General features: G+C 48.4%; 3 protein-coding genes across 3 annotated transcripts; 2 read left to right on the top strand and 1 right to left on the bottom strand.

Moving 5' to 3' along the window:
• The first annotated feature begins 48,358 nt into the window (after positions 1–48,358).
• On the top strand, positions 48,359–67,764 carry VASH1 (vasohibin 1). The gene is made up of 7 exons (XM_087818925.1): positions 48,359–49,604; positions 55,526–55,614; positions 56,802–56,858; positions 58,392–58,466; positions 61,107–61,488; positions 63,069–63,181; positions 64,089–67,764. The coding sequence occupies exons 1-7, from the start codon at positions 49,308–49,310 to the stop codon at positions 64,159–64,161; spliced, it is 1,086 nt and encodes a 361-aa protein (XP_087675051.1). The 5' UTR covers positions 48,359–49,307; the 3' UTR covers positions 64,162–67,764.
• Positions 67,765–70,385: 2,621 nt separating this feature from the next.
• ANGEL1 (angel homolog 1) lies at positions 70,386–90,853 on the bottom strand. The gene is made up of 10 exons (XM_087818915.1): positions 90,778–90,853; positions 87,551–88,126; positions 86,392–86,618; positions 85,861–85,930; positions 84,522–84,955; positions 82,154–82,280; positions 81,739–81,849; positions 74,910–74,985; positions 74,237–74,400; positions 70,386–73,484 (listed from the first exon to the last, which is right to left on the bottom strand). The coding sequence occupies exons 1-10, from the start codon at positions 90,851–90,853 to the stop codon at positions 73,324–73,326; spliced, it is 2,022 nt and encodes a 673-aa protein (XP_087675041.1). The 3' UTR covers positions 70,386–73,323.
• Positions 90,854–98,631: 7,778 nt separating this feature from the next.
• Positions 98,632–122,123, top strand: LRRC74A (leucine rich repeat containing 74A). The gene is made up of 13 exons (XM_087828784.1): positions 98,632–98,668; positions 100,125–100,253; positions 102,907–103,079; positions 105,718–105,825; positions 106,799–106,895; positions 109,062–109,111; positions 109,484–109,565; positions 113,421–113,506; positions 114,209–114,403; positions 117,216–117,311; positions 119,772–119,918; positions 121,795–121,902; positions 122,037–122,123. The coding sequence occupies exons 1-13, from the start codon at positions 98,632–98,634 to the stop codon at positions 122,121–122,123; spliced, it is 1,395 nt and encodes a 464-aa protein (XP_087684910.1).
• Positions 122,124–142,807: the final 20,684 nt, after the last annotated feature.

Below are 142,807 nucleotides of genomic sequence, written 5' to 3'. Positions count from 1 at the left end.
TAAGGGACTTGCCTAAGGTCACACAGGAAACAAGTAGCTGAGCCAAACTACTCAATCTCCTGACTCTCAGTGCAGTGCTCATCCCAGAATGCCATTTGGTTAAACTACTTCACTGGATTTATAGTCTTGGCTCAAGAACAACATAATTGAGTGAAGCAAACCCATTCCGTGCCCCATCCTATAGAAAGCCAAGCTCTGTCGGATTTGTTCTGTCAGGATCTGACCTCGTCTCCTGCCCCTCTGCCCTTTGCTCACTTTTCTTACAATTGTACAAAGTTAGTTCCTGCTCTAGAGCTTTGGTATCGGCTGTCCCTTCATACTGAACAGTCTTCCCAGATCTTTGCACAGCTCTCTCAGATTGTTCAGGTCTCTGCCCAAGGTTCCCCATCTGAGAACCCTAAAATGCCCTTGAGGCTTCCCAATGCTGTCCATTTCTTAAAGATGGCTTCAGTATCCATGCTTTATTATATATTATTATTTTATTATAATTATTTTAATCAATGGCTAGCAATAGTATTATGTGCTAGGCACTGTTTTAAATATATTACTTGTATAAATTAATTCTCATAATAGGACTCTATGAGGTAAGTACTATTATTACATTCATTTTCAGATGTAGAAACTGAGGCACAAAATTATTAATTTGCACAACTCTTTGTAGCTAATGAATGGAAGAAAAGGGATTTTAAATGGGCTATCTGGCTGTAGAACCCTGTACTCTATGTTTTTTAAGTTATGAATTTTCCTCTTAGTATAGGTTTAGCTATATCCCTCTCTAACATTCCTCCAAATGGCCATTCAGCCATGTTTGAGCCCCCCCTCCCAAGTGCTGGGGAACATTTGTCCCTCGCCCTGCCCAGGAGCCTACTCTACCACTGAACTGCTCTGACAACCAGGAAATTCTTTCTCAATGAACTGGACTCTGCCTTCCTGTCATTTCTTGGTCTTGGTTCTACCATGGAGCACCCTCTTCCATCCTTTCACATTTCTCAGATCAGTTTCTAGAAATGCCAAACCAGAAACCCTCTTTCTTAATGCCTTTTCTGATATCTTCCAATGTACTAAATGTGTCACAAACTCTGAAATGCCAGTTGGGAAAGAAATACTTTAATCCTGAAAGTCTTATTTCTGCCCCTCACTTCATGAAGGATCCTTAAAAATCTTAGGGTATGTTTTCTTTGCCTCAGTCTCCTTCATCAGAGTTTACAAATAGTGATTCTGCATGGGACAGGGTAAGAAAGAAAATGGGAGAGAGAAGAGTGTGTGTAGGAAGATGCCCTCAAAGCCTGGCGGGGCAGGCAGTGTTCTGGGAGACAGAGCCATTTGGAGAGACTGCTGACCATCAGCAGAGAATTGCTTGTGTTGTGTCAGTGAACAAAGCTTTTGGAATCAGAGTAGATGTCATAGGGAGGACTACTGCTATCCAGGTTGCCCATCTAAGCATCACTATCAGAGGTAGACATTCATTTTGTTTGTGTGTGTGTATCTCCCCCAACCAGGAGGTAAGCCCCACATAACCAGAACTTTTCCCTCAATCTTGTTCACTGCTGCATCCTCGGTGCCTAGAACAGTGCCTGGCACTTAGTAGGCACTTATATATCTATTGAATGAATAAATGAATTTATGCAACTCGGCTTGGTAATTATTGGGCCCCCTCCTCCCCACTTTTTGTCAATGAGTCATCATTGGCTCTTTCTCTTCCCTTTGATGCAAGAGGAGAACCCACTTCAATCCACCCATTCCCTCTGGATTCTTATCTCAGGCCACACCATCAGACTTGGTCAGTGGCTTCACAGAGGAAGAGTACTGTTTATAGAGAAAGAATGTAAACATAGACTTAAAGAATGCTGAGCTTCCTTGGTTGCATCCTAAAAATTGTAATTTTCTGGTCCCTAAAATTCCCACGTTACTAACTTCTTTGGGTAAAGACAAACATGTATTAGTTTCCTCTGGCTGTGGTAGCAAATCGCCATAAAGTTGATGGCTTAAAACAACAGAAATTTATTTTCTCACAGTTCTTTAGACCAGAAATCCAAAATCAAGATGTCAGCAGCACCACACTTCCTCCAGAGATTCTAGGGGAGAATCCAGCTTCTGGTGGCTGCCAGCATTCCTTAGCTTGTAGTCACATCACTTCATTACTTCTCTCTCTGCTCTGTCTTCACACCACCTTTTCCTCTGTTGTGTGCAGTCAAACCTCCTTCTGCCCCTTCTTGCAAGTACACACATGGCTACATTTAGGGCTCACCCAGACAATCCAGGATAATCTCCCCACCTCAGGCTCCTTAACTTAATCACATACACAAAGATCCTTTTTCTTTATGAAGTAACATTTATAGGTTCTAGAGATTACAACCTGATATCTTTAGGGACCACTATTTAGCTTACAACACTGAAGGCCACCAATTAAATATTTGTTCATTCAACAAACAATTTCTGAGTGCCTACTCTATAAGTCCCAATAATAATTCAATCTACTCAGCACTTATTATGCATTAGACCCTGTGCCAAATGCTCTAATACATTATCTGATCTAGTCCTTACAATAAGCCTAGGACGTAGGTCTGATTATCTCCACTTAAAAGACTGAGAAAACGGAGGCTCAGAGTTTAAACAGTTTGTTTAGAGTCTTACAACTAGTAAATGGCTGAACTGAAATTTGAAGCCAGGTCTGTCACACTCTAATGTTAATCAGTAATGACCTTGTCTGAGTCTTCTGAGGACAATAGGGGGCGAGGCTGTATTGGGCAGAGGGAAGAGCTACATTCAGTCCTGATGGCTCTGCTTACAGACTGTGTGTCCTTGGATAATTAATTCACCTTACCACTCCAGTCTCAGTTACCCCATCTCTTACACGAAGGGATGGGACCAGATGAACTCACAGTCCCCATCTAATTTCTATATTCTCTACATCTGGAATGGAGGGCTGAAATAAAAAATCTATTACCCTTACACTTTTGCCAGGGACAGGGGTTCAGATTAGGCACCCAGGATCATCCAAAGCTGGAAACAGTGGAGAGAGTGGGCCACACAGCCCTACATTAGAATTATATCATGAGTTAGCCATCCCACGGCCTAAGAGACTGGGACAAGGGGGCTGGAGATGGCTCTGCAGGCCATTCATGTGAGTTTAGCCTGGGTTCTAAGGACACAGAAACCCTATGGTTTTGCTAAATTTCCAAGGGAATTTCACAAGACACTCCAGGACCAGAGGGAGACTCAGACTCAGCTATAATCTTCACTGATTGGAAAGACAAGTGGTTTGTCCCTTATGGAGAGTCATGGGCCTCGCTTACAATTTGATTAAATCTTAGAATGTTCTGCAAAAATTCTCAGAAAAATTCTCACAAGTGCACTCATAGGTGGCATATATAAAGCCCATTCGTGGTCACCAGGTTAACAATCCCTGGTGTAGAGGGTGAATCCGCTGATTAGACTTGTTCCAGGAAGAAAGCAACTGTGAGGGCTGAGGAAAGGGTCAGGGCTACTCAGTAGTCACTTTATTTCCAGATCAGCTCATGTGATTCAAAAGCTGATGTCTTGGGAGGATTTAAAACACATCTGCATACAGTTCTCAACCAGCTACTTTATTTTCTTTACATCTGCCTTGCTATCTGGAAAATCTAACAGTATTTCCATTTCCTTGGTGACCTGAAAGTTTATCATGAAACACAGATCTAGGAAAAATATTGGTCTGCAAATCTCAAGAAATGTCCCCTCTCTCCCATGATAGTTTTCCTTGCCTTTCAGCAAGCCCTGGGTTGTCCCTCCCTTCCAACTGGCAGCCACATTTCTTGACCCACATACACTGGAATAGACTACCCAGTCTTTTCCAGGATCAGAGCTAGCCAGAATGCTGGAAGTCCATGGGCAGGAAACTCCACCCAGCTGCAATGCCAATGTTTAAATATCACAGAATTTAGCTCTGAGAAATTTGATATTTTTTCTGTTAATCCTTTGGGATCACTAATGCTTTTTAAAATCTTATAAAGCTACATACCCCCTCATTAAAAAATGCACAATGTGCACAGAAACAAACATTTGAAACTAATTTTAAGGGCTTCCCAACCTCCCTAAAGCTTACCCATGAATGCTCCAGGGTGGCACCATCCAAAATGGTAGCCACAAGCCGCATGTGGCTACTGCGCCCTTGAAATGTGGCTGGTTGGAGCTGAGATGTGCTGTAAGTGTAAAATACATGCCGGAGCTCAAAGACTTACTATGAGCAAAAGAATGTAGATTATCTCATTAATAATTTTTATATGATTACACGTTGAAAGGACAATATTTGGATATCTTGAGTTAAATAAAATATGCTATTAACATTAATTTCTGCTTGTTCTTTTGCAGAAGGAAGGAACAAATCATGGAGGGTCCAAAAATCAGAGGTCCACTTGGGCCCCATCCTCACTATGGATGACTCATAGGCCAATAGCATGATCCCACCGCAACTGACCACACAAACCAACACTGTTCCCTAAAAACGATAAACAATGGACACACATAGAGCACTTCAGAGTTTGCAATTTCACATATATATTTCTGCCGTAGGAGGATGGGGAACATGATAGTGCAACTGCGGCCACCTGCCTGTCTCACCACCCGGAACCTTGAGTCCTGATACAAACATTCGGGACCCTCAGCAGCTGCCAGAAGGATCCCAAAACCCCTCCCTCACCCAGGCACACATCTAGTTCATCTGAGCCATGGGCCCATGGAAACCCCGTCCCCACCAGAACATCTCACTGCTGGGTGTGTCTGGCCGGTCCCATGAAGTCCTCCAGGGGTCGGGGTGGAGCATGGGCTTTGGAGTCAGACACTCCTCAGTTTGAACCTTGGCTCTGCTGCTTGCTAATTGTGAGACTTGGGAAACGTGACTGGATATATCTTCCATTTCTGCTTCTGCAGCAAAGGGTTGTTGGAAGGATTAGGGGGATGTTGCTTGTAAAGCACCAGGCTTACGGTGGTCACTCAAATCACCTGCTTTCCAGTTCCATGTCACATGCTCCTTTGAACACTCCCAGTCCAGCCCAGGAGTAAGGCTACATAGCTAGGGGGTGAAGATCCTGCGGTCAGGGGAGCCTGGATTTGAAGCCATGCTCTGCTGCTTACTGTGTGACTTTGGGCCAGTTAATTTATCACTCTGGGCCTCCTCATCTATAAAAAGGAAATGAAAATACTACATAACTCTAAGGTTGTTGGGAAGATTAAATGAATTAATAGATGAAAGTGTTTGAAACATAGGAAACCCTCATTAGCCACTGTCTGTTGCTACTATCATAGTGGGTGCTCAATAAATGCTAATTGAATTCAGGTTTATCCACAAAGTGTCCTGAGAAAGAGATGGGACTCCCATTCCACTAAGATTCCCAGAGTACTTTCATTTTCAACATCCACACTTCCCTAGTAGAAAACCCACAGGAGGGTAGAAGCCAGAATCCTGCCGGGATTGCCCTCAGCTGGACACTTTGAAGTGCTTTTCTGATTTTTGTTTCTTTCCTCCAGTATCCCTGAAAGAAACTTGCAAGTTGGTACGGCAGATAAGGGAATGGCATAAAACTAGAAGCAGTCCTCTTTATCTTTCATAATTCTTTTCTACGAAGCTCTCATCTCCATTGTATTAAAAAAGAAGCCCCATACAAGATGATAGATGGAGAAGTAGGAGGGGCTATGGAGGAGTGCCACCTGCTCAGGAGTCACAGCCTTATAGGGGTGGTCAGTGCCCACCCCAAGGCACCATGGTCTAGAAGAGCTTTACTGTTCAAAGTGTGGCCCAGAGCTCACCAGCATGGGCATCATTAGAAATGCAAAATACCCAGGCTCCACCCCAGGTCTGCATTTTAACAAAGTCCCGGGTGACTCATTTACATTTTCAAGTTTTGAGAAGCCCTGCTCTAGTAGATATAGTGGGGGGCTTAAGGTCTGGAGAACTGGATTTGCATCCTGGCTCAGCCACTCCAGCTGCATCATCCTGTAAAATTTGCCACAGCTAAGCCTCGGCATCTTCATCTAAACAACTAAGGACAATTATAATGTCCCTCTCCAACCTGTTACTCAGATTATTGGAGCATGCATGTGGAAGTGTTTTATAATGTAGTAGGTACTAGATAAATACACAATTTTATTTCTTTCCACTGTATGCATTTTTTAAAAGTAGCTACAGTGGTCAATGGGCCAAGAGGACTCCAGCCTGTTCCGCTTTGGATGTGAGGATAGAGCACACCCACTGAAATGATGGCAGCCGCACACAGAGCTCCCCTGCTTGGACAGGATCCTTGTCACCGTTTCCCAAGGCTTCCATGTGGACTTACTAAGACCAGGCAGCTTCAATGTGAGGGGAGGCCAAGCTGTCCACACAATTCCTGGGAGACCTGACAGATTAACACTTATTAAGCCATAAAGAGGGACACCCTGGAGTACTGCAAAGAATATGGGCTTCAGAGACCAAAAGATATGGCTTTAAATCCTGGCTCTGCCACTTCATAGCTATGACCTTAAACAAGGTCACAGCTAACCTTGAACAAGCTTAGCTTTCTGAGCCTCAATTTCTTCAGCTATACAATGAAGACAAAAATACAGACTTTCCCAGACTGTTGTGAGATAATATATGTAAAGCATCTAATACAGCACCTGGCACCTAGGTGTACAATAAATGATGCTATAGCAGTAGCTGTGATAATAACCAATAAGGATTATTACAGTGCCCACTATCCATGTCTGGTTTCCCAATGGCCATGAGGAGTTTGTTTTAGGCAAATCTTTTGGGCCTAGAATAGCTTAGGAGAAATATTGAGTCATTGACTCATTGTGCAAGCATTTATTAAGCTGTAGCTGTATGCAGGGACGCTCTGTGTAGCAGAAAGAGCAGAGACTGCTGTCAGAAGAGCCAGGTTTGAATTGCCAAGGCTCCTCCCCAGTCGAGGATTCTAGAATGTGTCAGCTTTCAGAGTAGGGAGAGAGAAGAGTGCCCCAGAACAGGATCCATTCTGAGCACCACCAAATCAGGGAGGACTGTTGCTTTGCTGAGGGAAAAATATATGGCTGAGGGCAAAAGGGGGCACAGCAGAGAGCCCACTTCACAGGGAGTCAGGGACAACGTGACGCCCAGGACAGAGCCCACAGAGTAGTTCCCATATCAAACCAGAGTAATGCTTGCTTTTCTCTTCTTTGAGTAGCTCGGGACATACTGGAAATTAGGATAATGCTTTAAAGCAGCAACTCTCAAACTTACGTGTGCATCAATGTCACTGAGAGAACTTGTTAAATATATAGATTACAGGCTATAGCCCCAGAGAATCTAGGTCAGTAGGTCTTTGAATCACACTTGTAACACATGTTTCTGACACAAGTGAAAGAAAATCTGCCTCAGGGACAGAAACCCACCTCCTCTGACTCCAAATTCTGCTCTTTTTCTATCACAGTAAGTTCCTCTGGAAGGAAGGAAGGATAGACGGATGGATGGATGGATGGATGGATGGATGGATGGATGGATGGATGGATGAATGGACAGATGGACAAAGAAAATGAGTAGCAGTTTCCCCACATAGGCCCACAGGCTGTAGATGAACAATAGATGCTGGGGCCCTGACCTTGTCTCTACTGTCTCCTGACCACGGTTCCTGGGAAGGGTCACTGAGCTCTGCTGCTGGTCAGATGATCCCAGGACACCAATCAAAGCCAGCCTGGTGTGGTGGGAAGGCTACGAGCTGGGCAGTTAGAATGCATGTGCCCAAGTCCACGCACTGGTATGACCACATGGAACTCACACCTTCACCGAACCTTGATTTTCTCATTTGTAAAGAAGATAAGACCCACACAACTGTTAACTACTGAAGTATAACACATGCTAGTGAATTTCTTCAGATTAGGACACACCTGCCAGCCCCCACTCCCTTTCCCACCTGCTCTGAAACACGTAAGGGGATCTAATCACCTCTCGCATTTATGTCCGCACCGCTCTAGGTACACAGGCCCATCTGAGCCTCGACAGCGTGTTGCCTCTTGGGAGTGGTTGGGGATTCTGCCTGCTGACAGCTGACGGAGGCAGTGAAGCCTCTTTTTCAAGGTCACCCTGGCGGCAGTTGAGGGGCTACTGATCTCAAAGTTCTAAATCCAGTGGCCTTTCAGCTGCTCCCCACTGCCTCCTCCTGGACGGGGAGCTCCCACATCGAACCCTAAAATTACCTTTGACATAGCTCAGGTCACAGTTCAAATTAAATTGGTCCCTTACATTTGTTACTAGGTTATAAAGGGAAGCATTTGAATGTGCAATTCCTGCACGTCTATGTCTTGCTGTTTAATATGGGTTGGGCTGAAGGCATTCCCAGGAACTCTCCTGAAATCTTTTCCAGTCCATTTCATGAACTCTGCTCCTCTGGCCTTCAGAAGGCATTTGTGTCCTGGTTTCTGATAGAGGAGATGCTATGAGGGGACAGAGTCTATTTATTCTAACTTGCTCTGTCGCCTCTAATGTACTGTCACACAAGTGACTTGCTGTGCGGTGCCAGAAAGGAAACAATAAAATGCACAATTAAGAGTGTAGCTAATGCCTCCCAGGGAGTCAGGCTCTCTGGAGGTCACATGTCCCCATGAATTCATTGTCCGTGGATGGTTTACCCATGGCCTTCAGAGGGGCGGTGCAGTGGGAGCCTATCTTGCCCTTTTCTCGCTTTTCCATGTGGAGCTGGGGATTTGGTGGGAATTGGGGAGGGAGGAACAGAGCAAGAACCCTCTCCCACCAGTGACCCTACAAGGTGAAAATGGACCTGTCTCACCCTTTCCGTGGGAGTTATCTCCCCTCACTCTTGAATTCAACCCCTGCTTCAAAAAGCCTGTCCAGCTCTGGCTTTTATGACTCGAATGACCTAGAAAACACATACACACCCCTCTTGCCAGTTCTTTTCTTTTTGGAGAAACTGAAGGATTAGAGTTTTCATTGGATTCTTTGAACAAAGCCAACTGGCTTGCCAAGAACGTTACTTCCCTCCAACCACACAATCCCAGATGTCAGGGCAATATTAGCCCCATATTGTCAACAGATGGGGTGGCAGGGACCCAGACACAAGCTACAAGAAGGGAACAAACATGCATTGCACATGATCATGTGCTGGGCATTTATATGACTGTCTCTAATCTCACACAGTCAAGACGTGGTGGCTCCCTAGTCCAGGGAATCGAAGGCAGTATTCTTCCTTGGATGATCCTAAATGTGGCCTTCTCTCAGGAGGCCCATTGGGTAAGAGTCCAACCGAATCATCTGTAGCAGGAATACGTGACACAGCCCTGCTGGGGACTGTAAAAGGGATATTAGACCTCGCTCAGGACGCTGTATCCAAGTAGTTTCCCAGTTGTCCTTGAGCCCACTTTTGGGGGAGCCCATACACAGAATTCCATGTCAAGGACACATAAGAAAAAAGGGGATACTTTGTATATTGTGAAGTGGGAAAGTTGGTTTTGGTTCCTTTGCTCTCTAAAGGCTGGGAGTCTCGTGCTCCCTTCTGCCTGGCTTATACCCTGTGACACACCTGTCCTGTTGCTCAGGCCACCAGGACAACAGGTGCCACATGGTCTATCTTATAAAGTTACCTGCCTTCCTGGAGGTCAGCAAGAAAGCCAAGGAAGCAGCATTAACTGAGGCTTCCGGAGCTGCAATCAATGCCTGGCATGCAACCCTCATGGACTCCTATCCTGGGAACTTCAAGGGGCATGAAAAACCAGCTCATGAGGAGAGAGGGCCTTTGGCATCCTTCCAATCAGGTCCTGGCAACACAGAGAGCCACACACTTCAGGCTCCTGTGACTCCAACCTGTGGGCTGATGTCCTAAAAGAATTTCCTTACTGTCTCTCACCCTCAACACAGGCTCCTCCAAGGTTTGAACAGAGGGCTGGTGTCTCTGCCTCCTCTGTGCAGCCAGTCCCATCTGTGCAAGGTCCCAGGACAATCACCTGCAAGATCTGCCTCTTCTTTGGACACCCCCGCTCTTCTATCTCATCGCCAGCCCTTGCTGCTCCCACTATATCCAGCCCTGAGGGGAGGCAGCGAAAGCTCAACCCTGCTCACCCTCCCGCCCTCCCAGCCAAGGAAGATCTCCTTCAGGAACTCGTGGGGCCTCAATCCTTGAACGCTGGGCTGTAAAGGGGCCCGCCCCTGAGGAGGGCTGATGCTGAGTGGAGCCAAGGCCAGCCCACTGTGAGACAGAAGAGCCTTGGGTCTGGGGGCAAAGAGGTCCAGCAGCGCAGCTGCTCCGCCCCAGGCTGGTCAGAAGGAGGGACAGGGCTTCAGAACGGGGCACAGCCCCCTGGGCAGCACAGGTATTCCTTGCTTTAAGAGAGACATCAGCCAGGGGCTGTCTTGTGCATAGTCAAAGGAACCTACATTTGATTAAAAAATAAAAGCATGAGCACAGTGTTGCCTGAATAGTGGCCACCCCACTGCTTCCAGACCCGCACGGGTGAGACCACACTTGACTTTGGGGGCAGCTCCTGGGCATCGTTTTCAGGCCCATGCCTATGGCATCGGTGTGTCCACACGGCTGGGTCTCCCAGGAAGCTGAGGACACCAAGAAGGCTCCCAGGAAAGCCAGGCTGGGTGGGTCTCAAGACTTGGGCTCTGCTAAACAAACCCAGCAGATCTTTCTGGAAGTGAGAGCAGAAATGCTATGTACAAATTGTGACAAATCAGACCAGCTAGTGGAAGGCTAGGGGCAGCGGATTATTCTTCCCTTTAGGAATTTAATTTGGGGGCATCTCAGTCAGCCCAGGATGCCCCAGCTGGAGCTGACAGTCAGTGGGGGGACGGACTAGCAGCTCCAAGCAGAAAGGAAGGCCAGAGGAAGAAGCTGAAGGAGAGCCAGCCAGGGGGGAACAGAACAGCGGGGGCCCCGCGGGCCTCGCGGCTCCAGAGCTGAACTTGTCGCTCCGACAAAGCTGACTTTAAGCCGACCTTCAGCGGCGCTTCTTAGCAATGTACACCGGGCAATCGCTGGTAAATCTTTATTAATTTTAATTGGCGGCGCCCATTTATAAGAACCATTAAAAAGGATAAATTGAGCCCATCCGGCGTAATGTCTTTTGTTAATTAGTTTGTCAGCACTGTTTTAATATCCCCTAATGACTTCATATTTCAGACCTGACATTAAAGGAGACGCTGTGAGAAAGGAAATGGTCTTATCACAGTGTACTGTAACGTTTTTCTTTTCTGGACAAAAAGTGTCCTTCCAAACGCTGACCAAGGTTAGATGTCATTTAATTCTCAAAGGTGGGTGCTCGGGGACTTCTGAGGCCCCCAGTTCTGTATCCAAGTCACCAGCCCATCAGCTCTCAGCCTGCCCGTCTGCCAGCCACCTCGCGCCTCTGCAAAACACTCTTTCCTTCCTTCCTTCCTTCCTTCCTTCCTTCCTTCCTTCCTTCCTTCCTTCCTTCCTTCCTTCCTTCCTTCCTTCCTTCCTTCCAACAACACTGATTGAGTCCCTCAGAATCAGGGAAATAGGTTGAAGTCAAGCAAAACACAGCTACTTTCTAGAAAAAAGACATAAATGCTTTGCCTGCTCCACCCCACCAAAGGGCTTTTCTCACAAACTCAGGGCCACTGTTTTTACTTGAGCAGGAAAAAAAACGCGGGAGGGAAGGGAAGGAAGGACAAATAGTTCAGATGGGCCTTGGTGCCTGCTTCCCAAGAGCTTTGCTCTAAAATCAAATGAAAAGCAAAACTGACACCGAGGTGGTCTCCCTTGGAAGGAGCACAGGTGTGTGTGTGTGAGAGAGAGAGAGAAACAGAGAGACAGAGAGAGGGAGAGAGGGAGAGAGGGAGAGAGGGAGAGAGGGAGAGATGGGGGGGGGAATGAGACCACCAATGGATGTTTGGGCCTTAGCACCACTGCCTAACCAAGCTCTGCCGTGTGGTTCAAAGGAGAAGGCACCTGAGTGCCAGAAGCTTCTAAAATTTAAACAAAAAGAAGGAAGTGAAGCCTTGTTAAGGCGTAATGAAAGCCTCAGGCCTTCGCCCTGCCTTGGTCCGCATGCCTGGGCCTCTGGACTGAGGGAGGGTAAGGGAGGCGTCGCACGGGGAGGAAGGGCCGCCGTGCCCACGCGGGCTTGGTGGCTTCTGCGTGGTACCCACTGCAGCTTCCCGTCGCCTCGCTCGGTGGGCTGACAGGTGCCCTTAACTAGGCTGAACTGAATGGCTCTCACAAAAAGCACAATCAGAAATCGTAGCTAAAACCTCACGTTGACATGAAAAATGACAGAGCTGAAACTTCTCCCAGTCCTGGTACAAGCTCTTAGTCAACCATATTAGGAGGTAAAAATAATGTTGATCTAATCACATCTGACAAGCAATTGGCCAAAAAGAAAAAGTGAAAAATTATCAAGAAGACTATTTGAAATGTGGATTTACATCCACTGTTATTCAGAGTAAACCTTGCCCTAGGCATTTCCTGTGCCTTGGGATATTAACTGGTGATCGTGGGACTGATTTGTGCTCTACAGATAAATAGCATCAATGGAGGTGCGTGCACGCTTCGAAAAATTCTTACTGATAGGGAATGAGACCAAAGAAGTCTGGCACATCACAGACAAAGCGATCATCTTCCTCCTCACCACCATCTGCACCCTCATCATCGCCTCAGCAAGCAAAATTCTATGATCCCTTTCCACAGAGTCTATAGTAATTGTTGACTCACTGAAGGTTTAAAAAGAAAAAACAGAAAAATTCAAGTCCCCTTTAAAGAGGCAATAAGAGTTTCTTGCAGGGTGAAAAGCTTTCTGGATGCACTTTCTCAGAAGCTTCTCCTCTCTCCCACATCGTATGGATGCTGTGGAGTGACAGGCAATGCATGGGAGTGAAGGCGGCCTCAGGATGGGCCACCTGATAGTGCATTCTTCAACTCCAAAAGTTCATTTGACTCATTTTTGCTCCCATCACTATGCTCATGTTTTCCTTAAATCACTGAGTATTGGGTATATTTTTTTTCTTTTCAAATATTATTTTTTAGAGCAGTTTTAGTAAAACTGAGCAGAAAGCACAGGGTTCCCATAAACTCAATGCCCCCACACATGCACGGCTCCCCCACCACCAACGCAGTGCACCCAGGTGGGACATCTGCTGCAGCTGAGCCTACGCGGACGCATGGTCACCACCCAGGGTCCGCAGCTCACGTTAGGGTTCACTCCTGCGGTGTAAATCCTTGGGTTTGGACAAATGTATAAAGAATGATCTCTATCAGACAGAGGAGTTTCAATGTCCTGAAACTATCCTCTACGCTTTGCCTATTTACCAATTCCTTCCTTTTTAATCCCTGGCAACTACTGATCTGTTTTCTTTCTATATAGTTTTGCCTTTTCCAGAATGTTATATAGTTGGAATCATACAGTATATAGCCTTTTCAAGGTTATTTAACTTAGTACTATCCATGTAAGTTTCCTCCATGTCTTTTTGTGACTTGATAGCTAATTTCTTTTTAGCACTGAATAACTATAATTTATTTTTCCATTTATTTATACATTTGTGTATCTTGAGTGTCTAAGTCAGATTTTTCCACAACAACCAGATGGCATCCCAGGGTGAACTGAGAGAAAACTCCAGATACAGAAAACTGCTAGCAAAAATTAGAGGTCAGTTCTCCAATTTAAAAAAAATTTTTTTTTAGAAGTGTTTCTGTTGGGTCACACTTATAATAATGTTTCCATTGAAAGTTTTAATTGGCACATCTGCCAGATGACCAATGTACACATCCACACACAGACACACAGACGTAACACATACGCACCACTCTGCTGAATGGGGCTTCTGCCACAGACATCTGACAGCTATTCTTGGGGGTAGCAGGGCCTGCCTCCCACATGGAAGCTGGGACAAGGACATGTGACCTAATCTTGGAACCCATGAGGATGTAGAGAAGTGGGGCCTGAGACGATCCTGCTGCGATAGCAACAACCCCCGTTTTCAGGGCGAGCAGGGTGGCCAGCCTGCAGACCCATGCCCGTGCCTGACAGTGAGGCCAGGCAAGCGGCGTGTCCAGTGTTCAACAGCAGTGGTGGCAGCTCTGTTGTCATCGGCTGGTCCATGGTGTCATCTCTGCACTTCTAGGTACCTGGTCTCCATTCTTGCCCAAACTGACTCCCCTGCCTTCCCAGGCAGCTGGAGGCTTCCCAACATCTATTCCAAAAGACCTATTTTCTGTAACTTACAACTAAAACATTCCTTCCCTAAATCAGACCAGCAAAACTTCAATGTAAGCTCAAGGTTGAGTGAGTGAATTCATAAGAACCAAAACCCCTAAACTAACTGTCATCATCACCAATTAATGGTTGTTTTTCATGACCTGTTTATTGTTGTAGGCAATGTAATAGCCCAGAAATGATTAATTTTTAAAAGTGTAACCTTCTTTTACAGAAAAAATAACAGATACACAGGTGAAGGCTTAGGGAGACAAAAAAAAGAAAAGAAAACACCCAGAAAACCAAAGCAAAAAAAAAAAAAAGAAACATAATTTATGAGCTGAGTACATAAAAGGCACAGAAAAACAGTCTTCAAAGATATTACAAAAAAGAGGAGAATAAAGAAAAATGTTGCTACTTTATTAGATGGGGGCAGAGAGGAATGAGTAGCAGATGATAGAAAAAAATAAAATATAACATTTTGATCTGGTTTGATCTTGATCAGTATCAAAAAAATGATTAGGTGCAGAAAAGCCTAGTTAACACATGGACTTGGAAAAAGAAAGGACAGCGTTGCAGACAGCTTGAAACTAGGTAAGAAACAAAGAAAATTCATTTAAATGAGCAGAGGTCCCGCAGACAGGGATCTTAGGAAACTAAGCAAAGTCATTGCCAGCAATTGCAAACTCGACAAACATGTATGGAATATAATAATTTTCACAGTGCTGGTGATTTCAGACACATCCCACTTTATCCTCAGTTAAAGTGATACACCACATAAACAAAATGAAAAATAAAAATCATATAATCATATCAATAGATGCAGAAAAAGCATTTGACAAAATCCAACATCCATTTATGATAAAAACTCTCAGCAAAGTGAAGGTAGAGGAAATATATGTCAACATAATAAAGGCCGTATATGACAAACCTACAGCCAACATCATACTCAATGGTGAAAAGTTGAAAGCTTTTCCTTAAGATCAGGAACAAGACAAGGATGTCTAATGTCACCGCTTTTATTCTACATAGTACTGGAAGTCCTAATAGCAATAAGACAAGAAAAAGAAATAACAGGCATCCAAATTGGAAAGAAAGAAGTAAAACTGTCATTATTTGCAGATGAAATATTCAGAAATCAGTTGCATTTTATACACCAATGACAAACTATAAGAAAGAGAAATTAAAAAAACAATCCCAGCCCTGGCCAATGTGGTTCAGTTGGATGGAGCATCATCTTGTGCACAGAAGGGTCACGGGTTTGATTCCTGGTAGGGGCACATACCCAAGTTGCGAGTTCAGTCCCTAGTCGGGGCGTATATGGGAGGCAGCCAATCAATGTTTCTCTCTCACACTGATGTTTCTCTTTCTCTCCCTCTCCCTTCGACTCTCTCAAAAAATAAAAAAATCTAAAACAACAAAAAAAGAAAGCAATCCCATTTATGACTGCATCAGAAACAATGTAATACTTAGGAATAAATTTAACCAAGGAGGTAAAAGACCTGTACTCAGAAAACCATAAGACATTTAAGAAAGAAACTGAAGAAGACAAAAATAAACAGGAAGATATACCATGCTCGTGGCTTAGAAAAATTAACATCATTAAAATGTCCATACTACCCAAAACAATCTACAAAGTGGGGATAGAGAAAACATACCTCAACATAATATGCAATCCCTACCAAAATGCCTTTTCCACAGAGCTAGAACAAATAATCCTAAAATTTATATTGACCTACAAAAAATCCTGAATAGTCAAAGCAATACTGAGAAAGAATAAAGTTAGAGGTATAGCACTACCTGATATCAAACTATTCTACAAGACTACAGTAATCAAAACAGCATGGTACTGGCACGAAAACAGACACATGGGTCAATGGAACATAATCCAGAGACCAGAAATAAACTCATGACTATACGGTAAATTAATCTATGACAAAAAAGGCAAGAATATATAATGGGGTAAAGACTGCCTCTTCAATAAATGGTGCTGGGAAAACTAGACAGATACATGCAAAAAAAAATGAAACTAGACCACTTCATTATACCATATACAAAAATAAACTCAAAATGGATGAAACACTTAAATGTAAGACCTGAAACCAAACAAAAACAACAAAAGCAAAAATAAACAAATGGGACTACATCAAACTAAAAAGCATTTGCGCCACAAAACATCAAAAAACAAAAAGGCAATCTACTGAATGGCAGAAGATATTTGCAAGTGATATCTGTTAAAGGGTTAATATCCAAAATATATAAAGAACTTATACAGCTCAACATTTTTCAAAAAGCCAATTAAAAAATGGACAGAAGACATGAATAGACATTTCTCCAAAGAAGACATACCAATGGACAACAGACACATGAAAAGATGCTCAACATGTCTCATCAGCAGGGAAATGCAAATCAAAACCACAATGAGATACCACCTCATACCTTGTCGACAAGTGTTGTTGAATATGTGAAGAAAAGGGAACCCTCATGCACTGTTGGTGGGATTATAAATTGGTGCAGCCCCTATGGAAAGCAGTATGCAGGTTCCTCAAAAATTAAAAATAGAACTACCATATGACACAGCAATTCTATCTGGGCATTTATCTGAAGAAATCCAAAACACTAATTCGAAAAGATATGTGCACCCTGATGTTCATTACAGCATTAGTTACAACAGCCACGATACGGAAGCAACAACCTAAGTGTTCATCAATAGACAAGTGGATAAGGAAGGTGTGGCACAGATATGCAACGGACTACTACTCTGCCACCAAAAAGAACGAAATCTTGCCCTTTGCGATGGCATGGTGAAGCTAGAGGGTATTATGCTAAGTGAAATGTCAGACAGAGAAAGACAAACACTGTATGATTTCACTTACGTATGTAGAATCTAAGAAACAAAATAAACAAACAAAGCAAAAACAAACTCATAGATACAGAGAACAAACTGATGGTTACCAGATGGGAGGGGGGTTGGGGAGATGAGCGAAAAAGGTGAAAGGGATTAAGTACAAAGATTATAAAAACTGTCACAGGGCTACAAAGTACAGCAAAGGGGATATAGTCAATAATATTATAATAACGATGTATGGTGCCAAATGGGTACTAGACTTATCAGGATGACCAGTTCATATGATATATAAATGTCTAATCACTATATTGTATACCTGAAACTAATATATTGCATGTCAACTATAACTGAAAAATACATTTCAAAAAATCATCTAAAAAAAGAAAAGAAAAGAACAGACTAGAAGGAATTAGACCAAAATGTTAACAATAGCAGCCTCAGTAAAGTAGGATTGTGGGTAATGTGGGGATGTGGAAATACGAGCCATTTTTATGTTTTTTACATTTTCCAAATTTCCCATGTGTGAAGCAATGGGTGGGTGGGTGTGGGGAATTGAAGGGAATGTGTCTTTTTTTCAAATTCCCAATTCAGGAAAACACCAGTGTGAACACAGAATATTTTTAAAGTCTCGAAGGTGAGTATTCAATGTGTTTATAGAGATAGCAGTGTGGAACTTATTAAACTATTGTAGCTGCCAATTAATTAATGGTGATAAAATAAAAATAATTTATAATTAGCAAGTTGACTGCTTTGAAAAGAGTCCTTCTAAAATTCTTGAGCTTCTTTCAAATGAACTAATCATTTCCCATATAATCCTGTTTATATTCCATACCATTTGGGGGCCGATTGAATAGCTTAAAAGGAAAACCTGCCTAATCCTTACCTAAGTTATCACAAACTCATGGAATCCATGTACCTCTGACGTGAGCCTTGCACCCTCGCCTGTAGCAAAGAGAAGACTGCCCTGGGGAAAAGGCCAGGAGGCTCCCATCCCAGCTGTCCCCGATTCCCTGGGACCTTGTCGGGGGTCAGTCCCTATCCCCTCCTGGGCTCAGTTTCCTGGTCTGTAAAATGAGTGTGGCCCAGATGTGTCAAAGGTCTCCCCTCGTCATTCATTTACTCATTTTTACTTAGTGAGCACCCACAGCTCCAGGCACTGGGGACAGTGCTGAACGAAGCAAAGTCCTGGCTTTCTTGGCGCTTGCCCTGCTTCCCAACCACATGCAGCTCTGACCTCTAGCCTCACACACTGCCTTGTGTCATGTGCGCTTAACTGGCCTGCCAACTCAATTATAAACCCCAGAGAAGAAGAAACTAGGATTTCTTCTACTGTATTACATGGTCCTTAACACAACCCTTCACTTTTCAATAGGAAAGCATAGTATCGGCACATGGTGAGGACTTGATGAATGTTTGTTGAGTGACTAATAAAGATCATACAATATGTTGGACATGTACAGACATTATCTCCTGTAGTCCTCATAACAGCCTTAAAAGGTGGCAATTTTTGGACAGGGAAAGAGGTTACGTGACCTGCTCAAGACACGCAGTTAAGAACTGGTGATCTCCACATTCATGAAACACAGTGCAATATGAAACGAGGCAGTTTCTAGGACATGTCACGTGCATAGTGAGGACACTAAGTTCTTCAGAGAAGGGAAGGATTGGTGAGGGCAGAATGGGCAGGGAAGAAATTACGGCAGAAGTGGAGTTTCAGCTGGATGGACTTTGAAGGATAGGGGAGGGGAGAAGAGTGGGAAAATTAACACACCATGAATCCGTGAGGCTCACTCAGAGTAGCTCACCCCCCGATCAGTCCGACGCCCGTTTCTCTCACAGCTGCAAAGTGATGGGAAAATAATTGTTCAGTATGTGCAAAGGATCACTAGCCTAACCGAGCAGGTGGCCAGGCTTGAAAGGAAGCCAGATGCCCTCGCTGGTGTGAACTCCCGACTTCAGAACAGGGTGATGGCGTTGTGGCACCTGGGCCAGACCCTGAGCAAGGTGCCACGGAGGGGGCAGCTATGCCACATGGGATAGGGTGGCCCTTAATATACTGCTTCTGCACAGCCTTGAGCTCTGCCCTGCGTGCTCTGACCCAGGACCTCTTGGGGAGATGCTATTTCACAGGTGCAAAGACATACCCGCAGGCCTCCTAGGGTGACACGGGCAGAGCACCCTGGACTTTGACCCTGGTGATCAGAGTTCTGGAGCCAGCTCTGCCATTTACGGATATGTGATTTTGAACAATTCGCACCACCACTCGTGGTCTCTAAATAGCAGCCTAGAGCAGGGCAGTGCCTGCCTTGGGCAGTGCAGGGTCCTCGCTTAAGATCAGGTTAGTGCATCAAGACCAGGACTTCTTGGAATGGTATGAAATAGAATAGAACTGGAAATATCTACATACACCACACATTTGTTGAAACTTATATTTCCGTTCTGTATGCGTAGTGGGTGGTCATGTTAAAATTATTTCTCTTTGTGTGCCATGCTCGAAAAAGTTTGAAAGTGCCTGGCATAGTGTCTGAGGGTGAAAAGTGAGGAGTCGGATAGCCTGAGTTTGAATTTGGCTCAGCCACTTGCTAGCTGTGTGACTTTGGGCAAGTCATTTTGCCTCTCTTAGCCTCAGTTTCAATATCTGTAAGTTCAGGAAAACACTATTACTAATTTCATAAGGTTGTTGAGAGAATTAAATCATTCAGTCAATAAATCAGCATATATAAAGTCCTTAGGACAGTGCCTGTCCTTCAGTAAGTGGACATTGGCTGCTGCCATTTCCATTTTGTCACTGAGGCAGCTGGACCAGAAAACAACTCACGCCCCTCAGCTCTAACCAGAGGCCCTGGTTTTTGAGATGAGAAAGGCCCAGTGAGGTCCCATGACTGACCCAAGGTCCCTTGGCTCTTACTCAATTCAAAGAACCCAGTTTCACGTTCCTGAAGGCCCAGCTGTGGTCCGGGCAGGCCGGAGGGCAGGGTAGGGCGCTGAGGCATGCTTCTGAGAGGGCTCCGGCTCCCTGTGCCTGCACCCTGAGATTGCTGCTAGAGCTGTCCTTCACTCAGAGGCAAGAAGCACTGGAACCCTGACAGCAAGCATGTCCTGGAGCTCTGAAATGAACTAACTAAGCCACACAGAAACTGGAAGAAAGTCGGGGCACTGAACCACCGGGGACAAGAGACCCCATGTTGGGAAGAAGACAGCCAATTTGTTTTTGCCTCTTTGTTCCTCCAAAATAACTCATGGGTTTTACAAAAAATAAAAATACAGATCACAGTTTATCAACCATCTTACAGCATTGCTAAATATTGTTAAATTCTTCTTCCAAAGAATGACACCCAACCGCAGAGGTTTACTTCCCACTATTCCTACTTCCTAACATGTATTCCTTCTGGTCTTTCAGTCAGCAATACTTATTAGAGAAACCAAACCTACTGACTCCTTGATCTTGGACTTCTAACATCCAGAACCGTGAGAAAATAAATGTCTCTTGTTTAAACCACCCAAGGCTATATTTTGTTATGGCAGATTATTAATACAATGACCCAACAGGAACCCAAGGTTTGGGGACCCCAAAGAATGGGCACCCCTAAAATAAAGTTTTGAGGTCCCCCTCTCAAAGCTTTCTGCGCCCAAGATAGAGTGGTCACTGGTCACTTCCTTCCTTCCAGCCTTCCCTCCCACCACCTTGAGAACACCTGCGGTGGGCCAGCACCAGGTCTGCAGCTGCACACTGTCCATGAATCCCGAGGCCATTCCTGCCACACCCCTCAGGGTTCTGTGCCAGCAGAGGCATCACCAGCCTCAGCCAGCCTTCTGTTCTCCAGGCCATCCCATCAAAAAACGGAAGGTGGGGGAAGCGCCCTCCCTGGACGCAGGCTAGGATGTGCTGCATTCGAGCATCGCGGACGCTTCCACTGTCATCCTTGGCCATTCCATGTACAAAGGCCCCACCAGATTAAAATAGCTCACTGCTGCCGTCTCCACAGGCCTGTTCATTCCAGGCCTGGCTCTGCCATGGTCATGACAAGAACCAGCTTTGCTATAACTGTATCAACTTCCAGAACACATACCAAGTGAATGTCACTTCTAACAAGGTCCAAGCCAGCCTACTGCCACATGCAGCTTATAACACCGCTTTGCCTACAGTTCCCACCCAGGGAGTTACCGAGGTCCTGGCAATCATCATAGCCCTTCATTCCAGGAGCCTACAATCCCCCGAAGCTTTGGGCCCTGGCCAGGCCTTGTGACCCCAGTTCTCTCTCCACTCTTTTCACTTCTCTCTGTCTTCCTAGCTCAGGCCCTCCATCAGCTTGCTCCGGAGTTATTACAGTGGCCACTCAACTGGCTTCCCTTTAGTTCTTTCTGTCCCCTCCTGTGCCCTAGTGCAATCTGTCCAGCACACTGCAACCAAGTTAGCTTGTAAAACGCAAGTCTGATCATGTCCCTCTTCTTTATTTCCACTTTTCTGAGGATAAAGGAACAAGCCATGCGAGCTGGCCCCTGCCTACTCTCCAGCTTCATCCCATCTACTCTCCAGCCCTCTCAGGAAGAACAGACCATCTTCCAGCTCCCTGTCTGCATCCTGCCCCTTTCTGTCTCAGCAGTTTTACACCCACTTTTATTTCTGCCTGGAACATCCCACACATTCATTCTCTCTCTCTCTCTCTCTCTCTCTCTCTCTCTCTCTCTAAGTACCACCAGTGTCATCAGCTCCCCGGACGTATTTGTTGTTTGTGTTGTTGAATCACCTCTGACTCCTGGTGACCCTATGAATGAGGAATGTCCACAAGGTCCTGTCCTCAGCAGCCCTGCTCAGCTCCTGTAGACTCATGTCTGTGGCTTCTTTCATGGAGTCAATCCGGCTCATGCTTGGTCTCCCACTTTTCCTGCTACCTTCTATTTTCCCAGCATTATTGTCTTTTCCAAAGAACCCTGCCTTCTCATGATGTGCCCAAAGTAGGACAGCTTTAGTTTTGCCAGTTTTGCCTCCAGTGAGGTTTCAGGTTTAACTTGCTCTAGGCCATCTTTCTGGCAGTCCAGGAAATCCATAGACCTCTCCTCCAACACCATAGTTCAAATGAATCCATTTTTTTCCTGTCCGTCTTCTTCACTGTCCAGCTTTTGCATTTGAACATGGTAGTTGGGAATGTGAGGGTGTGGATGATGTTAGCCTTGGTCTCCAGTGACAAGTCTTTGCTCTTGGTGGTCTTCTCTCATTTGTCCATCGCTGCCCTCCCGAGTCCCAGCCTTCTCTTGACTTCTTGGCTACAGCCTCTATTTGAACTGATGGCTGAACCAAAGTGAGCAAACTCTTCAACAATTTCCAACAATTTCATTGTCTGTGTTAAAGTTGTGTATTTCTTCTGTAGCATGATTTTTGTCTTCTTGATGTTCAGATGCAGCCCTGCTTAGGCACTTTGTTCCTTCACTTTCATCAGAAGTCATTTCAAATCAGGTGTATACTGTACAGTTATTTGTTCAATGTCTTCATCTCTAGACTGTAAATCCCACCAGGGTAGGGACTGCATATCTGCCAGCCTTAACCCCAGCACTGGGCCTGGCCCCTGGGAAATGTTCAATAATTACTTTAAATTAATAATTAGTTAAATCAGTGGTTATCAGCTTTTCATATTTCATAACCACCAATTCCTGTTTTAGCCTCCTGAGAGATGGGTGGACATAAAAGGCCCTTTTATTCTTATTTTAAAAATATTTCTTGGCAAGGCATATAGAATGATAGGTTGGTTTCTTTCTAGTCTTAAGGCTGGGGGGCCACACTCTTGAGGTTCCCCTGCCAAGCCTTTATTGTGGCATGTGGTTTCCTGTCCTCTGCCAGCCAGAAAGAGATTATTGTTGAGACTTTCACCCCTCCCCGATTCATCACAGCAAGACTTTGAGTGGGGACATGTGAAGGAGACCTACAGAATGTTACAGAATGGGCCTGCTGGAGCCCCAGGCTCTGCACACACTCAGCTCCAGCAGCCCAGCCACTTCTTCCATTGAAACCCAGCCCTCAGTGCGGCTCCCTAACTCTGGCCCCTTCCATGCCCAGAGCCTCTGCCCAGGGATTTAGTCTTTATTGTATCCCATCTAATAAGTAAACACCCAGGAATCCAGTAGGTTGGGGGTAGAGCCCCAACAATCCCTCTTTTAAAGATACGCTGTAAGATAGAACTCCAGTGGGCACCCCTCCCTGCAGCGGGAAGTCTTGAGGCAGAGACAGTATCTTAGGGACACTGACATTTTAGCGCTCCTGTTAGTCTGCCCAAGTGCTCACCGAGGCCATGGCAAAGCCTGCAGGCAGAGTTTTGTAGCAGTTAACTATGAATGCAAGACCCCTCCCTTCTCATGTGGTCAGCCAAGCCACAAGTGTATTCCTTTCGCTCATTATAATCTAGCTAAGACAATGAAGTATTGTAGCTGTGGCACAATTAAAACCCTTGTAATTAAGGGAGGTGGCTGGCGGCCAGGAGAAAAGGGCTCTGGTTCTGAAAGATCAGCCCAAGAGGCTGAGCAAAAGAGCGATATATATACTCACCACTAGATGGCAGGCTTCCTGCTTTATTCCTCACGCTCTCAATTTTCAATCTAGAATGATCGCCAACCAGCGCTCCAACAAACCAGTCCCCCAAACACACCGAGGCTCACAGAATGTGAAGGGTGGGCAAAAATTTGGCGAAAAATTTTTTTGGCTAAACCTTACATTTACAGAAAAAGAAAGAGAGCCCAAGAGGTCAGGAGACCGGGTTTACAAATTCTCCCAGGCCAGCTTGTTTTTCTATTATTCTACCCTGCCTCCTGACAAAAAGCCATCCAAAAATCTCCTTAATAAGAGATATGGTACAGGCACTTTTCTGTGTGTATGTAATACTGAGAGAGACAGAGGACGGGAGAGATAATAATTCTACCACTAAAAGAATGAGATGTTTACCTCCTTTTGGTCTTTTAATTATTTGTGAGCTTGGCTAGTCCATTGCCAGTGAGCAACCTACAATAACAAAGAAAAAAGAGAGAGACAAGCTGAATGTCTAATATCAGGGGAAACTTTTGATAATAATAAATATGCTCCACTAAGCCAATGGAATTATATATTATAGGGTTATATAATGACTATAGGATATAATATTAAGTGAAAAGATATAAAATGGTACTGTCACTAATTGTAAACATATGAGATCAGGACGTAATTGTAAACATGAAAGCATTAAACACTTATTATATTATGTTTGGATGATGTATTTATGGGTGGTGTTTGCCTTTTATTAAACTACATATTTTTTTGTCATTTCACTACATATTTTAAAGCAGCATTTTTTAAGTTAGCATTTTTCAGGCCTGGCTTCCCCAGGTCTCACACACCAGGGCCAAGAGACCCAACTGCCTTTTTCCACTTAACAAGCCAAAAAGCTTTCTGATTTTGAAAAGCCAACTTCCTCCAACAGACCCCAACAGAAGTCATTGTCTCGCAGGCCTCCAGGAACAATCCCTGACAAATGGCAAATCCATATAAACATAGGACTGCCCGGCTTCCCAGGCAGCACTTGTAAGAGCAGATGCTGAATGGACGTGGTCAGAGCTTTCAGCCTGTCAGTGAGCCACAAGGGGTCTTTGTGAAGGGAACAAAACTTCGCCTACCCCTCCCCAGGAGGTTCTCCAGCACCCCCTCCTGTCCTGCGCTGACACACACACACACCCTCCCGCCACACACACACACAGATTTATGTTTTACTTCTTAGAAATCAGCTCCCTCTTAGGCTGACTGATGCTGAGGTTTTGAAGTGAAAAACACAGCCAGACGGAGTATGCATGCTTCAGGGGCTCCTTACCCTCAGTCCATTAACTAGTCCTGTGCACATCTCTCCCAAGACCATCTTGGGTAAATCTCCCTCTTAACTCCAAACATGTTTGTGGTTCTATTTCAGACACCCAGTGGGGAAGAAATGCACCGGATAATTGAGACAATTTTATCAAGGCTATTGTAACAGGGAGGACATTCGTAGCAGAGGAACATCTCGAGAAGAGGGAGGAGGGCCTGGGCTTTTACAGAGGTAAGAGAGCGAGGAGGAGAGTGGACAAGTCTGATCTGAGGGTGGATGGATGTTGTTTGTAGGGAGGTGGGAATGTGTTGACCATGTGAAGGCAGGATGGTCCTTTGAAGTTTCTCTACCATCCTGGCTCTCCAGCTCTCTGGGAGCACAGGGCTCAGGTCAACTTCAACATGGTCAGCAGGTACCAACAATCTGGCCTCCCTGGTAGCTGAGAGGGGAGGAAATAAGTGATGAGAGTGAGGTCCCAGAGGCACCCAGGGGAGGTGGCGAGGGGCCTGTAGGCAGAGGAGAAAGGGTGGCACATACATCTCCAGGGGCTTTTCTGGCAGCTGACATTTTACTCCTCAAATTCAGAAATTTTCTCCCATGCTAGTCTCTCCCTCTTTCTTCTCAAGCGGCAGGTGGGTAAGGATATTGTTGAAAGAAAACCAGTTCAATTCCTTTTGTTCCCCCAAACACGCATGCGCGCGCGCGCACACACACACACACACACACACACACACACGGAGAAAACTGGCCACCACCAGAGATTCCAGCCAAATACTGGGGGGTCCTTAAGAATGTCTTTTGAAGAGGGGGGAAAAAGTTGAAATGGTTGAATAGCTACAGTCACAATGGAAAGTTATAATTTTCCTTGGCAGCAAGAATAGCCTTTTTCCTAATGTCTTCCTTGATAAAGGCCAGCCCTCCCAGCTCCTCTGCCCCAGCACCCTCGTTTCCACCAATCCAGGCAGATGTGTGATTTTTTTCCATCCACACAGCACAGGGTTTAAGGATGGAAGAAAATATGAGCAATATGAGCTGTTTCCCCCATTAGTGGCTCTTTCCAGCCCTGCAGCGACTGGGGAGGATTTGTGCTGCTGGCTGCAGATAAAACAATAGAGTGGGGACTCATTTGGAAACAGGGGAGAACTGGGGCTTTTTCCATCTGGAATCACAAGGCTCTTGGTGGCAGGGCCAGATGGAACCATGGTCTCTCTTTGGCGACAAAGCTTCCCTTTATACTGGTCGTGCAAGCAAGAACATGAGGTTTGGACAATATGACGGCCAAGAGATAGGAAACTGAGATAGGTTCTGAAATGCCAAGGGCAGAGCGCTCCGACTTTGGTGAATGAAGCCCTGACTGTAATTCAGCAAGGAGCTTCCTTGAGCTGATGAAAACAGGGACTGTAAAGCTTCGAATTCAAAGTGGGATGTGGAAAAACAACGCGCAGTCAGCCGGTTTCCATCCTCTGAACTTAAGTCCTCTTTCAGCTGGGAGCGAACATGCTTCCCTGACGCACCGGAACAATGCGGGACTGTAAAGAACTTTATAAAGGTTGCATGTCCCTGTCGACACTGTTAATGAACATCCTCCTCTAAGCTGCACTTAAGCCAAATTCCAAGGTATAATTAGGGATACTGAACAGTGATAGAATGGAGATTGCGTTTGCTGGAAGTTCCCAACATCCATCAGAGGGATGGTAGTAGATTTCCCAGAGCACAGGAGATGAAAACCATCTGTCACAGCCTGCTTCCTAAGCCTTTCCTCCCAGGAGAGCTCTTTGTGTCACCTAATAATGCCAAAAGGAATGCCTTCTTGGCCCTCAAACCCCCTTCCAACCAGAGATGAGTTAACAAGCTGTGTGCCCTAAAGCAGGTCACTTCCCCTCTCTAAGCCTTAATTTTCTCTTTTATAAAATGGATCAGTTGGACATGGGTTGATTTTTTTTTTTTTTTTTTTGACATTTTTCTTTATTTTTAATCCTTACCCGAGGATATTTCAGAGAGTGAAAGGGAGAGGGAGAGGGAGAGAGAGAGAGACATCAATGTGAGAGAGACACGGTGAATGGTTGCCTCCCGCAAGCGAGGATTGAGCCTGCAGCCAAGGTACTTGCCCGAGGCTGGAATTGAACCCGGGGCCCTTCGGTACATGGTTGATGCGCACTAATCACTAAGCCAAAACAGCTCAGGTGTTTTTTGACATTTTTAAAGCAGTGGAACCTTTCATTTTTCCCCAAACAAAAACTTTATAATGGAACTCAATTTGTAAATATCTTCCGTCACTTAAGTGTAATCAAGCTGCCACTGATGAGACTGATGGAGGGAAATGGCTCAGCTCTTTATGTCTTAAATCCCCAAGTAGACTAGCAGTTCCAATGTATTGGATCACTCCCTGCAAGCATTAAGTGTTTTATAAATATTGTGCAAGGGGGAGAAAATGTGTGATTCAACGGAAAACTATGCATCATTAGAGCGTACTCTTCTGGGTTATGTGATTGTGATGCTGTGGGGGCCCTTTCAGTGCCTTTGAGCTATCTTACAACTCTGTAAATTGGAGAAAATGACAGCAATACAAATAATTCCTGTTTACAGACACACATAAATTCTGTCCCTTGGAGCTTTGATTGACTTCCCTCCCTATGCCCCAAGGGAAGAGCAGATTTCCTTCTATTTGTAAATTTATTCCACCATTCCTTTACTCCACAGGCTTCCACTTCTCATTTGAACTGGCTGGAACATCTCACCACCTCTCATTAACAATGAGCTAAATAAAGTCTTTAATGTGTTCATTTATATTGGTATGAGAGTTATGATTTGAGCTTTCTCTGAAAATTACCTAATTTTGAAAATGTATTCATATTTTTCCCTGATTCTTACCAATCCTAATCAAACATGCCACCTTCACCTAAAACCAGCTGTAAAGTCTCATAAATACCCCAAATTTGCTTTCCCCGCTATGGGAGCAATAAACTCAGCTTTGCCTCATCAACACATTGCTGTGGTAACTGGGGGAGATGATATTCCACAGAAGGAAAAATAGTTGGAGGCAACTGGGTGCGAGCCTGAATTATTGAGGAGGGTTTCTTCCCTGTCCAGTTCAGCAGGATGATGCCATTCGCATTCTCTTTTGCCTATGTGGATACAAAATCTAGAGTTCGGGGGGCTGGAAGGAATCTAGGAGATGATCTAATCTCTCCCCTCCTTGATGGATGAAGTCACTGGGATCCACAGGGGTGGGTCAGCAAGGGAGCTGGGGTTCGAATTCAAGTCCTGCAGCTCTAGGCCAGGGGTCCTGCGTTCATTCATTCTCTCACTTGCTATTCGTTTTATTTTATTTTTTATTTTAAGAAGAGAAGAACATCCATTGGCCGTTCTACTCCTTTATGCACCCATTGGTTGCCTCCCATACGTGCCCTGACCAGGGATGGAACACACAACCCCGGTACATCTGGACAACACTCCAACCAACAGAGCCAGCTGGGCAGGGCACTCATTCATTTTTAACGACCATTCATTTAACGACCGTGCTGGGTGCGGGGCCGGGGAGAAGTGCTCAGAAGTAGGGTCACGTTATTGAGATATCCGCTTCCTTTGCCTTCTGCCCTTTTTACATGGATCCATATCCTTTGCTTCTAGAAAGCAGTGGAAGGGCAGAAAGCTGAGAGCCCTCAGCACTCAGAGTCTGCGAGAACTCCCAGCTCCCAATCCCTGAAGCCTAAACACTTGCAGAGATCAAGACTGAGGGGTGACTCAGGAGTGACCGATAGGACCGATAACCAGGCCCAAATGCCCTGGCACCACTAGGGTCTTCGCACGATAAGACCCTGAAACTTAAACAAAAAGAATGTGTAGTTGGTGCTGCAGGCAGAGGGGCAGACCCTCCTAGCTGAGGAAGCTGCAGGGTTTCCCCCAGAGCTGGGTCAGGAGGACAGCGTCTCTTCCCGCTCTGCCCCGACCAACCAAACTCTGACCAGCGCTGGGGCAGCCACTCCAGGGGAGAAAGGATGGAAAGCTTCCTGCACTGAGGGTGTAGGGGCCCCTCGACAGAGCGGTCCTCAGCAAAGTGATGCTGGGATGACGGAGCCGGGGTTGCTTTTAAAGTAAGCCCTGATCTCAGTGTTTTCTGAGTGTTACCTGAGCCCAGGAACAGGGGCAGGAGGGGAAGAGGTGGGGGGAGGTCTGCCTGGAGGGTTGGGGAGCACAGACAGCCTTACTCCTCTCTCCTGGACGGACCCTGCTGTGACTCCACAGGTGTCCCCCTTGCCCTTCCCCTGCTGGCGGCCAGCCAGGGCTCAGATTCCAGCTTTTTCCACCACTCCAGAGGACCAGACTTTTCAAAAGGGGGAGGGAAGGGAAGGAGAGAGGGAGGGAGGGGAGGGAAAGAACAGATCATAAGATAACCACGAGTTTAGGGGAGGAGAGGGGGTGGAGGTATTGACTAGAAGGGAAAATCAGACAGGTGGAGAGAAACAAGTGAGCAACTCATTGTGAAATTGCAGCACCTGAGGCCTTGGACCCTTCTGGTCAGCTCTTGCCCGGGGGCTTGTCACAGGAGGCTCAGAGGGCTGTGTACTGGGCCTCACTCATACAGCACCTCAAATTTAGATTTGCAAACACCTCCAAACGAGATACTGGGAAGCACAGACCTGCCTTTTACGAAGACGATGCTCAGCCTTCCGTGTGAGGCTTGTCCCCATCCTGGCCACTCCAGTGCAGTACGCTATGGATGAGTCAGTTTGTTCACAAATTCGGTGACCACCGCTTCCAGCTGTATTGCAGTGTTTCCTTTGTATTTCACAGCTAATCTGTTCAAGGCAAACATTTAAAACAAGTCACAATTTTTATAATGCTGTTAGGGTTCTGCTCTTCATTTTTTAATTTACTAGGAGCCTTTGAAACCAGAGGGGACCCAAGTCCCCCTCAATCTCTGAGAGGCCCTGATGTCACCTCCCACAGCCGGAGGCCTCTATGGGGCCAGAATTTCCCCCGCAGGACACCCACGAAAGCCAGGAAGTCCCACCAAATGCCCAGGAAAGAAGTAGTCATGGCACAAAACTGTTAAAGAAAAAATTGTTCTCACCCCTGTCAAAACTGTAAGGAAGGCTTTATTCAGGATTATCACGGTAGGTGTTAAAGACTATTGCAATAGAGGAGATTGGGCTCAACTCCAAATACAAGAACAAATGGGGATTTATAGCCAAGAAGCAGGTTTGGGTGAGGGTCAGTGAATGGAAAATTACCAGAGGAAATATCAACGGTAGAGGTGTTCTTGCTAAACTGACTTAACAGGATTCCTGCTGAAGGCAGCCTGGCCAACCAGATACCACGGGCGAGAGGATTCTCCCTAAACTGACTTAGAAGGATTCCTGCTCCAACTGGCCTATGCGGGCCCAGCAAGGGCAGGGCCAAGTCCCAGTAGAGAAGAGGGCTCCAAGGAGCCTGACTCAAGTTTGGTTGAGGAGACAGTCTTTGTCAGTCACAGCCACTGTATCCCAGAGTGTCCCACAGCTATTGTGATACCACAAGAATCAGCTTCCTTCATGAGAGGCTAAGAAGAGGGGAGAAAGGAGGCGATCTGGATACCAACTCGGGATATTTTTAGGCCTAGCACTATGCCCCCATGCATTAGTGGCCCACCCAACGGCCTTTCCCTGACTCTTCCACCCATGAGATTACTTCTCATGGGTGGAGATGAAAATGCCAAAGATGCCTTCTCAGCCTCCTTTGCAGCCAGAAGTAGCCTTGTAACACAGTTCTGGCCACCAAGAGAGAAGAAAAATTCTCCTGAGTGACTTTTAGGAAATATCTTCCTTTCTGGATGGGGAGGTGGAAAGACAAGATGCCTGGTACTAAGGCAGTCATCCCCCCACCGCGGGATGGCAACCCCAAGGACAGGGAGCATGCTGAAGGTGGAATGAGAGACGGAACCTGGGTCCTCAGTGACATCGCTGAACTGTGGCGCCAACCCCTGAACTGCCTATAACTGGACTCCTTAATTATGGGAGATCATTAAGGGGCTTTTTTATTTAAGCTGCTCTTAGGCAGGTGTTCTATAACCTGCAGCCAAAAGCAGTTCTGACACCCAGTGCTGTGCTAGGAACTGTAAAGGATACAGAGACATCCAAGCGCTGGACTCCTCCTTCTAGTCTAGAAGCTTACAGTTAAGATGGGGAACCTAGACGTAGGTACATTGTTCAATGTCCTTCAAAATTAACTTAGAGCATAATCAAGTTTTAAACTAAAAGAAACAAAGCAATTCTGCTCCCACAAATTTTCTCCCCAGAAATTGTGTTTAAATATAGCCACTGAATTGTAACATAATGGAGACAATGTAGACATACTCAAATGTTCAATAATAGGGGTTGAAATTACAGCCCATGCCTAAGTGGAAATTACAGCCCATACATAGATATTATGAAGTCATTAAAGATGATGTTGACCTATACTTAATAAAGGGAATTCTTTAGATAATAATCGGGAAAAACCAGTTATTAACTGTATATTATATAAGTCTACTCTTAGGCAGACGCATCTCTGAGTCTAGGTTAAATGTGAAGCTGTCAGCAGTGATTATTGTAAGATGGTGGAATTGTGATTGGTTTTTATTTTCTTTACACTTTTCTGTACTTTTGCATTTGTTGCAATTAATACACATTTTTATAATAGTTCCACTATGAATGTTTAGAGATATAACTGATTAGTAAGGTTATATGTGCTACTAAGCATAGTAAACAGCTTAAAAAATATCTATCATTTGCAGAACAACATGATATATGGGAGGGTGGGGGGTCAAGAATATAAAAAATAGATCCAGAGCCCATGGCCTCAAAGAACCAAGTGCTTACTTGGGGAGCTAAGACATAGACAGGGGAAATGGTTCCATCTTCTATGAGCCATAGAATATTTGTGACATATCCCACCTTCCCAAAGAGATGATATATATCGAAGCAAAACATTGAATTTTAAGTATTTGGCCTTATGGAAAAAAACCCTGAACAAAACATTTTGTATTATAGATGGTATAGACAGAGCATGTGTAATTCAGGCGTTGTGGATAGCTTCTAGGAAATGCTTTCAGGCTTTTTAAGTTTTGCTTAAGAACTATTTAAAAATTCTGACTTGACACCCTATCTATAATATAGAAACCTAATTCATACCAAAGCCCTTTGTGTTTCTTAGAGACATAAATACACCAAAAGACCTCTCAGTTTTTAGAATACTTCCAAATCATGCACAGTGTTATCAGCGTCAACTCTGTGATGTTCTGATAAGCTTATCACTTGCTTGGTGTGACTTTGATGCTGCCAGGAACATAGCTTAGTTCCTGAGTTTGATCTTCTCTCCCTGTTTTTCAGTATATTCTAGCACAATCCACAGCATTCCTGACACTAGGACAGTATTAGGACAATTTGATTATGTTAACATTTGAGTACAGAAAAAGACAGCTGAATGCATCACCCCAAAATATGTCCTTGGCATAAGGACTATTTTGAGCTAAAGACAGTTGAAGAAACAGCTACAAGAATGCCATTGTGGCCTCCCCTTTCTTTCCTGAAAGCAGGAGCTAATACTCCCATGTGAAAGACGGGACGAGAGAAACATTATCACCACCAAGACTGGGGGTCAAGGCTGAGAGAAATCTGTACAAACAGACCTTGTTAACATAACCCCTACCTTCCCTTACTCTCCCCACATACCTTAGTTACTTCTCAATCTGCACACTCTGTGCGATATGTATATGAGCACTTGGTCCTAGCTGCTTCTGGGGTCCTCACTTCCCTATGCGGCTCCCAAGTTCATATAAAAATCTGTAGGCTTTTCTGTTCCTCTATCTTATGTCCATTTCATTCTCAGGGTCAGCCAGAGACCCTAAAAGGGTCAAAGTAAACATGCCTCCCTCACAACGGTCCATGTTTAATTACTAAAACTGTTCTCTGGGCTTACCGAACCGCCCAAGACCTAGACAATATTGATTCATCCCACATTCTCACAGTCCCTTCCTGTTCTGAGCTGCTTCCGCTAAATGATTTAACTTTAGGAATCATCTCGCTACCCCCTCATGTAGCCATTGATGGATGGTCCTCTCACTCCCCTCCCCCCCCCAAACGCAGGAACTGGCTTGTCTCTTTTTTGCTGCTTAGGCACCTGCTGGCCAGTGCCTTCAGTATCTCAGCTTATTTATTCATTCAGTCAACAAATATTTATTGAAGACCTACTATGTGCCAGGCACTGTGCTAGGTGCTGGGGGGGGAGTCATGGTCCCTAACTTCAGAGAGTTTACGGCTTCATGTCAAAGACAAGGCTGATTCAAAGAACCCCACAAATAGTTCCTCTAAATGCTTTTTCTTAACTTATTTTAAAATAACTTTCTACTCACATAGAAACACTACCCTTTGCCCAACGTCCTTCAATAACATTCTATATCATCACAGTACAATTACCAAAACCAGAAAATTTACATGGATACCATACTGTTAACTAAGGGACTCTTATTGGATTTCTCTAAGTGCTTTTTATTACACTAATTCTTTAGTGATTTTTAACAATTAAGGAGGTAAATGCTATCACCCCTATTTAATAGATACAGAAACTGAGATTCAGACCAGTTACATAATATATCAAAGATTCCAGCTTGCGAGTTGCAGAGTGAGGACTTCAGACCCTGGCTGTAAGGCCCCTGCGCCTCGCCGCTGAACATACTCCACTGCCTCTAAACATTAGCCGTGCTAGCCAGAGCAGGTTTTCTTGTCCAAGCCCAAAGAGCCTTACTGTCATAGCACGGCAATAAATAGCTGGGGAGCTAACGGAAGTTGTAACATTTGGATGCCATCTTTAGAGCCAAAGCATTTGCTTCCAGAATTAAAGTTGTTTCAATGGCAAAGGCTCCCAAGGGAAATTGTTCTTTCAATCACAGTTGATGAAACAATGGTCTTTGGGCTGAGCTTTCAAACATTTCCCTCTGATTGAAAATAACTTGAGTTGAAACATTTTGACTCTCAAAAGGAAGTTTCTTTGTAAGAAACTGCAAGAAATGCAGGTGCAGTTAAGGCACACCCAAAACAAAAGTTTCAGAAAACATTGACTTCCTCTCAAAATCATTACTGTTTCCAACCATCTCATTCCCACATAACTCAAGCCAAGTGAAATCTGCAAGAATACATATACGGTTTGATCTGCTTTGCACCGGAGAATGTCAATCCCAAGGTTGGTCGGAGAAAAACAGAAAAAAATTGAACAAGAAAAAACCAAAAACCAACTTTTTTGCCCAATTATGCTTCTGTGGCTTGTGTATTTGTTACCAAAATGCAGAAGTTAATTAATCTGGTGCACACAGGGCTGTTGAGTCCCAGACACCGAGGCTTTAAGTCTTCTCAAGAGTCCCTTGGCCCAAACGTGGCATCGATGCAGCAGGGGCCTATCGGGAACATACAGCTGGGACACAGGGGTCTTGGAGTGGCCCGTGGGACTCGGACTGGCAGAGTATTTCAGAGGAGGCTTTAGTGCTTAAGGTTTTAGGATCTTTGTATAACCTGAAGAAGGTGGGGTGTTATGGGGGAGACCCAATAATCACTGAAATTTAATTTCCCACCAATGCAACAGATTGGGATAAACCCAAGTTGATTTAAAGAACCAAAGAAATGTTAATGTTCTTGAACATCTGAGTTTGTGGACGAACATTCACACTGACTGTACATTCATCCATTTGTTCATTTGAGAAGGTTACTGAGCTTCCATCCTGAGCCATACTCTGGGACAGGACCTGAGGACACCGCGGTTCCCCAGGCGCCCCGTGGTTGCACGCTCAGAGATGTCCATCCTAAACCAAGGATAGGCTGCCACAGAGTAGCCGCTGGAAAGGCAAGGCCCCAGGACATCACACAGGTATCCTTATATAAGATCCATTGTGCACTCAAAATCTCTACTGTTAAATTATGCATAATATATAGAGTTTCAAAATGTTACATCCAGGAATTTCTCCCACGGATGAATGCAATGATTTGGCTGGAAGAATGTTCATCTTACTGTCATTTATAATAGCAAAAACCCTGGAAACAGCAAAAATAGGTTAGCTAAATATACTACAATGTAGCCACTCATTGGAACACAATGTAGGCATTAAGAATGAGGCTGTATCTGTTATTGTTATAATAAAAAATAAAACAGAAAAATACTTTAGAAGAATATTTGGTAACATGGAAAGGCATGAAGCTTATATTGTTAAAAAATTATAAAACTCTGAGTAAATATGATATTTTTATAAAAATTATATAAACATGTGTTGTATACCCAGGATATACAGGGGAACAGGAGGGTATACAACAAAATATTAAAATAGTTATTTCTGCCAGGGTTGCGTTATGACTTTTATGGGCAATAGGCATTTTTGCCTTCATGGATCCCTTCCCTCATAAAAAATAAGATAAATAAAAAGTTGAAAATTATATTTTATGATGGCATTGGTATAATAAAGATGGATACAATCCAGGCTAGATTCATTGTTATATGTGTATTAGCATTATAGTCATTTTTGCTTCTTATTTTAAGAGAAATTAAAATTAAAACGGTGTGGGCCCTAGGCTTTGTACCTCCTGGGCCAATTAGGTAAGTCAGCCCTGATATCTGAGTAATGAGACTATTTGATTTTTATTTCCTTCTTTTTGTCTATCTGCATTTTCTAAATTTTCAATACTAAAGATTTATTCTTATATTAAAATGAAAAATTATTTGAACAAAGAAATTGGCGAACATAAATTTATGGCCCATTTTATGCAATGCCAACACACAAAACTGAGAACTAAGGCAGCCTCTAGAGGCAACACCCTCCGGGGTTTTACAGCATCCCCACTGGGTACACAGCTGGGCATCCTTAGGGTGCAGCTCATCTAGCCCATCACATGACTTCCTGCATTAGCCAACCAACAAAACAGTACCTCTGGGTTTCCAAACAAAGTAGCTCTCTGGCTTACCAAAGAGAATGGGTCCATGCCCTGTCCTTCACACACAGAGATGTCCACCACCAACCCACATTGGCCTATTTCTCCAGGGGTGGAGATGCTTTGCTAAATTCCAGCACACTCTCTGACCCAGTCTGACAGGCATTTAGACAAGAAGGGCAGGCTCTGATTATTATAAAAGGCACTAACCAAGCCTTCCAGAGTTTCACTGATGGCACCAATGCATCAGAAACTGGTCATCTTTGCCAAGCTGTGAAGTTTGTCAAGACTTAATAGGTTTGATTTTACAAAGTCAGCCTTTCCAAGTATAGGTTTTTAATTTATATATTCATTTATGTATTGGTGTGTTTAATAAGTATTGATTAAGTATATCTACTCTGTGCCAGGCACTGTTCTAGGAGCAGGAGGCACAGCGGTGTACAAGACAGACACAGTCCTTGTAGCCATGTCTCTGGAATGAGAGACCCTGAACAAGGTGCAGGGTGCTTTGAAAGGGAAGAGGCAATGGGTGCATCGAGTGTGTGTGGCAAAGGGATTGCACCCAGTCTAAGAAGTCAAGGATCCAGTCTTCCCAAGGAATGAATGTTTAAACCCAGACACGGAAGGTAGGTAGGAGTAGGCCAAGCAGGAGGGGGAGGATCCACCAGGCAGAAGAAGATGCTAATGCCCAGAATCTATGACTAGAGTCTGTGAATCGCTAAGAATTGAAGACGTCCAAAAGGGATGGTGAGTGTGGCAGAAGGTAAGGCTGGAAAGACAGACAGGAGCCAGAATGTGAAGGGCTGTAAGTCCAGCAAAGGAGCCGGGACTATCGTCCTTACTCCAATGGGCAGACATAACAGAGTTTTAAGCAAAGGGGTGCTTTGCTCCTGTGTAAAGAACAGACTGCCTGAAACTCCAGCAGTGGCCCTTGAGTCACTGGGGATGGTTGTTATGTGGTATAAACCCTATGGTAAGGCTTACTCCAGCCTGGTTTAGACAACTGAAAGTAGAGCTGTGCACTGGGACCTCTATGCTTCCTAGACTCTCCGTCTCGGCCCTTAGAACCATCCAAACAAGTAAAAGTTAAAATAAAACAGGGCGGAAGGAGGAATACCATGCTGTCCTCAGTGCTACAGATTTCTAATACATCTTGACCCTTCTGGCATACATCTCCCAGATTTCTTTTTCTTCTTCCAGATTATCTTTACTCTTTCTGGCTCTTTGAGTTTCCATATGAATTTCAGAATCAGCGTGTCAATTTCCATAAAATAAAACTGCTAGTATTTTGACTTGGATTGCACTGAATCCAAAGATTAATTTGAGGAAAAATGACACCTTTTCAGGACTGAAGTTTCAAAGCTATGGATGTGGGCTAGCCCTCCATTCATTCAGGTTTTCTTTCATTTCTTTCAATAATGATATGCTGTTTTCAGTGCAGAAGTCTTGCACCTGCTTTGTTAAATTTATTCCCAGATATGTGACACTTTTAGGTGATTATAATAGGCAAATACTAAAGGCATTAATTAAATGAAATAACATCTTGGGGAAGTACCTTACAACATATAAAACTTCACACAAATTTGAGATTTTATTTCTCACCAACACTGCTGAACACATCACTTTGGAAAGCCAGTCTGCACGTTCTTAAGGCATCTTTCCCTGTAGCTATTAATTAACCAAGATGCCGAAGCTATACAACCAGGGCAGCCAAGAAAAAGTGACATCAGAGGTCAAGAAGAGAACTGCTGACCTGGAATAAACTCTAAGAAAAAGCAAGTGCTCACTCTGAGTTTGAATTTTACCCGCCAGCCACCAGATGGCCTCAGGGGTAGAAAAAAGAAAAATCTTGAAAAGCACACCATTCAATCAAAACTCAGGGGCTTGATATATTTGATACCAAGTCTCATTCAGTCCATGTGTTCCTAAAACTGTTGCTGAAAATTAGCCTAGACCAGCCCTCAGTGGGAGCTGAGGTCCCACTTCAGCTCTCTGCCCTCCCATCTTCACAGGAACTGTCATCTGCAGAACAGACTAAGGCCAGACCTGGCTTCTTGCTGGGAACAGCCCCTGATCCGCGTCTGAACCAGTGACTCACACCGCCTTCCCCAGCCCAGCCCCGCAGGCAGCCTACGCCCCCTGCCAAGCCCTGCCTGCTGTGGACACAGCCCTGGGTCTCACCTCCTCCCTCTTTCCAGCAGTCGGGATGAAGTCTTTGGGACACTAAGATTACTTATAAAATACAAAAAAGGAGAAAGACTTTGCTGTTACCCCACATGGCTCCATTCCAGTCCCTTGGACCCCTGCCCCCCGGGTCAATGTAGTAATAATCATTATTCACTGAATCAACAGATATTTACTGAGCTCCTACCGGGAATCAATACATAGTTTAAGCACCTGAGATACCGCAATGAACTGCACAGTTAAAACCCCTTCCTTCCTGTAGCTTACATTGTTGGGAGGAGAGGTGAGCATGCCCCCAGGGAGGGACCATCGGTTGCAAATCAAAAGGAATTTAGAGCCTTGGGGTCTTAGTTTGGGTTCCCCCAAAAGCAGACGCTAGGAGAATTTGAGGGCCAGTGGCTTATGGAGGGAGTGATCCCAGGAAGCAGAGCTGAGCAGGCGAGGAAGTGACAGGGAAGGAGGAAAGCCAGAGACAGTTCATTAATGAGAGGGTTACCACTGTGGGCAACGCAGGCTCAGTTCTTGGGGGACCCTCGAGAGGCTGTACATAATGCGCCTCAAAAGTATCCCACTGAAGAGCAAGGAAGTGCAGGGGTGTCCCCACCACCCCCATCCCTCATGAGCAGGGAGTCACTCCTCGGGTCTTTGCTCCCTGGCGTGCCCAGTGGAGAGCGGCAATACCCCAGGAGCATGCTCAGAGCTGTCTCCAGGTGACCCCTGGGATGGATTATGGGGGTGTGGGCGGCCCTCGCACCTTCCGCTGCTGCCGACCATCTTGCTCCGTTACATGCCCAGCACCTAGTTTCAGGTACTTAGCGGGCACTCAGTATTGGTTGAGTAACTGGGTGTTTTATCATCTGGACGTCTCTGAAGCTATCCCAGAGTCATCAGGAGAAAAAGCCCTGAACTTAGGACTTGCAAATAGTGGGTTTGGAACACATTAGGTTGGGTAACCTAGGGAAAGGCCCTTCTTCTTGCCTATCTCTGTCTTCACAGTCATGAAACAGAGACTCAACACCGGCCTCGCTGGGCTCCTTGGATTGTAACGGGGAGTGAGTGAGAGAAACGCTGAGAAAGTGCTTTAGACACCAGAACATGCCAAAACTACTTTCTTGTGGAAAAAGCCCAGAATATGAAATGAGATCTGAAAAAGTAGATTCTTGGTCAAGTAAATTCTCTGAGTTTGTTTCCTCACTTATAATACAGGCGCAATGACAAGCAGGCCACAGCATGTCTCGGGGTGCTGTTCTGGGCTTCAAGAGGCAAGATAATTGGTGCAGTGTGTGGCAGTCCTTCTAAACTCTACTGAAATGACAACAAGGGGATGTGGGTTTTTAAAGGGGGGATCAGAAACCCACGATGACAAGGCAACAGGAGAGGAAATGAAAGCGACAAAATGTTGGAGGCCAGCAAATAGATGGCCGGTGAACAAATGGCTTAGTTAGAAAAGAAAGTTAAATACTAAGATATTGCTGGGGGTAGCCAAGAAGAAATGTAGCTCCAAACATCAGCCAGCAGATACCTCTGGAAGTGAGGGTGAAGGTGGGGCAAAGAACAGGAAGAGTGCCTGAAAGTCTTTTTAAGAAATTAGAGTTCCAAACCTCCCCTCTCAACCTTGGCAGAAACCTGGGAGTGGGACCCGGGAGTCTGTTTTACAGGCCATGCAAATGACAGAGGGATTCTCTGGAGATTATCTGATCCCATAGGCTTGCACACTGTGGTTGTCTTTCTATGGACTAGGCTATTTCACATCCCTGTAAGGATAGAAGTTTAGTTGTAGAAAAACTGATAGGAATGCAATTTTTTCTTGGTCATAGAAATGCAAGTGAATTTTGCCCAGTAGAGATGCATTGGTTTTCAGGAAAGATAACCTCATTCCAGTTCATTGCCCTACAGGATATTAAGCAGCTTTATATCCACTGGCAAATTCACTCCAGTAGTACTGATTATATATGTCTGTTCAGATTTCCCCCTTAACTGGTTTTAACAACTTCCTGGTTCCCTCAGTAATTAAGAAGCTAAATGAATGCAATCTTTAATACAAACTCATTCTATATATATGTGTATGAAAGTTACAACTTCATCTTTTTGAAAAGTACACTTTAGTACAGTGATTCTCACAGTGAAGTCCTCCACCAGCTGTAGCATCTCCTGGGAACTTGTGAGAGATGCAAATTCTCAGACCTCACCCAGACCTGCAGAATCAGCAGCTCTGGGGTGGGGCCCAGCCCTTGGTGCTGCAGGGAGCCTCCGGGTTCTGCCGCACTCAAGTTTGAGAAGCACTGCTTAACACCCCCATCACACGCTGTCTAGATGCTGCTTTATTCCTGACTTTTGTTGAAACCTTGGAACCTGGCCATCCATGTGGTCTCTATCATAGCCTGCCTGTGACGGATGAGAACAGGCCAGGCCACGCTCTCTCCCATCTCCAGAGACGCCTCAGCTGTCCCATCACCCACTCCGTCTCTCCCTGCAGCAATGAAGGGATGGAACAAGGGTCCTTTGTGAGCCAGACAGAACATCAATGTCAAGATATCCTTGAGGGGGTTCATCTAGGGCCTGTTTGCACCTGCTGGTCTGACTCCGTGGCAACCAAAATCCCCAAGCTTCAGAACTAATAGTCCCAAAGGCACAGTGACCCCAGAGAGAAGTGAGGACAGAGGAAAGCCGATCTCAGCACCCAGCCCCAAATGCTGTATTTATTTATTCTCTGCCTCCTGCAGTAATAGAGTGTTATTTCATTGCTGGCAGATGCAAAATAACAAGCCCATTGTGTGCTGATCTGGAGCACATATGTCACCATTTGTCCTGCAGCCCGACTGGGAGCTCTGCGCTGTTCACAGGAAGCCCTCCCTGACAGCTAAACACCATACAAGCCTGATAACTGCCCTTTACTGGGGAGGATCCCCTGGAAACACTGCCTTCCCCTCCTCACACAACTGACAGGGGCGCAGGACATTCTAGCCACTCCCACCCCACCCCCACCCCTGCCAAGCTGGCTGCTGCCAATCGTCTCCTGGGACTTCATCACAAGGGTACATAAAGCCCAGTGGGCAGCACAATGGAGAAAGGGCACCCTTGGGAGACAGTAGAGCACAGTGATTAAGAGAGGAGATTCAGGCCCAGCTGAATCAGCCTAGGATCCAGGAGATCGCGGTTCGATTCCCCGTCAGGGCACATGCCCCGGCTGCAGGCTCCATCCCCAGTGGGGGGCGTGCAGGAGGCGGCCGATCAATGACTCTCTCTCATCATTGATGTTTTGCTCTCTCTCTCTCTGTCTCCCTTCCTCTCTCTGAAATCAATCAAGATATATTAAAAAAAAAAAAGAAAAGAAAGGAGATTAAGCAAGGTCTGGGTTCAAATCCTTCCTCCACCACTTAGCAGAGGAGTGAACTTAGGTGTGTTGCCCCCCCTTCTTCCAGCCCCCATTTCCCCAGGAGAATGGGGATAACACCTTCCCCTAGGGGTGCTGCTGTGAGGACTACATGAGTTGATGATTATAACCACAGCCCCTAACACAGAGCCACTCCCCCAGCGAGTACCGGGCGTTCGTACTTCGTCCTTGGCGGTGGTGGCTGCTGATGAAATAGGTCCCCTAAAGCCCCCTGGAAGGGATAGGGGCCAGCGGACTAACACAGGCATCAAGTGCAGGCTGACCCAGGGGCCAGGAAGGAGCTGGCTACAGAGGAACCTCACAATCGACAAGAAGAACCCCCGCAGGCACCGCAGCCCCACTGCAACTTCTGGTGGCTGTCACTGGCCTCGTATGGGGACACACGCAAGCCACAGAGCCGTGGGAAGACCAGACTGGAAACTCTAAGTGGAAGCTCTTTGTCAAGTGGAAAAGCACTAAACTAATGGCTTTCTTCCTCCTTTCAGCAATTACCAACCTCCTGGCCTTGTAAGAGCCTTACAGGCCCAGGGACAAGACTACTTCTTACCTATAACCGGTGGTTCCCAGTTGGGAGTGATTGTCACAACCGGGGACTTATTACTAGCACCTAGTGGGTAGAGGCCCTAGATGCTGCTAAACATCCTACAGCGTCCAGGACAGCCCCCCTCAACAAAGAACTGCGCGACCCCATGTACCAATAGTCCCTGAAGCCAGACACTGTTGCCTGGATTACAACCAATCTCTACCTCCTGTGTGCTCTTCAGACACCTTGTTTGAGCCTGTGCTGGGGCCTTGGCCTGACTCTCCCAGGAGGTGGTGTTAGCTGCTGGCCTCCTGGAACAGAAGAAAGGGCAGGGGCTCTGAATCCAGCCAGTGTGTGGCTGAGACCCAGAAACAGTCATTTTCCTTCTCTGAGACCTTTTCCTCATCTGAAAAAATGGAAATTAGAATCCCTGCTTACAAGGTTATGGTAAGGATTGCATAAATACTCTGTGTAGAGCACCTGGCACATGTAAGTTGTAGAGACATGTCTTAAAGTCTTACTAGAGCAGCCCGGAAGGCCGTGGTAACGTCTTGCATATCTTTGCATCACCTGTAGCATCTTGGGCTATGCTATGTACATAGTAGACACTCAGAAGTTGTTGTTGAACTAAAGTGAAATCTTCCCTGGAAGCCAAGCCTTGAGAAGTAAACCCAGCCCACCTCACGGACCTATAGTCCTGCAACTATAAATGGTTTTGATATAGTCTTCAGGATGAACTGACATCTCAGAACAGCCTCTGTTTCTGCCTGTCTCCAAGTCTCAGGCCTTTCTGGTAAGCAGGGAGGTTGAGATTCACCTTTTGATTATTTCTGGGCCTGCCAGAGCCTTGGCCACTGCTTGGGAGCAATTACTACAGCCCCGCCATTCCTCGCTGACTTGATAATCCCCCACTAGCCAAACACCTGCTACCGTGCGTGGAGAAAACAGTCACTGGAAAGGCCAGCTTCCCAATAGGAGGGATGCAAGTCTGCAGGAGTATGATTCGCCTGGAAAATGAGGGGGGACATCACCTAGTCCTCCAAATTGACCAGTCCACCCACCCACTGACACACACACACAGTTTGGCCACACCCTGAAATGAATACCCCTTGCCACTGCAAAGCTTTCAGGGGTTCATCTAGTTCCAGCTTCTCCCCCCCCCAGAGAAGACATCAGGGAAGGCACACTGGGCCAGGAGGGAGGCCTGCATGCAAGTGTGAGCAATTTTAAGAAAGTCCTGTCACCTCTCTGAGCCTTAGTTTCCCAAGTATGAAATGAAACCTGACCAAGAAGGGATCCTTCAGACTGTGATAGTCTGTGCTCTTTTATGGCCCGTTGTGGCTTCGCTCCCACACAGTCCTGCTGAATGTCACACAGACAAGCCCTGATCCACTCCAACTCCAGCCCTCACTGCTCTCCAAGGCCTGGATCTCCTATTACTGTACGAGGTGGCCCCCCAGAGAATGGCAGGGGAGAGATATCTCCCTGACTGTTCAAGTTCTCTGGAATGAACACAATGAGTTCTGCCCCTTCTCAGCCCGCCCAGGCCAGGCCAGGCTGCCCAGGAAGTATCAGGTGGGGACTCAGATTGCAAAGATATGTGGCAACACAGACACTCTGCCAGCCCACAGGAATCCAGCCAAGAATAGATAATGCTTATACCAAGCATGCACCGTAATTGCTAGGTGTCTAAGAGCTGACTTCTCCAGGTACAACATTGCTCTTAGCTGCTTCTTCCAAATTCCTTAACAAAAGGAATCCAGGCACGACCATTAACTAAAAGGGGAACTCTACTCCCAATCCCCTCACCTGTTTTATCCCTGAATCCCCCTGCCCTCCAGGCCCCCAGCACTATCACTGAGCACAGTGTCTGGGTCACCTCTGCTCTGGGGCTTCCCCTGACACCTTCACAGAGCTTTCCTTCCTGTGCGATCCAGAGCACAGTGCCACTGCCTGCCAGCTGCCCTGTACTCTCTGCCAAGGGGTAGGCACAGGGTGGTAGAGAGGAAAGAACACAAATTCTGCAGCTGGAACTCCAGCTGTGCAACTTGGACAAGCTTAGAATCCTTAACCTCTCTGCATCTTGGTTTGTTCATCTGTAAACTGGTATCAGCAACACTCATCTTGTAAGAGTGTCTTGGGGGGGGAGGGTTAAACAAAACTGTATGTGAAATGCCTGGCCTACACCAGGTGCTCAGAAAGGGGTACTATCTTTATAGGCATGTCACCCCCTTGCCTGAATAATGCAGTTCTAGGCATGAAACACACAGTTTGAGAAAGAAACTATTTTAAACCACAGGTTCTTTTGGCACTTCATTCTCAGTGAATTGGATTCCCTTTGGATTAAGGAAGAACAGATGTGTTCTCCTCTAAGAATTGTGCTCTCTCTTCACACAGGTGTCAAATCCGCGGAGAACTCTGATTTTGTCGTAAGAACCCCAGCACAGAGGTTAGACCCATGGGGATTCAAATTTTCAGGTTATCTCAGGCAAATCACTTCACTGGTCAAACCAGATTGCAGTGGTTTTCAAGCCCAGCTGCATATTAGCATCACCTGGGAGCTTTTCCAGCCCATGGGTGTGCAAGCCCCACCCCAAACCAATTTCACCAGAATTTCTGCTGGGTGGGGCCTGGGTGTCAGTACTTTTAAAAGAGCTCTGGTCTAGATGATTCTAATGTGAGATGCACTGGACAGAAGCTCTCCGAGATCCCTCCCAGGCATCCGAGTGCCTACAACAACGTATGATTCAGAGTAGACACTTATCATATGTGTGTTAAATAAATGAATAAAGACTCTAACTCAGCTCTTTTGCTATTTCCACATTCACAGTGTCTGAGGTCAGAGAAGAAAAGAAAGAGTTGAATTCTGAGTAAGAATCCCACAGCAGCGCTAACCAATAGAAATTCCTACGCTGTTCAATACAGCAGCCATAAGCCACATGTGGCTCTTGAGTACTTGAAATGTGGCCAGCGTGATTGAGGAATGGAATTTTACTTAATGTTCATTAAAGCTAAGTAGCCACATAAGACTCTGGCTGCCACATTGGACAGTGCCAACATAGCACCTACCTTTCACAAACACATCTATATCTGTGCAACCCCATGTCCCTCTTTTACTAACAGTGCCCCTTTTCATTTAAGAAAGCCCCTTGCCCCCGCTGCCCACAGACTCGGGGTGGGGGGCAGCTTATGAAGTTGCCTTACCCTTCTCCAGCCAAGGGGTAAGCCCAGGACCCAAACTAAGCCAGATAGACTCTCCTCTCTGGGAACTTGATTCTAGTGACAGTGTCACAAGAATAGAAAACGAGTCGGAGCAAATTAAGACCAATGTTGATACCCTGAGACACTGTGTGAGGAAACCAACAGTGACAGACGATGTGAGCTGGGCATCATCGTCGCCATCATCTCTGTCATCATCGAAGTCACTTGTACCTTGCAGCTCTGATATGCCAGCTCCCAGACTAGGTGCTTAAGTTTCCTAGCTTCCTGTGCATCATTTCTTCATCTGTAAAACGGAAATTAACTTATCCTAACTTCCCTCAGGGTTTTCATGAAGACAGGTAATGGTCATAAAGAGCTTTGAGCCAACAAGGAGTTACCCAAGCATCTGTCAGAGGTGTTGTTCTCTGGATATAGGGGTGGGGGAATCATGGGAGAGTGTAAAGCAGGGCCCAGTATCTGGGTCGGGCCTGCATTGCTATATGCAGGACCAGTTCACAATCCGTGTGACGCCAGGCAAGACACTAGTTCACAAGCTGTGTGACACCGGGCAAGACACTAGACTTCTCTGGGCTTTCGGCTGAGTTAGACTCATCCCTCTCCAGTTTTACCTTGCCTGACACTTATCTACTCCCACTTCATGAACACATCCCAGAAAACTCTCTAGCCTAGACCACACTGGCCTTGTACGCAGCTCATTTCTTCTTTCCCCAGCAAGCCACCTGACCACGGAGCTGCCCTGGGTAAGTACTCCCACAGTTTCATGTGCTAAGCCTCCGGCAAAGCTCTTTATTGGAATCATGTTTAACCATCTCCTCCACTAACAGACCATAAGCCCTGATAGGACAAAGACCACATCCCTCTTGTTTACTGTAGCTACAGATAGCACTGTATCCCTGGTGCTAGGACAGAGCCAGGCACATCGAAGGTGCTCAATAAGTACTTCCTGTTTAAATTAATATCCCAAATCTATTTTATCATGTGTCGTTTCAGGAAACCCTGTATAACAAACACAGTATCCCAAATTTACTGCCTTAAAACAACAATCTTATCTCTTAATTTCCATGCGAGAGAAATTCAGACAGGGCACAGCAAGGTGGTTTTGTCTCTGCTCCATGTCAAGAACCTCAGCTGAAAGACCCAAAGGCCAGGGGCTGGGTTCACCTCAGTTCCCCACCCATCTGGTGACTGATGCTGGCTGTCAGCCGAGAGCCCAGCTGGAGATGTCAGCCAGAACACCTCATGCGACCTCTCCATGTGTCTTGGGCTTCCTCACAGCACAGTGGATGAGTTCCAAGGGTGGCTGTCCTGAGGAAGTAAAGGGAGAGGAGGACTGTCTACTTTTTATGACTCAGGCTTGGGGGGGCATACATTACATCACTTCCACCACATTCTATTGGTTAGACGCCAGTCGATAAGTCCAGCCTGTACTCAAGGGGAGGGGAATTAAAATTCTGTCCTTTGGAAAGAGCAGTGGTAACGAATTTATGATCATTTTAAACCACCACAACCACTTCACTAGCACAAGAGGCAAAGTGAGAGTGACAGCTAAGTGTCTGAAGAAGTTCAGACTTCGGTTCAAATTATCAGTTGTGTGATCTAGAGAAAAATCTCTCTGAGACTCAGTTTCCCCATCTATACAATGAGCGTGTTGCAGTGGCTGGTCCCTGGTGGGTTTTAAATGCTTGGCATCTTCTCGCCTCGGTTAATTTAAGAGGATCCCCCCTTAACTAGCTTTCTTGAAGTCCTGTGACCCTTCCCATCACTGATCAGACCTGGTTTCTGACCCTGGAGGCAGCAAGAGGTTGCTACTGGAGCTCAGGGGACCTAGGAAGTTCGAACACCGGGAACAGCTCTGGAAGCTGATGGGGAACCACTGAGGACCCCGGATTCTCCAAGGCCTTCCCTGCCCCCGCCCAGGTGTGGAGAAGGGAGGGTGGGAAATGCCACCATCACAGACCTGAGGAAGCCCGGGGGTTCGCATCTCCCCCACGAGGCTGTTATTCACACTAACCCGGGTGGGAGAGCGGGGAGGGGACGGTTAAAGCCCTCGGGGTGTCTTAATTTAGGGAAGGGCTTCCTTTAAGCTCCCGGTCCTGCCTTTACAGCTCTGAGGACCGGGTGGGGGCGGTGGGGTTCCGCCGTCCGGGGCCGCTCACAGCAACGGGCCCTGCTTTCACCTTCCACTGGGCCGGCTGACCGTCCCCAACCCTCGCCTTCCGTCCCCGCGGGCTGCGCCCCAAGACCCTAGGGCGCAGGCTGCTCACATCGGGGGGGGAGGGGGGGCGCCCAGAGCCCTGTCCAAGGAGGTGGGCTAAAGATGAGCCCTGCGCACCCCGCTCCGCTCCCACTGGTGCGGGTCTGGGAGTGGACCGGGGTGGTTTTTAACCCTTTCACTTCCAGAGGCAGGGACCCGGACCCCCAGGTATACACCTTTCAGGAGCGCGCGCCGGCTGGGCTCCGCCGACTCACTGGGAAACTGAGGCCCACAGAGAGGAGTGGCCTGTCGGATGTCCCACAGGAAAAGAGGCGCTGAATCCGGCCTAGAGCCCGGGTCTTCCAGGCCATGCTCTCGCTTCTACACCCTGCGGGTCCCCGCGAGGCGCTCCCCTTAGGAAACTCCCGGCCGCGCGCCCCCTGGGCCGGGAATCGCCCTGGAGTTTGCGCACAGCTGGGCACGTCGCAAACTTCTTCCGCAGCTCCGCACCGGCTTCGCTGCGCCGGGAGAGAGGGGTAAGAGGTGAGCGAACGCGCACCGGGGTCCCAGAGGTAACTGGAGGGAGGGGGCGGCGGGAGGAGGGAAACCCCGCGGGAACGCGCTGGCCCTTTAAGGGGGGGACAGGGCGCATGCGCGGCGCGGGCGGGCGCCCGGCGGGTGGGCGGTGGGAGGGCAGGGGATGCGGCCCGCGGCAGCTGCGCCCTGGGGCGCCTGGGACGGCGGCCGCCCCGGCTTTGCCCAGCCGCGGAGTCGCGACGCGTCCGTGCACCCGGCGCTCGGCAGGCTGCTCTCCGGGGACTAGCGCAGCTCGCGGTCGCCGGGGCTTTATCACTCGCATCCAGCTGCATCCGCGGAGCGGGGCTGCGCGAGCCTCCGGGCTCGACCTCCCCGCCCCGCGGTCCTTTCTCCGCCCGCTTAGCCGCGGCCGCAGGAGCCCGAGCGAGCAGCCGCGGAGCATCCTTCGCCCGCCCGGCCGCGCCACCGCCCATGCTGCAGCCGGTCCTGGGCGGCGACCCCGCAGCCCGAGCCCGCCGCTCGGTGACCTCGGCCCGGCCCCTGCGCGCCGCCCGAGGCGACCCTGCTGAGCCCCGGGCCCCGGAAAGGGACCCGCGCCCGTGATGGCTCGGCTGGCTCAGCGCCGCGCCGGGTGCCCGCCTTCTGCCCGCTGAGACGCGCCCGGCTGGGGACCGGCGGAGCCCGGGCTTTCCCCGCCGCGCCCTTCCCCCTCCTGGGGGCTCCGCGGCGGCGTCCCGGGAGTGAGGGGCCGGGGGGCAGGCACAAAGCCCACTTTGTGCGGGGAGTTGGCTGCGGGCGTGGAATGTGCGCAGCGGCGCGTGCCCCCGCCCGGCGCCCCGCCAGCTGCGAGTCTTGGCTCCCGGACTGGTCGTGGTGAAGAAGTCGCGCCCCCTCGCCCCCCCCCCCGGGTCGGGGGTGTGGGGGTCCCGGCTCAGAGCTGATGCGGCCTGAAGTCTCCCCGGTGCCCCCCACCCCCGGAGCGCGCGCAGGTGTGAGCGTGCGATATTCTGGAGAATTTGTTCTCTCCAAAACTAGAACCTGGGGAGCCCAGCCAGCGTGGGCACCGGTGCCTTGACCCTCTCCGTGGCCCCAGGCCTGAGCTGTCTGGCTTCAGATCGCCCCCCCCCCCCCCGTATTTCTCCTCTCTGCAAGCCCAGACTGCTGCCAGTCATTGTCCTCGCTGTCAAACGGGGGTGCTTTCTGAAGGCTCCCAGGTTGGGGTGTGTCCTCTTTATCCCGTTTTTCTAATAGTACAAGGCCTCTAAGGCTGACCCCAGACCACCAGCCCCCTCCGCCCCCCACTTCAGGCTGAGGCGCTGATTTCTTTTCTTACCGAGTAGTATTTTATTGTACCGGAGCCACGCCCTGGTTTCTTAAAGGCGCCTTGCGCTCTGTTTGGCCATGTGTTGTCTCCGCAGCTGGCGTGGGGAGGGCCTCCTGTGAGCCACCTTATTTTTTTTCCTGCCTCCCGAGACATTCTTCTGCCCCGTCAAGGATTTGGGGATGCCAGGCGGGAAGAAGGTGGTGGGGGGCAGTGCTGCCCCCGCCACCTCGGCTGCTGCCTCCTCTGGGGCCAGGCGTTTGGAGACCAGCGAAGGGGCCTCAGCCCAGAGAGACGATGAGCCAGAGGAGGAAGGGGAAGAGGACCTGCGAGATGGAGGGGTCCCCTTCTATGTCAACCGGGGGGGACTGCCTGTGGACGAGGCCACCTGGGAGAGGATGTGGAAGCACGTGGCCAAGATCCACCCCGATGGAGAAAAGGTGGCCCAGCGGATCCGTGGGGCCACGGACCTGCCCAAGGTGAGAGGTGTGTGTGTGTGTTGCCGGGAGGGGTGGGGATCTAGGGTTTTCATGACCTTGAGGTTGGGAGAGCAAAGCCCCACTTTCCTTGGTGGGGGAGGGGACCACTGTCATGGTAAGATTTTAAAAATACAGACAGGTTGTACCTGTCCAGAAGAACTTTCTCCCAGCCGCAGTCGAGGTGGTTCTGTGAGGTCCACATGCGCGATTTCCAGGAGGCCCTCTACTGTCGCTTTTAAAATGCTCATGTTTTGTGGGCAGGGCAGCAGATTAACAAATACACTAATGTGGATTGACGTCTTATTTGCCGAACCAGAGAACTGTGGGCAGAGAGAGAATGAATGACTAACAAGGATAGAGGGCTTCATATATTGAAAAATATTTTCATGCATTATGTCACTGAGTTCCCCAGCAGTCTTGTGAAGTCAGTGTAGTTTGGGGCCCCACTTTCCAGATGGGAAATATGAAAACTCAAGTCAGAACTCAGGGTCCCATAGCCAATGAGTGGTAGAGCTGGGACCCATCTCTAGTCTTTGGGTTCCAGGTCATCTGCTCTGCTGGACACTAGATTGGGACAGTTAGAAGAGGGCCCATGGTGGCCTGGCTGGTGCGCCTCAGTTGGTTGGATGTTGTCCCATGCACCAAAAGGTTGCTGGGTCAGTTCCAGGTCAGGACACATGCTGGGGCTGCTGGCCGGATTCTCCAGTGGGAGGCGTGCAGGAGGCATCCGATCTCTCCCTCTCCTTCCTTTAAAAAAATAAAAAATAAAAGAGGGCCCATGGAGAGGGGTAAAGTTAAATAACTTTTCTGTGTATGGCTGGAAATCCTTCATAAGGGCTGTCTTCAGTTGTGTCACCTGTAAAGGCTGAGGCTGTGTCTAATTCATCTTTGTCTCGCTGAGGTTCCTATGTGCCTGGCACAGAACAGGCACTTATATGTTTGCTCAATAAAAGGCCACTTGAGACTTTCCGTGCTATACAGTGGAAATACATGCGTGACTTTTTCTCTCTAACATTTATGGTCAAGTTAACTAAAGAAGCACTCTGCCAAATGCAGAGGCCTGAAATCCCCAAAGAAAAGCCCTTTGGACACAGGTCAGAACCCAGAGGTTAGTCCTGCTTGCTCAGGTGAGAAGGAAGGAGGCTGGGGAGAGTGGCAGTTCCAGTGGATTAGACAGAGACAAGTGTCCCGTTTTGTCTTTACCAAGTTATTGGTAGAATCATGAGAAATTGCTTTCTGGGAAAAGGGAACTCAGAGGTGGAAGTTTGAGCAACTGCCTAATGTTTCCTGAGGAAATAAAATGTGGATTGATTTTGAAGGGATACACAGTTGCCCTCTACTAACTCAGAATTTATTTAGCTAATCCACTATGGATAGACATTTTTTCCAATAACATATTCTTAAAATGAACACCGTGGTGAACATTTTAAAATGTAAATTTGGGGGGCCATTTCTGGTTATTTCCTTAAGATAAATTCCTAAAAAAAAATTATCGAGTCAAAGGATATGACCATTGGGTCCAGATTGCTCACCTATCTATCTGACCTTAAGCAGGTCCCTTGGACCTATTTAAGTCACAGTTTTCTCATCTGTCATATGGGTTGATTGTGGTGAAGATTAAAGCATTTGTGTGTTAAAGCATTTGACAAACTAAAGCCTCAAACCAAAACTGGTTATTGGATGTCCATTTCCTTTTTCATGTCCTTCATCAGGAGGGGAGGCTAGATTTTACTCAGAGTATATGTGCCAATGGGGCCAGAGTTTCTCCCAGTTTCTCCCACATGAACACGTTGGTGTTTAGTAGATAGTTCTCCAGACATCTTGCTTATGTCTAAGCTAGGTTATAAAAGAATGTGAATGGTTCTCCTGGAGACTAAAAAAAAAATCAGTGAGTTTATTAGTGACTGGTCTATAATGTCATCTAGTCATCCTCAACCTTCATGTCTAGGAAAGATACAAATCAAGGATTGAAGCTGTTGTCCGTGGAGGAGTGTGTGTCATGACTTAGTATGTCAAAGGAATTTTGTGAGAAGATTGGGAAAATTCAAAACTTCCCCTCCTCAAACCACAGAAAAAAGTATCAGAGACAGAAAACCCACCCAGGTCTCTGTGGGGTTCCTCGTGACCTTGGCCCAGAGTAGGAAGCAGCCCCAGAGTCTGTGGTTGGATCCCACAGTCCCAGTAGCAGAGTCCACTGGCCACTGGACTGTCCCCTCCCCAAGTAGCCATGTCCTTAGAGCTGGCACAGAGACATTCTATGCAGAGGTCACACCATAGTGAGCCCAAGAGATATTTTGTTGGGACAGCACAATGTTTTAGAAGACCACTTGAGTTAAAATTTAAAATTGGGAGATTTTGAAGATCCAGATTTTTGGCATCTTTTCAGAAAATGAGAAGATCTGGGCACAGAGAATCTTCGCTCACACATGGCAGTGGCAGCTGGTGCTGAGGAGTGGTTTCCCCTCCTCCTGTTGGCTACAGTCTCCACCACTCACTCCCAGCCTGCCTTCCCCATTTGGTACCTGAGCGGCCCCTGTAGGTGGTTGAGTCCAGGATTCCTGCCATCCCTGTCGTGTAGTGTGATAAAAAGGAGAGCTCTGCCATGTTAAAATCCTGGTTCTCCCATGATGACTTATGTGAGGAATGTCTGCAAGCTCCTCATGCCTCTGTTTTCTCAGCTATAAAATGGGAGTAATAGCAATATCCATTTCCGAGGATGTTGGGAGGAACTGATGAAATAAAAGCACGTGAAACAGGTGAGCACGTAATTCATACCCAACAAATGGAGCAAGGACTCAGGGTGCAGGCACCCTACAGGCTTTTTGGGGAAACGTCCGCTAAAAGGATGGTACCGGTACGTTAAAGGGCAGCCGTTTCTAAAAGGATCCCAGATCCAGGAACAGTTTGTGTTCCTCCTTCATAAGAACACATCTTGATGTTCCAAGCTGCCACCACCTTTAAAAGCTCAGTGGCCACTCATCCCAGAGCCAGCTGCTGAATGTCTTCTGGCTGTGTCTCTGGCCATGGGGCTCCTACAGAATACAAATTTGGACGTTGGGTCAGCATGTGCTGACCAGGAGCTTTGGTGCGCACTGGAGCAACAGTGACAGTGAGCAGGAGCTGAGCTTTGCTGTCTGCCTGACCCTGTTCTGAGGCCTTGACATGAGCATCTCATTGTCTCTTTGAGGTTGGTTCTGTTATGATGCTCCTTTTACAAACAAGGCGTGTGAGGCACAGACATATTAAGGAGCTTGGTGCCAGACAGTGAGTGGCGGGGCAGAGATTTAGATGATTACAGTCTGGTTCTGGAACTGCTCTGTCAACCTCTAGGCTGTCCTGCTTTTTGCCCACACACTCGGCTGTTGGGCTGTCCCACCTCCCCAAGCCTCCCTATTGTACTGGACTAAAACAGACTTTGTCATGGGGAATGACTGAACAGAACTCAGGACTTCAGGGGTTCCTGCAGCAGGTTAACCCTGGGCCTTGGTAGTGGAGGAGGCGTTGTCCCTAAAGAGGTCTGGAAAGCCAATGTCACTCACCGCCACTCTACCCTGACCCTCAACAGTGAGGAAGCATGTCCTGGCTCCTGGTTTGGAGGTGGGGGTTGGGGCAAATCCAGGCTACCAGTCCTAAAGTGGGCCTGGTCAACTGGACTTGCAGAAACTTGTTTATTTGTTCCTGAGCAAATGAGTGCATGTTTGTATGAACATTTGGAAGAACGGTGTCTGCATTGTCTGCAGTGGTAACACAAGTTAGCCTGAATCATGTTGTAGAGCTGGCCGGCCAGCTCCTTCCAGCTAAGCCTCAGTGGTGGTGCCTCCGAGACCCTGCTTGTGATCCCAGGTCTTTTTTCACTCTTTCCGAGTCATTTCCTTCTCCCAGAGCAGCCAGTTCCTGGCTCCTCTGTCTGGATGGCAGGGGATGTCTTTGTGGTGCTGCCCAGCTCTGGCAGGTCCTCTTAGGCAAAGGACCCTTGGACTGCAGCTCCCTCCTTGTTGGAGTGTCTCAAGGGAGGGTGCACTTACAGTCTGTAGCCCAAGCTCCTGGAAATCACTAGATGCCCTCCCTTGAGAAGTGGAGGTGGCCTCTCAGGGACCTACCTTCTGAGGAGGTCAGGTTCCATCCTGTTTATAGTCAAGTGCGAAGTAATTCCTTACCCACCACCCACCCCACATCCTGACACGGGAGGTAAGGCCACGCCCTCCATGAGCTCTGGGGCCCATTGGCACAGGGTGCTCAGGCTGGAACAGGATACTCCCCCCATCCCGGGACCTTTATCCCCTTGGTGACTGTAAGTAGTGGTGCCAGTTTAGGCAGCTGTGTGATGTGAAAGGGGAAATAGCTTCTTCCAGACAGAGCTGTCAGCTGGGGCACTGCCCAGACGGAGGAGGGGACCAGCGCCCTGGGGAGAGGAAGTTCATGCAGAGCCACTCCTAGGCCATCCCTCCTGCGTCTGGGCCTTTGGAGTGAGTAGGTGTCTATAACAGGCTCTCCTGGGACCCCTGGCCATCGGCAGCACCCCAGACAGGAGAGTGTGGTGATCACTGTGTCACTTCCCTCAGGTCAGAACCCCAGACACTGCAGCCATGTTATTAAAAAGGCTGTGCCCTGTGGGCTCAGCATCTCACTACAGGGAGGGCCCCCCCACCCCAGCCCTTCTTTACCCCTTCCCTTCACATACCCCCCTACCCACCAGACTGTGACTCAGCCCCAGCCTGCTGGGTGGTTCTGTGGGAGGAGGGGCTTGGTGGGGACCTGGGGCAAGAGGGTGGGACCTCTCTCTGTGAGGAGCCCAAGGCCACCTCACAGCTGGCAGTGCTGGTAGCCAAGGGAAAGCCCTGAGGAGTGGGACTTATTCCTGGAAACCTGATTCTTCTGCCCAAAGAAGTCTGTTCTGTGGCCCCAGAGGACCCTAGCTTATGCTTCTCTGCCTTCTCGGCCTCGCTGACCTGTTGCAGCTATGCCAGGATTTGGGCTCCCCTGGTCAGGGGGGGCCTAGGGCCTGAGGACCCATACCTCCACGGTGCCCCTTTCCCTGGAGACTGCCTGACTGTTGAGGGGACAGCATCAGGGATCTGCAGCTTCTGACCTTAACTCCTGGCAGCACACGCCTGTCATTGTCCAGCCATCAGGAGGTGCCTGCCCAGCACCCCCATCTCTCCCCTTCCTGGGCTAAGCCCTGGTGGGAGACTGCCTGGTGACCTGGTCACCGGCGTTGCTTACAGGTGTGGAGTTGGCAGGAAAGGGAAGTTGTGAAGGGGAGCGAGGGTTTCTGTGCCTCCATGAAACCCTCCAAAGTGGCTACGCTGTAGCAAGTAGAGCCACAGCAAGACCTGTTACAAAACATGTCCCTCTGGCCTGCCACCACTAACTTGCTCCAGTTCGGGGTGGAGCTGAAAGCCTGGGGAGTGTGCCTTGATAGGGGGGTGACACCTTCTGTGGAGGGTGTGCTCATCCCTCACTGAAGTGCTCCCCCAGCCCAGGTAGGCCCTGAGAGGATGGAACACCAGGTAAACCAGTTTTGATCCAGCACTTGAACCAGAACGAGCCCCACATCCAAATGAACTTAACCGCAATATTGACATTCTTGTTAAGCCTTAAAGTTAATGAATATTTAAAATTCAAAACAGTTGGTGAGTCAACCTCTGTTTTTCTAAAATTATTAAAGAAACACAAAATTGGAACATCAACATAAGCTCCAAATTAGGACCGTTGTTAAGTGCAGGGAGGGAGAGGAATGGCCACGGGGGGGGGGGGGGGGGGGCTGCATAAAGTGTTGCCAAGGAGACAGGCTCAGGGCAGGAGGGAAGTGGGGAGGCCCCCTCGGCATTGGCTTCTCTGGGGGATAGTCTGGGTGTCCAGAGGGCTGGAAGCTCCGGGGTGAGCCTTCCTTTGTGACCAGGGTCTTTCTCTGTCCCTAGATTCCCATACCGATTGTGCCTACGTTCCAGCCCTCCACGCCTGTCCCTGAGCGCCTGGAAGCCGTGCAGCGCTACATCAGGGAGCTGCAGTATCCTCCCAGGTCCAGGGTCATGGCCACCGTCTGGCTGGCATGCTCGGGTCAAAGACTGAGTGGGGCTTGTTTTCAGATTGGGCTGGAGAGGTATCCACAGAGCAGCCTCATGCCACAGCTCCAGGGCCACCATTCACGTGGTATCTCTGCGCCCCTGGAGTTGTGCAAGCCCAGCCCGAGTCCTCCCAGGTACCGGAGGGACTTTGATGAGTGCCAGGCCCACTCTCTCCCACCCACTTCCATCTCCATGTGATGGGGCAAATGTCTCCTGAGCTACCTGCTGGTGGGTGGCCAAGTCTGGGTCCACCAGCCCAGACCTCCTCTGCTGTCCATCCATCCCAGCAGAAGGAGAGAAGGGAAGCTGCCTTGGGGAAGTTTAAAAACTAGTAGTTTTAAAGGCAGTGGGGGTCAGGGGTTGGGGGGCAGATAGAGGAGAAAAAAGATTTTATACTCCAGGAGATAACATCCACATCTTGGGATGTTCTCCAGGTTCTTTACCTGTTTCTTCCCTGGCAGGGGACCAGTTGCCCAACAATGAAAGAGCTGGACCCCCTGAGCCCCAGATCATACAGTGTCCCTGCTCTGGGCCCCTCTGCCTTCTACTCTCTGCCCTGCATGTCCTGGGTTCTCTCCCCCAGCCCTATTAGCTGCAGGTGAGGCAGAAATGGAAGGACCATGTCCTAAGCAGGAGAAAAGGCAGGCCGATTACTGAAATTCGGTTCCAGCCCTTCCTTTGTCAGTGCGGAAATTTCGTCCTGGAGAGGGGAAGAGTACCCGGCAGTTTAGCTGCACTGGACACGCCCCCTCTTCCCCCCAGCTTTCTCCTCTTGGTTCATTTTGCTTCTCAGCTGTCAAGAGCTCAGCCACTTTCCCAGCCCTGGCTGACCTGGGTGCCTGCTCCATGGCGCCCTTCCTGGGAGGTAAGGCCAAGGGAGAGCAAGGGTGGAAGCCAGAGAGGACAGAGAGGGGCCATGTGGGGAAGGAGAACCACATGTACTGTGCCCTTCTCTCCCCTCCAGATGATCAGGTCTGGAGCATCTTCCCAGGTGCCTCTCAAGAATTATAGGGTCTGCCGCCAGCCTGCACTTTGGGGAGTGCTAGGCCCCAGGGTCTGGAGGATGGGTGGGGGAGGTGGGACACACCTCTTCCAGACCAAGCCAGAAAGCCCTTAACCAGCATCACAGGTACAATCACACAGGGACCCAGTTCTTTGAAATTAAGAAGAGCAGACCCCTCACAGGGTAAGTGTGGGCATGCACTATCCCTCTGCACCAAGGCTGACTGTGCTCCTCCCTGGGTTGGAGCCCCTCAGGGGGCCTTTGGGTGGGAGCTTGTGAGGCAGGCAGGGCCTCTCCCAAGGGAGCACGCCAGCAGGAGCAAGCGTCCCCCTGCAGTGCCACATCTCCTTCACCGAGCACCACAAGGGCCCTGGGATGCCATGAAGAACTCTGGCTGAGATGAACACCAGGGCTCCCATGCTGGGCTGGCAGGGTGACGGGCAGCCCCCAGCTTGCCTTGGTAATAACAGGGTGGTCCCAGGTAGAAGTCTGTGCATAAGCCTTATTTATTTATTTTTTTAATGAGAGGCGAGCCTAGCAGGAGAGAGCTCTTCCCATTGCAGGCAACCTGTGCGTCACCCCATTTGCCTTACTGGACTCTCTTCTGCTCATTTAGTACAAGGCCAGTGTCTCAGCAACAGGGACCCCACTGCATCTCTCACTTCTTAGTCTACCATCAGATGGGTAGACTCCTGGCTGGCTTGGCCCTGCAGAAGCCCCAGAGCAAAGGAGAGTGAGGAGTGAATGTTGCTTCCTCACTGGGTCTGGGGGCTCAGCCCAACGCTGTCCACAGACTTCAAGCGCTGTATTTTAAAAATTAATGTGGCTTGTACATCTTGCTCCACACATAATCTGTCCATGTTTGCTTTCTTGCGAAGAATGCTTTAAGTGGTATATTAGCTAAGTTACTTAATTACCCTCTCCGAGCCCCTGGTGGAATCCAGCCTTCCTCACCCTAAAAGCTCTCATGTTGTCCTGTGGGTGCTGTGTGATGGGCCCAGCTCCAGCCTCAGTGGGTGGAAGAGTCCAGCACCCTCCTGGGCAAAGCCAGGGGCCAGGCTGCATTCCTAGACCTGGAGGCAGCGCTCAGAGAGGAAGGAAGAACCAGGCCTCAGGAACAGGCTTTCTTAAAGTGGCCTGAATGGGGAGTTGCCGGGCTAACTGCCTGAGATGCCGCGTCCAGGACTCGGGCAGCTGGCCAGCTGTGGGGGAGCAGTTGCAATCAGTTATAAGCCCTTTGGAGACACCATGGTTGGATCAGGGCATCTGCTGTGCTTCAGAAGGGACAGGATCAATGCGACAGTTCCCAGCATCCCTGGCATGCTTTCCCACCGCCCGCACCACCATGGCAGAAGGCCCCCAGCTCAGTAGCTGTCAAAGAGCCGCCTGTGACTGTGTGCTCCCCATTCATGCTCCCCGCCCCCAGAGGTCAGGGGCCTGGGGTGGGAGGAGGAAGTGAAAGGAGGGAAGGGAAGGAGTCTCCTTCCTTATCTTTAGTTGGCTGCCTCTTTTCCCACCCTCTCTGGCTCAAGATGGACATGGGGGAGGGAAGGGAGGTGCTGGGGCTGAGCTGAGGCAGCTTGGAAGGGAGATAGGTCTCTGTTCTTCTGGCATTTCTAATCCACCTGCCCCCTCCTGACACTCCCCCACTGGAAAGGGCTAGAGGCTCTGTCCTCATGTCTCTGCCTCCCTGCCCCCACCCCCACCCCACTCCAGGCTGATGGACCTGGCCAAGGAAATGACCAAAGAGGCTCTGCCAATCAAATGCCTGGAAGCCGTGATCCTGGGAATGTATCCTTCCTCAGCCCTGGGAGGCCTGGGGGGAGGGAGAGCAGGCATGTGCTCCGCCCCTCTGGGCCCCAGCTTCCTCCTCTGCAAGGGGAGGGTTGAATGGGCTCCAGGGACCTCCCGGCTCTCTCTCCCAGCAGTCATGAACTTGGCTTCAAGGTGAAGGGGCTTGAGGGGTTTCAATCCCCCATGCCTCAGTTGCTAACTCCCCATATTTACTGGGAAGCTCTTTTTTGAGTCATGTGGATATAGTGACCCTGTTCTCTGAACCCCAAATCAGGGCACATTGTCTCACAAAGGCTGCTGTGCCGTTTCCAAGAACCAAACGGTCTGAGAAAAGCAGGTTGAATGCCCAAATGTTGGCATTTCCAGGACATGATGATTTGTGGAGATGACGTTTGGGATCTTTGAAACAGAGCTGCCTGCCTTAAAAAAAATAAAAAGCAAACTGTTTATCAGTCACTCCCACCCAAAGGGCAGAACTGGGACCTATAGCTGGGCCACAAGGTGGGCAGACAAGCCCCCAGTTCGGGCAGGGTGTGGAGGCAGGTGTATATGGCCAGTTCTCGGACCTGATTGGTTCTTGCCAGAGCCATGCCCCTTTTTGTTGTTTTGTTTTACTATAGAAAAATTTAATCTGGTATGAACATAGAGCAATATAATAAATCTCATATGGCCAGCACTCAGTTTATCAGTTCAAGGCCAATCTTGATTCATCTCTGTATCTCACACATCTCCCCCTTCCCCATAGCACCATAGGCTTTTAAATAATTCTGTGTGCCACCTCGGGGGTGGGCACCTGGCTCAGTGCGCAAGGAGGACAGAGGGTGTCCAGCAGAACAGGGAGTCCACTCGCTAGAATAGGTCGGGGAGAAGATGGTCAAGGGGAGGACTGTAGTCCAAGGGGGCCACTCCCCCACAAACATGACTGCGGGAGTGGGGGCTAGTGCCCCTCCCCCTGAGGTCCCAAGCGCTAACTCTTCTGTGGCGGTCGTTTCCTATTTCCCAGAGCCTGACACGAATTGCCCTGGCTAAAGGGTCCTTTGCTGATACGAGCACAAGGCCAGCCTGAGAACTTTAGGCCACTGTCAGCACCTTCGTATTGCTTCTCCTTCAGTATCACACACCAAAGTGGGGCTCCCACCCATACTGAATGAGGGAGACACCTCCCCTCCCCCCAGACCCACAGAAGCTGGTCCACACAGGGTCATGTCATCTCAGAGGCTTTTCATGGGTTACCTGGTGGCTTGTGGGCAGGAAGAAAACAGGAAAACCCTTCATCTGGGCAGAGGACCTCCCCAGTGTCTCCACAGTGAATCCCTTAGTCACTGCACACCTGGTGGCCAATGGACTGAGTTTGTCCCTGTGCCTCACCCTCTGCTCTCTAAACCTGTGCCTTGCTCATCTCTGTGTCCTTGGTGACTTGCAAGGGATCTGCTCAGTAAGGACTGTAATGACAGAGCATAGACTTTAGGATCCCAAATCCTAATCCTGCCACCTGTTTACTGTGTGACCCCTAGCAAGTTCCTTAACATCTCTGAGCCTCGACAGCTTCCTTTGCAAAAGGAGACGATGGTAGTACCTGTCTGACATGTTGCTAAGACAATTGAATGAGTGGGTACATGTAGGACACTTGGCACCTGTACACAGTATCTACGCGAAGCTTTCACCTCATTCATCTTCTACCCATTCATTCAAGAAGAGTTTTATTGAGTAACTATTATGTGCCTGCCTTCAGGCTGGGCCCCAGAGATACAGCAAAGAAAATGACAGACAAGGTCCCCTTTCTCAGAAGTGTATAATCCAGCCAGGGAGACAGAAAATAAGCAAGTAAACAAATAAGGAAAATAATTACAGATTGTGGGGAGTGTGCCTTGGGGAAAGGGAGGTCAGTGATGACGGCCACGCCTAAGGCATGAGGAGGAGCCAGTCGAGGGCTGGCAGGGAGCAGCCCTCTGGGAAAAGCTAGTGCAGAAGGTGGGAAATCCAGGTGGGTGGAGAGGTTGAGGCAGTGGGGTGAGGGAGGGAGGAGGCTGGAGTGAGCCGCTGGGCCTGGTGGCTTTGGCCTCCTATGCCGTGGGAACAGGCTGGGTTTATTTGCAGGGCAATGGGCAGTAAGGGGGAGGGGGGGAGTGAAAGAACAGAATTGTCTGCATCTGTGAGAAAATGTATGCGTGAGAGAGAAAGACAATGGGAGAACAAATGGCCTGCGAGAGAATGTAGGGGTGAGGGGAAATGTGTGTGTGCCTGACGGAAGGAGGGAGGGAGAAGGGGGGCAGTGGTTGCAGCCAGCAGGCCTCTCTCATGCCTCCTCCAGCTACAAGGACTTTGGAGAGCCCTGCGGTGTGGAGTGAAGGACTCACTATTAGCAGTTATTTTGTGAGCCGTGCTTGACATCATAGCAGCCGCCACTAATCACTAGGACCCTGCCCCCTAGAGATGCAGTTTATTGAGCACTTGCTATATGCCAGGCTCAAGGTTAGACAACAGGATATGGTGGTGAGCAAGGCATGGCATTAGGGGCCTAGGGGCCCTCATATCGACTGTTCCCTGGGGTGGGGGGCATTCAGTCCCAATCCTGCCCCCGTGCGCTGGCCCTGCCCTGCTCCCTGGCTGCTTCCTTAGCTGAGCCGACGTGGCCAGTTACCTCACCAACAGCATGCCCACCCTGGAACGCTTCCCCATCAGCTTCAAGAGCTACTTCTCAGGGAACTACTTCCGCCACATTGTGCTGGGGGTGAACTTCGGGGGCCGCTACGGGGCCCTGGGCATGAGCCGGCGCGAGGACCTGATGTACAAGCCCCCGGCCTTCCGCACGCTCAGCGACCTAGTGCTGGACTACGAGGCCGCCTACGGCCGCTGCTGGCATGTGCTGAAGAAAGTGAAGCTGGGCCAGTGCGTGTCCCATGACCCGCACAGTGTGGAGCAGATCGAGTGGAAACACTCGGTCCTGGACGTGGACAGGCTGGGCCGCGAGGACTTCCGCAAGGAGCTGGAGCGACATGCCCGCGACATGCGGCTCAAGGTCAGTGCGGGCGGGCCTTGGCCCTGCGCAAAAGGCCCCCTTCCCCGGGGTGGAAATAAAAGGGCTGCCGCTTCCTAGTGGGACACTCCTACAGGGAATGCCACCTTCCTCACCCTCATTGCCACCCCAGCAGAGGTGGTTCGAGGAGATGGTGGCTGGGAAGTTTCAGCAGTGTCTTTGCTCAGAGATCACTATTGTTGAGACAGTCCCCTCAGGTGGGCAGGCCAAGGAAGGCTCCAAAAGGAGGCAGCAAGTGAGCTGGGTTTGGGGAGAGGGCGGGCCTTGAACACTTGAAGGGCCAGCACGACACTCCAGGTGGAGGGTAGAGATCTGTGAGTAAAGATCCACTGGTAGGAAGTCACAGCCTGTCTGGAAGGAATGGTGGGGTTGGGTGCAAGTGGCCTCCATCACCCCCTGTGCATCCTGACTCTTGACCCCTAGACACCCCCCCTCCAATAAAGGACTAGAAGGAAGTCAGTAAAAGGAAGTCAGACCCTGGGAAGACAATGAGATGGTTCCCATCCCAGTGAACAGGGGTGGGAGGGGCTGCTGCCCCTGAGCAGCTGGTTTCAGCTGTTGAGGAGTTTGCCCCCACCCCCCCCAGCTTTACAGTAGGCAGAACCCTGGACTGAGGGTGCCTCCCCTGGGGTCTTCCAGGCCCTCCCTGGGTGTTCAGCCCCTCCCCATTGCTCAGTCAGTGCTGTGCTGTGACTGTCCCTCGTGGTAGCCTCATACCGAAACCATGACCTTAGTACTTTCACATCCACTGATGCTCCCCACAGTCCTGCCCCTGGAGGCCCTGCCCTGCCAGCCCCTAGGCCATGACCGTATGGGGCGAAAGCACCTTCCCCCAGGACAGAAGCTGGCTGCAGCAGGCCTGCCACTTTCAGGGGCCGCTCTCCTCTGCTGTGAGCTGGCCCCCCCTCTGTAGTTCTAGTTGCCAGTATTTTGCATCTTCAAGGGAACAATTTGAACCTAGAGTTGAAACCAATGGTTACCTAGTCTTTAGTGCTATGATTTTCTATCTCTTTAGTGCTAGGGACTCCCCACATTATTTGCCCCTCTCCAGCATCCCCACAGTGTACCCCATGTTTTCAAAATTCAGATCAAGCTGACTGCTGCATAAAGGGTAATTCATTTGCTTTTCTCAATTGTTTCTTAATAGCTACCAGTCGGAGCTTCTGATTGGCTAGAGAGAACCAGTGTCACCCTTGGGGCTGGTAGGATCCCAGCCCACAGCTCAGACATGGCACAACTGCCAGCATGAGTAAATGGCCCTTTTCTCGAGGGCCTCTTAGAATATCACAAAGGCTTGTGACGTCCTCCCACATCCACACTATTTTAGGGGCCAAGTGGGATTGAGCAGCCCTGCTGAGGAACCCCTGCCCTGGCAGTTTTAGTGCCTGGGAAACAGGTTGGGGAAGACCTGGAGACAGGGCAGAGTGGTTACTTAAGCTTCCTGGGTCCTGCCAAGTGCAACCAGGACATGTGGCTCCTACAGAGCAGGACAGCTCTGTGGCTCTGCAGCAGCCCTAGAGGGTGGCCCTGGAGTGAGACTTTGTTTTTTTCTCCCCACCAAGATTGGCAAAGGGACCGGCCCTGCCTCCCCCACCAAGGACCGGAAGAAGGATGTGTCTTCCCCACAGCGGAGCCAGTCCAGCCCCCACCGCAGGAACAGCCGCAGTGAACGGCGGTGAGTGATGGGTCAAGCCTGGGGGGCTAGAAGAACGCTTTCATTTCTAGATCTCCGCTTTTTTTCACCCCACTTTTCTCATTCCCACTGCTCTCTTTTGCTCCCGCTGGAGGGAGGTGATACGGGATGGCAGACTTGTGTGTTTATGTGTTGACACCTCGCAACAGCAATGCGGTCCCATTTCCCCAGAGAAAGCGATACTCACTGACCCACAGGTTGCCCTGGTGCCAGGCAAAAGGTCTGAGGCCAGCTTCTGTGGGAGGGAGAAGAGGAGGGATGAAGAGGGATAGGCCCCTGCCAGACAGTGAGTTCTCCCAGACAGTGCAGGAATCTCGTTGGGAAAGGCGTGATCATTAGGTGGCAGCTGGTAGACTGCTTTGAACATAACTTTTGCCCCTGCAAGTCTGTGGTTTTGTTCTCTATCTAGATGGCAGAAACATCCCATTAAAATGTCAGGCCACCACCTCTGATTTGTCTCCTACCTGTCAGTCTGGTTCTCGCTTTCAATATCCTTGTCATTCAGGAGCCACCTCTCTGGCGTGCTTTAGGGGCACCAAGTAGGCTTCCAATGTCCAGCATCATTCACTTTGATCTGGGAGGATTATGTAGAGAACGGGGTCCCTTCACAGAGGTTTAAACATGAAACCTTTGCAGGCAACTGCAGCCAGGTTACTGACCTCTGGCAAACAGCAGGAGTCTGTAAGAGAGTACAGGGACCACTCAGGACAGCACAGCCAGGCTGGGATTCCAGAAATACACTTCCACACAGCCTCTACTGCTGCCTTCTGAAACCTTGAAGAATGGGAGTGGGGGAGACACCGGGGGAAGCCTCCACTTGCTCCCTCCGCCTCCGCCTCCCTGATGGACCACTCACCCCTCTCCCTCCTCTGCTCTCTCCTCTCTGCAGGCCTTCGGGTGAGAAGAAGCCTTCCGAGCCCAAAGCCATGCCAGACCTCAATGGGTACCAGATCCGGGTGTGAGGCAGGTGGCAGCGCCCCAGACTCGCCCACTTCTGGGGGCCAGGATCACCTGCCAGAAGCAGCCTGGCTCATGGGGAAGGAAGGACTGGTGATGGGGCAGGTGAGGGCAGCAGGAACAGTGTTCCAGCTCAGCCACCAAGCTGCTGCCCCTCCCACTGGGCCAAGCCTCCTAACATTGGGCCCCGAGGCAGTTAGTATTTTATTTGGAGTTTTTAACTTGACAACTAAAGTTTACGGTATTTGGGAAAAACTAAAAATGTAATGGATCTGCCAACGGCTGGCAGGCCTATGCTTAGGAGAACTAACTGCCATACAGCTGGGTGAGGAGGGGTTGCTGGTTCCCCTGCCCCTGGCGACTCTGGGATTTGGGTCCATCCCATGTATGGGAAATCTCCCAGCCCACTAGGCCTGTGGCAAGACGGCAGAGGGGTGGAGGTGTTTCTCCACTTCCACCTGCCCTAGCAGCATCTTGACACAGGGAAAAGGAAGCAGGGTAGGAAGCATCCTGGGAGAGGTCTGTGTGATCCGTATCAGGAGCTTGACACAAGTGACATTTTCCCCAAGGGTGGGAGTCCATGGCCCAGGAGAGCCTTCATGCCCTTGCAGCCCCATGAACAGATGGTGTTGTGTAGACTAGCACGCCCCCTGCTGGGGGAAGAGTTCCCTCTTGCTCAGCCCAGCTCCACCTCTTGCTGAAGCTATGGATCCCAGCAGAGGGGCTGGGCTTTGCCAAGGGTCCAGATTTGCACTGGGCTCAGCATGATTATGGGGCTTAAGCAGAGCTGATGGGTCCAGGAACTATGGCTGGGGACAGGGTGGTACACTCAGGCCTGGGTCTGTCCCTTGGAAATCCCCAGGGGTGGGCACTGCTTCTCCCCACCTTTCTATTACCTCAGCCCTTGCTGGGGAAGTGAAGACCAGGCCAGAATGCTTGTGCCCCAGGCCCACCTCCCATCATTTAGCAGTCTATTTAGGTTTGGGGGTCCCAGTGATGATCAGGCCTATTGTCAGGGAAGAACCTGAACAGCCAGAGTCTGCACAGCCTTCCCATCTGGCATGAGAGAACTGGCGGGCAGGTGAGAGGTTGTAGAAAGAGGTTGATGGGGTTGAGGGAAGGTTCTAGAAGTTTAAGCAACAAGGAGGTGTAGGGCAAGGGTGCATTGTGGCCCCCAAGGAGGGGCAGAGCCTGAGAACTGAGGGGTGTAAGTGACGAAAGGATGTGGAGGAGAATATAGAGTCAGGCTGCCTTGGGGAGTAGTGAGTTCCCTAATGCTGGAGGTATTCAAGCAACGACTAGATGGCTACTTGTCAGGAAGCTGTTGAGAGGATTCAGGTTATGGATGGGTAGCTGGATGACAGCACCATTAAGGTTTCTGTTAACTGAGAGGCTATGATTCAGCCAGGGGCCGCTGTTAGTAAGGCTGCAGAGGGGCTGGGAGCCTGAAAAAGGGAGGATCAGAACTAGAGTTGTAAACTCAAATGCCTTGCAGGGCCAGGCAGGTGATAAAAAAGAGGACTGCAGGGCTGGATGGGGACTGTGGCAAACTAAAGAGGGCATATACCCCATTAAAGCAGCTGCTACTGCTCAGAGTGCAGGCTCTGCATTGCCAGATTTTCTGATTTTATCAAGAGGCCAGAACTCTGAATTTTTATGTGAAATATACTGAATTTTAAATGTCGGCAATCAATTCAGGAAATTTTAAAAACCAACATGAAAGAGAAAGCCTGTTTGCCATCTCTGAAGTAGAGAGAGCTTGTGCTGGGGAGAAGTCCAGTGACATGCTTTGAGGTGGGAAGTATGAAAGTTCTGGGCTTCCCAGAGCAGGCTGGGCCAGGCCAGGGGCCTCGCTGCTCAGGCTCCCGGAGTGGGCAGCCATCCCATGATCATCTTCCTCACTCTCCCTGCAGACTAGAGACCCTGTGGTTGCTGGGTCACCAGAGGGGGTAGAGTGGAGTAGAGAGAGTGCAACTCTCAGCCTACCCTATGGTGCCCAGGAAGGAAAGAAAGAGGAAGGGAGGAAGGACAGGTTTTCTTTGCTGACGTAGCTGCCATTAAGGAAGGCACCAGGGGCTGGCAGCTTCTCAAACCAGCAGCTCTTAGCCCAGAGCCAGGCCCAGCAGCGAGGCCAGCTGGTCAGTCCCTTGGGTTCCTCATGGGTTACTGGTCCCTCGGGAGGTACTTAACCTGCCCCTGGGCTATACCCCAGCCAGAACAATCCGAGGGTCATTGTGACCCTAGACTCACCGTCCATCCCAGCTTCCAAGGAGTGGGGTGATGGTCCTAATGTTGCCACATTCACCTGAGACACAGATGGCTCACTTTGGGGAGGCATGGGGCTGGAAATGAGGCCATTTCTGGGTCTGGATGTGAGTGCCTTGTGCAGGCTGCTCAGCAGGGAAGTGGCCCCAGCCTCCCCCCTCCCCCCCCCCCAACACACAGTGGACCACAGGGCTTGACGGGAAGAGATGTGAGAGGGAGCTGGGAGCTCAGGTCAGGAAAACAGAAGCTGCTCCCAGTACAGGAGCCTAGAAGGATCCTGCAACCCACCGGTTCCTTCCACAGGGCCCTCTGGGGAGAAGGAAGCAGAATGAAGTGTCTACCCAGTTGCTGTCTGTGAGGGAGGGTGCTGATCATTCCAGTTGATAATGCCGAGCACTCCCCCTTCCTAGCTGAGACCTTGGGCCTGTGGAGACCACCAAGGGATACAGTGGTGCTTTTTAATTTATTTTTAACTGTTTTTCATATGTAGCAACCCCTCCTCCCCTTCGGGCATGTTTACACAGGTTCTGCTCCCTGGGGCTGGTCTGATTGCAGAGTTTCTGGGAGGCAGAGGCAGGGACTTGGGGCCTTAGTCACCATCCTCAGATCACCTCATTTCACTTTCTGTGAGAAACAGGAGCCTGGCTCCTGCTGACTCAGGACTGCCTTCCAGCTCTCAGCATGGGCTCCTCTGCTCCCAAGGGTGTGGGCTGCTGGCTGAGGAGGGGTCAAGATGAGGTCAGAGAAAGCTGCTGGATGAAGGTGGGTCAAGTGGGTGGGGGTGATTGCTCCCCAAAGCCTGACTCCTTATGCTTGGTGCCAGGAAACTGAGTTTAGAAAGCCTGCCCACCCACCTAACTGCATCCTCTCCCCTCCATGGCCTCAATACGTAGTCACCCTCACCCATCACACCAGTCAACCCATCCTCCCTGGGCCTGGCTAAGTGGGGAGAGCAGTAGCCCCAGCCCCTGGTGCAATGGTGAAGCCTAGGGCCAGGGTTCTGAGGAGGAGAGAGCCCAGTTTGTCCCTGTCATCTCACACCCCACCCCTTCCAGCTGGGACTTGACTTCCTGGCCCTGGGATGGGTCTAATTCTGGCTAGTAGCCTGCCCAGAGGCCTGTGTGCACCTGGGCCTCCAGTCTGGGTTTTTTGGCTTAGCTGCAGCAGCATCCCCAGGCCCACCCTGTGGCCTTGGAGCACAGGGCGATGAGAGCTGGGCCAGCTGATTGTCTGTGTTCTTTTTGTCAGAGTTCCGCTGTGTTGACATCCCACTTTGGGAAGTCCTCCAGAGGAGTGTGGGATTGGAGCCTGGAGGTCTGCCCCAGGGCAGGCAAGGCTGCCGAGGCTGCCGTGATGCCAGCTGCAGATCTATCAGTATTGACCCCTCACCCCATCTTAGTGCTCCGCCCAAATTTCACTTTCTCTTCAAATCTGATGAGAGAAGCAACCAGGTGTGCTTGGCCCCAGGCTTGACAATGTGGCCGCCCTCTCCCTTGAGTTTGTGTTGGGCTGTGTTGTACTAGATTCTGTCCTTCCTCTTCTCATATCAGTATTGCACCTCCCCTTCCATGTTCACACTTCGTCTCATTCCTGTTCTCACCCTCCTCCCCAAGGGAATAAAGTCTCCCCCGCTCTGGTTGTATGGGCTGGACGGGAATCATGACATGTGAGCCTTGTCTCCTTAACTCTGGGAGCCGGGGCTGGAGCCCACCCCAGCCACCGCTGTCACCCTCGGCGGATTCGGGAAGAACCTGACCAGAGGTGAGGGGAGCCCCAAACCAGCCAACAGGAAACCCCACAGCCCCTGCAGCCATGATGAAACTTCTGGGTTCCTAGTCTGTCACCCTCAGCCTGCTGAAGCCACACAGCTCTTGTTAACCCCAACCTGGGAGATCTTTCCTGCTGGCTGTAAACGAACCCCTCCTCCTTCATACAGCAGCTTGGCCCCGAAGGGAGGCCGGAGCCTGCTCCCAGGGCAGCATATATTCCAGAACCCCTGCTCTTCCTACCCTAATCCCAGCAGTCCATCTGTAACAGAGGAAGGGTGAATGTTCTCCTGGTTATTTCAGGAAACCATAGCAACAGGGATCTGAAGTCCCTTATCACAGTAACCAGTGCGGAATCTATGGAGTGAAAGCCACAGCTTTGGAAAACACGTGTGGTTCCATCCATCACCCAGTCCTCTGCATCATTCCTGATCTGGACCTCTTCCCGTGCTTTAACATAAGCCCAGAGTTGCAAGTAGCTTTCAGAGAAATGTTTTTTAGACCGCGAAGCATTTTTCACCTTTAACCCTTCCTCCCTCTTCCTGCTCTCCTGTCATTCAGCTTGAGAGTAAAACCTAGACCTGTAAGAGGAGGTCGAATACTTCCTACTTATCCCAGCCAGTCCCCACAAAATCCTAACTAGAAGTATAGTTTAGCACAGCAAGACTCCCTCACTTTTAGTAGCAGTGATGAGGCGCGGCAGCTGGGAAGAGGAGAGGCAGTCCATTGGAATCCGCGAATGTCTCAGACTCCACACCATTAAATAGGGACAGTTTTGTTACTTATAGGCTCATTTAAATCAGGTTAATACCAAAAAAGGGCCTTTCAATAAAGGTAACCAGAACGTGGGACTAACTAGAATTATACACCTTTACACAAAGACAATGTTGCAATTTACACATTCAATCCAGCTAACAACATACCTTTAACGGCCCTGTGGGTGGGCCTCAAATGAAAGCTGGGTAAGAGCTGGGCGAGAATCTCATGAGTCAAGCAGGCTCATGGTGGACGTGGTTGGCCACTTTCTTGGAACTGATGCAGAGGTAAATCATGGACTCCAGGAGGATCAGAGCCCAACTTTCTGGGAGCTTCCTCATTTCCTGCTGCCCTGCTTCTTTCAGGCTCATAGTACATGCCCATCTGCTTTAGGCACATGACTAATTTGGGTTGGACCTTTGGATGTAGGTAGCACTTCTCAGAGCCCTGAACATGACGAGATTGAAGCTCTGCCAGGACCTGACATCTTAACCAGTGTGTTGAGGGCAGTGATGAGAGGCAGTGGTAGTCATACCAAAGACTGGCCCAGATGCAGGCTCCCTGGTATCCTTAATGTTTGCCAAGCTGGTAAGTGGACATGCTGCTGAAGCCTGGCACGTGGTAGAGATGGGCCACCTCCAGTCAACGGAAGGGACAGCTCTCTGAGGCCAGCCCACTTGGGAACGTGCCCTCTTGAACCTGCAGCCAGAAAGGAGTTGGTCGTGGGAAAGACAAAACCTCCAAGAACTTATTCCTCTCTACAGCTGGGTGAGGTCTCAGGCCTCAGGAGCACAGAAACTGATTAGGGTTGGGGCAGAAGGCAGAGTTCCCTTCAAAACACATTAACTTACATTCTCCTAACCCAAGCAAGATTTGCACCCCAAGCTCTCATCTGACTAGCCCTTGCCTGAAACAGTTTTGTTTTGCACGTTTGCTCAGGAGGGGAAAGAGACAGGTGTACCAGGCTGCGTCTCTAGCGCAGGGCTACAGGTCAGCTCTGTGCCCCTGGAGGAAACTAGAAGGGGTGGATCCCCCTACACCTGGAAGGAGAGAAGCCACACTGCACTAAGTAACCACTAGGGCAAGAGCTGGAGACACAAAACAGTTTAAAGACAAAAACCAGCAGCAGCCTAGTTGGTAGTTTCCCTTCTCCCCAGTCAACGTGTCTGCCCTATAAGATAAGCTGTCTCTCATACTCCTAGAAAGTCTGTGTGCTAAGGAGCTTGGAGTGGCAAGAAATAAAACAAAGGAGATTCTCAATTTACCTCTGGGGTTTCTATTTCCTCAGGTGTAAAGGTAACATATGAACTCCTGTACTGCCCATCACAATGCTATTACCTACTCATAGTGGAAGTGAAGCCCTGGGTAAATGGTTGATAAAATGCTATACAAATGTTACGTGCCTCAGGCGACTAGTAGGAAACCCTGTAGGCCAGGAAAGCGGTCTCTGGGGATACACCTCAAAGCTTAGGAACTATAAAGTAATTCCCAGCCCATGAGCCAGTCCAGCCTGGCTGGGGAGAACTACCCATCCTCAACTCCCACGAATACTCTGGAATTCTTAGCAGCCCTTGCTTACCAACGCCCAAACAATGCAATTTCAGATCTGAAAATTCCTCACAAGTGGGAAAGATTATTACTTTAATTTCCATTTCACCAAGATATATGAACTGAAACATAAGGGTTAACTGACCCACAGTGACCAAGTGACTAGGCCAAGATGACAAGTGGTGTTTCTAATCCTAGGCTGTGTTCTTCCCACTGGGTCCCAACCCAGGGGGTTCAACAGGAGCACCCAGGTAGCTTTAAGTAACTCAGATTCTCAGAGACTGACTCAAAGGTGTGGGGTCTGGGGTTACATTCAGGTAAGGCAGAAAACCGCCCCTGGTTTCAGGGCTTCCCATGTGCATGCAGGCTTGGTGGACTTGCTGCTTAAGGAGGCTGGAGGAAGACAAAAGTACCAGAGGAGTGAAGCCCAGGAAGAGAAACCTTTCCAGCAACAGATGGCCCACAGCTCAGCTCTGGCTCCAGAATGCAAAAGAGATTATCAAAAATAGCAGCTCAGCAAGAGGCATCTGCCGCATGCACCATACCTCATAAAACTGCCATAGCTTTGACCAGGAAAACACTTCTCATTCCACTTTCCACACAGACCCTCCTGAAATGCAGTGTGGACTTGGGGGGGGGGGGGGGGGCAGCAGATGGCACAAGAACAAAAGCAGCTGAAAGAGCTATTCTCTAGCTTGGCAAGGATGGAGAAGAGAGCTGCCCCACAAGTCAGGACAGGAGGCTTCACCCAAGCCCTATCTCCCCAGGCCTCAGAACAGTGAGCTCTGCCTCAGTGATCAGAGGGAGAGTCCCACACCTTTCTCTGGTCTAGATTTAGGACTTGAGACCCACCACAGGATCAGCCTTCTCTGCCCACTCATTCTCCAGGCCTTCTATCCCTGTGCCCTTCAGGAGCCTAATAAAAGAACCAACAGGAGGGGGGAAAGGTAAACCTTTATTTGGAGAAATGAATTTAAATGACCACTTAAAACCCCCATTTCATTTCTGAAACAGAAACAAATAGAACAAAAGATTGTCTATCAGGCTACCTGCCCTCTGCCATCTTCAGCCATTTTTAACTGCATTTCCTGGCAGGAGAACAGCAATGGGCATTGTCTTAGAAAACAACTGAGCACTGTCTTGAGGTCATCTCAGGAGGTGCAGAGAGAGAGAGAGAGAGAGAGAGAAACAGAGTGAACGGTGGGGTATGGACAGACAGGCCTGGGGCTCAGACAGGCACATGCCCAGTACATAGGAAACAATGTTTAAAAATACACACATAAATTTCCCAGAACCTAGGTGTGGAAAGTTTATAACCACAAACACAGCAGAAGAATTCAAGCTGGGTCTTTGGCTTTAAAAGAAGGGAGAGACCATTAACGTCTGGCTAAATGTTCCTATCTCCAGCCTCTCGGCTATCCCTTCAGTCCTGCTCTGGAGGCTGAGTTGGGAACAGAAAGACAGATCAACAGGGCCAACAGTTTCTGTGAGTTAAGGGATAGGAGCAGCAGCTGGCCCAGGAACACCAGGGGCCACACGCAGCAATAAAAGATTAAGGTATGCAGGTGACACATGTGGGCACCGGGATTCCCCTGAATGGGCCAGGATAGCCTTGTGCTAGGACAGGGAAAGCAGAGGCAATGATCAGCCAAGGCCTTGCTAGTTTAAACAACTCACTTTTGCCCAAGGCTGCATTTCTGCTGAGAAGGTTTGGCCTGAGCTAAATAGCAGGTTTTTCTAGGGAGAAAATGGAAGGGAATGAGGGAGGCAGCAAACAGTAAAAAGTGGTGGGAGAAAGGAGAACAAGTCCCTGAGGTCCTGAGTCCCAGCTGAGGCAGCTACAGAGCCTGCCACCTCCTCCCCTACTGGAATCCCCACCCTTGCCCCATGTCGGCGGGCTGCAGAGTCCAGTGAGACAATTGTTTCCTAAGGGTTCTTTCTCCTCACCCTGAAGGCGTTTTAAACCTCAAATCACTATCCAAGCCCACTGACCCCACACAAACTTCTGCCCTCCTGAGGGCAGCCTGGGAAAAGGGACAAGCCCTAGTGAAAGCGTACTGGGCCTGTGGGGAGCTCTGGGTTAAAGGCTCAGAGGCCTCTGGGGCAGGTAATTCATCCCCAAATTTGCTGTTCCAGGCCGTGGGACCCATTCATTCCCAGGGCTCAGGTGATGAGTATGCCTGGCTGGCATGATCGCCTAAGGAAACGCAGGATAAAAGGAGAAGGGCCCATGCCCCACTGCTGCCTGGCAGCACACAGATACCAGGTCATGCTCTTGACCAGCCCCTAGGCCAACAGTCCCTGATTAGAAAGGAGGCTGATCAGAGGCAGGCATGGCCATGCAGAGCAGTCCCATCTTGAGAGGATGCACACATACTATACACATCTCACACGTGTGTGCCTGGCAAGAGGGCTGGGTGCTGAGGTTGTGAAGGCAGGGAGGAGGTCGGATCAGAAAGTACCACCAAGAAACGGCCTGAAAGCAAATAACCAATGAGATCAATAGCTCCCACAACCCTGGTAATTAAAAATCAAGAGGAGCGCTGGATACATGGAAGGAAAGGGGTACCCCCCTTCAGCCTCTCCAAGGGCCACCAAGTATGTGGCACAGGAGGATTAGGAAAAGGTTGGGGCAGGGAAGGGACCACAGGCAGAGAACCTGGACAGGCCCTGAAAAAATCTAACCATGGGAAAAAAGGAACAGGGAGGGGGAGGGGGAGGGAGGGGATGCAAGTTTCTTGGATCTAAGTTTCCAGAAGCATGGGATATTTCCACAGTCTCTGATCCAGTGAGCTCTTCTGGAAGAGCAGCTCTCTTCCCCTGGAAGCCCCATCATGGGGCGATGACTTCCATCCCGAAGCTGGCCAGCAGGCAGAGGTGGTCTGAAGAGCAGAAGGGGTTGGGTAAGCCATTGGCAGCCCAGAGAATCTCTTCAGAGAGGAGGGAGAGACGGCCCAGGAGCTTGAGAGTTCCGTCCTGATACAGCCTGCGATCTGGGGCACAAAGCGAAGCCAGTGGTTAAAGCAGTCAGTCACAATGCATGGGGAGGGTGGGGCCTATGGAAGCTATGTGTTATGGAAGCTGCATCCCCTTGGCTGCCCACCCTCCCTCACCTCCTCCTGCTGCCTCTAGGTGAGGCCTCATTTTCTCATACTCCATGATATATCAATGCTTGAAGCAGGGTGAGTTCTGGGGGACTGTGGCAAAATGGAGAGTGTATGCCCAGGTCCAACATTACAAGAACTTCTGAATTTCCATAAGAAACTGGAAATCCAGATTTTTCTCTAAAAAAAATCTTATTTTTAAACACAGGCAATCAATTTAAACATTCTAAAAGACCTGCTTTAAACAAACAGACATGGGGCTGATAGATTGCTACACTGTGACCACTGGTATGGAATGAGGAGAGAGGAAACAGGGTCTCTAACCTAACCAAGTTCCTCACTAACCAGCTGCCACTGAACAAATCCAATAAACTCATGATGCTCTATTTTCACCTCCAAAATAGGGATGGAGAGTGTTTGTTCCGCCCACCTCTAATGACACAAGGATAAAAAGAGAAGTCAGACAAGTGGCCTAAGGGAAGTGTGATGAGGATGACCAGTGCTAGGTAGGTACGAAATCTGCTCTTTTGCTGGTCAAGTCCCAGCAGTCCAAGCCATGCCACAAAATGCCTGACCTACCATCAGTTGTTCCAGGGACTCATGGGGGTGGTTTCTAGGAACTCAGGATCCACCAGGCTTACCAGTCCTGTTCCCATTCTCGCAGGACTCAGCTGAGAAGAAGATGTAATCCACCGTTGTTCCGATACCCAAGGGCATTGTGGTGACCTCTGGGCGGCAATGCTGGGGCAGGAAATGAGTATATACCGAGGTCAGGTGGAGGCAGTGCTGTATGGTGCCTACGGCCCTAAGGGATGGAGGGGACAATTTCAATCAGCAAACATTATTGAGCTTTTCTCAAGGTTACTTTCTCTGTGGGTTTTATCAAGTATTTTTAATGAATGATCCCAAATAACAGTCTCAAAAAATTCCTCCCCATGCTAAGAGGCTGATGGTCTTAGCTAAAACTAGCCTAGAAACAGACACATGTATACTCAGTCCCCCTGACATTCCTCACCCCCACTCTCCACTTGCCAGCTGACGAAGCATACCTAATATACCCCTCCATAGGTCAGCAAGCTCTTCTGTGAGGCCTGACTCCCTTGAGGAAAAGTGTGTGGACTTTTCATCTGCAAGAACCTGGGTGAGTCACCTTTGGTCTCTGTACACCTGTATATCCCTCCATAAGCTTAGCAGGTATTAGGGGAAGGGAGAGCTCAGCAAAAAATGCTCGCCCAAATTAGCCTCAGGAAAACCAACAGGAATCTCTCTCATATACCTGGAATGCAAGCTGAAGGGAACTGGAAGAAGGATTACCTGGGGAAGACAGGCTCAGGCTCAGGCTCAGATGTGTCTTCCTCCAGAACTGACTCGGCCCAGCCAGCAGGTCGTTCTGTAGAAGACCGGAGAGAAAGATGTTTTATCATTCGCAGACAGTGAAGCAGGGTCAGAACCTTGCACCCTGAAATCCTTCTCGGGTCCGTGATTGGACTGCTCCAGAAGGGTAAAAGGAAAAAAAGAAGGGTGGAAGAAAATGGACCAAAGTCAAGAACCTCAGGAAGGCAGACATAGGCCTCTAATGTAGACATTTATCTTCCTTGACTCAGACAGAACCTTTTCTTAAAATTTAAATTTATTTTTAAAAGGTACTATAGTCACATGGTACAAAAATCAAAATGTTGAGAAAACTATCACTAAAGTTTCCCTCCCATTCTAGGTCCCTTGCCACACAATTTCCCTGTCCAGAGGCAACCAATGGCACCACATTTCTGGTATATTCCTCCAGAGATGTGCTATCACACACCATCCATTTTGTGTGTGTGTGTATGTATAATATATATGTACATACACACATGTACATATACGCATATACATAGTTATACACACATGTATATATACACATATGCACAAAGAAGACACACATTACCAGTACCAGGAAAGAAAGAGGGGATATTATTACAGATCCGACTGACATTAATGGCTGTTATGGACTGAATGTTTGTGTGTCTCCAAAATATGTTGAAATCCTAACCCCCCCAATGTGATGGTATTAGCAGCTGGGGCCTTTGGGAGTAATTAGATCATGAGAGTGGAGCCCTCATGAATGGAATGAATGCCTATGAAAGGGATCCCAAAGCAAATATCATACTTAATAAAGAAAACAACAACTAAGTTACAGGTCTTACACTTCTCTATTTCAAACTTATACAAAGCTAAAATAATCAAGACAATGTGGTACTAGCCTAAGGATAAACATGTAGATGAATATAATTAAGAGTCCAGAAACCCATATGTCCATGGTCAACTGATTTATCACAAAGGGACAGGTGAGTGGAAAATGATTGCTAATGGATATGGGGTTACTTGTGGGGATGATGATTTTGGTGATGGTTACACAACTCTGATATACTAAAAGTCCCTGACTTGTATACCTTAAATGGGTGAATTTTATGGTATGTGCATTTAATCTCAATAAAGCTCTTTGGATAAGGAAATATTACAATTTCATGCCAATAAATTTGATAATGTACATGAAATGAAATATTCCTTTATATATTTTATATTTCCCTGTTAATTTGGGTTTTATTATTTTTGTTGCTATTATAAATAGAGTTTTCATTGTATCTTTTAACAAATATGTCATTATTTTTATATATGACTACTATGGCTTTCTGTTAATATTGTACCCAGCTACTTTCCAGAATTATCTCAATGCTTATGACGGTTGTTAGTTGATTCTCTTGGATCACCAGTTATATAATGATACTGACCGAGACTAATAATTTACCCCTCCTTTCCATTTTTCACTTCTATTTTCTTACCTATATTTCTATTTTCTACTTCTAATTATCTCTGAACTCAGTTGAATAATGGTAGTGATTATCCTTGTCTTGTTCCTAACTTTGCTACTACTGTTTTCTTTAAACAGTATCCTGGTTTTTGGAGTTGAGATAAACTCTTTTTTTCAGGCCCACGGCAGATCCATGCCCTCCTCCCACTACTCGAAGCCTCAGAGCCTAGTTCCAGGGTGCACTGCCACCACCACATGTTCCTACTAAGATAAATGTACTGGAATGGGGTAAGGGATGGTCTCTTTTTCCCCCTAATTTAAGAGAGCTCCTTTTAAAAGAATCTATAATAGATGCTGAATTTTAACAAATATCTCTGACATCTATAGGATGCTTTTCATATATTTAAATAGATTTCATATATACATATTAGCATGATAAATTATATTAATAGACTTTGCAATATCAAACTATCTTTGTATTTCTGATCAACTCCATTCGGTCATGGTGTTGCCCTTTCAATGCACTGCTAGGTTCTGTTTCTGATCTTTTATTTAAATGTTTCTGCGTCAGTATTCACAGGAGAGAATATCAGTCTGTAGTTTTCTTTTTTTGTGTAATTGTCAGGTGTTGGTGTCAAAATACTTGCTTCATAAAATAACTTGGCCCCATTCTTCCTCTGTGCTCTGCAGCAATTTAAATAGTAGTGGAATTACAAGTTCTTTAAAAGGTTTGATGACATTCTCCATCAATCTGAGCCTGGTGTTTTTCTGAAAACTTTAAATTTTTTCTCTGTGGTAGTTATTTAGATTACCTCTCTCCTGCAGTCATTTTTTTAGTAAACTACATTTTCTAAAATTAATATATGCAACTAAGTTTTCAATTTCTTTGCACTTAGTTGAGCAAAGAACCCCCTTATAATCCTATTAGTACTTGTGTATCCGGACACTTTTACTTGCTCCTTCAACAGATTAGCAAATGGGTTTATCTAGTTGACAGTGTGTTTTCACCAAAACACCAACTCTTAAGAGTTTACTAGATCTACTATTTTTCTTTCTAAATTATCTTCATTTTTATCTTCTTTCCTTCTGCTTTCTTTCAGTTTGTTCTGTTTCCTAACTTCTTAATTTGAATGCCTAATGTACTTACTTTCATCTTTTTTAATTAATATAATTCTATGGTTCTATATATTCCATATTATTCTATGATTTTTTTTTCACTGAACAGTTTTAACTATAATCCCACAAATATATGGTATTTTCATTATTATTTTTTAGGTATTCTGCAGTTTCAGTTTAAATTTCACCTTTGACTTAAAAGTTGTTTAAAATTTACTGAGGTTTTTTAGGTGGTATAATATATAGTTAACTCTTAAGAATTTCCTATGAAGACTTAAAAAGATGTCTCTGTTTTACTTTCAGTGTTCAGAGTTTGATACATATCTGTCAGATTTACCCTATAACATGTTACTTAGTCTATATTCTTAGTTATCTTTTATCTACATGATCAGTTAGGGAGTAAGAAAGATGAATTAAAACCTTTTACCATCAGTTATTTTCTGACTATTATTCCTTGTTAAATCCTAAAGTTTTCACTTTGTGATTGTTGATAAAATGTTACTTGGAGCATAAAAATTCATAGCACTAATATCTTCATTTTGAGTCACACCCTTTACCATTATGATATGCCAGGAATATCAGCGACCAGCAGGACACTGAAAATGGTTTCCCCCAGTCCCAGGTTCTGTCCATGCAGCACTGTGTACAGACAGCACTGTGTGTGTGGAAAGAGCACTAGCGCACAGGCCACAGAGGCCTCCACCTGAGCTTCAACATCTTCTGGGCCCATTCAGCACCCAAGTATGCGAGTGGAAGCCAAGCAAGTAAGTTCTTCTGCAAGTACTAGGGAAGGGGATAGTAAGTTGTATCATGCATGGGCCAGAGAAGCTGGATTCAGAACTTTCCTGGTTAGAAACTGATCAGAGAGCCTTTGCTCTATGACCATCTGGTCAGTTTGTAAACAGCGGTTTACAAAAATCACCTATTAGCAATGGTTTTTTCTGTAATGCACTTAATTGGGCACATGGTTTGTGGTTAAGTGTTAAAAGACCTGAAGGGGTCAATGTTAAGTTCAAAGCTCCAGAGTTTCTGTAAACATGCAAGCACTCATGAGAAAGAAAACATAGCCCGGCGGGGCCTGGCTCAACGGTTGAGCATCGACCTAGGATCCAGGCGATCAGGGTTCGATTCCCGGTCAGGGCACATGCCCAGGTTGCGGGCTGCAGCTGATCAATGACTCTCTCATCATTGGTGTTTCTATCACTCTCTCTCCCTCTCCCTTCCTCTCTCTGAAATCAATAAAGATATAAAAAAAAAGAAAGAAAACATAGTAAGCCCTTCCAGTGTCTTTATGAACCATATTGGAAAGACAAATAATAATTGAAAATATATGTAAGCAGGGGCCTTAAAATCTAGATTCCATTCTCATTAATTATTCCCTCACAAAGGGAGTTGGGGAGAGTGGGAATCACAATGTTTTTTATTATACAACCTGGGCAATGTAGAATACTCCAGTGCAACGCAATGTCAACTTGTGGGAAAGTTAGACCGTCACTACCTAGTACTGTAGCTCCTTTTGCAACTCAAATGCTTTACATTAAAGTCAGTGTCAGTCAAGTTGACAAGTTTTGATGTGCACAGTGGATTGGATTACTCTGGTATGGGCCTGGAAATATTATATGGTAGGACATCTAAAGGTATCCTCTAGAAAAAAGATCACACACTATGATCTCATTGTATTGCACTTCAGTCTTTCTACTCATGGTCTAAAAATGGTGGTAGCTTTTTAGATTTGGAGTCTTTAAAAGAGATTCATCAGGAGCCTTTTCAGGAGGGGTACTGAACAAATGGAAGGGCATGTTCACAGTATGTGGTGAATGGGTCTGGTCTGTTCACCCAAATTTAATCTCAATTTTCAAAAAACTGTTATTATTTTGCATTGTTAGTGAACTGGGTATTTTCCCCCTAGATACAAAGTGATTGTAAGTATGTATTTTAAAGGTTCTTGGGTTTAATTTTGTTAAAACTGAAATGCTTATTTTATGTTTCAAATACAGCACTGATTTAAAAAATAATAATAATCTAGTGTTAACATGAAATTATCTATGTGGGATCCTACTACTATTTAACATTAGGATTTTATAATCTTAAAACACTGAGCCACCACTTCCCTGCCTGAGCCCAACTGATACAAGCACTATCCCAGTTCCAGGCACATGCTAGCTGCTCAATGCATGGCAGCCATCATCATTATTATATATTGCTACAGTTGTAATAATACATTTACCTTTGCAATTTAAAAAAAACTGAGCCATTGAAATATTCACAGCTCTGTGCAAAATGCCAATTTAAATTAAATTCCTACAAGAAAAAAATAAATTGATTGCTTACCACCAGTCCTTTTCCTATAGTTTTTTCCAGTCATTGCTTGGTTATTTTAAGTTAGTCTTCTAACATTTCTTCAAAAAAGGCTTTTGGTAGAGTATAAAATTCTTGAGCCTTACCTTTTTTCCTTGAAGCCTTGCTCCCCTGTCTTCTAGAGTTGAATATTAATGTTAAGAAGTCTGACGCCAACCTGATTATTTTTACCCTTAAAAGTAGCCCAATCTTTTTGGTTCAACCGCCCAAAGGATCCTTTTATCTTTGACTTCTGGTAACTTCACTAGGATGTTAGTGTTGCTTCTCCTGTGTCATTTTTTTACTGAGACATGGCACATCCTCTCAAACTGAAGATTCAGATCTTTTCATCTTTGGAAAATCTTCCCTGAATCACACCTTTAAAGACTCCTTTTGTGCCACTGTACTGATTTTCTTCTTTGTGAACTCCAGTTCTGTGTTGAATTGCCTTATCTTCCACTACTGTCATTTTCTCTCTGGTCCTTTTTATCCTTTCACTTCCTTTTTATTTTGCTCTCCCCTCTTGTCCTGTCTCTTGTCTTGTTTTCAGCAATATCTATTCTTTCTTGTGCTGCATCCATTTTTGTCTTCATTTTATGTCATTTTTAACTTTTTTATTCCATTTCTTTCCTCAGCTCTGCAGCTTACATTTCATCTTCTGATGTCTTGCCATGTGCCTGAACTTACATTTAAAAGGCAATGGTTTTATTTTTGTGCTCTTATTTTATAAAGGCAATTGCTTCATTTTTTAATTCATGGAAAAAAATAATTATAATTTTCATATGCTCCATGGCAAGAATTTTTGCCTTTGAAGTAAGTATTCTTTATCCGCCTTTTATTTTTCCTGTCCTTCCACCTTTTCTTCTTCTAGTATTTTAATACAGCTCTCATGCTGGTTTCTTTGGGGCAGCCCAGCTTTTAATTAGTTGAGGTTTTGCTACCAGTCATTTGTACAAAGTTTATATAAGGGAAGATTAAAGATGCATTCCAAGTAACAGAAATTCTCCTTATGACACAGGGTGTGTATGAGTCCTTTTAATCTTTACTTCTCCCCAGGCAAAAGCTAGGTAGCTCTGTATATTCCCCCCTGCCACTTAGACCGCTCAATGCAAATATGGCTTGATTCCTTCATCAGTCTTTCCTCTGCTGCCTCTTAGGACTAAAACAGGTTGAGATAATGTCCTATTACAACCTGTGCATCCTTTCCTTATTGATGGAACAAGGATTTTGGTTTTGTGCTTCAAGTGCACTCCTCACCTTGGAGACAGGCACTCGGCTGGCTCTTCTTGAGATCCACATGCCTCACAGATAAGTCTCCCCACACTTCTTCCAGCACCCCTGCATGATCTCTAGTACTCACAGCCATTCCACTTGTGCTGTGGTTCATAGTTTCAGGTATCTCCAGATCTTGTTTTCTCAAAGACGGAGTTTACATTTCTTTATTCCATTTTCCTTGTTGCCTCAGAGTGGTTTCAGAGACAAGAAGAGTAGAATATCAACTATACTCTGCTGCATTCAATCTGCAAGTTTTCAGTAGCACTAACTTATTACAACCAGGACTACTGTCACCTTTTGATCCTCAAAGTCCTATCATGTGTATCTTCTCTCCCATATATGCTGACCACAAGCTAGTTAGTAGCAACTTATGCCTATAAAGGTTAAGTGGCTTACTCAAGGTCTTAGAGCTGATCAGAACCCAGGTCTTGACTCCTGGTCCATGTTCTTACAACATGCATGTATATGGCCACTAAACTCCACTGACTTTCCTTCTAAGCATACTTACTACCAGAAGCTGACCTCTAAGAATTATACCTAGGAAAGACTAAGAAATCACATAATTGACAAACATCAGGGGTAAAGAGGTTTAAAAAAGACCAAGAAAACAAGCTTTGTTCCCATTACCTGGCTTAGTATCCGTCACTCCTTCCATAAAAACCAGTCCTACTGGTCGCTGACAGGCAATGCTGCAGAAGCGGAAACGTAGCAGGAAGTCTCGGCTATACTTAAGTCTCTCTGTAAACCAAGAAAAGCCATACAGTAAAAGAAAGGAAGAGGAGCCACATGCTGAGCCCTCCTTAATATCAAAAAGCTTCCAGCATAGGGACACAGACAAAGTCTGGCTCAGAAGACAAGGAGATTTTCCAAAGGCTATGATTTAAAGTTGTCCATATCATTAGGTGGCCAGGAGGACAATGAGAAAAACAAAGGAACTCGCTAAGGGAATTGAGGGCATTACACTTTCTCGTCATTGAGGTGCCAGCGTTCTCCCAAAATGGGCAAAAAGGCACAGCCAACCAAGAACATGGCACATGCTCACCTGATCTCTTGGGATGACAGGACATGACATACTGACAGCCATCAGTGATGCCCAGGGCGCTGGGCCATAGTGGGGCCTGCAGCTTCCTCTGGTAAAGCTGATGGGAGAAGTCTTCCTGTCCAGATACCTACAAGGAAAGAGCAGGTTGGAATGAGGAAACCAAGATGTAAAAAGGAAACAGCCCATTTTCGGAGACATGGGGACAAATATACACACATACGGTCACATACTACATACACAATATAAGCAAAACGTACATCTTAGGGGAAGATTAAAAATAAAGAGCTAATTAAGACTTTTTTTAAAAACTAGAAACACTGAAATGTCCACAAGACAAGAAAAAGGGGTAAGAGAGTGAGGAGTGTGAGTCAAAGAGAATAGAACTGTATGAACATGTGATCCCTTAACTTTTACCTCAGAAAAATTTTCACAAGTTTTCACAGAGAATATCAACTTTCAGGGGCTTTAATGTGCAACGGGAAAAGGTTATCCTGATCTTTGGATCTTCTGGATCAAAGTCTAGCATCTTAAGCCTATTATTCGCAAACCACAGGGTTGGACCAAATGAGAAATGCACCAAAGCACTTCACCGTATCTATGTCACCATCCTCAGTCAAAGCCAATGAGCAGCCTGGGAACGAACAGAACGTAGCAGGGGAAACATTCGGCAACATCAGTCATCTGCATATCTCCAACACGTGTAGCAAAATTCCCTTTATTTCACTTAACAACAAATATTTGAGTGCCAACTATGTAAGATACGAGCGAAGTGCTGGGAAGAGAGCAGTGATAGGCACAATCTCTCTGCCCTTAAAAGACATAAGTTTCCAATATGCCACCTGAAGTAAAACAGACCTGGAATTTAATGGCCATTTACTAGCTGTGAGACTTTGGGCCAAGTTAGTTAACTCTTGGGTTCAATATCCTCTACTATAAAATGGGATAATAATACCACATATAATTAAGAATCTTGATAATAATAACCACTACCAAATTACTGACTGCTTCCTTAGTTCCCATTACCTAGAACTGGAAAACACTTCATGCACATTATTTTATTTAATCCACCAAACAAACAAAAACCCTCTGAAGTCGGTCCTATTATATCCCCAGTGTCTAGATGAGGCAAATGGGGCTTAGGGAAGTTAAGTACCTTGCCCAAGGTGGCAGAGCAGGGATTTGAACTCAGGACCGCCTGGCTTCAAAATGAGTGCTCTTAATCACTAAAACTAACGGCACCTGTCACAAGGTAGGCACTTAGTAAATTCTTTGCCTGTTTCCTGAGCTCCTTGATTATAGCAACTTTCTGGCAGGATAATGCCTTTCTCTGCACACATGGCAACCAAGACATTGCTGGCACTTGAGTAACCTCACTAAAATAAAAGCCCAAAGTGCTCAATGATAATTCAGTCATTTTGTGTCCTTTCTCCACTATGCCATGCCAAAGGTTAAGCAATAAGTTAGATGGATCAGTAGAAGCAAAACAGAGGAACAGGGAGATTAAGTGACATAAAAATTAGCACAAGTTGAATGCCCATCAGCACAGCTAAATAAACTATGATAAACTATGAGATATCTATGCTATCAACATTCAGCAGTTAAAAGGAATAAGATAGACCCATATACATTATTGAGTGGGAAAAAAAAACAGCTACAAAATGAAATATACAATAATATATCATGTTTATAAGCACACACACGATAGATTATATATCAGCTGTTAGAAGCAATCACAGCATAATAGTGGAGGGGAGAGCTCTGGGGCCAGACCACCTAGTTACAAATCCTGGCTCCACCACTAATGACCTACATAATCTCAAGTAAGCAAATTATTAATTCCTCTGTGCCTTAGTTCCCTTATTTATAAAATGGAGGCAATGATAGAAATTGTGAAAATTAATGAGTTAATACATGTGCTTAAAATAGCAACTGGCACACAGTAATTGCTTGATAAATGTAAATTATGATTACATTATCGTGAAAACACAGATATCACTATAAATACACAGAAAAAGACCTGGGAAAATGCCACCAAACTTCAGTTATTACTTGACTTTAAGGGGAGAGGCAGGAAATGTAGGGAATGAAAGGGGCTTTGGCCCAATTTTATGATATTTGAATTCTTGTAAGGATGCACTTACGTATTACTTATAGACTAAAAATAAATTAATGACAAAAACTGAAAGGATTTCAATATGCCAAAGGCACTCAAGAGTTCCTAACTTCCAGGCTTTGGGTACAAGGAAGCAGGAGGGAGCCAGAACAGGTCTAACTTAAGTCCCTGCCACAGAAGCAGCACTGGATGCCAAGGCCCGAATCTCTCCCTAGGCCATGTTCCCACCCCCCGCAGTGGCCTGCCCCATTTCACCTTCCAGGCTGGCATCCCATGGTATTGGAGCTCTCCGTCCCTGATGAAGTTGTAGAGAGGTGAATCAGGGACGGAATTCAGGTCCCCACACAAGATGATGGGGCAATGGCTGCCATCTGACAACCTAGCCACTTTGTCCACTTCAGCCAAGAGAATGGCCATCTGGGCCAACTTGACATCACCTCGGCGTGGGTTGTACAGGATGTGGGTATTTGCCACACACAATGGGGCCACTGAGACTTGCCCCAGGCCTTCTGGGACTAGTGGCTGCAGCAGCAACACTAAGCCCACATTATCCCGATTGAGGAGCTCCAAGCCAGGCCGGAAGTACTCCACAGGGCTGGCACAAAGCAGACGGAATCTCGTGGGCTTGTAGCAGACAGCACAGCCATCCGTCTTACACCCGGTCCTCCTCTTGTAGAAACAGGTAAAGCCTGCAGGAACACCCCACCAAGGAGATGGATCAGAGTCCTTGAACCCTGAATCCCTCCAACCAGTGGCAGTAACCCAGGTGGGTGTGCATAAGAAATTGCTCCTGCTGCTCAATAATGGGAGTTCTTGCCCTTGCCAATTCCCTGGTTCTGCATTGGTTCCCTTACAGTTTCAACCAGATGACTGAGAGGCTCTAAAGGAAAGGAAGGAGAGAAGGGTTGAAGCAATATAAGCTGACAAGAAAAGCATGGAATCTAAAGTCAGACAAGTTGGCCCCGGCCAGTGTGGCTTAGTGGATAGAGCATTGTCCTGCTTACCAAAGGGTCACAGGTTTGATTCCCAGTCAAGGGCACATACCTGGGTTGCAGACTCAATCCCCAGCCCTGGTTGAGAGACAACCAATTGATTAATGTGTCTCTCTCACATTGATGTTTCTTTCTCTCTCTTTCTCTCTCTTTCTCTCTCTCCCCGCTCCCTCCCTTCCATTCTCTCTAAAAATCAATGGAAAAAATATTCTCAGGCGAGGATTAACTAAAATAATAATAAAATAATAATAAAATAAAGTCAGACAAGTTGGAATCCTAGCTCCTCAACCTACTCGCTTTGTACCTTTGTGACCCTGAGCAAGTCACAGAAATTTTGAGAACCACAGTTTCCTCAGTGTAAACTGAGGATAATAATACTCAGCCTCACAGGGTTGGTTACTTCAAGGATTAGATGGCAACATATGTCACAACTGCTTTAAAACTGCAGAACTCTACTGTCTTTCTCACCCACATAAAGGAGCTAGCTTACAGGTGAGACTGAGGGTTTACTGAGACAAAAGGAAAGCATGGTGTCTTCGGGAGAGAGAGCAGACAGGGCTATGGGAACAAAGACTGGCAAATACGCCAGGGTGCCGCATTACCCATCATTCGCAGAGAGGGCTCCAGCTGCTCCCAGTAATGATCTTCCTGGACTTCCTGGAGACACAGGATCTGGGAAATTGACAAGGAAACCAATCATTCCAGAGTGCCCAGAGTGCTGAATATAACTCCTGCCCTAGGAGTAGGTAACTGTGGCCAGGTGGACAGCTGCTACGGGTCTCAGGCAGGGTCACACTGAAACTTCTCACAGGGCTGACTCTTCCCAGATAGCCAGCCCCAGCAAGAACAGGCCCAGAGTTAAGCTGAGGAGACCAGATACATATACTGGATTTTCCTGTTCCTTGAGTTCCTCAAGTCTCCCTCCCCTGCACAAAGGTGCTAGAGTGCACCTAGGGAGAGTCATCTCAGCATCTGCCAAAACTCATTTACTTCAGGCAGACAAGCTCCAGCCCCAGGAAGGACTCCAATCATATGAACAACTGTGGGAATGAACTCATTTTCTTAGAGCACTGAGAAACAGCCCAAGTCCAAAGCAAATGCAAGATGCACTGCCCTCCCCACTCTTCACTCACATCAGGGTCCCAGTGCTGGAATTCCTGCATGAGATTCGCAAAGCGATAGTTCCAATTAAGGATGTCTGGGTGGCAGTGCAGATAGAGCTCGGAGCTCTGCTGCATCAGGTCCTGGGCCAGGATGTTATAGGACATCAGAGTGAACTGGAACTGAGGGCCATCCCCTGCCTCCAGGCCCTGAGCATCTGGCTGAGTGGAGAAATCCTCCCATTCTCGCCACAAGATTTCTGCAAAGGGTTGGGAAGAAGAGGTCCATGACAAGTACATGTTACCCACAGGCCCCACCATCTCCACTCCTGACTCAGGGATACTGTGTCTCAAGTTCCTTTTCTCACCTTCCATGTCACCCATCCCTCTCTGTGGCAATCTGAGCAGAACTCTAAGGACATTCTCAGACTAGACAGTAAACTCCACAAAGCCAGAGACCATCTTAGCCTGTTCACCACTGTATTCCCAGTACCTAGCATAGTACCTTGTACCTAGTACATGCTCAGTAAATATAGGTTAACAATTCTTACAACTGACAAATCCATTGGTCTCTGTGGAATCACTCAGGTGAATATGCCTAATGGTCACCTGAGATTAAAGACACTTCTAGAGTAATCTCAGCCTTGGGTATTTTCTAACCTCTATATCTGGAAAAGTTTGTAGGGCTAGAAATCATATATCCCCCATCTCCCTTAACACACTGAGCTGCATAGTGGATTTCAAACCTATATGAGCCACACAACTCATTCTTTAAAATTTAATGGAAGCCAAATATGTACGACAGATAAAACTGGAGTTATTCTGGTTCATGCAGAGTGCAGGCCACAAGGGCTCTCCACCCCTCCTCCCAGAAAGCCTTTGGATCACCTCCAGAGAAACAATAGCATGGAGAATCAGAATTAGGGTCTGCTTTGTTCTGCCACTACCTAGCTATATGACTTTAGGCATGTCCCACTACCTCTCTGCACTGGGATTATTTCATCTGAAGACCATGTGGCTAGATGAGATAATTTTTAAGACCCCTCTAGATCTGACACTGTAAGAGTCTCAGAAAAAGAGAATGCAGTGGCAGAGCTCCCTAGAGAGAATCTTCTTTAGGAATGGCTCTGCCCACACCCATGACAACCTGACAATCTGCTACCCTGGCTCTCTCAGCCAGTTTCAGACTCACCGTGATAAGGAATTTCTACTGGGGGAGGCTGCAACTGCCCCAGGCCCTCAAAGGACCAGATGGGAGCCTCTTCCTGGGGCATAGGCTCAGGTGCTATGCTCCAGGCGACCACTGCAGGGTCCTCTTCCCACTCCTCTGCAGCCAGGGCACCCATTGGGAGAACAGCACAGTCTGCATACTGAGGGCCTGTCTGCATGGGGACAGCTGCCCACATCGGGCCCTCGGCCTCTGGCAGTGGCTCCTCTCCTAGGACCTCAGGGGAAGGTTCCTCCAGGTTCTCTGCTGCCTGCAGGTCACTCAGCTGCATGCTGGACCACTTGTCCTCGGAAGCAGCATCCTGTTCTCCAGGATTATCCATCAGGAGTGCCAGGCTGCTCTGGGCTAGTCCCTTATCTACCAGGGGACCCTCGCTCACAGTTGAGAGCAACTGGCTCGACCCTTCTTCTCGCCACTGCTGCAGCAGTCCCTCACACTCTTCCTGGTCCAGGCCCTGAGGGGCCATGGCAAAGTCACCCTCTATCTGGGGGGACGAGCTTTTCGCCAGGAGGGCATTTTTTCGACATGTGAAGAATGCATCTGAGAAGAAAGCCAAAATACCATGTTATAAGATACAGCACCGCCCCACCCACACTCTCCTCCCAACTAGAATGTGAATCCCATACAAGAAGCATATTCGCCTTGCTCATCACTGTTTCATCAGTGAGCCTACCCATTTCAGTACCCGGAACTTCGTAATCAGAGTGAAGTGCTTACTATGTGGCAGGCACTATTCTAAGTGCTTTACAAGTATTAACTAATTTATATGGTAGGGGTTGGATAAATACTCAGTGTGGGAATAAAAGAATGGCTGACTCACATAATCTAGGACAGAGATGGTCACATATAATCACACCTCTATAGCTAGAGGTTAAAACTCCTATGAAACATCAACTCTCCGGTTCTAAGAGCCACATTACATTGGAACCAGAACTTGATCATGAATTAGAACTGTGGGTTATGGCGTAGCACTGAAATTAACAAAATCACATGACCTTGGACAATGCCCCTAGTGAGATGGACTTGCTTTGACTATAAAAAGGGGACAGGGGAAGTGTGAACTAGATAATCTCCAAGATCTTTCCTAGTTCTATAAATCCCCTAATCTGTGAACACATTGCAAAGGAAAAAGTTCTAAAGTAGTCAAGAAAAGTGTCTCAAAATCTATATAATTGACTTAACAAAGGCCCTTGGTGCTCTTCTCAAAGCTATTTATTCTACTCATAAATCTTCACAAACTTCATTCTTAGCTTTCCCATTCCATAACACAACAGAGGCTGGAAATCAGAAGGTGCCAACAAGTAACAGCAAGAGACAGCTATCGTCTTTCTGCTACAGCAGCCACAAATGACAGCCAACAGGCAAGAAAGCAGGTGGGAAAAACTCTAAAATTAGAGCCCCAAACTCCATGCACAGTATTCTGGTGCAAGCAAACACTCCCTACACGCCAAATCATTTATGGCACAGAACAAGTGTCAAGCATGATGCTGACCCTCAATCACGATTCATTTTATCTACTTTTTTTTTTAAGGCAAGAAAACTGTCTAAATGGTTCAAATGTTGACACTACTGTATGGCCTATGTGGATTTAACAGTGGTTTTCAACCAGTGATGACTTTGCTCTTAGGGGACATTTGGCCTTGTCTGGAGACACTGTGGTTGTCACAGCTGTGGGGATGCTACTGCATCTAGTGGTTAGAGAGTAAGGATACTGCTGAACATCCTACAGTGCAAAGGACAGCCCCACAACAACTTATCCAGGTCCAAATGTCGATAGTGCTGAGACTGGAAAGCCCTGCTTTAAACCCACTGCCTGGGTTGCTGGCTTTAGCCTCAGGAGCTTGATAATTCCATGTCCTTGGAAACAACCTCCACGTATAACAGATGGCAAACGTTCTTTTATTTACATGTGTGCTGTTACCAGTTTCCAAATTTAGTAGATTTTTGTTGTTGGTGGTGATTTGTTTTTCAGCAGCAGAATCCTTTTATTTAAATTTTAAAAATCTGTAGAAACCAAATAAAGTTAAGACAAGTGGGACTTCTTTAATTGGGGGGGGAAGGTGGCCCCTCTTGAGACCCCTAAAACTCTTAGTCTAGAAACCTCTGGACTAGCAGTCATGAAGGCCGCCATACTGGACGCTGGAAGAGCTCCAGAAATGACAGGAATATGCTTTAGTTCTCTGAAAACAATTACTCCTATGGCGTTTCTCATTCCTCAGAAGTAGACACGCCGAGTGCCTACTATTTTCTGTGCAGTGCGCTAGCACTAGAGACGCGGTAAGCCAACAGACACGGCCTGCCCTCCCTCCTGGAGCTTGCATTCTAAAAGCAGACAGGCAAACATTTTATACGAAATATACATAATAAATCACACACACACATTGCGTAAAGTTCCGGAAAGGAAGAGCACAGAACACACAGCTGAACCCCTTATTTCTAAGAAAATACTCGTTGGCCTGTCCTGCCCCCTAAATTGCCAGAGAAGTCTGGAGTCCCGCAGGATCTCTGAAAGGAACTGACGGTCTCCGGCGAGCATCGGGGAATTTAAAGACCAGGAATGAAAAGGGCAGGCGGGTCGTGAAAAGTCAAAAACTAGCTCTCTCCTCTCGCTCAAGGATCACCTGGGCATTGCCTCCACCCCACTTCATCTCCAAACGCACAGCCTCAGAGCTGAGGTTTAAACGCGGCTCTCGATTCCGAGCATGTTTTTAAACCAAACGCTGCACCGAGAGAGCAGAGCTGAGAGGTGCTGGGGAAGGTGAGTGTGCGGTTAACCCCGGGGAACACAGGGACGTCCCGGTCTTCAGCCGGCCGGCCCGACCCTCAGAGAATTCGGGCATTCGCCTAGCCCGGAGTTGCCCACCCTTCCCGACCCCCCAAAGCAGTGACTCAGCGGACCCCGACCTCTCTGCACCCCGGAGCGGGAAGGCGCGGCTTCTTCCCCTTCCCCAGGCCCCCTCCGCGTTAACTGCGGCCCAACGCCACGGGCGTGAGCAGGGCGCCGCCCACAAGGGTCGTCCGCCCGGCCTGGGCCTCCAGGAGTCCGGGACTGGCACCGGGGTCGAGGGCCGCCCCCCGCACCTTGGCGCTGCCAGGGGAAGGTGGTCGTGAGGCCCGACGCCGCACGCCGCCTCAGCCCCGCGGGGCCGGCCCGGGCCTGGCTCCCGCCTGTGAGGACGCGGGGCCAGTACCTGAGAGGCCGCGGGAGAGGGCGCGGAAGAGGCGCGCGGCCGGCAGCAGCAGGTAACACAGGCACGACGCTATCATGGCCGGCCGCCCGCGCGCGCGCGTCCGCCTCCCCTCTTCTCAGCAGCCCGCGGGATCTCCCCAGCTCGGCCCCGCCCCGGCTCGCCCCGCCCCCGCTCCGGCTCCGGCTCCGCCCCCCGCCCCGGCTCCGCCCCCGGCTCCGCCCCCGGCTCCGGCTCCGCCCCCGGGGCGGCTCCGGGGCCCCAGCTGAGCTTCAACAAAAACTTTATTGGGAGCGTGTCTCCCGCGGGGGCGGGGACCTGTTCCCATGGCAATGGGCGCAGCCTGGCTCCCGGAAGCCATCAACACTCAGCACTTTGAAGTTAAGCGTCATGCTGGAGGCTCCATAGTGTTATTCAAAGTGCACGATTTCATTCCCACTTCTGCCGCCTAACTTGGGGTCCACCCTCTAACTTCTCCACCCCTCAGTTTTCTCATCTGTAAAATGGGGGGGCTGGGCTTTCTCTAAGGCTTCACCCAGCCCTGGCTTCTATAATCTCACCCTTCTCAGCCCAGAGAGAGGAAGGAGCGAGTTCTCCATTTTTCTCTTTTTCCTGGCCCTACCAGCTCCCCCAGCTCAGATTCTAGGTCACAAATTGAGTCCACACCTTTGTCACTTCCTCATCCTGTTCCAAATGGGCCCTCTTTTAACCTAATCTAAAAAAAAAAAAAAAAAATGGGGGTGTCCCGTTGGTAAGGAAGTCAAGAAATGGGGGGAAACTTCCACAAGGGTAGGGACCAAGTCAGGTTGGTTGGTTGGTTTTCACTGAGGTCTCTCTAGTGTCAGGCACATAACAGGGACTAAGTGAATCTGTTGACTGAACAAAGCATATGTCCCTAAATGAGGGCCAGGTCTTCTAGCAGTTCCGTGCTACCCCAAGACCTCTTTGAGTCTCTCTTTCCCGTTCTTCAAGCGCAATCTTCCGCCCCAACCACACTCAGAAGGAGGAAAGGCTGTATGCTACCCATTGCAGTACCCAGTGTCTGAGCTGTGCAGTTTCCAACTTGTGGCTGGAGCTTCGGTGGTTCAGGGAAGCCCTCTGGGGAGTCACCAGATCCAGGACCAGCTGGATACATCATAATACTGAGAGGCTGAAAGGAGGAAGAAGGCAAGAGTCAGTACTGTGGCCTCCCCGCTCTTTTCCCTTAGCCCCAGAGAAGTGTCTGCCTTCAGGCGACAGCACTCAGGCCCCAGGAGCAATCTGAAGGTTGGGAAGCCTCTTGGAAATTAGTGCACAAATGTTACCTAAGGGGCCCCCAAAGTCAGGCCCACTCCTTTGATGTGGCTTAATTAAATATTCCTTTCTTGTACCTTCCTTCCATTTTGCCCCAATAGTTACCTAGAAGTCCAAGTTCCAAAATTAAATCCTAAATCAAAGTATTTATCTAGAGAGTATTTTTATCATTTTGTGAAATTAGGGTTTCCTTATCCACTTGGAAAATGTTTTAAAAATAAAAATTCCTAGGCCCTACTCCCAGAGTTATGGGGTGGGGCCCTTAAACACTGACCAAGTTACTCTGGTGTACATTTTGGGAACCTCTGCTGAAGGACATAGCCTCAATTGGGCTATTCATTGCATGTATGGGTAACGTGTGTCAGGCTAATTGATGCCATATTCTTTCAGAGGCTTTTCCTGAGGCCAATTAAGCAAGGCTGCCCTCTGAAAAGAGTAGGATGACGTGAGGATCACAAGCTTTGGAGTTAGACCACCTGCGCTCATATCCTGGCTCTGCCACTTTCTACCCATGGAATTTCTCAGGTACCTAACTTCTTGGAGCCTCAGTAACCTTACCGTGCCCAGCTGAGGGTAAGCTCTCAATGTTTATTATTATATTTTTTTTATTTAGGCAAAAGCAGCTCTGGCTACTGGTAATGTAGGGTCATTTTCTACAATCCCTGGCAGAAATAAGGGCCCTTCAAACCGTAATGTGGCATTTTTAAGCAAGCCATGACTGCAGATTTCAAGGAGACTTGGCCTGGAGAAGTGCAGCCTCAGGCTTCCCCAGTCAAAGGAAAATTACAAGTATAATCTGCACCATCTGCAGCCTCTTGATGTCAGAAATATTCTGAGGGAGAACGGATGAGCCCCTCAATTTACCCCAACTGTGATAACAGTGAAAGCAATGATAAACATCTGTGTCCACCACTGAGTGGTTTCAAGGGTGCAGACCACTCTAATGGGCAAAGGGGAGGTTTTGCAATACTTTGAAGAATTTAAAATATTCTTTTAGAGGCAAATTTTCTTTATATAGAAAATTTAAGCCCTTGAGGTTTCACATTTTACTTATGCCAACAGGTATGTGTGGAAGTTCAATACAATGACTCCTTTATTAATTCATTGGCTGACTATATAAGGTAGCATAATGCTTCCTTCAGGATTGCAGAGGTGACTGACCAAGGCCTAGACCCTAGAGCAATGTTGCCCAAGAAAAATATAATGCGACCCACATATGTAATTTAAAATTTTCTAATAGCCTCACATAAAAAGTAAAAAAAAAAGGAGGTGACATTAATTTTAATACTATGTTTAACCCCATATATCCAAAAAATGTTAACAGTTTATTGTCATCAATATATAAAAGTGAGATAGTTTATGTTCTCTTAAAAAAAATTTTGTACTAAGTTTTTTAAATCCAGCATGTGTTTTATGTGAACATAAAGCATATCTCACTTCAGACTAGCCACATTTCAAGTGCTTAGTAGCTACAAGGGGCTAGTGGCTATCATATTGAACCTGTGCAGGTCTAGAGGGCTCAAACAGCCTCTCACACAGGTTAGGCAGAAAAGAATTGTCTTTGTTTAACTCTTATGATAACCTGAGACTCATACACTCCCAGTAACTTGCCTTCTCTGAACCCAATGTTTCCTGTGGCATCTCAGGATTTATGGCAAGATATTCCCAGAATGTACCAGATTAGTCTGAGTTGATGCATTCATTCACTCACTGATCCATGCATTCATGTATTCATTAGAGATTTATCAAGCACTCATCAGTTTTCACCCCAACCTCACCCTTGTCTTTTCTTGACCTCACTCCTCCTCTTTCATTGAAGACTCTAGTCCTATACTCACAGCATTCCCTATCTCCAGTCCTCCATCACTAATGTGGATGAGCCATCTCAAATCCTAGAAGCTCATTGTCACCACCTCCTCACTGAGCTCATTCCCACTGTACTCCAGACACCCATGATGTGTCATTACTGGGTACTGTTCCACCTCTGAAATCATAAATTGATGGATCACCCCTTGGCTTTCTGCCTTTCGCAGTTTCATTTCTGTACCTTGTTCTTTAACTCCATCAATCCCTTGAATTCTCTTTTCTGCCCTCAAGCTTCCCCTTAGTTATCATTTCTTTCTCTATCCAACATGCACTCCCCATGAGCCATCCTTTAAATTACTCTCTTCCCAAAATCAACTCTCTTGCCCACCATTCCTTGATTACACCTGCCTAAGTTCAGTAAAACCATTCTTCTTCTTGGTTCTGACATCTGAGCTGAGCACTGGTGCAAAAATTACCAGCCACCCAGATTGGAGCTATTAGTGTGCTGGTCTCCAACCTCACTTCAGCCCTCAACCCTCCTCAGCAATTCTGTGTTCTCTATTAGCTTTCTCTCCCATTTCCACAATGACCATTCTTCTCAAACCTGATGTCATATTGCCTCCCTTCTTGCTCTCTGGAGATCATCTCCCTACCAACTTTAGAGAAAAAATAGAACCACCACGTGAAAACTCGCTACTCCCTGTTGCCACACCAACACACTAACATGCACAACCAACTTTTCTTCCTTCCCTCCCAACTCCACCAGACTTGGAGTCCCCTGCTTCCTCAGAGATTGTGCTCCTGTTTACCCCTCTCCTTCTCTTCCCTGACTTCTTTCCATCAACATTTAAACATGCTCAGTTTGCTCCTATGTTATGAAACCCTCCTTTAGCCCATGTCTCCCTCCAGCCATCCCTCTGTCTCCTCACCTCTCCTTCACGGCCAAGCTTCTTCAAAGAGTTTTCTGTCCCTGATGTCTGTACTTCCTCACCTCTCATCCATCTTCATTCCACTAAAATATAGCTTCCACTCTCATCACTCCATGAAAACCTCCCAGTGCCTTCCTTGTTGCTAAATTTGATGGACACTCTCCAGGCTTTATTAGTTCTTAAACATTCTGTAATTTTGCATGACTCCCCCGCCTTTTTGTAAGATTCTCTTCCCTTGTTCCTGTGACATTCTTGTTTTCCTTCTAATTCTCTGGACATTTTGTCCTAGCGTCTTTCATTTCTGTTCCTCTGAACAGCCCCATCCACCCACCCTACCCCCTGCTTTCAATGATGGTATTCCTAGGGTTTCAGCCTTGGCCTCTCTCCTCCTCTTACATTAAGGTCTTTCCTTGAGAAATTTCCACCACGTACCATCATGTACTGACAGTTCACACATGTGCATTTTTAACCTTTTCCTTGGCCACTGACACATAAATCCTTTTGTCTATGGACTTCTCCGATGGATGTCCCAGGGGCACCTCAAAGATTCAACACACCCAGAGTTGCACTCATCGCCTTCCCCACCCCATCCTCCAAAGAAACCACTGCCCTGGCTCCTCTGTCCCTTTCTTTAGGAATGGCACAGTCAGCTATCCTGGCCTCCTGCTTTTCCTTCTCCCCTTTTACTTTCACACCTGATCTGTCCCCAAGTCCAGGTGGTTTGGCCTTTATGTATGTTAAGTCAGTGCACTTCATCCCTGAAGCCACTCCTAACTGGCGCTGACCCTCTTCCTATCCTCAATCCACTCTCAACCCTGCGACCAGAACAATCTTACTACTATGCAAGTCATGTCAGGTCACACTGCTGCTTAAAGCCTCCCTGCATATCCGTGCTATCCTCAAATACAGGCCAAACGCAGCATAGCATTAAAGACCCTTCATTATTGGCCTCAGTTCACTTCCCATCTCAGCTCTTCTTTCCTACCACCACTCACCCCCCCATGAGAATCACACTCCAGCCCCATTAAACTTCTTGAGACTCACTCGACCTGCCATAGGGACTTTGTATTTGTGTTTTCTCACCCTCAAATGCCTTTCCTCCCCCACTGGGTCTACCCCATTCCTCTGCCTTCACCTGGTTACTGCCTGATAGACCTTCATGTCTCACCCTAGACATTCCATCCTAAGGTCCACAGTAGCCTAACGCTAAGTCCCCACGCCTGTGTCATTCACCTCGCTTCATCTCATCAAGTAGGCATTGCATCATGTAACATCATCATAAGAAGGGGGAGTATAGTACAAGAAGACATTTTAGAGACAGAGACCGCATTCACCTAAGTTTTATTTCTGCATGTTGTTATGTTGTTCTAGTTTATTACTAGTTATTGTTGTTAATCTCTCATTTTCCCTAATTTATAAATTAAACTTCATCATAGGTATGTATGTATGGGAGAAAACATAGTGTAGAGGGTTCAGTACCATCCACGGTTTCAGACATCCACTGGGGATCTTGGAGCATAGCCCTTGTGGATAAGGGGAAACACTGTACGACAGTTTGATAGATGCTAGATCACATTGCTGGTTATGTGGTTTCTGAAATGCTAGCCCCACAAAACACTGGAAGAATGCCTGAAGTCAACTAATTTTTAACAATGGTGAAAAAAACAATTCAATGGAGAAAGAACAGTCTTTTCAACAAATGGTGCTGGGACATTTGAACATTCACAGGCAAAATTAATCTCAACCAATGCCTCACATCTTATACAAAAATTAACTCAAAATGGATGATAGGAAATGAAATAGATGGTGGTGATGGCTGTACAACACTGTGCCTATACTTAATGCCACTAAATTTTACACTTAACAGGATACTTAATGCCACTAAATTTTACACTTAACAGGGTTAAATTTTACACTTAACAGGGTTAAATTTTATGTTAGTACAGTATATTTTATCATAATAAAAAATTGTAATGGATCATAGAGCTAATGTAAAAGCCTTTCCCCCAGATTCTGCTTGTCTAGAGCCCATGAGTGCTCCCCAGCATAAAGAAACCTCACCCCCCGCCCTTGAACTCCCAGAGAATTTCCCTCATGACCCTTATCAATTTCTAGTACTGCCTTTAGACCCAGGCAAGTGGTGCTGGTGCCCAATGGCTATTTGGAGTGCCTTCCTCCAAATTTTCTAATTTGCTTTTTGTATCTGGACATGATCCTGCCCGGGTGGAGCACCCAGAGTTTAGACCAATACCTGCATACTCTCTGGTCCCCATTGCTCCCCTTTAAGGATAATGTTTTATCCTTTGCATCAGTATAGGGTTGACCAGATGATCTGAGGGCCTCCAAGACTCCTGCTTACCAAATTATGCCTGGAGTTGATCACTCCCTTCGCCTGTTTGATATTTGATATTTCTTTCAAAGAACCACATGAGATTGGACCACCAGAATGGTTTTTCCATGTTGATTTGGGGTGACTCAAGTTGTTTATGTGAACAGGAGCTCTCCAGAAATATTTGCCCAGGACCTTCACACTCTAGAGGTGGCCCTTTCAATTTCTATCTTGTTATCTATAATATACCCTGAAAGGTCCATGTTAATCATGTCTGCATCCCCTCCCCATAATGGTCCTTATCTTAGTGCCTTGCACATAGTAGATGCTCTTATAAACATTTTTCAGAATGAATGCCTGAAGAAATTAGTAACATCTCAGATTTTATGTATTTCTTTTGATCCAAGATTCTACATATTTCTATGACCCAAGATTCAATTTCCCTACACAAATTCCTAGATCTTCATCATTCTTCTGAGTTGCAAAGAGAGATTTTCATGTCCCCAAGCCCACTAGTCACTGACCTGACCGCTGATGTGCTGAAAGCTTATCAAGAAGGAACCAACATGCCTCCAGATTCTCTTGACAGTAAACTGCAAGTGAACTTCAACTCCAACGCATGTGAAAACAGCCAAGCGTGGGAATGACGGTTGAGTGGTTTCAAGTTAGGCAGCCCAGTAGTTTGGCTTGAACAATGGTTTGGCTGCAACAAATTGTAGTGATAGAACATATGTTTGTTGTGCTTTGCTTTTGATCTTCTGCTTCAAGGTTGAGGATACTCTCCCAAGGGGAAAAGAAAAAAAGAAGGAGAACTGGGTAGAAGAAAATGGACTTCACCCATCACTGAAATATTTCATACCTGAAGCACAACCACCTTGAGAGAAGAACATGGTGGCAGCTCTTCACAGTCACCTGATTAAGGGGCCTGGGTTTGGTCCTAACTCAGAGAGAAATACAACACCACTGAGAGGCACCCCCACAGCACCTGCGTAATCACAGCCAAGCCTTAGCTTGGCCCCAGCGGACATATGAAAAAAGATGACTGTCGGAGCCACCAAGAGGGTGGCAAACTTGCTGTTGCCAGGCCCGCTCACATGGATCACAATGTCTGCATGAGGTCATGGAATGTGGCCAATGAAATGAAAGTGGCTCCTAAGTCATAAAGTTGCAGGCGGGTAGGCATCCTTTTGACTGGCTCCTAAAAATTGAGCTGTACCACTCTCCCTGATGATTCTGGAAAGTAGCTACGTCTCCCAGAGTTGGGGTCAAATCTATACATGTCCAATTCCCACCAAAGCCCACTCTCCCCAGGGCTCACTGGGGTAGAAGGATAACTACACACACACCCCTCCCCAGGATTTGTCTATGTGAGGGCAGAGTGCACAAAGTTTGAAACAGGTGAATGGACAGGTGTACTTCTTAGGGAAGCAGCAGAAAGGTGGCAAGAACCTGGCAGCAGAAAGGTGGCAAGAAGCTGGCCCCCGAGAGGGCTCTGGCACCATGGACAATGACGAACTTCTTGAGTCTGAGACGACAGGTGAAAAGGCATCCCATTTCTCACCACTCAGGCCCTTCCAGGCTGCCTCAGTATAACACCCAATGATCACAGGGGCCCAGAAACCCAGTGCCCTTCTCACTTGGGACCCTCTATACTTGGGATGGCCTGTTATATTGACTTGGCTTCAGGACTTTTCAAGCAGGGAGTGAGAGAGTTGAATGTATGTTGTGCTGGAATTGGCTCCTACCAGTTCTAGCTGACTTTAAATTTCATTTTTTGAGCTGGTCAATATCATGTTGGTAGTTTGAAGTCACCCATGTTGGGAATATTTACACCACTGGGATTGGCTATCACTACACATCAGGATTTTTTTCTGGAGAGCCAGTTAAACATTTACCAGCATTCCACTGCTTGGGTGGAATTCTAAAATTGTTTGACTAATGAGGAAATTAAGACTCAAAAAGTCATCACTTCTTGATAGGTAAATTTTCTAGCTAAGCTGCTGTATGTCTTCTAACTACCAGGCCATTAGCTGCTTCAACCCCTTATCACACAGATCTTACCTTACAGGCTGGGAAATAAATTTTGGGGCTTGGGTCTATGGATAAATACCAAGAAAGATACAGACCTGTGTAGACTCATTAGGAACCCCCATCTTAGAACCTGGGTGGTCAAAACTTGGGTGGGCTGCCACAAATGTTCAGCCCACCCAAGGAATAGGTTGGCTAAGTTCTGACTGGCCACCTGGCAGTGAAGCCTGACTTCCCCAAAGCACTGCTTCCTACTGGTGTAAGAGGATAAGCTCTGGGCATTTGTGTGTGGCTTTCAGGAACCCACAGCTGGTCTCAGATAGTAGCCCAGTGGCAGAAAAGCCGTATCTAGCAAGTGAGAGGAGCTCAGAACAAGTGTATTTAATCATAGCAATGAATTTCAACCCCAGGGAGATTTTGTAAGCCATTCCTTCCCCATGGTCATAGAATAGAGGTTGGGTTGGAAGAATCCAGTTACCCTCTTGATTCTTGGGACTGCTCCTGTTCCGGTTTCTTTTACATTTGTCCAAGTTTCCTACCCTGCCCCTTGCCTTCAGCATCGCTTGTGCCTGCCAATGACACATCCTTTCCCGAAAAGAGTAAAGCAACCCTGAACCCCACCCAAACCAGTAAGAAAGAAAAGAGGGAGCAAGAAGCCAATGTCCAAGTTAGGCCTCAAACAAGAAATAGGGCAGCAAGTCTCCAGAGAACACAAGAGGGTAGCACAAGACCCCACAGATGATTGGGTCGGGAAGCAGCAGTGTCAGAGAGGGAGGGCTTGCAGAATGGAGTCCCCTGGCATCTTGAGCCATGTGAAGCTTGGGGGGGGGGGGGGGGGCAAAGGCTGCAGCCAGGACCTGGGAGGCAGAGGAAGGGAACAGAGGTGGAGGGAAGCTGGTGGTGGCTCCACCTGAAAGGCTAGCGGGTTTCACTTCCAAAATCAAAGAGACGTGTTTTCCTTCCAGAGGACACTGAAACCCAGCCAGCATCACAGAGCAGTGATGAAATGCTCTACTGTGAGGCCGAAGCCCCCCCAGTCGTCGATAAAGATAAACCCCCCCGGGAGAGTTCAGAAACAGACCTCGAGATCGAAGGTGAGAGTGGGCATTTGGATGGCGAGGGGGCAGTTTGCCTCCTTCCTTAGAAGTGGGAGAGATCTGGTTTCCCCAGGGGCCACGGCTCTGCTGGGGGGGGGGGCCCTACAGGAGGAAGGTGGCAGAAGGCATGTGCTCACTTTTGTGCCACGTCCTCCAGGAGGCTGGTGGCAGCAGCTGCAGCAGCCCCACACTTGGGGCCTGGCTTGTGAGCAGAGTGGTCACATCAGCCTGTTGAGTGCTGAACCTGTAAATAAACAGGGATTTCTGATGCTCCAAATGTTTCCACATGTGGCATCTTGTGTCACCTTTGCCACAGTCCCAGGAGGTGGGCATTACTACCTGCCTTGACAGAGGAGGAAACTGAGGCTTAAAGAGGTTATGTGAGTTGCCCAAGGCCACGGAGAGCTTACCAATATTTGCTGATCCCAAGTTCACCCCGCACTGCCAATCAGCCTCCAGCATCCACATTCCAGGGGCCCCTGGAGTGTCCGCGGCCCAACCTGCATACTGGTGTCTTTACCCACATTAGAGTTCTTGTTCCCCTACTTGAGAGCCCCAGGACACACCCAAGTGCATGAGTATGGGGGGTGAAGGAGGGGGGCTGTGAGCTGCAGCAAAGACTCTGTTGCAGCAGGCAGCACGTCCTCCCTCCCCTCCACAGCAGTAAGTGCTGCAGAGAACGCTTGTGAAGCAAGGCGAGGCTAGCGCTGGCCCTACCTGAGGGGCCAGCCTCAAACTTCCCAGGCGGAGGCGAGCCCAGTGACTCCCTCTCCTGTGTTCTGACGGCTGGGTGGTGGGCAGGGATCAGAGGCAGCAGAGATGCAGGGGAGGCTGTTCTGCCAAATTCAGCCATCAAGGTCTCCACACAGTCAGCTCATAACCCCCACCCCGGTCAACATACAACTCACCCTGCACACAGACCCCCTCCCTGCCAACCCCTGGGCATCTTGTTGCTCTTTGTCGGGCTTCTTTTTCACTTCAAATCTGTTGCTTTCAACACTGAATTTTACCTGGTTGGAAGAAGCAGGACTCCAGCTTCTCATTCCCCTTCTCACCCCCCCACCCCCACCCCACAACTGGTAACAGTGTTACAAGCTGCCTCTAAAATACAACCACAGTGCATACAGCTAGAAGGGCTCAGCAGAATCAAAGAGAGCAGGGTTAGTGCCAAGGACAAAGCTGGGGGTTACCTATGATGCTTTGGCAAATGAGAACCTCTAATGATTAAATTTGGTGCCAACTCTGTGCTGAGACAGAAACTCAGGGCTCAGCGGCTCCACTCCTGGTGCCCCTGCAGCTGGTGCTGAGATGCTGGGACTGGGGCGGGAATGGCTTCCAGGGACAGCCTCAGACATGAGCCTGGGTGGGAATAGCAAGATGGTGTGAGGCTACAAAAGAGGGAGAGAGGCGATTTTGCACCCCAGGGGGCATTTGGCAAACTGGGGTGGGGGATGCTACTGGCATCTCATGGGCAGGGGCCAGAAATTCTGCAAATCTCCTACGCTGCACACAACAGCCCCTCACAGCAGAGACTCACCCAACACCAAGTGTCAATCAGCAGTGCCGAGGTTGAGAAACCCAGCTCTACAACCATCGCAGAGATAAGGCCAATGTGTAGCTGCCCCTGTAGAATCAACTTCCTTGTCAAGCCGTTGTCCTGTTGCCAACAAAGCTCTCATTGTCCGCCTTAGAAATGGTTGTGGTGGGTTGGCCAAAGGCCCCGGGATCCGAGGAAACACAGATGCAGGCTTAGACCCCAGCTGGCCCCAGGAAGTCTTGCCATCAGCAGGCTCTGCCTAATGAGGACACAGCTGTGGGGGCATCCGGAATCCAGGCAGGCCCACTGCCCACTGCCCACTGCCCACGAGCCAGGCTGGTCTAAAGCCTACAGAACAAAGGCTCCAAGAGGTTGGAATGGAGACATGAAGGCCTAATTCTGTCAGCTGGCTTTAGCACTGATCAGCTGTGTGTAATTTGGGGCTAGCTTTGTCCTTGGTAAAGCAGGGGTGACAGTCCTTTTTGGAGGAAAAATGACATGCAAGTCTGCAAAAGAGGAAAGCCCACTCCCATGCAAGTTCTTTTGTTTCTGGCTGATTTGGGGGTGTCTCCATCTTGCCCGGATTTGCCACCTTGGGAAGCCCATGCTGCCCTGCTTGGGCTTTTTAAGCTGGTCCTTCTCTAAGTCTTCAGTAATACTTTAGTTATGGCTCACATTTTAACAGCGGTAGCAAAACTAAAACTGAAATGGAGACTCCCTTCACAGCCACCACAGATCACCAGCCTTTTTCTGCTTGGCTTTTCAGAGCTGTTCCAAGGTGAGCCGGAGGCCTAGGCCTTCACGCGCCCTTGGTGATCAGTCACTGATGCGGCCAACCCAGGACGCTTGGGGGTGGGGCTCCTTCTCTTAGGAAAGCTTGGGGCCTAAATCCAGGGGCCTTATGTCTTCCCCAAAGGGAGACACCCACATGAGGCTTTCTGGACTTAGAGTCTCCCTCCACACCGGTGACTGACTTCCCAACCGGAGTTGCCCTCTGAAGCTTACACCCATAGGGGCAGATCCTCAGAAGTGATTATGGCCTGGGGTTAGAGGAGAGATAAGGCAAAGGCAGAAGAGAACCCCCACTTCATCCATTTGCACCTTTTTCTGCAGATACTGAGAAATTTTTCACCACCGGACAAAGGGAGCTGTACATGGAGGCCTGCAAACTGGTGGGCGTAGTGCCAGTCTCCTACTTCCTCCGGAACATGGAGGAGTCCTACCTGAACCTCAGCCACCACGGGCTGGGCCCCAAGGGTACCAAGGCCATTGCTATCGCCCTGGTGGTGAGCATGCAAGTGGAGGCACACGAAGCCTGGCAGAGGTGGGGGGTTGACAGGGTGGTGGGCCCAAGAGTCAGAGAGACCCCCAAGGGACCCTACATTGCATCCTTTATGCACACCCTGCCACAGGCTCTGCTTGAATGCCAGTTTCCCCAACAGGCATGGACTCCCCATTAGGTCCTGGGAAGGAGGCTGCTAGAGACCTGAGCCTTGGAAGTTTATGTTCTTTCCTCCTCAGGAAGCAAAGGCACCAGCCCACAGGCCCTGGAAAAGTGGCTGAGCTGGGTGCTAACTCGAGAGCACAATACAAAATGTCATCCTGGGTCTCGATTCCAAAGCTCACCTTTGCTATAAATGGGTTCACTACTGAGCCAGCCATTCCCTGTCTGCCTTTTGCAGCGCTGTGGTTCTTAAGGATCACACGGTAGAGTGGATCGTGTTTTCCCATAGGAATAATGTTCTCTCTCGGCTCAGCATGAGCGAACAAGAACTTGACCTTGAGTTCCTCATAGCTTTATATAATTCTAATTGATTAGATACAGAACTGATTCCCATCCCAGGAAAACAGAAAATTTAACAACTGTGAGCAATACATTGTTTGTCCACTTAGAACAGCAAAGGGAAAGTTCAATTAAAAAAAGAAAAAGCACTCTCATTTTTGGAAATATAACAGTATTTGCATTTAGTTCATGCCCATTAAGAAGTTACATAAAATGTGAGATTGTGCTACTTTCTGGGGAGGGGGAGGGAAGGAAGGGAAGAGCAGAGAAAGAACAAAGCCATCTTGAGATTTATTGAGCACTGAGACTGATTAATGGAGTGTTCAGGGTGCACCATTACCTCCCGAGTGTCATGGGGGGCGGAAAGGGTAATAATGACAGCCCCTTGGGACTTGGACCACGTGTTTCATAGTGACAGCAATTCCTGTTTTCTTCCTTGATTCCCTGTATCGCTCATTTCTCTTTTGTACTGTTTAACTTTCCACATGCTGTGTTTACCTGGTGCAGATAAAGGTGTCCTGATAGTAGGGCTCATACTTATGCTTCTTCACTTCTGTTCCTCAACCGCCTAGCTCCCTGCCCTGGCACTTGGTGCAGTGTGGGCCCCGGAGAGCAGCGATGTTCGCTGTTCACCTTGTTTCCCCAACACTCAGCACAGAGGGTGACCAGTACAGACTCGCCCGTGTGACATGAATGTGAATGGATTCAGTGGATTCTGGGGACCACACGCTGCGCCGGTCCCCAGAGTGACTCTGGAAGTGGTCCTTTGACCTGTTTCTAGCCACTGCTAAGTGACACCTAAACTAGGAGGCCACCTGAGCTGTCTCCCTTAACTTGGAGCACAACGGGATTGCGCCCATCCCGGAGCACTGAGACCGAAAGACATTTCAGGAAGGCCCTGGGTGGACCATCCGCACGGCACAACTCGCACCAGCATTTCTCCCTTTTGCTGGAGCTAGAGCTCCTTACTGCCCACCGCTCTCACTGCTTGGCGGGCTCTGAAAATGCTCACAGCCAAAGATGTGTCTGCTTTTCCACACTGGGAACATAGTGGGGGAGGGAAGAATACAAGTTCTGGTTAGAGCTAGCCCCAGCCCCTCATGCTTCAACGCCAGTCATTTTCTCCCCGTGGCAACGCAGACTAGCTTGGATATAGATATTTATTTAAGATTTAAGTCCAACTCCTTCCAAATAGACCAAGGCAACATCCTAACTAAAAGAGGGGACCAGAACCCGGCTGGCGTGGCTCAGTGGTTGAGCCCTTTACCTGTGATCCAGGAGATCCCGGTTCGATTCCCGGTCAGGGCACATGCTTGGGCTGCAGGCTCCATCCCCAGTAGGGGGCGTGCAGGAGGCAGCTGACCAATGACTCTTACCACTGATGTTTCTCTCTCTCTCTCTTTCCCTCTCCCTTCCTCTCTCTAAAATCAGTAAAGATATATTTTTTTAAAAAATAAAATAAAATGAAAAATAGAAGAGGGTACCAGACATGCCTTAATCCTAAACTAGAAGAAAGGCTTCTGAGGAAAGCAGGCGCAGCAAACGCTTTATGCTTAAAGCCTTCTGCTTAAATACTCTTATTAAGTGTATCGAATTCTCCTTAATCTTGAGTAGGTCACAGGCCTCTCTCCTCAAGGCTAAATAAATAATTAAAGTATGTTCTGCTCATCCTGGACCTCTTCCTTTTCAGGGCTTTGTTTTAATGTTCTTCTAAAGTCCCGTGCAGAGTCCCTCTTGGTGGAGGTGCCCAGAATGAGCATATTGCCCTAGAAAATATACATCTAAAATGTGAATATAAAATACAAGCATATAGAGATGGACAAAAGTAGGCTTACAATTGCAATACAAATAAATAATACAATAATTAATAAATAATTATACAAGAATAAACTGTGTTTCGGGTACCCACAGCTGTAAACCTCCTTTGCCCCCCTGTATTGTCCCAGCCATCAGTGGGATGGCTCATCTCCTGCACTGTTCCCCTATTCCTGTCTACTCCTCCAAAATTGCTAGTCTGTATCTCACATACCCTTTGGCATGGCTGGGACGTTCAAGAGATGGGGAAAGGTGCTGGGCAAGGTCAGGGAACTGCCTAGGTCGCCAACCACCTCTGTCTCTCTCGCCGCCCCTTGTGGCTGAAGTCCAACACGGCTGTGGTCACCCTGGAGCTGGCAGACAACAGTATCATGGAGGAGGGCATCCAGAGCCTGGTGGAGATGCTGCAAGAGAACTACTACCTCCAGGAGATGGTACTGTGTCTCCCCTGCTGGTCCCCACCACCACACCCGGGGGCTCAGAGCCCACTGCCGACAAGCCCGAGGCCCCTGCCTGAGCCCAGGCCAGCTCCAGGCTTTCTGCAACCAGTCTGGGGGCCTCTCTCCTCTACAAGTGACTCCTCAGAGGAGAGCCACACATCAGAGGCTGGCCAGGGGGACTGTGTTCCTGGTGGTTGTAGGAAACCCTAAGAAACCATTTCTGTTTGGACCTTGAAACCCCTAAATAGATTAACTTACTTCTATGTAGTTGTCTTAAAGTAAAATTTAAAAAAATAAAGATGTGAAATAATTTCATAAACTACAATGTGCCTGGAGATAGATGATAGTGATGGTCATATAACAATATGAATATACTAAAGACCACTGAACTGTACACTTAAAATGGTTATGATGGTGAACACTGTATTATATCTATTTTACCACAATAAAAAAATGAAAAAATGAAGATCATAGTAGTGGATTTATATAAAGTCCCTCCCACTAGCCTGAAAGGACTGTGCATTTATCCCCCTAGCTCTTCCCAGCACAGCCATTCATGCTTCATGAATCAGTGAATGGAATTTACAAGTGATGACTTGCTCTAAACTCATTTTTCAATTGTTTTATGCCAAACACTTCAGTATAGCTGACTTGGGTTTCAAAAAAGTTGTTATGTGCTTATCTACAGTATCAGAGCCAAATTGGGGAAATAGGGTGACACTGAAGATGACTTCAGAAGACGCTAAGACCAGCCGGAGGGCCCCACAGCGAGGCATTGGAAAAGCCAGGCGCCTATCCTCTCCTTTGAACCTGCTAATTCTTCCCTTCCTTCCAGCCCAGGACCCCTCTCCCTACCGGGACCTACGCCCTTAGTATAGGCCTCCAGTCAGCCCCACTCTCACATCTTCTATTAACGAGGGCCCTTTATTGGGATTTGTACATACTTAACTGTTATCTTGCCTTCTAGAATATTTCCGACAATGCTCTTGGCTTCCAGGGGGCAAAAATCATCTCAGAGTTTCTCCACAGAAATTCCTCTTCACTCTTAAAACTTCAGCTATCAGGTGAGCCCACAGAAGAGAAGGGAGAGGACATTGGAAACGAAAGGAGAGAAGGGGGGAAGGGCAGGGAGAACCCGAGATGAACTGAGCCAGACCAGGCCCTTCTGATTCCAGAGACCAGAACACTATGTCTACACCCTGCTAAGAATTCCAGTCATCCTTGCCCCCCTCCACGGCCACGCTGCCTCCCGGGCTTCCCTGGGCAATCCACTTATGATTCACTTTGCAACATTCCTACCTCTGCCTTGAAGTCTCTGCCCCCAGATATCTCTGCAAGGCTCGCTCTCTCAAGACTCGTTCTCTCACTTCATTCACGTCTCTGCTCAGATGTCATCTCCTTGGGGGACTACTCCGACCGCCTGGTGGAAGCAGCCCCTCTCCATTACCATTACTCTCTATCCAGTTTCCCTGCTTAGGTTTCCTTAATGGCATTTATTGCTACCTGACCCCCTATTGTATACCTATTTTTAGTTAGTTTATTGTCCATCTCACAGAAAACAAAAAGTCAATTGAGAATTCTGGTACCCAGAGACCTGCCCACCCTCGGGTTTGTAGTTTGAATGTATGCCACCTGCAGGGTCCTGGAATCCCCAAGGCAAGAAATTAACATACAAAGTGATCCTATGCTGGTAACTTCAGAAATATAATTATCAGATATATACTGTACATTGAGTGACCATATAACTTATCCTCTAAACAGCATAGGAGCATTATTAATTAAGTGAAACAGCAAGCAGATATCTTGCACCCAACTATAAACTATGTTTAATATGATTAAGAAAACAAAAAATAAAAACATGCAAGAACAAATCACTATTTTTTTAGAAGATCTCCCCCAAAATAGAATTTCTAGAAATAGATATTAATATAATAATATATATAAAATATATATAATCATTGAAATTAAAGACTCAGTGGATAAATTCAACAGCAAATTAGATATAGGTGAATAAAATTAGTGACCTGGAAGAGAGGTAAAAGGATATTTTACCTATCATTATAGTATACGAGATAACAATATAGAGAATATAAAAGATAAGAGGATATAAAAGAATGAATGGGCCCAATATAGCTAATAAGAATTCCAGAAGGAGAAGAGAACCGGTGAGCAACAGTATTTGAACAAATTATAGCTGCTGCGTTTCCTTGAATTGCTAAATTCTAAAATTACCTAATTTTATACATTGACTAGCTCTTTATGTCATTTTATTGCCCCAGTACCAGACACAGCCAAAGAAGTATTTGTATTTCGGTGGATGTATTTATTCATTCATTCATTCAGTAAGCATTTATTGAGTACCTGTTATGTGCCAAGCATTATTTAGGTGCTAGAGATACAAAGATTATTAAAGGGTCAAAGGAGAAATTTGGGGATGAGCCTCTGTGTCATTTATTTCCCAGAAATCTTTTAGATTGCTTAGCAGAGCAGGGACTAGGGTAAGATAAGGGAGGCACTCACCTCAGTCGCACAATTTAAGGGGCTCCAAAAAGCTCAGAACTAAGTAAATAATATCTTGATGCAATATTTTTTAAAGTCAAAATTGATACAAAAATAACCTGCGACGAACAAAATATCAACACTTTAAATAAAAAACATGATCCAAAAGGGACAGATTGGGGTGAGGTGAGTGAGGCTTAGCTATAAAAGTGCAGGGTCAGGTCCTGCCCTTATTTAAAATTTTTAAATTTTGTTCATCATAGGCCCTTTTGCATTGGTTTTGATTTTTTTTTTAATGCTAAGATATTTTTCATTGAGATTACTGAGCTTTTCAGCACCCCCTAGATTTTGCAGGCAAAGGCAAGGGCCTCGCTTGCCCCCTCCTGGCCTGTCTCCGCTGCTTACACTACATCAGCATTTCTTACAATGCTGCAGACTGTAGGCCCTCGGCTAGGGGCTGATGCTGCCGGTAATGCACAGGGTATATATAGTGTACTAGCTCCCGGAGCTCCCCGGACAGTCACGGCGGAGCAGGAAGGAAACCTTAAAGGGGATGGTAAATAGTTGCTCTTTTTTCTCCTGTTTTCTTCTGTGTCCGTATTTTTGCTTTAAGTGCTTGCCACCTATTCTACATCTAACTGTTCCAAGGGAAGCGCCTGGCAGAGTGAGGCTATGGGAGGGTACAGGAGCGCTAGCCTGGAGGGCACTGCTAACGCCCCCCTTCATTGCAGGAAATAACTTTAAGGATGAATCTGCAGAGCTGCTGTGCCAGGCCCTGTCGGTAAGAAGCAGGGGGTGGGTACAGCCCAGCCCTGTTGGAGATGTCCCTGGAGATCCGGGGGACCTAGGGTGCCTCTGGGTATAGGGAAATGAGGCCGCTTGCATGGTTTAGAGAGTTGGTGAGTGTTTGGACTCTGCCGATTCTGGCAAAAGCTACAGCAAGCGATAGAGCTGTTTGGTTATCAATAAACTCTCCCAGGTGTCATCAACAGTCAAACAGGAATTGAACAAGAAATTGTCTTCAGTGTAAGACCCCTGTCCGCCTAATTTTGGGTGTGCGTGAGCCTCTATCACAATGACCCAAGATACAGGAGGTGTTTGCAGTCCCATAGAAGACACACAGGCCTCTTTCTCCACTGTTTTTTATCTCTAGGTCAATTACCGAATTAAGGAAATGGATCTCAGTCACAACCAATTCTCTGATAAGGGAGGGGAGCTCCTGGGACACATGCTGGGTGAGTCCCCATGGAGGGAGGGGGCCAGCAGAGGAGAGGGACTTGGCTAACAGTCTCTTATAAGAGCTGCACCTCCAGGTTTTATTGTTATTAAGTGTTCTAATTATAGAAGTGATGTAGGCCACACCTGAAATACATTGTAAATGTGGGAAGTAAAACTTTAAAATGATCAGAAGAACATCTAGAGAAATAATTTGCTGACCTCGAGGAGGCTAACAGTTATTATATACGCACAGTGAGTATAAACCGTAACAAAAGTGACCCACATATACTTGACAATAGGTTTAAAACTGGAGATGATAAAAGACATTGTGGGCAATGTTAAAAGACAAGCAGCAGTCGGGGGTAGATATTTGCAACATTTGTAGAATATAAAAGATTAGTGTTCAGAATGTTGATAAAAGATCCTAGAGATCAATTAGATGATGATAAACACTCCAAAAAACACCAAAAAACTGAAAGAGTGGTCAAGGCATGTGGTCAGTGAAAAAAGAAAGCCAAGTGCCTAGCCTCTTTGGTAACTAGAGAAATGCCATTAATAAAACAACAGAAAGATGCCCCCTTGTCACCTACCAAAGCTGCAGAATTTTCAAGTCAGACAATATACAGTGCAGTGAACACGGGGAGAAATAAGAACACTCAGAAGCTGCCAGGTAAAGGCACTTTGGAGAGGAATTTGACAATATTTAGTAAAATTGAAAATGCATGTATTCTAGGATGCAGCAATTCACCTCTACATGTCTCAGAGAAGCTCACACACACATACGCAGACACACAAGTCTAAGGAGGTTCATTGCAAACTTGTTATAAAAGAAAAAAAAATAGAAAGCTCCTAAATGTGCATCCCTGGGGAAATGAGTAGACAAAGGGAGGACACTCTTAGTGGTGGGAATGGAGGGTGCCAATTTAGGTGGGGTGGTGAGAGAAAGCCCCACAGGGAAGGTGGCTTTCTGTTGAGACCTGAAAAGATCGAAGAAACAGCCGTGCTAGGTTCTGGAAGCTCAGCATTCCTGGCAGAAAGAATAAAGCTTGTCATGCCTGAGGAATATGGGGGGAGGAGGGCAGTGTGGCTGGAGCAGAGTGGACAGGAGAGGAGAATGGAAAGACTAGAGATCATTGAGGTGACCTGCAGCCACTCCTGTCAGTCTCTGGGGACTTGGACATGCACGAAGTCTGGATTTTATTCTACATGTGGCAAGAAGTTGTTGAAGGACATGAACGTGGGGGATGACGTGAACGGTTTGATTTGTAGTTTTAGAACTTCTGTATGAAGAATGCAACTGAGTAGAACAAGAATGGAAGGAGGGAGGCAGATTAGGAGGCCCATGTGGCCACCTAGGCAAGACAGGATAATAGGTTGGGCCACGGGAGTAGATGGTGATGGAGCAGAGTGTATCTTGGAAGTAAAGCCAAAAGAGCTTGTTGACTCGAAGAATGAAGGAAAGAGAAAGACTCATGGCTTTTCGCTTCAGGTACTGGTTGCATGGCGTGTCGTTGAGTTAGACGGGGAAAACTCAGGGAGCCACAGGTATAGAGAGGCAAGAGTTAGGAGGCAAGATTTCCATGTGGGCCATGTGATGTTGGCGATGCCAGTTCAACACATCCTTGGGGATGTCAGGTAGGCAGTTTGCTATATGAGTTTAGAGCTCGGTCAGGACTGGACAAGTACATTTGGTCGTCAACAGCACATAGATGTACTTAAAACCATGGGGCAAGGTGAAACCGTCCAGGCAAGGAGTGTACACGGAGTTGAGCAGTTGGGTGGTACTGATTCCCAGGTCACGCCAACATTTTTAGGTGGCGCAGAGGGGGAGGAAGAGCCTCAGAGGGAGTGGTGGGGCGAACGGGGGAAGGTGAGGATTTCACGAGCCAGCGGGGAGAATTTCAAGAAAGGGAAAGCGGTCAGCTGGGTCAAGTGCTGCTTAGAAGCCAAATCAGATGAGTACAGAAAAGTGACCGCAGCACTTGGTGACATGGAGATACCTGGCAACCTTGACAAGCTCTGTGTTAGTGACGTGGGCGAGCATGTATGGAAATCCTGCTGCCGTGGACTGAGTGGCCTGAATGAAAATGGGACGCAGAGAAGTGGAACCGGCAACATGGGCAACTCCAGAAGCTCGGCCGAGACAAGGCTGGAAGAGGAAGACAGGGTGACAGGGAGGACAGGAAGGTTTTTAAGGACGGAAGATGCTGAGAGAGGGAAAGAAGAGGAAACCGATGGTGCAGAAAGAGGAGATAGTTATAGGAGCGAAGTCCTTGAAAAGGCTGGAGGCAGTGGCATCTGGAACAAAAATGGAGGGGTCGCCTCAGAGGGCACAGGGACCTTTCACTCACTGAAACGGAGGAGCCAAGAGGGGGTGCAGGTGCGTGTAGGCCGGTGATGTGGGGGGAGCTCTCCCATCTCACTGCCCCCTGAATATGAGGCGAGATCTCCCGCTGAGAGTGGGCTACAGGCCCACAGATTAGAGGAGGGGGAGAAGGTATGAACTAGCACTTAGGGAGGAATAAAGTGTAAAAGAATTGTTGGGCAGTCCAAGTCTCCATTTGAAAACTTATTTTCAAACACTTTTAAACTTTTAATTTTTAAAACAAAATAAGTGAGACAACATTCTGTTTTAAATAGTAACCATCATACTGTATGTGCAGCTTTCAAAATCATTATTACTAAAGCTACCAACTATTAGGTGATTGCCACGTGACAAGCATACACGAGGCATTTTACATCAATCCTCACAACAACCCTCGCACACGGGTTAACATCTCCATTTACCAATAGAAAACAGAGGTCAGGGAAGGGTAAGTAACCTGCCCAAGGTCACACAGCGAGAGTGGTGAGAACAGAACTAATGTTTAAATCTTGTGGCCATTTAAGAGAGGCAGGCACGCAAGGGAGGGAATTGACAGAGGAAAGGGACAGGGTAAACAGAGAATGAGAGAGGGGGGGAGAAAGCTTGTTCTCCAAATAATATAAAGTGTTGTGCACTTTACTGAAAATACATGCTGCTGGTTGACCCAAGAGAGACATGATCAGTCCACAGTCCATTTAAAAACTATCAGGTGTCCTCGGCATAGCTGCCCTCCCCAAATAAAAGTAACAGTGATAATGTGCTTAAATAGGATGCTTCTCCAAGCCTATGCGGCATGTAAGCAAAAGCATCTTTCAGTTAAAAAAAAAGAAAAAAAAAAGTGCAATTTCTATGCAAACCTGGCATCTGGACAAGCCTGATGCCTCACTACTTCCAACGGATTGTGTCCCTAAGGCTGAACAGGATAGAAATTCCGGAGCCACCACTCCTGCAGGTCCCCAAGTGCACATCACCTGACGGGATGCGCCACGCCCATCGCACCCTCCCTGTGTAAATCAACCTCTGCCCCGGGCTATCTTCGGCTGCCTTAATGTTGGCAGAACATTCCACCAGATGGGTATATGTGTACTTTGCCCGCTCCCTGTGAGTCACGAGCCTTACTTTTATAGGTGATGCCATGGCAAACAGCTACAAGCATGTAGCTCTTCTCATATCCTGTCTCCTTAGGAAGTCTCAGAGGTGATTCTGCTGTGTGATGGGGTATCCACATTGTAATAGGAAAACACTTGTGACCAGATGATATTTGCCAAATAGATAATATTAATTCGCTTTCCGCCTGCAATACATGAATATGACTATTTTACTTCGTCGTTGCCCGCAGTGGAAATCACCATACGATTTTGGGTTTAAATGAATAACTAGAAAAAATGTTACCTCAGCGTTTTACTTCTCATGAACACTGAGCGAGCCTTATGTGTGGATGTCTGCCAACCCCGAGAGTGGGTCCCCAGGGTGCAGAAGATGCTAAGTTGACTCCCCCCTTCTCCAGCCTCCAACATAGGGCTTCTGTCACTGAATCTGAGCTGGAATCACTTCTGCTCGCGGGCAGCTGTGGCCTTGAGCAACGGTCTCCGGGTAAGGTGCTCCCTGGGCGTGGGGCGTGCAGGGGAGGGCCTGCCCTGCCATCCTGAACCTCTTCCTCGTGGTCACCGCTGATCGGGGTATACTGAGCTCTCACCAAGTGCTCTTCATATTGTTGGTCTCCCTCCCACAATTCCTGGATACATGTTCTTCTTTTCTTTTTTGTGTGTTACCCCTCACCCCAGGATATTTTTCCATTGCTTTTCTGAGAGAGTGAAAGGGAGGGAGGAAGGGGGAGAGAGAGAAAAACATCGATGTGAGAGAGACACATCGATTGGTTGCCTCCCGCGCACACCCTCACCAGGGCCAGGGATTGAACCTGCAACCCGGGTCGTGCCCTTGACAGAGAATTGAACCCACCACCCTTTGGTTAGCGGGCCAGTGCTCTAACCACTAAGAATACCGGCCAGGGCTGCCCATTATTATTTAGTATAAATTCTATCTAGGAAAATTCACTCTTCCCTGGCCTAGATGGCATCTTTGGGGTGCTTCAAGAGAGCAGTTTAATTATGGGGTAGGGAATGACCCAGAACCCAAAAGGAATGAGACTTGAGACTCTGAGCCCAGAGGGGAGGTCTGGAAAGATCTGGCAGAGATCTCTCTCCTGGGAACCACTGAGTCCCCAGTCTGGATGCCGACAGGAGAGAGAATGCAACCTTGATGCCAATGCTCTTCCCCCCCCTCCCCCCCCCGGAGTCTAACATGACCCTGAAGACACTGGATCTCTCCATGAATGGCTTTGGGAATGACGGGGCTGCGGCCCTCGCAGATGTCCTCAGACTCAACAGCTGCCTGACCTACCTAGACCTCAGCAATAATGACATCAGCAATGAAGGGGTCACCAAGATTAGCAGAGGACTGGAATTCAATGAGAACCTCAAAGTTCTGAAGGTAGAGTCTTTACCTGGCTAGGAATGGGCTGTTTTGTGTGTGCATCTGTGTGTGTGTCCATGCATCCATGTGTGCGCATCCATGGGTGTGCTTCTGTGTACGAATCTGTGCATTGTGTGTGAGTGTGTGTCCATGTATGTTGGGATGGGGACAGCAGAGTGATGGGGCCGGACATTGCTGAAGAGAATCACTGGGAAAACCTACCTTGTGCCTCACATGTGCATATATTCTCGGCTGTCTCTGCTGTACACTGAATGTCACCCCCTTCTCTCACCTGGAGCATGGACAGTAGTCATCTCCTAACTGGTCTTCCTTCCCCCTGTTGGGGTCTCCTGCAGGCTCCTGAGCATGAATCTGATTTCCACCTCCTGCTATCTACTTTCCTCCAGCTTATAGCCCCCGCCATGGCCACATGCTGCTCAAATCCAGTTCTCCCAGCCCTGTGTTCTTCCCCAACCTCAGTTTACCCCATGCTTTCCCTTGCTCCCACCCAAGGCCTCAGGGTCTCCTTTCATCTCCCTGGTCCTGCCAGGGCCTCTCTCTGCCCATCCTGAGCCTGCAATGCTCCCTCCCCTCATGTAGAATTTGCCAGAGTTTCTCTTTACGCCCTCATTTGAATGACTGCCTGTGTTGAACTAGTGTGAGAGCTTCATGAGAACAAAGACTGTGTTTCCTGTAGCCCATATTTATAGCCCTTGTACCTCGCATAGTGCTGGGCATATAGTAGGTACCCAGTGAATATTTATTAAGTGAATGAATGCATATTTCATTTTAAAGTAATTTGCTTATAGATGTGAATTTATAACAGAAGCTCTGGGAAGTGGGAAAACAGATGAAAGATGAGGCTTCCCTTCTGAGGCTCCCACCAAGAGCCAGGTCCCGTATCAGGTGATTTGCCTCCTTACTCACAGGCCAGCCCTCCAACGTGGGCTCCGTTAGCTCCACTTGTCAGATGAGAAAACTGAGGCTATGTGACTTGCTTGAGCCACACAGCCAACAGGAGGCAGAGAGACGTCAGCTCTACCTGACTTTTCCACTGCAACTGACTCCCACAAGATGTGGGCATGGCTTGAGGGGACCACAGAGGTGGAGGTCCTGGTGGAAGAAGAATGGCAGTTAGGAATCAGTGAACATGAGCTGCCATCCAGGAGGACAATCACCTTAGAGCTGCTAAGGTTACAAGAGGAGGTCAGATTCTGATCAGTGGAGGGAACATGGTGACTGGAGGCCAGACCAGGCCAGATGGCCATCTAGTGACTAGGAGAGCTGAGACTCTGGCCTGGACAGAGTGGGATCAAGTATAACTCAGAGAAGAGAGGCTGATCCAGTCTGCAAGTGATTCCACCTCGGTGGCCAGGGAAGCCAAGGAAAGTTCAGACAAGCTGAATTTTAAAAGACTAAAAGGCTGCCTCAACAAAATGACAGCAAAAGTTTTTCCTGGTTATTAGGATACAGGAGAATTGAACATTGTTTCTCTCTTCTTTAAAATTTTTTCTACAATGACCAAGTATAATAAATATACTTTAATTTTTTTTAAATGTTTTAAAAGTGAGAAAGAAAAAAGATTAATTTATAGCTCTCAGTTGGCTCATAGGTGGAGGCCACATCAATTTTGCCATTGGAATTATTACTGGAGAGTAATAATCCAGCCCCAGCCCTCCTTTCCCTGATCTTGGAAAAATAATTTGCCCTGGGCAGTGAGGCAAGCAAAGAGTTCTAGATGCTAAGCCCTGAGGGCAGGACTTCTCGCACTGGAATGCACCAGAGCCTGGGAAACAGCTGACACAGTAGATGCTCAGGAAAAGCTCTGGCCTGCCTCATCACGAAACCACCAGCTGAAAGCCTGCAATAAGAATAACTACCATTCAGTGGCTGCTTACTATCTACCAAGCACTCTTTTGAATGCTTTGTTTGAGTTGGTTTTTTGACTCCTCAGAGCAGCCCTAGGTGACAGGTACACAGTTGTCGGGGAATTAACGCAAAGCCAGGAAGCTGGTAAGCAGAGCAACGGGGCTCCATGTTCCCAGCTGTTAGCCCAGCTGTTCCCACCATTGCGATAATGCCCTGGGTACTTAGCTAAGCCCACGAGCCCCTGTGTGATCTGGCCAGCTCTGTGGCCCCGTCCTCTCTGCTCCTGCTCACGAGATATTTGCTATGGCCCGGACACCTCTGCCCCTTGGCACTGCTGCTCTTGTCATGTTTGCTGCATCTTACTCCCTCCTCTGGCCCTGCCCGACCCCACACCCCTTTTTATACCTCACTAATCCCCATCCCTCCTGCAAGGCTTTGCTCAAGTGTCCCCTCCTCTGTACTGGATGCTCCTGCAATACCAGTGTGTACCTTTGTCACTGTCATCATCTCACTTCTGATGCCATTTACCTATTTAAATGCCCGTGTCCACCTCTAGAGCATAAGCTACCTGAGGACAGAGACCTCCTCATGTCTGCCTATGTCTCCCTCAGCACTTAACCCAGCAACTGGCACATGGCAGGTGTCCTGATAAATGTTGGATGGATGGATGGATGGATGGATGGATGGATGGATGGATGGATGGATGGATGGATGGATGGATGGATGAGCAGTAAGATGCACAGGTGGGTGGGTGGGTGGATGGATGAATGGATGGATGAACAATGAGATGGACAAGTGGATGGATAATTGGACAAACAGATGGACAGGGAGACAGGTGCTTACAGAGAAGTCTGGGTGGAAGGCAGATTGTGATTTGATGGAAAGAAATGAGTGCCATGCTCTGAACCAGCCTCTCCTGTTCCCACCTCAGCCTCCTCCTGTCTCGCCCCCCTTCCCACAGCTTTACCTGAACCCTATAAACATGGAAGGGGCTAGCTCACTTATCCATGCCATCAAAAGGAACCCCAAATCCAAGATGGAAAACCTTGACATTTCCGTAAGTAATCAAGTAGTAGTTACTCTCACCAGTTACCATGGCCACTCATGTTGGCAGGTGCCAATAGCTCCATCCCTCACAGGCCTTCACACAAATGCTACCCAAAAAGATTGCTCCTTTTGGAGCACAACTCTGCCCCAGGGGTCCTTTCAGTAGGAGCAGCCATTCAGTCAATAGGAGCAAAGTGTGAAATAATCTGCCAGATCCCAGGAACCCAGGCCCTGAGCACTTGAGAGGGGGCCTGAGAGCAGAGACATGGACACGCCAGGAAAAGGTAGGAGGACCCCAGGATGGAATCGTTTATGTCAGCTTTGCTGACGGGTGGCCCTGAATCCCAGATGGTTCCAGAATCACAAGCCTTTTAGAATCTGAGTAGTAAAACATAGACCAACTTGTATTTTTATTTCATAACTTAGCCCACTCTACTCAGAGAAGTATTTGAGGGTTTAAAAAAAAATCCTTTGATGGACAAGGAAAGCCTGAGGAGGTGACTTCACTCTGCCAGGTACTCCTGATTGAATCATCCTGAAGGTGGTAGCTGATACTAACCGTATCCTATGCTTGTCTATCACTTTATACCCTTTTTCCCCCCAAAGTAATTTTATATATGCCAGCTCATTTGATCCTACTCTGGGAGGTAGGTCCCATGCACTGGGTGGGTTAAACAATATAAATTTATTGTCTCACAGTTATGGGAACTAGAAGTCCAAAATCAAGGTGTTGGCAGGGTTGGTTCCCTCTGAGGGTTACGAGGGAGGATCTGTTCTATGCCTCTCTCCTAATGTCTGGTAGTTGTTGGCAATCATTGGCTTCCTCGGCTAGTAGATGCATCCCCCCAGTCTCTGCCTTCAGCTCATCTCGCATTCTCCCTGCCTGCAAGTCTGTCTCTGTATCCAAACGTCCCCTTTTCTTAAGGACACCAGAGCAGGCCCACCCTAATGGCCTCATCTTAACGCAAAGACCCTATTTCCAAATAAGGTCACATTCACAGCTACTGAGGGTTAGCACTTCAACATTTTTTCTTGGTGGGAACACCAAAAAAATTCAACCATAACAGAACTTTTCCTCATTTTACATATAATGAAACTGAAACAGAGAGGTCAGGTCACTTGCCTAGGTCCACACAGCAAGTGAGAACCACAGCAAGGAGTAAACCCAGGGCTTCTGCCTCCTACCCTAGAGCTCTAGAAAGGCACAGTGGTACATTTCTTAATGCCGCACATATATAATATTTTGCTAAGATATTAATGCCTTGCAATATCTCAGTGATGATATCTTGAATATTTAAACCCAAGCTCCTTGGAACTGAATGACAAGTATGTTTTTGATTTAATGTTTGCCATAGATTATAAAACATTATAAACACATACCTACTTTCTTTCCACTGTGACCCCTTACCCATTCCTCCCTGCCCCAGGCTCCCGTACTCATGGTCTTTCTCCTCGGAGGCCCTCCCTCCACCCTCATTCAACAGCTCTGACCTCGCACCCCACAATGCTGCCTCAGCTCCCACCCTGCCCTGCCTCTGAATCTCAGCCTCGGGTCCAGGTTTTGTGGATATTTGGTTTTCCCTCCCACAGAGCTGGTATGGAGCCAGGGCCTGGCTTGGTGTGTCTGAGGGAATGTCAGAAACGGTGCTGGTTAGGCTCCAGATGACACAGAGCCCCATGGGCTAGGATCATGTTGCCACTTAACAAGCCTACCAGAACCAAAAGGTCTGAATTAGCCTTTTCCTTCCCTGTTGTCAACTATGCAGCCATAATTCCAAGTGGTGTTGGAATTCCTTCCTTGTAGATGCTTCCAGAAATTTCTCTAGAATATCTGCAAAGGGAAGGGAGTAAGTCTCCAGCCTTTAAGCATGAGTTTAATTCTTGGAAAGGCAGGAGATACTCAGAACCACGCCGGAGGAGTGACGCAGGTGGATCAAACCCGCGGAGGCCAGGCTCGATCAAACGCTATTTCACGGGACGCGTCTTCTCCTGCGGCCTGTGACCCAGCTCTCAGGGCACTTGCATAAGGGGGTTCCCAGTGCACTCTGAGCCGTGCCCAGATGGCTGGAAGGAGAGGTCCTCTTCCAGGGCACCTGCTCTGAAGACAGCACTGGTGTAGAAATGGGCATGTCGTGGCATTGGTTCCCAGACCAGTCTCACAACCCTGTCTCTACATCTCATCTGTCACACGCAGACACGTGTGCTTGCCACCTGACAGCATAGCTGAGGTGACAGTGTGCCATAGCCCCCAGCGCTCAAACAGAGCACCTGATCAATCACCTGGGAAATGTATTACAGGTTAAACCAGGAGCTCTAAACCATGGGCACCATCGCAGTCTGGGAGCAGCACTGCAGAACAAACTGGAAAGACAAAGCACTCTGCCGGCTTGGGCGGGACACTAGTCTGGGCAGGGAGATGGCACCATGGTGGTGCCCTCCCCGTGATGGGTCCCCTCTCTCCCTGCCTCAGAATGTGATGGTGTCCGAGCAGTTCGTGAAACTATTAGACGGGGTGTATGCCATCCACCCGCAGCTGGACGTGGTCTACAAGGCAGTGCAAGGCCTCTCTGTCAAGAAGAACGTCTTCCTATGGTCAAACGCCATGAAAATGATCCAGGTAAGCCCCTGCTTTCCGCTCAGGGATCCCTGGAGAGCTGTCCTTTGGCTCCAATCAGCTACCCAGAGTCTCCCCTCCCCCAAAGTGCCTGAACAATCCTCTCTCACCAGGACTGTCTCAGATCAGCTGTGGAATATTCCCTATGGATTTCAGGTCGCTCGGCCAGGGGAACCGCTGGGAACCGACTGAAGTGGGAGGGGCTTGGAACAGGAAGGTTTCTACCAGCCAGGCTCCTCCCCTTGCTGTTGTAGGACCCTCACTGTGCCTCAGTCTCTTCACCTGTAAAATGGGCATAATAAATATACACACCCTAGCAGGGCTGCTGTGAAGATTAAATTCTATCATATACATGAAGTGTTTAGAACAACACCTAGCATATAACAAGCACCCAATAAATGTGGGTTCTTTCCAGCAGCTGGTAAGGAAGCCAAGACACCCGTGGTCAGGACAGCTATTTGGTGGCTTCAGCTAAAGAGGGAGCCTCAAGTCCTTTATATCTACTGGTAACCTGGCTTGAGTCTTAGACTGACTCTGACAATCACAGGAAGCAGGTGTAACAGTGAAAATAAAGAAACAGAGCCTATTAGAGCTATGAGGGGATATTAGGGCTCCTCTGGTCTGATTACCTCAGAGCAGCAACCAGCCCCAGGCCTGGTGTTTCCACCACTGGCAGTCACCCCAAAGTTCTAAAAGGCAAAGGGGTATCAAGTATCTTTACAGGTCAGATGACCTCAGGTGGAACCAAGGGGAAACCTGTTTTGCAAGGGAAGCAGGATGCTTCAGTGAACAGGAATGGAGTTATCTGATGCAAAGTGGGGGGTCTGCCCCTTGTTTAAAACAGCACAGAGCAGGAACCTCCTAGTCAAGACCAAGCCACACACACAATGTGAAATACAGTCAGTCCCTCCCCTCAGGGGCCAACAGTTGCGTTTGGGAAATGGGACAGATACAGTAACTGCTAATAGAAAGTGTCATATGATAAGTAATAAATAAGTGGCAAAGCAGCAAATATAATCAGAATTCACATTAGAGGGCATGAGCAAACAGAAAGGGATGCTTCCTGGCAGAGACAGGGTTGGGGAAGGGCCTTGAAGGTCAAGGATTCAGGTGAGCAAAGATACTAAAAAAAGGACCCCAAAAGAATATTTGAATGGTATTGAAAAGGTGTTCACATGTATTGGTTACAGTGCATTTCATAAAATAGTATGTACAGTAGAAAGATGATGGGTGGATGGATGGATGATAGGTAGATAGACAGACAGACAGATAGATGAAAGGATACACATTAAGATGTTACCTCTGGATGGTGGGATTGGATTTATGGATTATTTTTCATTTTCTTCTTTCTACTAATCTAAAATTACCTTACAATAGAGTGGGTAATATTTTTGAAATGAAAGCAATGAAATATATATTTTAAATACTCTAACACAGTACGTCTCCATAGAAGCATTTGTGTGAAATGATGAGACTTAAATGAATTCTGAGAGCCAGTCCTGCCCATCACACAGCATGGCTGTGGTTCAGTCTTCTGGACTCTGAGCCAACACAAGTCCACCCACCGTCCACAGTGTGCCATCTACACTAGTCTTAGCAGAGGCAACTTCAAAACTAAATAACTCACGTAAATACTATCACTGCCCAATTCCTTCGATGCTGTGGGACCTTCACAGCATCAGTCTGCACAGAACTTTTGATCTTAAGTGACTCTCACATCTGAGACTCAAGCTCTTGGGTCTGCTTGTCACACTCCCCCTCTGCCTGCCAGGTCTGGAGCCGGGCCACCCTGTGACGGGAGGGGCAGGGGAGGGAGGGAGAGTTGATACAGATGTTCTAAGGTCAAGTGTCTGCTCCCGGTGTCTCCTGCTTCTCTCAGAGCTACGCGGACGGGAACAAGATCACAGTCTTGGACTTCTTCAAGAGCTTCAACCCTACTGGGATGGTGAAGATGCCTGTGGGCAAGTTCTGGAAAGCCATGATACAGGTGTGCTGATCCCTAGAGCCCGTGGGCACTGTGTGTGTGCAAGCACGTGTGTGTGTGTGTGCGTGCGTTGGGGGGGCTGGAGAGCAGGTAAGCGGAGAGCTCCATTAATTCACATGTTCCATCTACCTCCTCAGCAAAACAAGGTCCCCCTAAACCGGTTCCAACTCAGGGAGCTGGTCAAGCGGCTGGATGACAAGACAGGCATGGTGAACTTCAGGTGAGCACAGGCCCCGCGGCCACCCCCTGTCAGCCGGGCCCAGCGGGGCGCCCGTCTGCACCCTATCAGGCCTGCTCGCCCCCGCGCAGCAGGCCGCCTTCGCCCTCCCTTCTCACCTTCCTGGGCTCACTCCGCCACGCTTCAGCCCCTACCGCATGCTGCAGGCTGCGGGCCAGGCCCTGGGAACACAGTGCTCAGCAGACAGGAGGGGACGCTGAGGAGCAATGGTTAGGCCCTGGCATGGCGAAAGGGGTACTGTACCACGGTAGCCCAGAGAGAAGGTGTCGCTCAGGCCGGGGATGTCACACAGACATAGACGAGAGGGCAGAGGGACGTCAAGTTCCAAGTACTGAGGTGTGAGCTGGGCGCAATGCCTTGGGGAACTGCGGGTCGTTCACCTGTGCTGTAGCTTAGGGAGTGACGCAGGTTGTGACTCAGGCTGAAGTCCTTGATGGGATAGGAAAGGACTGTGATAATGCTAATGATGATAACCGCCACCTGTGAGCCCTGACCAGGTGCCAAGTCCTCTGCCAGTCACCAAACAGGCACAGGTGCCTGAATTCCCATGCACTCACTGGTGGTGCTATGTCACCCCCATGCTATTGGTGAAATCGAGCTTCAGAGAAGGAGAGCTCAGGAGCCAAGTGCTCACAGCTGGAAAGGGACAGCAATGGCCACTGAACCCAGGCTGGGAGGTTCCCGAATCTGCTCCACCACACTAGCCCTCCTCGCCAAGGCGACGGGGCCCCGCTGGGTCTACAGGTCGGGGCTCCCATCGGGCCCCGCAGCTTCCTGTCCTGCGGCGTCCTTAAGGCACTCCATAGAGGAGGCCCCACTCCGGTCCTGCCCCGTAAGACTTCCCCTGATATCTCTGTCCTGTGTCATGATCAGCATCCCCCTCCCATGGTGAGAAGCCACAGCACAGACAGGGAGGGCAGACTGACCCACCTGCAAACCTTGCTCTTAGTAAGGGTGTGGTCATTTGCAGGGCTCAGCCTCCAAGTCTTTAGAATGGGGTGATAACCACAGCACCCAAGAGGGTTTGTAAGGACTAAGTGGGGACAATGCACGTAAGGAGCTGTCATCCAGCAAGAGGCCCCCGAAGAGGGACTCAGGCTTATATGTCATTCCCCCAACACCCATGCCTCTGTCCCAGACCTCTCCACCTGCCCTCACAAAAGTGGAGCCCCTTGTTCCTTGGGATGCTGGTGGAAAGTGCCCAAGGCAGAGATCAGGAGACCAGGTTCCGGGTCTAGCAAACCCTCCAGCTTGTAAATGTGGTCATGTGGCCATCAAGAGGCAGTGCTGGGGTCTGGGTCCCTGAATCTCGAGAATTGAGTGAGAGGCTCTAGTGGGTGCATCAAATTGCCCCTGAGACCACACCCTGCAGCTCTTAGTTCTGAATGAAGAGCAGAGTTGTAATATTTATCATTGCATGAATTTCTGATTTTCATTTTTTGTTACAAATAACACTTACTTATAAAAATTCTAAATCCACAGAAGTATAGCAAGGAAAAATTAAGGTCCTCTTTTATCTCACCCCCTCCCACAGTTCACTCTGCCTCCCCGAGCGCCCTCATGAACTATTTTAGGTGCATATTTCCATGTCTTTTCCCATGTAGTTGCAATCAAGCGTGTGTGTGAGTGAGTGTGGGATAAAATGATTAAAACCATGGGCTCTGGGGCCACACCACCTGAATTCCAATCCCAGCTCCACTCCTGTGGAAACTTGGGCAAGTTACCTAAATCTCCCTGTGCCTCGGTTTTCCCATCTGTATTATGGGGCTAATGATAGTACTCATGGCATAGGAGTTTTTGAGGATTCAATGAACTGATGTTTATAAAAGCATTTAGAACTTTACCTGGCATGTGGTTGTCTCAGAGTACACATGGGTTCTATCATATATTGCATAGACACACACTATTTCTTATTTATCAAAAACAGAACCATGCTATTATGTTCTCCTGAACTTGCTGTGCCTCACAGCATGCCTGGTGATCTTTCTACGTTTGTACATTTAGAGCCACCTTGGTCTTTTTAGCTGCCACATGTATTTCACAGTATAGAAGTCTCGTAATTTAATCTCATTTTTACGGATGTCTATTTTCTGTTTTGTGACTACAAATAATACTGTGGCCGACATCCTTCTGTATACAGTGTTTGCACACGGGCTCAGTGGAGCAGACCCGGTGTGATTGCTGGTCAAAGGGTGTGTGCATATTCATTTTTTTTGTTAATCCTCACACAAGGGTATTTTTTCCATTGATTTTTAGAGAGAGTGGAAGGGAGGGAGAGAGGGAGGGAGGGAGAGAGGGAGAGACATCGATGTGAGGGAGACATATTGATTGGTTGGCTCCCAACTGGAGTCCAGGATTGAACCTGCAACCCAGGTAAGTGCCCTTGACTGGGAATCGAACCCTGGAACCTTCAGTGCAAAGGCCGACGCTCTAACCGCTGAGCCACACCAGCCAAGGCAGGGTGCCCTTTCTAAACTTCAACCTACTGCCAACCCCTTGCCAACAATGTAACCCAACTTTCTGTCCCTTCTCCATGCCGACACAGAACATCACCCATGTTCAGTGCTCTGCCAGGTCGAGAGACGGGTTTGCAAATGTTCTCGCTTGGAGCTGAGCCTGTCCAAACATTCTGCCCCTCAGCCATGAGGCCGCATTCAACATTATCCCCTTACCTTTCCAACCAGTTTCTTGCAAACGTCGAAGCCATAGCAACAAGTCTGGCCTGCAATGAAGTTTCTGCGACAGAGAAGTCCTGGCAGGTCGGACGGTGGCAAGGAGGCCGAGAGCTGGCTGAGACTTCCGTGGACAAACACCAAGGCCGGGGCTGGGAGCGAGCCAATAAAGTCCGGCTTGGCCTTGGCGTCTCTGGGCTGTTGGCGGTGCACACTTCACCGGGGGAGCGCCCTCTGGTTTTAGGGTCCACCAGGGAGCATATCCTTGGTGGCCTCTTGAAGAGCCAGGAAGACACATCGGGAATGCAATGGGGTTGCTAGGTGGCAGGGAAAGAGCAGGGGGGAGGAGGTCAGGGCATCAAGCAGTCGCCCTGGTAATTGTAAACTGTCAAGGGGACAGATTTCGAGATGAGATGCGGGAGGCAGCGGCAGAGGGAACAGTTGCTGAGGAAGTGAGGACAGGGGCCTTTAGAAGCAAACACTGAGGGGTCACGGGGAGAGAACCCAGGATGCGAGGCAGGGAGACTTGGCTTCTAGCCGAGGCCTGGCCCTACCTGACCACCTGACCTTGGAGCCTCATGGTTTCCACCTGAGAAGTGAGGCAGCTGCAACGAGGCTTCCCAATCCGTTGGCGGGACCTACCAGTCCGCACGACTCAGGAAACTGGGGAGACCTGAGGAGTTTAGCAAAAGGAGAGCAGGAATAGCCAAGGAGAGCATACACGGGGTGGAGGAGTGAGGAGGGGGTAGCCTGTAGGGTTTTGGTTACCTCATCTGTCATCTTTGTGGATGGAGAAGGCCAGGGGCTGTCTTATACGTGTCTGTAGCGCCGCATGGTGCCTGGTATGTAGTAGATGCTCAATAAATACCTGTGGACTGAACAAACACTTTCATCTGGCAATTGTTTTAGGCAAGTGGTGAAAAACTGGGAACATTTGGGGGGTGTCCAGGAGCTAATGCTTTAGAGCACCAGTGGGTAAGGGATGGCACCTGGGAATCAAGCCCCCAGCCCGGGGGTGTCGCTGTGCTGCAAGGCTGGGGTGATGCCGAGGCCTCTCCGCACATGTGGCAGAGTCATTGCTTGAAATGTATGTCCACCTCCCACAGCATGTTTTCCCCTCTCACTGCCTTATTCAAAGTCTTAACCTGAAGTCAAATTTCCATTCATTGGGCGGCGTAGGGGCTCAGAGTCAGAATTAGGGTGATAAAAGGAAAGAAAGAAATGCAATAAGGAGTTCGCAGGCTGAAACTCACGTCTGTCATACCTGTCGGGCTAAGTAGATGTCTTTGCTCCAACTCCCCAAATAAATCAAACCCCCTTGAAGTCGGGGACCATGTCTTTTACATCTATTATAATCCATAAAATTTTCCACCAAGTCCTCTGCTTGTAAGTGAGTGTCCAGTCACTGCTGGTGTCTGGGTGGAACCCTGAGGACAATGAGACCACAAAGCATCAAAATTTGTCATGAACTGCAGGTTAGAGTTGAATAAAAACCGCAGTTTTCTCAAGATGCTTTTATGTATCTTTTGCATAAAAACGAAAAGGCAGAAAATTTTGAGTGAAATGTTATTTTTTGCTTGGGTAGCTGTTGGGAAATGATGGAGATACAGGGAATCTGAACTCTCCCCCCACCACCACCCCTCAATCCCCCAGGCCACCTCTTGACACTGCCACCCCCAAGTAAGTGAGGGGCCGCCAAGCCCAAAAGCCGCCTGCAACAGCCCCGGAGCCTCCCCACCGGTGGAGTGATTCCTACTTGTGGCCACAAGGTGTCAGGTCAGCTCCAAAAGTCCTCGTGAGGGCTGCGCTCTGAGCTTACAACAGCCAGCTTTGCCCTGCGCTTTCTCTGATCTCTCAAACCTCTGCTCCTGAGGATCCTGGCATGAAATCTGAGCCCCGAAGGGCCCAGCAGTCTGGCACATGAGCAGACCTCTCCAAGGCTCAGTGTCCTCACTGTGGATCAAGGTAACTAACAGCTACCTTGCACCTTAGTTATAAGGAAGAAAACCAGGCACCCAGTATAAGCTCCATGAACAATACCCCCCCCCCGAGTCAGCCCACCCTGGAACTGAGCAAGACCACAGAGGAGACGTGCTCCTTTTGGGGGGACTGCACAAGGCAGGTGCCCTCTGATAATGGCCTGACTCACACTTCGCCAACTTGCCAAGTGAGGAGGGCTTTCAGGCAGGAAGACCCCAGCAGGAGCTCAAATCCAAGGTGTTGGTAGATTGGCCTTGCAGGAGTAGGAAAGGCCATCAGATCAAAAATGGCCCAGAGGTGCTGGCTCACATGCCCAGCACTGAAAAGGGTCAGGCTGCAGCCCTGGAAACGGCCCCCTTCCATTCCCAACTCACTGGCTTCACGCACTAACTCTGCATCGTCACAGCGACCCTGTGCAATGAAGTCTATCATCCCCATCTTACAGCTGGGGAAATGGATGCATGGAGAAGTTCAGCATCTCACCGAAGACCTCCTGCTAGTAAGTAGCAAGGCTGAGATTCAGACCCTGGAAATGTGGCTCTGGCTCCTTGAGGTCCTAACCACTGTACTTCCCTGCCTCTCTGTGGCTTCCACACAGCTTCCTATCAACACGGGGAAATGTAAATGCACTCACTCTGTGTACATCCTTTCTGAAACAAAGTGAGGAATAACTCAGTCGATAAGCAGGCATGATCTCCCGGCCAGGCTGGACTGGCCATGGGAAGGCAGATGGTAATGCTCTTTTGTGGCCGATTTCTCAAGGTCAGGTAGATGTGCCCTCCCTGCCCCCTGCATGGCAAAGAAATCGTACCAGGGAAGGTAGGGTGGGAGAAGAGAAGGAAGCCTGTGGAATAGCTCTGTGTACCAGAGTCGTAAAGTGGGTAAGATGTACATTCTAGCATTTGGCAGTTCTGGGTTTGAATTTTGCCTGGCTTCACCAATTACCAGCTTTGGGACCTTGAGCAAGTCACTCAGCCTCTCTGAATCTCAATCTCTGCCTCTGTGAACAGAGATAGTAATGGTACCCCCTCCCCCACGTGGTTACTGTGAAGATTTAATGAAATCAGGCATGTGAAGCCCTGAGCCCAAGGCCTGGCACACAATAAGTGCTTAATATAACCGTGACCTCATTGCAGTGCAGCTCCACTCCTATGAAGGAGGGGTGCAGGGAGCAGTAGGTCCAGCAGGGCACATTAGGGACCAAACTGAACAGCCACCTTTGAAACACCTAGGTACTGGGGTCTTTGGTATCTTTTTTTTTAAATGCTCACCCAAGGATATGTTTTTATCGATTTTAGAGGGAGAGGGAGGGAGGGAAAGAGAGAGAGAAACATCAATGAGAGAGAGAAACATTGATTAGTTGCCTCCCAAATACACCCCAACCAGGGATCAAACCCCCAACCTAGGTGTGTGCCCTGACCAGGAATCTAACCAGCAACCTTTTGGTGCACAGGATGACACACCAACCAACCGAGCCCCACCAGCCAGGGCAGTACTGGGGTCTTTGAAAACCGTGGGTATCATGCCAATCTCAGGCTTTGGTTTAAGGCTTGCGTAAAATCAAAAGAATTTGTCCAGAATCCTAAGAACTGGAGGGAGGCGGGAGGCCAGGGACCAGAAGCACTACGTGGGCAATGCAGGGGATACAGTGGACATCTGGCATTTTTCTTGGCTGCTGAGGTCTGAACCCCCTTCTTGGGCTGAGGATGCCTCACCTTACAAGCCTTAGGAGGGGAGCTGAGACTTGCAGCTGGGACATAGGACCGTTCCTGCACCAGCACTGGCTCTCTGGGCTACTTTCACGAGCCCATGTCCAAAAAAACCAAGGCCCACAGAGACTTTCCTCTGACAGCTGCGTCACTGCAGCTGGGAGCAGTGGTGGTGGCGATGCCAGTGGGCTTGTTCTGGTCCAGGGCCTGCGGGTCAGAGGAGCAAGCTGCCTCTGATGCGTGGCCACAGTGGGAACTGCGGTGTCCAGGCTGCCTTATCACGCAGGGTTTGGGATTGGTTCTCCTTAGTTTTGCTTTAAACAATGATAGGCAAGGCAAGCCTGTGTCTTAAACACTGGCTGCTGACCAGTGGCCTTGAACTAGAGAAAAGAACCAGTTCTCCTTCAGGAAGCAGACATCCTGGCTGGGGTAGTGTGGGGAGGGGGGCGCCTTGGGCGCAGTGGTGCCTTTTAAGGTGTTGTTTTGCCTTTTAAGGTGTTTGTTTTACTTTAGGGAGTCCTTGATGAACTGGTGTGGGGCGGGCTGGCTGCTGCGGCGACTGGGTGAATGAGACAACTCTGCGTGTGCACATTGTTGTGGGAGAATCAGGAACATAATGGGTTTTCCCCCAGTTCCTGGCAGGAGCTTCAAAAACCCTTGGAATTTCCTGAGAGGAGTATCTGCTATGCTAATGAGGTGACTCAGGGTGGGTCCAGACAGTTTCAGGATGGGGCTGGGAACCAGAAAGACCAACTTCATGAGCAGAGGTTGGGACTTCGGGCCAACAGAAGGAAAGGGGGTTGGAAACTGAGTTCAATCCAGTGTTCAAATCACGCTCCTTAAGGAAACCCCAATAACAACTCTGGACGCAGAGGCTCGGTGGCGCTTCCTGGGAGTGATTGCACACTGATGCTGGGAGGGTGGCGCCCGATTCCCTAAGGAGAGGGCCGGAAACTCTGCATCCCTCCCAGATCTTGCCCCGAGTGTCTCTTCATTCGGCTGCTCCTGAGTCATATCCTTTATAAAACTGTAATCATTGTGCTTTCAGTGAGTTCTGTGAGTCATTCCAGAGAATTAGAAAAATGGAGGGGTCATGGGAGCCCCCTACTTTGGAGCTGACTGATCAGAAGTACAGGTGTCCTGGGACCCCACTTACAGCTGGTGTCTGCAGCTGGAGTAGTCTGTGGGGGGCTGAGGCCTAAACCTATGGTGCCTGACGCTAACTCTGGGTGGTTAATGTCAGACTGAATTGCAGTGCACCTGAGGTGGTGTTCCCTCAGGCCCAGTGGAAATGGGACTCGTATGTGCAAAAGCATGCTCACACTTGAATTACAGAGGCATGGTGTGTGTAGTCAAATATGTTCATGCCCAACAAGAGGGGTTTGCCTGTGTACTAACCCAGACAAACCTGCTTTCTAGCTGGCATCCTAACGAAGTAACAGCTGGGCTTTGCAGCAGCCACTCCCCACAGCTTGTACCTCTCTCGGCTGTACCTCTATTTTCCCAGCAGAGGGCGCTCTAATCTCACAAGCCCGCCAACTCCACAAAGCTCCTCAGCTCTCTAAAGCAGGGTAGGGGAAGCACAAAACAAGAAAATAGAACCCCAGACTGGCTCAGGGAGATTAAATTCTTATTAGGTGCCTGAAAGCAGATGCCTCGGGAAGGCCGGGAGCGGAATGGCTCCGTGGGCCAGAATGGAAGCACGCTGTAAATGCAGGTGTTTCTTCCAGGAAAGGCCTCCTGTGGACACATTCCAGCTGCCCAACCCACAGAGACAGACCCTTCCAGCCACCAGGACCCCTGCTTACAGGGCTGGGGGGTCGGCAATAAGTCAGCCAGGAAGCAGCTGGACCATAGGGTCTCCCATGAAAGAGGGGCCTCCCCAAAGCCTCACTGATGAGAACCCCTGAATGGGGGTAGGAGGGTAGCAGGGCCTCTGTTCCCTTCTCCCAGAGCTCCTGCCATGAAGCCATGGCTGGTCCTGCCCCTTTTCCAGCTTGAGCTGGGTGCAGGGCTCCACTGGGGTTTGCTGCAGGGACCTACACCAGCCAGGCAGCAGTCTGTCAAGGGAGCCCTTGGGTGAAAGGGATGCAGTGTAGGCCAGTGGTCAGGGCCACAGGCCTGGCGTCAGGCTGCCCTGTGTTGGAATCCTGGCCCAACCATCTCCTTCCTCCCTCCCTCCCTCTTTCCCTCTTTTCCTTCCTTCCCTTATTTGTGGGGGCCCTACTATGTGCCAGGCACTGTGCATGGCACCAGGTTACAGCCTTGAGCATTGCAATTGGCCAGATGTGAATTAACATGTCAGTTCTACTCAGTGACACGGAGCTTAAGCCTTAAAGTGCACAGTCAACAAACAGCCACGCAGACATCACCATTGTAATGCCTTCAGGGAAGGAAGGGCCCTGCACAGGGCACAACGTGGCAGCCATGTGACTGGAACCAGTTCCTCCGTTAATCTGATTCTCATTATGTGATAATAGGTCCCATGGCCTATGGTTTGTGAGAGCCAATGGGACGCTGCACACAGACCACTCAGCCCCCTGCCAAGCCCTGCCTAAGTGCTCCTGCCCAGGGTATGGTAAGCATTACCGACCCTGAAGCTGGTGGCAGGCCTGGACCTGGGGCTGAGGCTGTGGCTGCAGAAAGGAGTGTCTTGCACCAGCTGTGGCCTCAGGGGTCCACTAGGGCAGAGCAGTGGCTGCTTTCTAGTCCCTGTCAGACCCACCTTCCCTCTGGCCCAAGCATTGCCCAGCAAGTGGAGGGGTCATTTCTATTTTCTAGGCAGGTTCTGATGGCCCAGCTACCACTGCCAGAGTCAAGCAAAATTTCCCAGTCATTCCTGGACCCAGGCCCCACCATCCCCCTGGCTCAGGGGACTAAACAGCCCCAAGGGCAGTCACCCTGCCAGGTGGGAGCTGTGCCAGCTGCTGGGCAGCAGAGACAATGAACAAAGCCATCAGACTTGGCTGCGTGCAGGCCTGGCCTGGAGCTGGCGAAACAACCCTGGACTTCCCCTCTCTTTCCCCTCAGGAAGAATGACACTAATGGGGAACAGAAGGCCAGGGCAGGGACTTCTCCGCCACTGGACACCCACCCAGAGCACTGGGGTGGGCACACTGTGGGCAGCTGAGGGGAGCCCTGGACCCAGTCACCACCCCTGGCCCTCCTCCACTGGTTGTCTAGAATGGGTGGTACTGCATGGGATGGAGATACCCCATGCCTCCCTGCTGCCTCAGTTTCTCTGGGAGGAAGGTCAAGGTGAGGCATCAGACACTGGTCACGAAGACAAGGTAAGATCCGAGAACTGGTGGATTTTGCCTTCCAGCCAAGGTCTCAAAGACATTCTATGGTCCAGGAGTGAGACGGGTGGGGCAGAGGAAGGCCAGGGTTTCTGGGAGCAGGGTTGGTTTTATGGGTGCAAGCTGTGCGGTCACACAAGGCCCCATACTTAGAAGGTCCTGGGCCTTGGCTTCGTGTTCTCTTGTCACTGTCTTAAAATTCTTAATAATGTTTATACAAGTTATGTAGCTGGCCCTGCCTGGGGGTGTGGACATTTGTCCATAGGGGCTTCCTATCGGAAATGGAACTGGAGGGTGCTGGAGCAGCCAACCCTTCATCTCCCGCAACAACTCCTAGGACGGTGAAGAAACTGCAGAGGCCTCCTCTGGGCTTTGGCCAGATGGGATTTGGGTATCTAGAAGGGAGAAAGACCGTCCTGACCTCCACAGATTGCAGGTAAGTCCAGGAAGAAAGAAAGGCAGAGGCCAGAGGGAGACATGCCGCTTTGCCTCCGGCCCTGGGCTGCCTCTTCCACAAATGGGGTCGTGGGGAGCACTGATGATCCCCTTCAGCTGGAACCCGCCACTGGAGGAAGTTGCAGTTGTGAGGCCCATGGGCAGAGGGGAGTGGGGAGAGGAGGGTGGAGGCGGTGAGGCCTCAGTGCCAGGAGAAGGGCTCCTCAGGGGCCACAGCCAGCAGGGCCAATCCAGACCCTCTCTGGCCTCTGGTCTCCAGCCAGGAGGTAATTCAGAAACTTCTCCAGAAGGCTGCAGGGGCCTGCTGGCCTTGCTCCCCAGCCTGAGCTAGCCAGCGTGCAAGGGCCGGGCAGACTGCTCGTCCCCACCTCCCAGAGGCCAGCCAGCTGATCCTCCCCCTTCACTCATAGCTGGTCCAGGGTCACACAGTGCCAGGAAGTGAGCTAGCAGGAGGGGGCCCAAGGCTGGGGAGGGTCCAGGCTTCATAGAAGGGGGTGGAGAGGGGGCCTAACCCTGTGTGTGTTGGGGGAGAAAGAGGCAAGACTTAGCCTGGGAGGGCCCAGCCTGGAGCCTGGCCAGCTCTCAGAAACCAGGCCCAGCAGAATCTGCCCTCCCTGGCAGAGACCAGCCAGGCGAGGCAGGAGCCAGGAGCCCCAAGGCAGGACTTGTCTCAACACCCCCACCTTCTGTCCCTGAGGCTGAGAACTGGCCATAGGAGACTCCTTCCTGGCATCTCCCAGGATGCCGCCCTGCTGATCCCCTCGCCACTAAAATGCAAACGTTCCCAGGAGCCTCAGTCCTGGGCATCCCTTCAGCTTTCATTCTTCTCATTGTGGGAAGTTTGAGGCTGGCCAACCTGAGTAAGACCCAGAGGAAAGGGTGAGGGAGGGGATGTGGTGAAGTTGGCAGTGAAGATTTGCTTCTGCAGGGGGGACGGAAGTGGGCAAAAGGGTAGATGAACTTACCAGTTTCAAAATGTGTCCGGGCAGGCTTCCCTGCCATGGCCCAGCTCACAACCACGCGCCCATCTCCGCCTCCCTCCCCTTCCCTCCCCTTCCCTTTCTCCCTGCTCAGCCCAGCATAGAGATTCCCTTGGGCCCCCTTACACTTCTGAGGCCTCTGGCGGTTTCGAAGGTTTGCCAAGGCTGCTTCTGTTTTGCTGTTCTCCTTGCCTGTACCCTCCTGTTGCTGCAGACAAGGAAACCGAGGCTCAGAAAAGTTAGGTGAGATCCACAGATAACTGGCAATCACAAGCAAAAGGCATAGTTTCTGCTGCCAGCTTCTCAGGGGTCCTCGCTGGACAGGGCAGAAGAGCACGATTCAGACCCCAGCTTTGCCTCTTACTGGTCACAGGGCCGTGGCTACTTGCCATCTCCCAGCTGTAGCCTCTCACTGTAAAGTCCCCTCCCCAGGTCACTGTGAGCTCAGGCTTCATGGGGGATTGCAAGGAGCTTTGTTCAGTCCTGGCTCAAAGTTGTCATTCGACTGATATTGCACACCCCTAACCCGAGCTGCATCCCCACGTTCCCATTGCTCAGTGGCAATTCCAAGCCCAGTGTTCAGGCTCAGAACACAAGCTAGATGAGACCTGGACACATCGTTGGGAGAGTTTCCCAGGTCCCAGCTGAGCTCCAGCCCCCAACACCGTGGAGCCAGTGTTGTCCTCTGTCACATTATCTGGTCCCAGGTCCGTCTGCCACAGCCACCAACAAAAGGTGAATTGTCTGAACTCCAAAGACCTGATGTGAGTTGCCTTCCATTGTTGAAATAATCCGAAAGTATCTTGACTTACCTCCGGGCCTACCAAATCTACAAACACTTCAGAATACAAATCTTCATTCATCATCTCTAAAAATAAGAAGGTGCCAGGACAGGCCTCTACTCTGCAGGGCCGTGGAGGGCCCCCTCTGGTTACCCTGGAGAGCAACTCTGCCAGCTCTCCCTCCTGACCAGATGATCTTCTGATAACATGGCCCTGGCCTGACCCTCTGACCTCACTGTCCCCTCCACCTGCTTTTTCTCTGCCCACCTTACTCAGTTTCCCCCTAAGCAGAATTTTTACCCTAGTTGTTCTCCCTCCTATTTTGACCTCTGTCCCTGCCTGAGGCCTGACCCTTGACCTTAGACTTCCAGCCATGAGCTCTACACATCTGAGGAAGCTGGCTGGGCAGAGAGGGGGTCTGTGGTCCACGCGGTTTTGAATTGCTGCATGGCCCACACAGGGTTAAAGGGAGTGGGAACACAGAGGGACTCAGAGCACAGGCTCCAGACCCCTTTAAGTTCAGGGACCATCAGTCATTCGCTCTGGGGCAGGGGTCACCTCATTTTGCAGCCTGAAGATATGGGAGGCAGCCTGTGACCATGTGGTAGGGGAGGAGAAAAGAGAAGGCAGTGGAAACCAAATGCCACGGACCAGCCTGATGCCTGGCCAGGTCACCAAAATCGTGGACGATCCAAACCCGGGCCTGCCTTTCCTGTGGTGGGCAGTAGCAGTCTCGTGTGTTAAGCTTGGCAACAGCTGATAAAATGGGCATTCTCACCCTCTTGGCAGTTAACATTCATGGTTGGCTGCTGGTGGGTAGAGAAGGAGGCTGTGCTGGCTCTGCACGGGTGCCCGGAGTCTGGGGTGAGGAGGGAACCAGCTCAGTGTCCAGAGGTCCCTCCAGGCTCTGTGACTGAGCAGAGTGCTGGCACCTGGGTGGGGTGGGAGTGCCCGGCCCTACACAGGATGAGCACAGAGGGACTGGGCAGGGAACTTGACCCTCAGTGAGTGAGCCAAGAAAAGACAGAGGGCACAAGCTTTGTCCTCAGACAAACCCCGGGTCCAAATCCTGACTCAGCCACTCACTGGTTTCTGCGACCTTAATTAACCTCACTGTGTCTCTGTTTCATCATCTGTAAAATGGGAGCAATCCGATTGCCGTCACAGTTGTGGTTAGGAGTAGATGCTGTGTGTGGCCGGAGATGGAGGGTTCGCGCACGGTCATTTGTCAATTACACTTCATAACATTTATGTGCGTGACATGTACTGTTAGTGCATGTAGAGCTGTGCACGTGTCTAACAAAGCTGTGAAACTTAGAAGGTGTTCAGTACATGTTAAGCTCCTCTCCACTGGGGGGCCCTGAGGGGTGTGTTACTGCAGTACCCCCATGGACTCGTCACTCTCTCCTTCCCCGAGAAAGAACCCCCAGCACTTTTCAGGAAAGAACCATGGGAGTGGATCTTAGCTTGTCATCTCCTAAGGTCCCTTTGCTTTAAGAGATCCACGGGGATCCCACCCAGGTGGTCATCCTGGGATGGGCAAAAAAGCTCAGCCTGCTGTAATCCCTGGAGCAGAATTTCCTGGGGAGGCTTGGGCTCAATTTTCCAGGGACATCTTTTCACTTTCCTTACACTTCTCCCAGCAGAAGTCTAGTCAGATACCAGGATGGCAGAAGCTGAGAAGTAGGGAGCAGCAGGGGGCCGGGAAGCAGTGTTTTCAAGGCCCGGAGCTTTGGTCCTCTTCTCTGAATATTCATCATCTTGCCGTGGGAGGCTCTCCTGGAGCAGGGCGACTCAAAACACCGTCTGGCTCCTTCTCCGGACTCCTCCCTCGGACCCTGGATGAGATAAGTACAGAAATTGTACAGAAATTGTCAGCGAGCATTTAGATCTCTTCAGAGCAATTTGACAGTCATTTTATGTCAGTTGAATCGAATAATAAAAAAATTTTGGCTTGTATTTTATATGCCTCTTTGTTCGTTTCATTTTTTCCCCAGCCATTCTTTTGTGTTATATTGTATAAAAGAAATGGCCCATCATTGATGAGAAATTAAAAAGAAAACAATTGGGCCTCCACCAGAGAGCTGGAAAAACTAGGCTCCAGATGTTTTTTCATCTTGGTCTTAGAGACTTTTGTGCCAACATGTTACATTAAAACGTGCTGCTTAGGGAGGCGGCTCACAGGGGGTGCAAGAGGCCCCACCCCCCACCCTCACCCCAGCAACACCTGAACCTGGTCAGCTCCCTTCCCCCTCCTGTTCACAACCCTTTCTCCACCCCCCAAACCCATAGGACTTTCCGTCTCCACTACTCATTTGGCAATTTAGCTAATTAAAAAATAATAATAATTGAGTGCAAGGCTTTGTGCTCTGAAATTAGCCAGGCACCTCCTTGAGCTGGCCTCCTGTGGCTGCTTTTTGGCCTCTGTTGCCGACACATGACGGCTTGTGTGTGCAAAATCCTCCACTCCTAGCTTTGAGGCTCCTGGGCACTGAGCCCACCCCCCACCCTCCTCAGCACCCAGCCCCTGCCGAGCACAGGGCGCCTGCAGGAGGCAGATATACAAATATACAAACAGACGCACCAGTGGAACTGCCCGGGGGTTGGCAACAGGTGGGGGAAGGGAGGAGCAAAGAAACTTCTCTTTCTTTTACATTCAGCTCCATGCACCAGGGCTTTTTTGTTTGTGTTAAAACATACTGATTTTTTTTTAAGTCATACATGCACAAAATAAAACATTCGAAACTGACAGAGAGCAGACAGTGGAAACAGAGTGTGCAGTCCCCCAGTCCCAGGACCCCCCCCCTTTGGAGGCAACCACTCCTACCCTCCCTTCAAAGATATTGCCTGGCCCTGGCCGGTGTGCTCAGTGGTTAGAGCGTCGGCCTTCGCACCAGAGGGTCTCCGGTTCAATTCCGGTCAAGGGCATGTACCTGGGTTACAGGTTTGATCAATCCTCCCCCCCCCCGCAGTTGGGGCGAGTACTGGAGGCAACCAATTGATGTGTCTCTCTCACATCGATGTTTCTCCTCTCTCTCCCTCCCTCCCCCCACCTTTCCACTCTTTCTAAAAATCAATGCAAAAATAACCTCACTCTTTAGGTGAAGATTTTAAATAAATAAATAAATAAATAAAGATGTCCCTGCATCTATGGGCCCTGTTGTGCAGCCCTATCCCATTTTTCTCACACCGGTGAAAACACCCCACGCCCCTCCGGCACTGAGCCTTTCCTATTTTCACAGCCGATCCTGCAGCCAGCTGCCCATTCTCATGTGCTGTCCTCAGAACCTACTTTCTCACGGATCCAGAGCTGGAAGATTCCTCCAAAACCTGCTCTTCCAGGGATGCCCAAACGGGGCCTCAGGTGCAGGTACCTGCCTGCTGTCAGTCACCTGAGACCGATCTGGGGCCACACCCTGGCCGGGGCCTAGCAGAGGGCGCCTGGAATCTGTATTTCTTTAAAACTTCACAGCCCCGGAGTCTCAGGTGAGCAGCACGCCTGCCAGAGTTCAAACTGGCTGATCGTCCACTCCTCTCTAGTTACAAGTGAGGAACCTGAGGCTCGGGGACGGGAAACGATTGCCCAGGTCACACAAAGAGTTAGTGGCAGGGAGATGCCCAGCCTGGGGTGGTGTGTGTTCCACTGCCCGGGCCTTAGGGCCCATGTTAGCTTCATAGGGCCCATAATGAATTACCACAAACGGGGTGGCTTGGGACAACAGAAATGTATTCTCTCACAGTTCAGGAAGCCAGAAGCCCGAAATTAAGGGGCCGACAGGGTCTCACTCCTTCCAAAAGCTCCAGGGGACAATCTCTCCTTGTCTCATGCAGTTTCAGGAAGCTCCAGCGTTCCTGGCCTTGTAGACCCATCACTCCAATCTCTGCCTTCGTCATAAGGCGGCCTTCCTCCCTGTGTGTCTCTGTGCATCCTCTCTTCTTCTTATAAGGACACTAGTCATTGGATTTAGGGCCCACCCTAAATCTAGATGATTATACCTCAAGATCCTTAACTTATTACATCTGCCAAAGACCCTGTTTTCAAATGTGGTCACATTCTGAGGTTCCAGGTGGACATAAATTTGGGGGAGATTTATTCACCATGTAGCCTTTCTTCATAAACAGTTCCTTGGGTAGACTGGAGACCTGTTTTGAGCTCCCAACTCCCAGCCTCAGAGGTTCCTGGCAGCCTTGAACCTTGGGTGCAGTGGACCTAGAGGGGCAGCTTCTGGCCAGGAACTATATATCCAAGTTGCTGGGCACAGCGATCCCCTCTGACAGGTTGGCACCCTCATCCCCAGCTGCTGCAACCCCTTCTTCTGAGAATTGCCCTGTCCTGCTGGAGCTGCCTGGCCTAAAATGTTGGTTACTTGTAGAGAGAGGCAATGAGTGAATGACACTGGAGCACAAAAGCCAGTCTCCTTGCCTCCAGAGAGCACAGACTTGGTGGTGCCACTCATCCTCCAGAGTTCTCTGTAAGACCCACCTGTTTGCCAAGAATGTTCCCTGCTCCCTCCTGCTTCCCTCACTCCCTAACAGGCTCACCTGAGAGCCCCCCTCAAAAACTCACTTGCACAAGAATCCTGGCCTCAGACTCTGCATCTAGGCGACCTGACCTCAAAGAGTTGGGGAACGAGACACAGTGTAGGGAAACAGAGGTGGTGGCTCTCCTTTCTGAGTCAGCAAACCACCAGCCCTCCCCCCCACTCAGCCCTCCCTCTGCATTCACCAGGTGAGCTTGCCTAGGGCTCCAGGCACACTAGAAGAGGACAGGGTGGGGTGGGCGGGGCAGGGAAGGGGGGACGAAATAAACAGATATCACCATGGAGCTTGTGTTATGGAAAAAGATGCACAGACATGAGCCAACTTGAGAGCAATCACAGAACGATGTGTCAGCAAGCCAAAACCAACCATCATCATGGTTATCTCTGGGACAAGTCACAAAGGGTTTCTGAGCAGGAATTCATTTCTAGGCACCCTCACTTACTGGCTCCCACACCTTTGGCTAGACCACCAGGAAACAGGGTCAACAGGCCAACCAGAGTCTGCCTGACATAGACCCCAAGGGTTGAGTGGGCTCAGGATCCACCAGAGCCTAAGCCATTCTTGTTTGCTAATTGGTTGATTATTTGGTTGGTTAGTTAGTTAAAGGAAGGGGGAATTTTGGGGGTGATCAGGCAGAGAGGACAATTTGGACAAGAGCCAGAGAGAGCATGGCCTGGTGAAGGAAGTGTCCGGAGTTCTATGTGAAGGGTGTGAAGAGGACTGTTGGAAATAAATGAAGCTTGAGAGCCCAGCAGAGATACCACATGCAATGTGGGGGGCCTTGTCTGCTATGTAAAGGAGTTAGGACTTCACCCTGAAAGTTGTGGGGATACAACTCTAGCCGGTCTGGCTCAGTGGTTAGAGCGTCGGCCCACAGACTGAAGGATCCTGGATTTGATTCCAGCCAAGGGCACATACCTCAGTAGCAGGCTAGATCCGGGATGCTTGAGGGAAGCAAACCAATCTGTGTGTCTCTCTCACATCAATGTTCCTCTCTCTCTCTCTCTTTCTCTCTCTCCCTTCCCCTTTCTCTGAAAAGCAATGGAGGGAATATCCTCAGGTAAGGATAAAAAAAAGAAGAAAGTTGTGGGTCCACAGAAGGATTTGAGAAGGAAAACTACTTGATTGGATTTTTATTTTAGAAAGATTACTTTGGCGGTGGTTTGGAGGGTATTAGCTACTAGTGCATGTTATTTATTGCTGCAAAACATATTACTCTAAAACTCAGCAGCTGAAAACAGTGAACATTTAGGACCTGACCTGGTTTCTGAGGGACAGGAATCTGGGGGGCTCTGGATCAGGGTCTCTCCTGAGGTTTCAGTCAAGCTGTCTGAAGGCTTGACTGGGGCTGAACAATGTGCTTCCAAGACAGCTCACTCAGTGCTGTTGGCCAAAGGCTTCAATTCCTGCCCTTAGGGCCACTCAATATGGCAGCTACATCCAAGCTGCAATCCAAGAGAACAGGAAGCCACAGTGCTTTATGATATAATCACATAGTCACTTCCACTATATTCTCTTTTTTAGAAGTTCAGCCTACACTCATGGGAAGGAGGAGTGTCAAAGATCTGCAGACAGGTTTCAAAGCTGCCATAGGTGGTTGGTTAGCCTACAGGCAGAAAGACCAGTTAGGAGACTCTAGGAGGACTCCAGGAGAGAGAAGTCGTGGCATGAACCAAGGCAAGGGCAGTGGGAATGGAGAGGAGGGGCATCTTGAAGAGTTGCTATGACAGGAATGGCTAATGTAGAACAGGGGACTGTGATAGGTCAAGAGCCAGGTGGCAGGAACTGCCTGTGGAGCACAGCCCCTTGGAGGCAGGACCCCAGGCGTGTAGGGGTGGCCTGAACCGCCCCCACCTGCAAATAGGAACGGGTGGCCGGCAACCAACGGCCTCTGGAAGTGTTTGGGCTGGGCCGGTTTCTGCAGCAGCTTGGGGGATGGAACCAGCATTAGCCAGGCTGAAAGCTTCCTGGAGTCCATGCAGGGCTACCCCTCCGCCGGGCTCCATGGGGAAGCACATGACCCAGGCCTAACCAACGTGAGCACTGCATGTCCTGACCACCACGATTGATCAGAAGTGGGCATTTTTGCTGAATGACTGGAGAAAAAGTACCACCTCACTGCTGGGGTTGCTGGGCTGCTGCGATGCGAGCCTGGAGTTGCTGATAGCCATGTAGCGGTCATCAAGGGAAGAGCTGCCTGGGAATGAGACCTGCCCAGGGAGAAGCAGCACGGAGAGATGGAAAGAAGGAGGTTCCTGATGGCATCATCTATGCACCTGGATCCAGCCATGCTTGAAAGCAACAATCCCTAAGACTTTTAGTTCACTGAGCCAATAAATTCCCTTTGGGGGGTTTATGCCACTTATAACTGCAAGAGTTTTGAATGACACACTCCTCTGGAGTCAGAACAGCCAGGTTATCTATCTAATCCAGCCGTGACCCCTCAGCCTCTGGGATTCTCTTTCCCTGGCTAGCCTAGAGCTGGGAGTTGTTTTTTATTAAGGGATGCTTATTCCCTTGCATGTGCCCCTAGAAAAAGGCACAGTCCTATGGATTCATAATGAAGAAGATCATGTGATGATGTCATTGCTGAGCCTCACATGTGCTCTGATATGTGCATGTCATCCAGTTCAGCCTTTATCTAATCCAAACCTTGTCTCCATCCGGCCCCAGCTGGGGTCATCCAATTTCTGCTCAGACTCTCCCATGGGTGAGGACTGTCCCTGGCTCACCGTCAACTTTTCCGTTGAGCCAAGAACCAAGAGCATAGCTAGAAGTTTCTTCCTCCATCTGACGGAGCCAGTTTCTGTTTCCCTGAAGCTTCCACAGTCCCTAGAAACATGGGAAAAGTCCAAATCCACTTCCAAAGACAGTCTTCAGGCCTTTAAGGGGAGATGCCGTGTCCCTTTTTACTAGCAGAGATTGAGAGCAGCTGCATGAAACAGAAACCAGACCTCGGCGCCTTAACCAAATGCAGTGGTAGATATTTCTTGACATTACAACAGGCCTGGCTGGGCAGCCGGGAGCTGGTGCAACAACTCTGTGAGGTCCTCAATGTCCCCGTTCCTTTCTATTTTTCTGCTCCACCATCCTGAATAGGTAGCTTTTATCCTTATGGTTGCCTCACAGTTGCAAGGTGGCTGCTCCCCCTCCAGACTCCAAACCACACTCCAAGCAGAAATGAAAAGAAGGAAAGTTCAAGGAAACAAACTTCCCCAGAAACACCCTGCTGACTTCTGTTTACGTCACGCAGGCCAGGACTGTGTTCATGGCCTCAGCTGGTTGCAAAATAGTCTATCTTCTGTTTATTTGTCTAAATCTGCACTCATTGCTGCCTCAAATAAAATGGGGCTATTGGTAAAGAAAAAAAAGAGAGACTGGGCACTGGGTAGGCAACAAGCAGTTGCTTCGAAAGCTTTCTCCTGAGTCCTATGGAGAGGCAGCACTGCGGAGAGGCTGAGTGAGGCCTTGACTTTGGGGGAGGCCGGCGGAGGGGATCAGATAGACCCCAAGCCCAGCCCCCTCCTTCCTTGCCTGTGTGACTGTAGGAGATATTCTTAAGCTCTTTGATCTCCTGTTTGCTCATTTGTTTAAAGAGGATGTCTGTGTTTCTCTCAAGGGTTTCTGGAGTGATTGGGCACCTCCATGCAAAGTACCCTAACGTTTAGACACACAACAAACGTTAATTCTTCTCTTACTTCCTGTAACTGCTCATCATGTGACATGTTTCTCTTCTCCTCTCCTCCTGGACATGCTCCCAGGATCGGCTTTAATGTTCCTTTTTAAACGTAGTCCCTGAAGGAACACAAGCCTCCATTGTGTCTCCACAGCATGGAGGACAATGGGGCTGGTTACCTCCCTTGCTCCAGGCACTGTGCTTCCTTCTCACACAACCCAGCCGCCTTTGGGGGTCTCCTGAGCCCTGATTGAGGCAGGTATGGGCAAGGCTGCACTCACTTCTCCTCCCCTTGGGCTATTGGCCCATCAAGAACAGACCAGAAGGAGCTGAGCAGGGACCTGCATGCAGGGTGAGCTTTACTAACACAGAGCTGGATGCAGAGTAGGAAGGGCCTCCTCTAGTCTAGACCCTGCACAACTCTGACATATCCTCCAATCAGAGCTGGAGAAAGTAGGGCCCAGGGAACAAGGGCCTGGCTGGACCCCACAGCCTGAGAAGACCTTTTCGGTCTGCTTAATCCAGGGCAGCCAAAAATGGAGCACCAGCTGCTCCCCCACCACTGTTGAGAGGT

This window comes from Miniopterus natalensis, chromosome 1, assembly GCF_054644295.1.
Source record: "Miniopterus natalensis isolate mMinNat1 chromosome 1, mMinNat1.hap1, whole genome shotgun sequence".
Classification (NCBI taxonomy): Eukaryota; Metazoa; Chordata; class Mammalia; order Chiroptera; family Miniopteridae; genus Miniopterus; species Miniopterus natalensis.
Note: the sequence above shows the minus strand (reverse complement) of the source record. Positions and strands in the feature narration are given on the sequence as shown.

Excerpts from the sequence above, each read along its gene's own strand:
- VASH1 (XM_087818925.1), top strand. The coding sequence starts at position 49,308 with ATGCCAGGCGGGAAGAAGGTGGTGGGGGGCAGTGCTGCCCCCGCCACC. Across the intron at positions 49,605-55,525 it reads GGGCCACGGACCTGCCCAAG|ATTCCCATACCGATTGTGCC; the intron begins GTGAGAGGTGTG and ends CTCTGTCCCTAG. Across the intron at positions 56,859-58,391 it reads AAGAGCAGACCCCTCACAGG|GCTGATGGACCTGGCCAAGG; the intron begins GTAAGTGTGGGC and ends ACCCCACTCCAG.
- ANGEL1 (XM_087818915.1), bottom strand. The coding sequence starts at position 90,853 with ATGATAGCGTCGTGCCTGTGTTACCTGCTGCTGCCGGCCGCGCGCCTC. Across the intron at positions 74,401-74,909 it reads CCTGAGCCTGTCTTCCCCAG|GGCCGTAGGCACCATACAGC; the intron begins GTAATCCTTCTT and ends TCCATCCCTTAG. Across the intron at positions 73,485-74,236 it reads CGAGAATGGGAACAGGACTG|ATCGCAGGCTGTATCAGGAC; the intron begins GTAAGCCTGGTG and ends TTTGTGCCCCAG.
- LRRC74A (XM_087828784.1), top strand. The coding sequence starts at position 98,632 with ATGGACAATGACGAACTTCTTGAGTCTGAGACGACAG. Across the intron at positions 98,669-100,124 it reads TCTTGAGTCTGAGACGACAG|AGGACACTGAAACCCAGCCA; the intron begins GTGAAAAGGCAT and ends TTTTCCTTCCAG. Across the intron at positions 109,566-113,420 it reads GCTCCTGGGACACATGCTGG|CCTCCAACATAGGGCTTCTG; the intron begins GTGAGTCCCCAT and ends CCCCTTCTCCAG.